Raw genomic sequence first — 144,179 nt, forward strand, 5'->3', positions numbered from 1 at the left:
AGCTTTGGGCCCCGGCAATAAAAAGCGCAAGCACGTGGGCTACTTCTCAAGGCCACCCTCACCTCGCGGCGGTGCGGCTGGCTGGGCGACGAGGCTTTTCTACTTTCCTCCCGCGTGGGTTCCTCAGCAGCCAGCTGTATTGCTGCAGAAACTAAGGGCGCCCGCCTGAATTTGGAGCCGCTGGAGTGCAAACGGCTAAGCCGTGTTACAAAAAAAATGACCCGAAACAGGGTTAGGCAGAAGAAGTCAATGGCTCTCAGAGGAGGACAAGCCCACCTCAGCTGCCCTCAGAAAAACGCTCCCTCCGCATTCAGGGGAGATTCTCGGGGAGGAAGGCGTCCCGAAGTGTTGCAGCCTGCTCCCCTCCAGACCCACCCCCTCCACCGTCTTCTGGTGGTTGGACTTCCGGGTAGCAAAAAAAAAAAACCCTCCGAACCTCTTAGGTCTCTCTCGAGCCCCGAAGGTTGTTCCGTGCGCGAATTCTGGAGACGCGTGGAAGCCTTTTCCCAGGGAAGTTGTGAACGCCGGCTTTGCCGCTTTAAAAAGCGCGTGCGTTTGCAGAGCGCGTGTTTCTCCCACAATAAAACTCCGTCCCAAGTAAACGCATTTTTAAGCTTTTGTTTTTGTTTTTTTTTTAACTACCACTGAGCCTCCTGGGAAAACTGGACCGGGCTGAATGCACAATATCAAGCTTTGAAGGGTGGGAGGGGGGGTGGGGGTCTCCCTTTTACATACTCAGCGAATTCAATGACCAAACACCTAACCAAAAGCAAAAATAAAATAAAAAAAATAAAATCCCAACCAGCTTTTACTTTGATCTAAGGCCGTGCTGCTCTTCCTCCCTCCCCACCTCCCTCCCCCCCCTCTTCTGTGAGCTCCTGACTCAATTGCGGCTTCAAAGTTTCTGGTCCGCATCGTTTTCTGTCCTACTGCATACCACGGACCCAGGAGTGTCGCAGACCAGTAAAAAAAAAATTGGGTGCGTGCGTATCGGTCCCGGTGAGAGAGCGAGCGAGCGAGCGAGCGAGCGGCGATTCAATCGCCTGGAGCAGGCTGGGTGTGGGGTAAGCTGTCTATTGCAGCAGGTAATGTTGAGCGCTAGGACCTGGGAGAGCCTCTCCGCCGCCCGCAAGCTGGACTACCTTAAACCCAGCCCAATGCCTCTTCCTGCGCCACTTTTCCCTGCGTGCTTGGATGGGAGAGCCACAGACGAGAACCGCAGCAGCTCGGGGCTGGAGTACAACATCGCCCGGCCAGCTCTACCGAAGCTACACCTGTTCCGAAGCAACTCGACGAAAAGATCCCCCGCACTTGGACGGAGCTGCCTTGCCGCTTGCCTGGGTGGTTCGGGGCTGGACCGTCGGCCGGGCTGAACCGAGGAGCATCCGCGTAGGATTCTGGATAATAGATCTGGACGTCAAAAAGTTTTTAAAATATTATTATTTTAAGAAATCCCGTTCTCCTTTCGGGGGGAGGATTTGCCTCGGCCAGCAAATGTGAATGTCCCCCTCCCATTCTTCTCCCCCCTCCCTTTCCCCTCCTTTTTAGGATTCATGCTGATAGATGCAGTCTGGTATAGACTAAAAAGAGCGCATGTCTTTTGGGAAGCAGAACCCATAAAAAAGCCTGGCGGCGGCCGGGAATCTAAGATGCCATATATCGATATTGTATGTCCCTACTGCCCTCTGTAACGCCTAAGGCGCCGAAGTTGCTATGGTCATTCCGCTCCTAAACCCAATGGAGAAACTACGGATTTTTATTCTTTTTACGGCTGAATGGGCAGAAGACCTCACCGCCTGCTAAGAGCCCCGGGAACATAGACCTCGTCCGCTGCTTCTAGACCCACAACCCGAGGGGCTGAGAGCTATGTCCCGGTGCGGAGCGAGCGCGCTGCTTTTTTCAGACTAAGTGGCGATTTGACCTTGAACCTGAGGCCAGCCGAAACAGCGGGCTGCTTTTACTCTGGTGTCACTTTGGTTTTTTTTTATTTTTTAGTTTGGAATCCGTGCGATTATTGATGGATTAAAACAGAAATCTTTTCCCCCGCCTTCCCTCAATGTAACTGCAAGTGGAAGGGGAAGAACGGAGTGGGAACACATTCTTTAAAAAATAAAAATAAAAAAAGAAGAAAAATCTTAGGTTGGCCACCAGCAGTTACAATTTGCTGCCAAAAAAAAGCGCTTACCTTCCCCCCCTCCTCCTCCTCCCCTCCCCCGCTCCTGATGGCTCCTTTAGGTGAAGTTGGGAACTATCTCGGGGTCCAAGACGCGGGGCCCTTTGGGAACGTGCCCGTGTTGCCGGCGGACAGCCCGGTTTTGTTAAGCGACCACCTGGGGCAGTCCGAAGCAGGTGGACTCCCCCGGGGGCCTGCGGTAACGGACTTGGATCACTTAAAAGGCATCCTGAGGCGGAGGCAACTCTATTGCAGGACTGGATTTCATTTAGAGATTTTCCCCAATGGTACGATCCAAGGAACCAGGCAAGACCACAGCAGATTTGGTAGGTATGGGCGGTTAACCCCCTGGTGGCCGTGGGAGGGCTATGCCAGAAGTCGTCCTGACCCCCTTTCCTGCGCAAGGTGGGGGGGGGGCGGGGAGGAAAAGGAGTGGGAGCTGCTGGGGGATGGCGCCGTGGTGAAGCCCAGCAAGTGTCCAAGTAAGGGTGGGGGGGAAAAAAGAGTACCATAGCTTGATAAAAATCACAGATGCGGCCCGCTCTCTCTCTCTCCTTCCTTTACTTAGGAGTAAATGCAAGCGTTGATAACCAGAGGGAAGGGTCCTCTTTCTGCAGAGGTGCAGCCCGTCTTCCTGTGAACCCGTTTCCAATCGGGGCAGGAATTCTCTGTCTGTTTAGCTGGGCGCCTCTTCAACTCTTAAGTAAGCGCCAAGCAAGCAGACGTGCAGAGAATTGGGCTTTTCACTTTCGTAATCCCGCAAAGTGTTTTCACGATCTGTTCTCCCTACTCCCCTTTCCTATCTGCTTCCATCCACCTGCCTGAACTGCAGCAGACCTTGTCGGCCGTCCCCGCGCTAGCTCTTTCGCCGCTAAAGGGACCCCTCTTTTTTCCAGAGAGAAGGACTGTCCGGACCGAGCCAGCCCCGCTGACTGTCGGTTACCGGCATAATAAACAGAAGATTCGTTTGGTCCCGAAATAATTCTAGTACGATTCTTCTCAGCCAGTAGACAGCTCTGCTTCCCTAGGGTCTCCCATCCAAGGAAGTCGCCCTTTTTCATCTCCTGAAATCAGCCAGGTGACCAAGTTTGAAAGATTCTGTTCTGGAAAGGAAAGGAAGCCTTTGCTTTATCTTCGCGTTTCTGTTGCATGAGTGGGTGTCCGCATTCTTAGATACCCAATATCAAATAAAAGACCCGCGCTGGCTAGCAGCTAAACACGGACTTCGCTTAAAGGTTTTTATTTTTTAAGACCTCTCTCAAGGAATCTTCTCTGTGACTCAGCGTAGACAGCCGATGAACTTGTTCAGCCTTTCCCAACTTGCCTTACTCCAGAGGTCCTGGAATCGCAAATGCCTTTGTCCACAAATAGCATGATTTGAGAATGATGGGAGTTGTAGTTCCTATCTCTTGGCGGAGTGGGGGGCGGGGGCGGGGCGGCGGATGCTATGCCACACATTCATAGGGACCGTCCGTGAGTTTTGGTTTATATCGCTGGGTTTTAAGTCGCGGGTCTGATTTAATTGCACGGACTGAACTTTGGAAAATGGATAGAATGAAGCAATCCCACTTAAGAGAGCCGGGCTCCAAATGCTGTTGGAAGGAGTTGACTTGCGGGGAAATCCACCTGACTGCACTTGGCCCAGATCATAAAACATCAAGTTCAGCGGTGATTTCCCTTCCCTTTCCACCGTCATGCTTTAAGGCCAAAATCTCCATTTCATGTCTTTTACTGCTTTCAAGAGCCATTTGGAAATGCCGCAGTTCTGTGAACAGGTCTTGTTATAACCCTCCACCTCCTTTTAGTCTTGCCTGAATTGGCTTTCCTTAGCTCTGAGGACACGCATCCGATTTTCAGCCCCTCCACCAACCCCGCCCGGTTTTCGAAGAGAATCAGACTTGCGAAGCTCCTAGGAACACCTTTCCTAATAAAAGGTTGTTAAAAGTGTGGCCCGTCTCCTAGACGCGGGGGGCGTGTGTGTGACATTGAAAGGAATCCAAGAGGCGGTAGCAATGCCCGAGGGAAGAAAGTTGGGCTATTAAACAAGAATTGGTTTTGAGCCTGCTCTGTCTTCTGCACGCCCCTTTTGCTCCGAAATGGCTTTGCGTGACCCTTATGCAGCGGTTGAGATCTGGTGCAGGGTGTGAGCATGGCTATATGTATATGTATATGGCTATACGCGCGCTCTCAAAAGACCGGACTGGAAGTGTTACGGTACATTTTCGGGCGCGAGGTCGAAAGCCGGAAGCGGCGGTGTGTTAAAAGGCGAGATCTGCAGTCGGGTCTAACGCTCAGCACCAGTCCGCGGACTCAGCCGACAGCAGGTGTACGGTGGCCGAGCTGCTGCTGCTGCTGCTCCCTCGCGCAATTGCGCGGCGGCAACAGCAGCAGCTGGAAGACAATGCCGCGGGGTCCTAAACTCCGCCTTCTCCTCCTCTCGCCACTCCCTTGAGGTGGCCTTGAATTGAATAGTCAATCCCCTTTACAGGAGAACAGTTCTTTAAAAACAAATATCTAAGGCAGCGTTTCCCAACCTTTAGGAACTTGAAGATGCGTGGACTTCAACTCCCAGAATTCCCCAGCCAGCTATGCTGGCTGGGGAATTCTGGGAGTTGAAGTCCACGCATCTTCAAGTTCCTAAGGTTGGGAAACGCTGATCTAAGGGGCACCGCTATGCCAGCGGTTCAGAGGAATGCATCATTTGCAGTTAAATTCAAGAGTCTTCCTTTGATTTAAATGGCTATCCATCTTACCTGCCACAACTCCAGCCTCTTAAAGTGGAGAAGACCGACCCTTGCGGAAGTTTTAAGACTGGTGAGACTTAATTAGTACTCCGACGGGGAAGCACTCAAAGAATCCCAGGAGAGCAGATCTGATGGCTAAGAAGACAGTGGCAAATCACTTCTGCATTGTTATCAGGGAAACATCATGGGCTGTCCATGTGTAGTTGACTTTGACTCAAGGAAACTTTACTTAGGGGACTTTATTACACAGAATGGGGAAATTATGCCAGCTAATATTCTGTTTTATAAATCAGAAATACTGTTTTGTGCTTCTCTGAATGTAACAAAAATCCAGCTGTTTTCTTCACTTATTTGAAAAGAATAGCTTTGGAGTGATGCACAGGAAAAATTGAAAGATTAGGTAAAGTGATAGAGCTTGATGTGGTGATATCCTCTTTTCTAGCATGATGTTTGCAGAGTTGTCAAAAAAAAAAAGTCAAGTGGCATCCACCACCATGCAATCCAACCCTTTACCCTTTAAATGTTCATCACAATACACACTGAAAAAAGGTGGTGCTTAGATTACAGTACTAGTTGTTGAGGTTTGTTTTTACATCCCCTGGCAATACCCTTGTTTTCTATTGGTGTTGGAATTCAGATCTGGTAACTTTGGGCTGGGTAATTGTGGTTGCTGAAGTCCAAATTGTGTAGAAAGTGCCAGTGTGGTCAATGTGTATAGTAATAAGTAGTAAATATGGGTTTTTTTCATCACAGCAAATTATACAGTGAAAATTATAAGGCTGCAAACCCCATGACCACCCATTTAGGGCAGATTCCACTGAATTCAGTAGCTATTTACATATAACTTATTGCTCCACCATTAACTGAATAAATCCAACTTCCTTTGTTGATAGGCCATATTTTCAGCATGCATATTGTATGAAGCAAACTCACAGGTGCTATTTCTGAAGCTGTGCAGCCTGCAATCTGATTTACAGTATGTCCAGCTGTTGTAAAGGAATCCTGATTGTAGATGAACTAGATTAATAGAGCAATAAACATGAAAGAAATAAAAGCTGCATGCACAATTCAGATTCCTGGAATGGCACCTGCAGAGCACAGGTGACTCCAAAAGAATAAAAAACACCTGTGGTATACATTATATTTTTTTTAGAGAAAAAAACCTAGGAAAGAGCCTCCCTGAATATACTTGGCAAAACATCAAGCTTTATATATCTTGACTTCTTTTATACCTAGTTTGGTTTCTAGATTCTACAGAGACCAGGGCAGTTATATAAAAGCTGTAGAATATGCTTTTTAAAAAGCTTGCCTTTTTATTAAGATTAGTAGCAGAAATTCATTCACTCAAAATGGAGTGTGTAATGCCATCCCTAACACTGATTTCCGTTCAATTCAGAGGAATATGTTAGTATTGGGGACTGCAGTTAGTAATGCAACTAAGATATTCATAATAACTTCTAAAAAAAACTCTTCCAGATGTGCAGATTCCAAATTTCCAGCATATCTAGAAGGCACTGGGTCTGGAAAGGCTGTTCTACAGTCTATCTCTCAATAATTGTATATAGTTTTCAGGTTATTTACCCATTTATTTAGGCAACCACCAAATCTGGACTGCAAAAATTCAGGCTATTCATGGTAGAAATATAGAAAACTCTTTGCCGTTTTCTAGCAAGTATACTGATTTTTGCATTTGATTTAAAGTCCATAGTAGCTTCATGCCAAAGAATCTAGTGTATAGATTCACTATGGTGTTTCTACCCTCCTCACATTAATAAATGTGTTCAGCGATGTAAAAAAACTATGTGCCATTTTTATCTTGCTGTAAAGTTTACACCAGAATAAATCTGTTTAAACTGTGATAGTGTTGCTTTTTCCGCAACATTTTTTTTTACTCTTCTGGACTTAAAACGCGATTCTGGGTGACCAAGCCCATTTTTTAACATGTCACTATACAAAGTATCGCGTTCTCCCCAAAATTTAGTCAGCAACGTGTCTCTAAAATCCATGATCTCTAGAAGTGGGGTGGAAAGGCGTGCCTCTTGCGTTGGCCCTTCTCTGCACTACTACCACACGAATCCTTCGTGGTTTTCTGTTACTGCCCCTCCCCTTTCCGCAGTTAGCTGCTGGCAAAAGGAGGGAAGAGAGAGAGAGAGAGAGAGAGAGAGAGAGAGAGAGATGGACTAAACCGCAAAGTTAACCATCCACAGTTTAGTCAAATAAATTCCGCCCGAGTAATTAAAGGCCGCGGAATTGAGACAGAACGCACGCGCCATTTGGAGCCGCGCGCTGTATTCAGTGAGCTCTACGCAATAGCGGGCAGGGAGAACCCGGCAGCTGCGTGACAGGACCGTTCACACACCTCACGGATAAGGTTGGAGGGCCAGTTCTGACGTAGAGAAACCGTGGTGCAAGGTTAAGCCCCAAGCGCCGTTCTCAGTGGGGGTGGGGTGGGGGGGGCTGGGCGGGGCGGACATCTCCGTGAAGCGCGGAACGTGCTCAAGCGAGGTCTTGCGAGGTCCTTCAACCGCCCGCAGTGCACCCAAAAGTAGAGGGCTGGGCCACAGGAATCCGGAAGGCCGCTAGGTGGCGGCAAGCAAAGCAAGCACAAACTCCTGGAGGCCCCTCGGTCGTCCGGAATTGTGCAGCACAAAGATGGGAGCCTTCTTCGCGGCTCCAAGCGGCTTTCAATGTCAAACTCCCCCCCCTCCTCCTTTTTGTAGACCAGGGGGTCTTCAAACTTGGCCCTTTTATGACTTGTGGACTTCAACTCCCAGAATTCCTCAGCCAGCTTTGCTGGCTGAGGAATTCTGGGAGTTGAAGTCCACAAGTCATAAAAGGGCCAAGTTTGAAGACCCCTGTTGTAGACTGTCCGTCGGGGCGTAAAATCCAACTACTGCAGCAGGTGTGTGCTCCCTTGCCCGCCAGTTCCTTAATTTCCCCGGAGCGGGCTAAGAAATTCAGTGGCAGATAATCGCTGGGAAAACGGAGAAAGAGGGACCTGCGCTAAGACTTTTGGGGACAGTATGCGGAGGAAGCCCTTCTCTGTTTTTTTTTTTTTGCCCAGGATATCCGCTGCTTTCCCCGGTTGAGGCCTTTGAAGGTGGTGCCGAAGGCGGAGGAGAGAGGCAGACGCGCGAGCCTCTCCCTCGGAGGAGTGACCTCGCCTCGTGGCCCGCTTTTATTTCCCTCGTTGCCTGCGGCTGCTAAACAGAGCTTGCTGCTTCGAGAGCTATTTTTGTCTTTTTCCTCGCCCTTTCTTTTCCTTCCACCGTGCAGCCGCAGAACCAAAACTGAAATCCAGCCTACAGGCTTGTTTTAGTTTGTGCTCCCGTGTAAGCTGAGGGTTAGGTGTATGTGTCTTCCTTCTTTATGGTTTCCCATTTTCTCCCTGCCCTAAAGAGCTTGTACCAAAGATGAAGTATCAAAGACTGCCGCTGCTGAAGGAGACCTCCTTATTTTCTACTTGTTCAGAAAGCAAGATTAGAAAATGTGACGACAGCAAAAAATGTTCAGGACTTTTGTGGGGGGGACGTTATGTAGGTAAAAATTGCTTGACATTGGAACATTGCTGATTGGGAAACTGCCCTTTACACAATTGGAAAGATTTAAATGGATGCTCATTTACCAGGGAAGAGGAACTGAGGAGCAGATCATGCATTGAACAAGGGATTGCTTGGTGTAGGTTTATCCAACATTATGGTTCTACAGTTGGTTTTGTACAGCGTGCCAGGCTAAGATAAGAGTTGGACAGTGTGTAATTTTTGTATGGAAGCCGGGTGATTCTCTTAATATGTTGGGTGAATCAAAACATCAGGTTAAGCTACAATATGGCTTATTATTTGGGCAAAGTATCTTATGTGGGTCTAATGGTGAAAAAGATAGAAGAAAGAAGGACCATTAGCATCAAGGTGAATAGACTTAGTTACCATAGTGATAAGTACAGTGTTGAAAAAGTTGAAGGACTAGGTTAGGGACAGATCATGAAGATAATATATCTGTAGTCGGTCAATAAAGTCGTGATGGTATGTAATAAATCAAATGTAATGTAAACTTAGGAAATGTGCTTTAATTCAAATTTACATTTTAGTACATTGTGTAAATCCAACCTGTGGAGGAAGTTAAGCAATATAGAGTGCTTGGGGCCATCTATTTGTTTATTAAGATAATTTCCTGGATAAGTCCCAAATTCCATAGTTTTAATCTATCCATACTATCTTAACCTATATTCATATCAGAAGTATTTAATCAAATATGTAAAGGATATGACTGACTCTCCAAACAATTTAGCTGAGGATTCATATTTATTCAGAAGAACAGAAGCACTAGAAGGGGAGGAAGAGTTATGTTAGAATTATCCATAAGGTAAAGGTAAAGGTTCCCCCACACATGTGTGCTAGTCGTTTTCCAACTCTAGGGGCCGGTGCTCATCTCCGTTTCAAAGCCGAAGAGCCAGCGCTTGTCTGAGGACGTCTCCGTGGTCATGTGGCCGGCATGACTAGACGCCAAAGGCACACGGAATCCTGTTACCTTCCCACCGTAGTGGTCCCTATTTTTTTACTTGCATTTTTACATGCTTTCGAACTGCTAGGTTGGCAGAAGCTGGGATGAGTAACAGGTGCTCACTCTGTTACGCGGCACTCGGGATTCGACCCGCCAAACTGCCGACCTTCTGATTGACAAGCTCAGCGTCCTAACCCACTGAGCCACCGTGTCCCTATCCCAAGTATCTATACCTGCTCAAAAATCTTCAAGAATCTTGGGGGAAAAGGGTCTTTGAAATGGATTTGAACTCTAGGAGGCAATGGGACTGCATCCATACAAGCATTTGGGAAAGAGATTTACCATTTGCTTCTTCAAAGATTTTTTTTCCAGCAGTCTAATTAATATCCCTGGAATTTTCATCTGGTCCCTCATCAAGCAAACTTTAAAACTTAATAGTAGACTGTTGGAATGCTATAGACATAATTTATCTTATTTATAACTGTCTTCTGACATTATGATTAGCAAGTATTGAAATGTTTGTTGGATGACTTAGCACTTAATTAAATATGACCATTAAAAAGCTAACGGTCAGGTTGTTCCATCTCCTTCCCCACCCCCCCACCCAGAACTGTTTCATCACTAGATTTGACAGTGTGTTTGGCAGGACCTATTGGAAAAGTTTGACTTCTCACATAATTTGGGATTTATACCTATGGATGTGGCCTTATTGAATGGTGTAAATTTTCTGCCCATGATTTCTCAGGTAGATTGATTAGATAGGCATGTAACCTTACAAGATTGTTTTTTCCTGAGAAAAAAATACTGATCACTAGCAGAACTCAGTTCGGTCAGAGTTATGCTTTTCTGGTAGTACAGTTTAAACTTAAATTAGCAGACTAACATAACCTTTGATGATAAACATGAAATATTAAATAAATTGGCTTAATAGATAACCTTTATTGTCATTTTTTTACTATGGGCACAATGGCACACATTAAAAATGAAATTTAGCAGAGAGAAATATAAAATGATCTTAAGAAAAATAAATGAAATCTACATGTATAAGATAGGAGTATTCTGACTTAGTAATGATACTGGTGAAATAGGAATAATAGCTTATTGAGAACTAAATAGAAGTTGATATGATGTGGTTGCCAAAAGAACAAATGCAATTTAAGGTGCAGAACTATAGCTTCTAATAATTGTTCCACTTTATTCTCCATTCTGCTTACCATATTTTTAAGGAGGATTTAGACAATAGGGATGATCAGGAGTCTAGGAATTAAGTTCTCAGGACAGGTGGAAGGAACAGGGCATGTTTAGCCCTGAGAAGAGTCTGTAGGTAGAGGCATACAGGAGCACTCTGTAGCTACCTGAAAATATATTGCCTAGATGGCAACCTTGGCTCTTTTATGACTCGTGGACTTCAACTCCCAGAATTCCTGAGCCAGCACAGCTGGCTCAGGAATTCTGGGAGTTGAAGTCCACGAGTCATAAAAGAGCCAAGGTTGCCTACTCCTGGCCTAGAAGAAGGTCTCCCATGTCTTAGGACAGGATACGGAATGCATTTTGAGTTATGGGAGAGCAAACTCCAACTGAATATTAGTAGAAGATTTGTGCATGTGTGCACCTTTGAATTAGTGTTGACTCCTGGCAATTGCCACGACAAGTCTCTGCAGTTTTCTTTCCAATATTTTTGAGAAGTAGTTTACCATTGCCTCCTTCCAGGCAATGTGTGCGACCGGCCCAAGGTCACCCAGCTGTCTTCATGCCTAAGGTAGGACTGGAACTCACAATTTCCCAGTTTGTGCGCCATACTAGGTCTCTTAGTTCAAAAATAAAAATCAAGTAAATAGAGAAGTGGTGAGCTCCCATTTACTGACTATATTCAGGTGAACATTGAGCAGTCATCTGCTAAGGGTGCTTTAATTTGGATTCTTGCTCTGAGCAGGTAATTGGAATCAGCTTCAAATAGCTCTTCATTCTGTTACCATAGTTGTCTTTTCTGTACATGAGTGATAGGCTGTCTTTAGGCCCAATAGTCCTTTTGGCATTTTTGGATCTCTCAGATAGCTGGAATACAGGACAGTTTCTCTCTTATCAAAATGACTACCATAATATCCTGGGTAGTGACACCTTTTCCACCTACCTGAAGGAAGCTGTTGAAATTGCTTTGTCTTGCCTCAAATACTTTCTACTATTCAAGTTAACTTTTGTCTTTTTTCCCCTGGGGAGGTGTGCATACATACACACTAAACTGTGGGCTATGGCAAACTTAAATTTTCCAAGTACAGAGTGTCCTCTATTTAACAACCATTCAGTTAGTGATCATTCAAAATTATAATGTCACTGAAATGAGTGACTTATGTCCAGTTTTCATACTTATGACCATTGCAGCATCCCCATAGTTACATGATCAAAATTCAGGCACTTGGTAACTGGCATGTAGTTATGACAGTTGCACTGTCCTGAGTTCATGTGATCACCATTTGTAATCTTCCAGCCAGCTTCTGACAAGCAAAGTCAGTGGGGGAAGCCATATTCATTTAACAACTGGTAATTTGCTTAACTGGCAAAAAAGGCAAAACTCGGCTGTCTTGCTTAGCAACATATATTTTGGGCTCAATAAGTTGAGGACTACGACTACCTGTATATCTTGCAAAGACCCCCAAGGAAGTAACATTTATAAGATTTTAGGCCATCACCATTTTTGGCATCCATGACATTTATCAACAGTCTATATGTCAAACTGCAGAAGTAGGGTACTCCCTTTGTATTATAAATTCTTTCCTAAGTTACTTCTCACAATAAATGTATGAAACAGTAAACACCACATAGTTTGTTGAAGAAAAAATGAGATGGAAATTAAATCACATATCTTGATTCTTAGAGGTTCCTGCAAAATATAACCCTTCCTGTCACATACACACCTGCCTGTTTTAATGATGGGCATTTTAAAAAATGAAACATTGGGCAGGTGTGTGGGTTTTCCCTTTTCTACAGAGTTATAGAGTCCTTAAATAAAAGATGCCTGTTAACTTTTATTATTTATTCTGTTCTGGAAGCAGAGCCAACACTTTGAAATGGGGAGGCATTTGGCAAATATATTTCCCATTACCTTCAGAGAGTTTTCTTTACATTCTTCTCCAGGCAAAAACAATTTCTGAATGGAAGATAATTAATCCTCTTAGATGGAAGGACAGGAAATTAAAAAAAAAAACAAAACAGCAAAAACATGTTTCTGGAGAGGGTCTGAAGAGTCCCTGTTTTTTTTCATTCTTCTGCAATCTGTGACCTTCCATTCATAGCTTGTGACTCCAGCTCACATTGGTGATGATGCAGCAGTCAGATCTTTGCAAAGACTGGGGAAAAGCTGCAGCTGCAACACAGTTGGGATTTTCAGAAAGACTGCAGATGAAATGCAGTAACTGCATATTCTACATTCAACTATATTGCCAACAGTTTTATGGAATCTGATGACACAGTTGCAATGGGCAGGATATTTTCAGTTCAACAGATAGAAAATACCTGTATCATTAAGCTGGCCCTCAAACCTACATAGTTCTAGTGCAGGGGTAGGCAACCTCGGCTCTTTTATCACTCATGGACTTCAACTTCCAGGATTCCTGCGTCAGCATAGCTGGCTCAGGAATTCTGGGAGTTGAAGTCCATGAGTGATAAAAGAGCCGAGGTTGCCTACCCCTGTCCTAGTGGCTTGATATATTAATTCCCTTTAAACCGGACCTTTTCATTAGTTCTGTGGGTACATCCAACTGATGCAAGTATTGTTTTTGAACAAATGATGCATAATGAATGGATTAAAGGGAAGCTAATTATGAATCTAATTTAATAAATACCTTCAGATACTGTTATACACACTGTAGTTTTGGTTATAAGAGGGCTTACATATATCCTCCCCTTCTCAGGATCCTGTTTTGCATCATGGGTGCATGGGAAGACACAATTTGTCTTGATTTCTTTTTTGTGTGGAGTTGGGGAGAGGGATTTAATTTCCAGCTTTTCTAATACCTGCAGCAACTTAAATAGGGGATTTGAAAGTACTGTATTGTCTCTTTTAGGGGTTCAGCTATATAGCAAACCATATGGTTTGTTTGGTATTGGCTTAGCGTGATGGTTGGTATGTGCTTGTCAAATTTTTATTAGATTTCTTTCCTGCCTATCCTGCCTTTGGATGATTTATGACTTGGTATTTTACAGCCCCCCCCATTAAGTTGATAAGAGTATCCAGCATGTGTCTTCCAAGCCAACATTTGTAAAAATTCTGGTGTTCATAATTTAGTGATTTAAGCATTGTCAGTCTCTGTTACAGAAAATAGTGTCACAGCTGTACCCTGGATAACTCTCATTGCCGTGTCCTACTTTTTGATGTACTGATTGTTACCTCATTATTTCCGAGTTGGAAATTTCTCCTTGGTGTTTAAAATTCTCCTTGGAACTTGGAAGTATTTCAATTTTCAGCCATTCTTTTTCTTTGAGGAGTACAATTAGATAGTTTTACTTGCTAAGAAACATACATGTGAAACTTGCCCACTTCTAAGACTAATACTTTTGGCCTTGTGTTACTTTATGTCTTCTGAGATTTTATTTTTGAATAAGTGATGCTCCGTTTAATACTACTAAGTTGAACTATAACCCTATATCCTTTTCTCCATTTTTTCATTTTCTTTATACCTAAATACTAAACTCTGATTAATTATAATGGGCAGGGAAGATAGGTTCCAGATTCAATCTGAAATTGACTTGTTTGAAATTAATCATAGTTACAATTAACTGTAGAGTGCCATGATCCATTGCAACCTGTTAATGTAAAGCGATTTTTAAAAAAAACTCTTTTGCCATAAATAGTGCTGATATGATTGCTAATTTTTATTCTATCTCAGTAAAGATGCCAGGGAATGGTAGTTTGTTTTTAATGTGGAAAAAGTAAGAAAAGCAAACGATAAATCTTCCTGGGGTGTTTTTCACCCATCAAGCACCACCTACTAGTAGCAAAAACAGCCACCAATTAATGTCTCTTGTGGGAATGGGTGAATGTAGCTAAGTACCTTGAACAGCGGGATTAGCAGTGGTCAAGTTGCCCATTTAATATATCACAGGTATAGAGGTGTCCCTCACCTGTTATCTGTTAGGCATGCTAATTCTGAATGTGGGCCTTGCACTCTTCTGGAAGAATGTTAAATCTGTTTCTCAGGACAGCTTATCTGATGGATTGCAGTCATGGAGGAGAGCCACAGAGTGAAGTGGGAAGGGAAAGGAGTTTTCCTGAAGGGAAACTCAGTACAGACTTTAGTCTTTGCTGGTGTCCTGGAAGTCAGGTGGGTTTTTTTTTTCTGAAGATGATCTAGCAGGAAGTCAGGTGGGTTTTTTTTCTGAAGATGATCTAGCACTCTTTCAAACAGTGCTAGACCTATGTTAGAAGCACTTGGTTCACTTGAAATGGGAGGGGGTGATGAGGAATGAGAGAGTTCCATCCTCAGCTAGTTCTACCCTAAGGTAAAGGTAAAGGTAAAGGTTCCCCCGCACATGTGTTCTAGTCGTTTCCGACTCTAGGGACCCGTGCTCATCTCCGTTTCAAAGCCGAAGAGCCAGCGCTTGTCCGAGGACGTCTCCGTGGTCATGTGGCTGGCATGACTAGACGCCAAAGGCACACGGAATCCTGTTACCTTCCCACCGTAGTGGTCCCTATTTTTCTACTTGCATTTTTACGTGCTTTCGAACTGCTAGGTTGGCAGAAGCTGGGACAAGTAACGCGCTCACTCTGTTACGCGGCACTCGGGATTCAACCCGCCAAACTGCCGACCTTCTGATTGACAAGCTCAGCGTCCTAACCCACTGAGCCACCACGTCCCTAGTTCTACCCTAGAATAACCAAAATGTCATAAAGAGTAGCTGCTTTCCATGCACCTCCTCCGTACAACAAATGATATCACCATGTGAAAACCCTTTGTAAGCAGAAACACCAAAAAACCTATCGGGAATGGAACGAGAAATATATAAATAGCAGAACCCATTTCTTTCCTGCTTGAACTAATGTGTGCAGCACTGAACCCATCTGTTCTCGAAAAAACAATCCCCCCACCCCCAAACTGTTAAACCCATGTAATAAGGAAACTGTAATATTTGATCAATGCTTTGGAAGATGCTGGAAAGGCAGTCTGAAAAAAACTGTGTTATGCAGCCAAAACCAAAATGGCCTTGGAGGCCAGTGTCCAGTGATTTCACAGGAGAAGTCATACTCAAAGCAGCCTAAAGTAGCCAGTAAGACTGCCAAATCCCAACCTCTAACCACATTGGTTGATTAAGAGTTCTAGATTGCATTCATAGTATAGATAGAACAGAGAAAGCACAGTCCCAAAAGTGGGATAGGTGAAGATGGTTTTAAGCAGCCTCAATTGTGGGCTGGGGATGAGATGATGGTCTGAAGATGACCTTAAGGTAGAGGTAGAAACATATAAGGAGAGGCATTCTTTCAGATTCTTTGACACCAAGTTGTGAAGGCATCACATCTATTGATAGGTAGTACTTGCCAAAGAAATAGGTATTTAATGCATACACAACAGTAATTTTGTTGATACAATTGTAATTTTAAATCTATAGTGGTTTAATGGATTGCATATAAATAGCAGTTATAGGTTTATTATTTTGTTAATAACGTGTTAATTCCTTTAGTGCTAGAGGGAATTCTGAGGTACCTAGGATTGTGTGCTGGGATCAGGATATTCCAAAATATTTAATTGCATTGCTTAGTAATGAAAGTTCTGGTGCCAATTGAGGTCATAAGTTGAGGACTATCTGTAAGGTAGCACAGCAGGATTTGGGAGAGATTTAAATGTTAAGGGTGACAAAAAGCTTTATTCCAGTATTAGAAGGACTGCCAGGAGAAACATCCTTCTATGGGGCTTAACAGTAAGGTAAGGTACAGTGGGATAGATTACATTACAAAGTATTTAGTTCTGCTTTTGTGGAGAGCAGAACAGATGCACAACAGTTTTATTTCAAGGAAGCCTTAGCTCAGCTTCAAATTCTGGATTGAAGAAAAGCTTGGATTAAATCTTCCAATTCTACAGCTGGGTAGAATTGGGTAAATGTAAATCAGAATGTGGACTTCCTGATTTTAAAGATCTATCAGTTATGCTTATAGCATATCATATGAACCTAGCTTTTCTGGTTATATTCAATAAATGATCAAACAGATAATAGTTTAGCATGTTTTGTAAATATAGGTCACCTTTTTGCAGATGAAAAATATGTTTGGTCACCTACCTTTTAAATGTCTCAAGGAGAATTGCAGTAAACTGCATACATTCAACAGCAAAATGAAAACAGTTGAATGCAGATTGAAAGAATGTTACATTATACCCAGCAGGAAATGGCCATATGCAGCTGGCATGATGATTCATAAATATCTTTACATTCTGATGCACAGATTGTGTGTATTACAGATGAGTAATTCAGGGCTATTCTTCATAGCCAAATTAAAGTGCTATCTAGAAACGTATACTGCTATCATGCCAATTGAAACTTATAACGGTATAACTTTTGCTATCCCATTGGTGGTCCCTAGCTTGTAATGAGCACAGTTCAAAAGTAGCCCAATCAACAACTGAGTTATATTCTGAAGCATCAAAAAGGGAGCTAGGTTTTTCTATCCTGCTTCCCTATCCTGCTTCAGAACGATCCATGCAAAATTATGCAAAAAATATGCAAAGAGCAAGGATAGAGAAATTGCCCAGATAAAAATGTAGTCAGCTTGTTCTAAATGTGCAATTGATGTTCTAATGCTAGGCCTTATGAAGCCATGACTTTAATGACAAAAGCTGTGAGACCAATTTTCATGAACAGTGGCATTATCAAAGTCTTGGTACATGTAGCCTTTCAGTTAAAATCATAATTGAGCCCACGGTTAGAGTTGTAAGTCATAATGGTCATAAAGTGAGTCACCACATGACTGCATCTGATTTTACGACCGTTTTTGTGATGATTGTTAAGCAGCAGTCATAAGGCAAACCCATTGCTTACTAAGGGTGGTTTTTGGCGGAAACCAGAAGTAAATGCCATTTTCTGATAAAAACTGTTTAAATTGTTTTCACATGACCATGGTGTGCTGCAAATATCTGTAAATGAGGGCCAGTTGTGGGGAGGAGGAGCAGCTGTTAGAACTTCAAATCCAGGTTGTAAATGCCATTTTTGGAGACTGTTGAATGGTTGAACTTTGAATGGTTCCTAAGTGATTGGTCATAAGTTGTATAGAATTTAAGGAGACAGGCTTCAAAATGAGAGATCCTTGTATTTAAGATACAGTTTATTTCAACATATATGTGGGAAAACCCACATTATAGGTAGTATTATAAACCAAATCCAAATCATTTTGTACTTTGATTATGGTGGGACTTAGATCTGTCTAACATACCCTAGATTTGTCACTTTAAGTAGCAATAGCACTTAGACTTATATATCACTTCATAGTGCTTTATGGCCCTCTATAAGTAGTTTTACAGAGTCAGCATATTGCCCCCAACAATCTGGGTCCTCATTTTACTGACCTCGGAAGGATGGAAGGCCTGAGTCAACCCTGAGCCGGTCAAGATTGAACTCCAGACTGTAGGCAGGATTTGCCTGCAATACTGCATTCTAACCAACTCCAAACATCTCCAATACTGAATGCTTGAAGTATTATAGCAAGCATTCATAGTTGCAGTATATAAAAAGCTGAAATCAATGATTTCATAGTTGTTTCAGACTGTTCATCAATTTTGAAAAATCTGCAATAAAGCTTATGTTACTTTCAGGAATTATCCATTGTAAACCAGACCCCTGAAATCAACATGGCAACTACATTTCCAGTGCTCTTTTACATTAGTATGGAAGATACCAGATTTATTAATGCAGAACCCCCAATCAAGGGTTGATTCCAGTTAAGGCCTTTATTGTGCAAACACTTTCACTCACAGGTCTTGCCATTTCATTTTTTTTTAAATTCAACCAAAATTTGAGGGAAAAAGGGACTAGACTTTAGATTAGAAGTGTATGGAATCTTTTGTGTGAAAATACCCAAGATGAAAGTTTAATTCTTTCTAATTGACTATGGTAAATACTCCTAGAAGAATATTGATTGTTTTGAATTATTATTTGATAAAACTATTATTCTAGTAATTTTAAATGTGTAGATTCCAGTAGGCCGCCGTCATCCAGGTTGTAAATTGGATGCCTTTGCAATGATGAATAATATATAAAGCAAAGCTCCATAATAATTGCATAGAACTTTACATGACAAGTTACAGAACTTCCCGTCAATTTTTTCCTTGCTGAATTTCTTTGCTGAGATAGATGAAAGACGTGCAATTATTATTTTACAAAATCTAGTTTGTGCTTTTCTATTAGTCATTTTCATTATGCATTAGTAGAGATTATGACTTTATTCTCTTCCATTAAAATTCTTTTTCCATTCTCATTCCAATAAACCAGACGTCTCAAACTCGCAATGTCACGTGACATTGCGCAAGGTATTGGGACAGTTTTGCCATTGCTGGAAATGGGGTGGGCACGGCTTCCGCGTGACGCATCTGGCCCATGGGCTGGCAGTTTGACACCCCTGCAATAAACCCTTACCTGTTCTCATGTTAAAATGCCTGTACCTTTGCTATAACCATTTTTTTGAAGTTTTCAACATTTCACTCATTAAAAATTGATGTTCAGGAAATGTTTTGTTTAGACATTTTGAGTTAAATTCTGCTTTGTGTTTAACCAGATTCTGAATAATCTTTCATGGATAAATATTGTGCTGCTTTTGCCCTTTAAAGTAGCCTTCAAATGTTCCTTCTAGCTTATCTGCAGGTTCTGCCATGTGAACAGTTAGATCTGCTCAGGCACTTCACTAGAAGGACTTATAAAATAATCCCCGAACAAGTATTTTTAAGGTCTCGTCTTTTGGTTTGACTTTCATATGAAGCCTGAGTTGCATAATTTCAGAAAATAAGGACGAGTCAGGTATCCCCCTTGCTGACTAACAGATTTTATTAACAGGCCTAAGCTTTCATCAGCTGCAGCTCATTTTATCAGATGCATAGGGTGGCTAGATTGATGAAGAATATAAATTGGGATAAAGTGGGGGAGGGAAGAGGGAAGATGAATTGGTTATGCAGATGCAGATAACATATCAGATTACAAGTATCAATTAACGTGTATGTTAAAACCCGTTGCCTTTATTCTTTATAAATGATTTGTTCTTCTGCAATAATTTAAGGAAAAGCTCAACACTGTTTTTCTTACGTATTAGGACTGCCTGTACCTCTAATAACTGCTGATGTGTTGACATTTTTCTTTTTGGTAGAAAAACATCTGCAATTTTAGCAATATGTCTGAATCAATTAAAAGTCAACACAAATATTAAAACAGGAGAATGAAAGCTAGGTTAATACGCTTGCTTTATATCTTTTGCAGGTATCCTGGAGTTTATCAGTATAGCAGTAGGCCTGGTCAGCATTCGAGGGGTAGACAGTGGACTTTATTTGGGAATGAATGAAAAAGGAGAACTATATGGCTCGGTAAGTATTTTGCAGTTAAAAATATGTCTTTACCTAGTCAATTTTAATATTTTTGTGTCTAATTAGCTTCTTTTAAGATATATTATTCAACCATATCATCAGTGATTATGTAACATGTTTATGTTTATGTTTATTGGACTTATATACCGCCCTTCTCCCGTAGGACTCAGGGCGGTTCACAAGGAATTTAAAATAAATACACATTGCAAAAGTTAAGAACAATTAAAATAATTAAATTTAGTCCTTGAATAAAATAAAACCCCTATTAAACTCCAATTAAAAACCAATTAAATAAAATTACAATTAAAATTCTCAGTCCTGGCCGGAAAGCTCAAAGAGCCAGGTCTTCAGGTCCCAGCGGAATGAGCGAAGGTCAGGGGCAGTCCTGAGCTCTACGGGCAGCTGGTTCCAAAGGGCAGGCGCACCCACAGAGAAGGCCCTCCCACTGGGTGTTAGCCACCGGCAATCTTCCTAACATCATTAGGAAGATACCCAAATCTATCAATGCTTATTTCTCATTTTCCCAATTTTATTTAATTCAGTTTTGCTGAATCTTAGATTTCATTTAAAGAAAGTCATACATTTTTGTATGCTTTTCTTCTGTGTGCTCAGAATTTGATTTTTGAGCATTATTAATGTAATCTGCTTTATAAGTAATCTGCTTTATAGGTTATCTACAGTTAAATTCACAGTCTAAGACTGCTGGAAACTTAACAATTCAAGTCCCAAAATATTATTAAAGGTAAAGGTAAAGGTTCCCCCGCACATGCGTGCTAGTCGTTTCCGACTCTAGGGGCCGGTGCTCATCTCCGTTTCAAAGCCGAAGAGCCAGCGCTTGTCCGAGGACGTCTCCGTGGTCATGTGGCCGGCATGACTTAGACGCCAAAGGCGCACGGAACGCTGTTACCTTCCCACCGGAGTGGTCCCTATTTTTCTACTTGCATTTTTACGTGCTTTCGAACTGCTAGGTGGGCAGAAGCTGGGACGAGTAACAGGCGCTCACTCTGTTACGCGGCACTCGGGATTCGACCCGCCAAACTGCCGACCTTCTGATCGACAAGCTCAGCGTCCTAACCCACTGAGCCACCCCGTCTCTTTAGCCCAAAATATTATTATTATACTATAAAACTAGACATTGGGATGAGAGAACTGAATTATAAAAGTGCACCTTTCAAGGAATAATAGAATAATGGTTTAAATCTTTATTGAGGCATAAAATGTACTAGTTAACTTTGGTACTTTCTATCTCTCAATATTTCTATGTCTGGACAATTTTGTATGGATAAAATTTAGGCTGCTTTGAACTCTGGAAGAAATGTGGTATATAAATATAACAGATACATAAATAAGATCCTTTTAGTAACTATTGCTATTAGTAATAGATAAATATGATAATCAGGTTGTATATGCACTGTCATGATCTGCTGTTTGTGTTATTTTATCTATAATGTTATACTGGCATATCACTTACCTTTATTAAGTGTAGATAAAAACTTCTATAAATCAAAATTAATTCCTGGTGATTATCTAAAAATATTCCTGTAATTCTCAAAAATAATAAAGATCTGTATTATCTTCTGAGTTTTTCCAATTTTCCGATATTATCTATAATCCTGGAATTTCCTAATGATCAAAATATCAGGAAAACCACTCAAATGTTTGCTTTTTCAAGAATAGCCAAAGAATACATCAGATGTATAATTCCGGTGCTGTTGGCAAAGCTTTTAAATGGCATATAAATAAACAGAGGTAGGACTTGGTGTAGCAGAATACTTAAAAATTCTAAGGCATTCCAGTCCTTCTGGAACCATAATAGGTTGAATGGCATCTAATAGCTATACTGGAGCATGTTGCATTTGGTGGACACAATAGATGAAAACTGCATCTCCAGAATTCTACGTGGACTATAATATAATTTCCAAAACCTTACATAAGAAGTTGCTTAATATTTTTGTTAGAGTTATCTGTCCTCCTTTCAAGCTTCATAACCAGAGAAACCAAGTGATATCACTGGCATATAGTCATAATAAATGATCCTCGGGGGGAATGCTCTTCTCTTCAGAAAAAATGGTCCCACTTCATCTTGTATCTTTGTCGTCCTCAGCTTTAGAAAGTTAGTAAATATTTATAGTTGAAGATGAACTGTCAGTGCATATTACATATCAGAAAAGTACAATAGGAAGGAAAAAAAACAGAATGCTGAAGTGAATTACTTATTATTGGTGTGGGTGAAATACCTCTTTCTCTCCTCCCCTTCTCTCTCCCTCTCTCTCTCTCTCTCCCCCCCCCCTCTCTCTCTCTCTCTCTCTCTCTCTCTCACACACACACACACACACACACACACACACACACACACACACACAGTGTAACCTATTAGCCCCAGAGTAGCAGCGGTTATACTACAAAATACAGCTATGTGCCATGATATTTCTGAAAATAAACGGGCCTGTAAAAGAACTTTTTCCTCATCCTACCAAAGCAATTAAGCAGTTAGAGAGTTATTAAATGCATGCAGCAGGCCATGGAAAAAGGGCAGGACATACAGTGCAGGACAATTTCAATTTCCCACACTGGGCAAATCATAATTGATCATGTTCTAGAACAGTGTTTCTCAAACAGGGAAACACAATTATAGAACACTATAACTTACAAATGTAAGTTAGGAGAAGTTGATGTAGCATGCAAGGGACATTGGAAAAGTAGCTGGCTGAATTGAATAGTTTTCCATAGACCAACTGTTTAATAACATGGATTGTCCTCCAGTTATTCTGGAGACCATTGTGAAAGATGGATTGTTTCAGCTCCACATTTGTGCTCTCAAGTTCAATTGAAGGCAAATATTGGGCTGAAAGACCTGAGGTCTGATTCAGTATCTTTTTTCCATGGTATCTGAAAACCATCTCTGAAGAAAGCAGAGGCCTAGTTGCGTTACCATTATAAATGATTATGGCAAGAGACATATAGCACTTTCTTTTCTACTAGTAAATATAAAACCAAGTTAGCAATCTTATGGGCTAGTGAAAGTGCTTATTTGTTTCCCTCCAAATAGGAGATTAAAAAATTAGACCCGGGTATTTAAGGGCCTTGATTTGTACTATGTTGATATCATTTTCAGATGATTATTATGCTTAACATAGTTTTTAATAATGATCGCTGTTTTTGTCTTGGAATGATGATTATTAAGTAAGTTATGATGTCTACATTATGGGGGCAAAGTCTTGGATTCTCTGCCTTAATTCTACTTGTATTGTAGATAAGATGTGTCATTGGTATAAAGAAGGACTGCCAGTTTAGTGGGATGTAGTTCATTGTTAAAGTTTGGCATATGGAGTTAAACTGGAAAATGTGAGACTAAAATGCATGTTTGCCTCATTCCTTTCTGAATAGAAATTAGTACAGACAGGCAGTCAGGAAAAACTGCTTTGCCATGGCATGAAGTTATGTAATTGTGTTATCAAAAGTAGTACTGTAGTATCCAGTCAATTGAGGAGAACTAAATCAATTGAAGAAGACTCTCACTCTCTGTATTTCTTCCTCAACTTAATTTGGCCTTTCCTAACCTAGAGTCATTTAATTGAGTGGAATTCAGTTCTCAAAAGTCCTATCCAGCACAGGTACATTTACAGGTATGAATAAAAGGCAATAAATTTGTAAGAACTGAGTTCTACATTCCCCTATGTTTATTCATGTAGTGGTATACCATCACTCATTTCTGTATTTGCAAATTTTATCAATACATCTGAATTCTGTGACCTTTCAGAATTTTCTCTGCAACTCTGTGAAAGCTAAAAAGAGAACTTCCCAGTTGTTCATGTGCTCTTAAAAATGATGTAATTTGAATGAGGGAAATAAAATGTAAGTACCGGTAAACGGAAGAAATATTAAATAGGCACAGATCTCCATTCTTCTTTTTGTGGAACTATATATGCCTTCTAAATATTTGATGATTTGAGGGGGAGAATGTTAAGAATTTGCAGGGGGAAAAAGCTTATACTTAAAAATGGGTATTTTAGGATACCTTTCTTTGGAAAAAATGAAAAAGTTTGGTCTATAGAAAAACTACCAAACCCAGGTTCTATTGCAGTTTTATTTATTTATTAAATTTACATGCCACCCATTTCATTTTGAAGCGACTCTGGGCGACTTACAGCCCGGTTCCAAGAGTCCTTCTAAGACAAAAAGATGCCATGCAGAAATGCAATTGTACTTACATAATATATTCATTGTTACATATTAGAAATTGCCTTACAATATAACATATGAAAAACATGTGAAATTAGCAATATCATCTAATTGTGTAACAAGATTGAAGAAAACTATTGGCTGTCTGAAGTATATTAGTTCTGAAATTAAGTTTGCATGGAAACAAACTGGCACTCAAAAAAGACAATGTTATTTAATAGCTACTGCAGTATAAAAGAAATCTTTAAATGTATCAAAACTTGAAACTGCTTTATTTTACTAATGAAATTGGCTTGGCACGTAACTGATTTTGAATCTGAGTGTATCTTTCCTTCCTCAGTTAATTTTGCAATGGGTACCTATGGACATTTTGAAGTACAGAAGCTTTTTGTTGTTGAATAGGAAATGTATGCAAAGCTTAATGAAGTACTTGGCAATGGTGTGTTTGGGCCATATGCTGTGGAAATTCCTATTTCCATTGGTGGGGCTTGCATAGGAGAAATGCCTGGGGCATTGTCCCCCAAGGCTGTAAGAACTGGCTTGAAATGCTGTCAGCAGAAGATGGGCTTTACTGCTAAACTGCAATGCAATGAAATGAAAAGTGGCTGTGATCTAATTCTATTAGTTTCAATGAAATGTATCATCTAATATTCATGATCCTTTAGGGTCTTGTTGACACTGGCATAATTAATACCTATATTTCAACAACTGCCAACGGTAGCAGAAATTCTGTTATGGTCTGGAATTGGTGCGTATTTTCCTATCCTGGATTCTTGAAGCATATGCCAACAAATCGCGCTCAAGGTGCTGGCTTGTTTCAAGTACCATACTGGTATTGGGTTAAAAAAGCTTATGGGGGGAGGGTGTGGTATTCTGGGTGCCAGAGCTAAAGTGTGGCTGGATGCTGACACTGCAGTACTGACACTTGCCAAATGACATGTATCCATTAGCAAATCTAGTCTGTGTTGAAATAGTTTATTATTGTAAATTCCATCTTCTGTGCTAGACTTTTAAAGACCCACAGACACTCAAATAACATGGTTATTAAAGTCATGTAAAATGTAGGGAGCCATGGAGATGATCTTGGGGAAAAGATTCAGAAACTATTGCAAAAAGAAAATGTGCAGACGTTTGCCCTGAGCTTTCAGAAAAGAGAAAGTATTAGGAAAAGAGTCACACTTGGCTGCTCCCTGATTCCCAGGGGTATAAAAGGGAGGGATGGAACAATATAATCAGTCTTGCAAGAGTGTTACTATGGCCTTTTTCAGTAGAGTTTTATTATTCATGATTCAGATGAATTAAAAGTTTTTGATATTTTGGGCAAGTGTATGTTGCAGTGTTTGAAACTAAACATTAAGAAAACCAAGATCATGGCATCCAGCCCTCTCAATTCCTGGCAAATAGATGGGGAAGAAATGGAGGTAGTGAGAGATTTTATTTTCCTGGGCTCCAAGATCACCACAGACAGGGACTGCAGCCAAGAAATTAAAAGACACTTGCTCCTAGGGAGGAAAGCCATAGCAAACCTAGACAGCACACTAAAAAGCAGAGACATCACCCTGTCAACAAACGTGCATATAGTCAAGGCTATGGTCTTCCCAGTTCCAATGTATGGCAGTGAAAGTTGGACCATAAGAAAAGCTGAGTACCAAAGAATTGAAGCCTTTGAACTATGGTGCTGGAGAAGACTCCTGCGAGTCCCTTGGACTGCAAGGCGATCAAACCGGTCAGTCCTAGAGGAGATCAACCCTGACTGCTCTTTGGAAGGCCAGATCCTGAAGTTGAAACTCAAATACTTTGGCCACCTTATGAGAAGGAAGGACTCACTGGAGAAGAGCCTAATGCTGGGAAAGGTTGAGGGCAAGAGAAGAAGGGGACGACAGAGAATGAGGTGGCTGGATGGAGTCACTGAAGCAGTAGGCGTGAGCCTAAATTGACTCCAGAAGATGGTAGAGGACAGGAAGGCCTGAAGGAACATTGTCCATGGGGTCGCGATGGGTCGGACACGACTTCACAACTAACAACAACAAATGTTGCAGTGTATTTGGATGACATACTGATTTTTTTGAAAGACCCTTCCTGACACACAACCCGAGCTAGAAGGATCTTTAAAAGACTCTACAAACATAAGTTTGTTTGTTTTTGTTACACTGGAGAAATTGTGATTGATCTACCCCAAATTGATGATTTCAATTACAGGATTTCTGCTGAATGCATACAAATGGATCCTTTAGAACAGGAATCCCCAATCCCGTACCAGGCCACGGCATGCCAGCAACCGTTCTGCACATCTCCATCCGCAGGATGCAGGCAGCACCATGCACCCTCCGGTCTGTGGAAAAACCTCTTTCCATGGAACCGGTCACTGGTGCCCAAGAGGTTGGGGACCTCTGCTTTAGAAGTATGAGCCATATTTTCATAGCAATTACCTCAAAATGTGAAGGATCTACATCTTTCATGATTTTCCTAATTTCCTAATTAGGAATTCATAATTTTGCAAACTGCATAACACTCATCTAAAGATAAGACATAGATTCTTATGGTATATTCCGAAGCAAACAGCATTTCAGAAATTGAAAGACCTTTTCTCATTACAGCTCCTTCTCAGATGTCCAAACATCACTTTCCAATTCATGATGCATGCTAGTGCTTTAGAAATGGTAGCTAAAGTAGTTCTCCAGGCACAGGAGGGCAGGATGGATCCCTTGTCATGTGCATTTTATTCTAGATTGCTTCTATCGGCTGAACACAATTATATGAAGGCAGCATTCCAGCAATGAGGACACTTCCTGGAAGGGCAGGACACCTAGTACAAATATGCGTAAACCATGTGAATTCAGAAGTTGTGCAAAAAGAAGAACTTGGAAGATTAGGTGGACGCAGTTGTTCTCCCAGTTCAATTCCTGTATCTTATTTCCCCTCACAATATCAGGCTATTAAATGCCCTGTCACATAAACAGAAAATGATAATCTCCCCCTGCTGTAATTTTGCCATTGCTCAGGAGTTAGACCCTCTTGAAAGATTGGGGCAGAGAGGCAGAATGTTGATCTTGCAGATTAAATGAAAGTGCAGCAACCGGATGCTTACTCCAGGTCTTGGATGGATAATATCCAGGAAGCGCTGCAAGATGGTTCTTCACCTTACATATCTGAAAGGGCAGTATTTCACAATAGCCATTTATATGTTCCCTTTTCTTTAAGGAGAGAAGGTTTATAACAATGTCATGATAATAGAACTGCTGGACATTGGGATGTGTTTAAAACTGCATTGGGTGCTCAGATAGTTCTCTTGGTCAAGTGTGAGAAGGATGACAGAGATTACATTTCATCTTGTCATGTTTCATGCTGAGCAAAGTCTATTCATGGAAAACTCAGTGACTTGCTTCTCCCTCTGAGTTCCTCTTTTATGACCTGGGATTTTATTTCCCCCGTCCCACACAAACTGATACTGGCATTCTAGGAATTGTAGATTTGTTTAGAAAAATGGCTCATTTCATTCCTTGCAAGGGGTCCCATCGGCTTAGGAAAAAGCACACAAAGTTTTTGAAAGTGTTTTTAGGTACAGAAACCTAGTCAATCATGATCTCAAATTGTGGATCTCAATTTACCTCCAACTTTCAGAAGGCCCTCTTCCAGTTATTAGACATTAAAATCCATTTGTCATCTTGACATTCAACCTTTAATGGTCAAACTGAATAATAGAAACAGATTCAGGAACAATATGCTGCTATGTCTCTTGTCTAACGAGATAATTGGACTGAACTGCAAAATTTGCTTACAACAACTTAGTACCTTATAGTTTGCACTTCTATATTTTACTATAATTTGCACAGGCAAATTATAGTTTGTACTTCTGTATTTTGTTCTTCAGAACCCCAACATCTGCAGTTCTTCACACCCTATGCTTTCTACAGGAGAGCTTTTCTTAAAGTAGTTTTGACAAAGGCTTCACGCAAACAAGCTGCAGACATGCACAGGCAAGAAGGTACCAAAATTGCAGAGGGGATTTGACCTGGGTTTCAACTAAGATTTTGTTTTTAGTATGTCTCTCAAAAAGGTTTATTGGCCCCTTCCTAATGGTTCAATAAATTAATCAATGGCCTTTCATCTGCAGTTGCCTGCATCATTGAACACAGCTTACTAAGAAAACTTACTCCTCCCATTCTGATGGACAGAAAAGAGATATACGAAGTAGAAACTATTCTATAATCTAGTTGCAAGGGAAATGATTGAAATATCTGATTCACCTGGAGGGCCATCCAGAACTGGAGAGATCATAGGAGAACATGACAGACATTCATGCCTATGTTTGTAGATTGATTTCGTCTACAATTCCCAGGAAACCTTCATCCCAAAAAAAGATGAGGGGGTCAAACTATTTCCCCAAGCACCAAAAGGCAAGAGAAGAAAGAATGGTTGGAAATTAACCACGGAGAGAAGCAATCTAAGGAGAAATTTCCTAATGGTGAGAGCAAATAAACAGTGGAATAGCTTGCTTTCAGAAGTTGTGGGTGGACTAGAAGACCTCTGAGGTCCCTTCCAACTCTACTATTCTATGTTCCCATGATTTTTCAATGCTACAAGATGACTGTGAGGATGAAGCAGGCTCTTTGTTTGCCAGCAAGATATACTCCCTGGAGCAGATGAGTACGTAGCTGAGGGGAGGGAATGTTCCATAGTTCTATTTACCTCTAGGGTTGCAGGGTTTGCTGGATAGATTGGGGAAGCCATCAGAAGGAGACACAGTCCAGAAAGAGAAGAGAGGGACATGCCCAGTTCTTCCACCTCTGCATTGCAGGACTAATCTAGTGATCTTTGGGAGCTGCTAAGTGAGGAATGTGTGGTTGTGTGTGAATTTGAAATTTGTTCCCATAATTTTGTTCTGGGGTTTTTATTCCACTTGGACAGGAAGATTAAGTGTAATGAAGCAGGTGATGCGAAGAGCCATAGAGATAACCTTGTGGGGGGGGGGGAAATCAGAAACCATTATAAAAACAGCAAGGGCAGAAGAGCATTTTGAATCCAGGGGAAAGAGAAAATATTAGGAAGAGACTCAGACTGCCTCATCTTTGACTTCTTGGGTATAAGAGGGAAGGAAGAGAAAACTTAATTGGACTTGCAAGATTTTATTACCACAGCCAACAATCCCAGTCAAGAATATTTCTAGTCTTTTGGAGTTCAATCCCGTATTGAAGTCTTTTCAAGACTCTCTTATCTTGATATTCTTGATATTATATCAGGAGTATCTCAGAAACCATGAACAGACTGCTGCAACCACATGAAATCAGCGTAGCACACAAGCCAACTAAAGCCCTTCAAAACTTTCAAAGCAAACCAAAAGATCCAGCAACCCCAGAAACCACCCCCCCCAGTAATCATCTATAATATATATATGTAATGACTGCAACAACTACTATGTAGGACAAACAGGCAGAAGACTGGCAGAACCCATCTATGAACACCAACCAGCAGTCAGAAGACAGGATGAAAACTCTTTAATTTCACAACATATAGACAGACTTAACCATAGTTTCAGTTGGGAAAATGTGACTATTCTAGACCAAGCCAAGTCCAAAGAACACCAAGGAATTTCTAGAAGCCAGGCACTCTGACAAATTAGCTATCAATAGACACATAGACATTAACAACATCTATAGACTATGGAAAAGAGACAATCAACCAACCAAAAAGGGAACAAAAGGACCTAAGCACCTCTCCATCAGCAATCAGACCCAGATCAGCATAGATTAACTCCAAAATTAACATCAGACCTACTCTATTATTCTGCGTTCTATTATTGGGGTAAACAATACCCCAATCAAGAAACTGCCAGAGAAGCTAACAGTAAACAGCCCAACCAAAGAATCTTTAAGAACCCCCATCAACATTGAAAGGGCAAGCCACTAGAATATAAACTGACAGAAAACCACACTCCTTACTGGCAATAATGATGTTACCTAGTTTGGGTAATGAAACCTCTGCAAGAAAACAAGCAAGCTCAGAGAGCACCAAGGACCCCTGGAGTCTTAGATAGCCTCAAAGGACTAACATAAAAAGAGACGTCCAAGCATCTTGGTTTGTCCTTGTTGGTATTGATAATAATAAAAAGTCAAAGTCAGCTGCATGTTGGAAAACACCCTGGACTTGTTAAAGCCTATCATGAGTCTGTATTCTTACGAATGAGTAGGCAGAAATGCTCTGATCATTTCAGGGATTATCCAAACTTTGCTTGAAAGCCTCCACTGATGGAGCATCTATGACCAGCTTAACATGTAGAACACTCAAGAAGAAACTCAATTATTCATAAGTAAGAATAATTTCACCATCCTCTGTTCTCCATGTTCAATATAACATTCCTTTTGACTCCTTGTTTTGTTATGTAGAATAATATTGTATGTGATAATCGGTAGTTTGTATATGAACTACACAAAATGCATGTGACCACTGAATACTGGCCTTGAATTGAATGAAAACTAGTATCATCTAGTTTTCATAAAACATATGATAGGAATACTTTTTAAAAACAATTATTTCAAAATCTCTTCAGCCAGTGAGGTTAGATATAGTGTTAAAAATGAAAAATAGATGATCTTGAAAATACCTCTTGGCTAATTTTTTATGTTATCAAGCAAAGATACTATATTTATATATTTTACTTGTACTATAATGCTCAGACAGATTTAAAAGTGATGTACTACTCAAAGCAGTTAAGCATGAGGCCGGTGAACACACAATATAGCTAAGCTATATTTTGTGTATCTTCAGCAGCCTCATGCTTTTAATAGGCAAGTCATACCATAGGACCTGAGATGACTCCAGATTATTGGCACATTTATAAAAGAGGAAAGAGGCCTTCCAAAAATGCTGGCCTCAAACCAGAATATTATTCAGGATGACAATGTTCAATGGTTTAAAGCTGGCTAAACTTCAACCTCTGAAATTATAGTTAAGAATGGTTTTGAAGCAACAAATAATTGCAGCTCAAAAATAGAAATGAAAATATATGATTCTACTATATTAGAGAACGAGGGTGAACTTCAGGAGGTTTCCTATAATAATATATTTTACCTTAGTTTGGCAATGGCTATACGGTTATTGGTTGTGTTGAATCTGCTGGATACATGGAAAAATCAAGGTATACCCAGAAAGGTAGAAAGTCAAATCTTTCTTTTACAGGCTGGTTATATTCATTTTAATTAAATTCAACATTGTCCATTGGGTTTATTTCCTAGTAAGCATGCACACATTTGGAAATAGGAGCGACTAGGAGTCTTTTTGTGTAATTAGGACTTCTTTTATTCTCTATTTTAAGAGTAGAATTCCAAATCCCAGGTCTTAGATTGTCTTTGGGAAGCTTTCCCCTATTGGTTCACTATATTATGAAACCTAGATTTCAGTATATTATGAAGCCTTAACGGGACATAAAAGTGATGATTAGGTGTTAGCCTTGATAGCAGTGTTCTTATGTCTTCCTTGCAGAGTTTCAGTAGCACCATATTTTAACAGATATAGTTCATAGTAACTTGGATTGTGTTTACACACTTTACTGAATAATATAGCCTGCAGTACTATATTTACAGATAATATCCCAGAGGGGTTTTTTGGCCAAAGTCTGAGGTTCAGAAGAGATGAAGTCAAATGAGTTACCAAGCAATAACAGTCTCTTTAATCTCAGAGCATCAACTTTTATTACCAGATATTTGTCAAATTCATCTTTTATTCTTAGATACTAAACCATATTAAAAGCAATGTGAGATGAATTGGACACCCCACCATCCCACCCCCAAATTTCATCTCACTTCTCAGGTGGTTTGTGCAGTTTTCTTAACTCTGAGCCATTTTGTCATAGCAGGACCAGGAAATCAATGTTCCTGAATATGTACTTTTAAATTCTGCCTTATCTTGACATAGATTATATTGCTCATGTAAAAATTCTGTTGGAGCCAGTGGACTTTCACTAGTGCCTAATAAGATATTGGCAAATTTTTTTTTGATGTAATACAGTTGCTGAGAAACTGATCTGTTTCTTGTTCAGATCATTAGTTTGCCACAATCTTAAGGATTCTTTAGATCAGACATGTCAAACACAAGGCCCGGGGGCCGAATCCAGCCCGCGAAGTGGTTTCATGTGGCCCGCAAAGCCATCCTGGAAACAGTGAGGGAACAGCCCCCACTGCCTTGGCCCTGGCCCAGAGACCCTCCTTCTGCCAGAGACCCTCAGATCTGTCCTACTCCTGCCCAGCCCCCCTCCATAGGCACCCTTGATGCGAACGATGTAGAGCTGGCCACGCCCACCCAGTAGGCCATACGCACTCTAGCCATGCCCACCCAGTAGGCCACACCCACCCTGGCCACACCCACCCGGCCCCCTGAGGGCAACCGCAATGCTGATGCGGCCCTCAATGAAATTGAGTTTGACACCCCTGCTTTAGATGAACTGTCTTTTTACACGTCCACCAAGCATGGTAGATATTGGAATTACGCTTGCTATCCACATTACACTTGCTTACAATTACACTTACTATCCACATTATTGGTAGCTCCACACATATATAATTTTATGAGACAAAGGCTCTAAAAATAAATCGGCTTGACTTAGTTTTGCTTATAACCTGACCATTCTCAAATACCAAGAGTGTGACAGTCAGAGAGTATCTTGATGGTGAAGGGTATAAACAGAGCAATTGGAGTAAGTGATAGAAATTAGAATAGCATTAAATTTATTTTTATTTGATTGATTTTCTCCATCTTTCTGATCTTTTTCTTGCATTTCATATGATTATTATATAGGATTTTCTATTTGATTCATAAACACTGGATCTACCTTTGAAGTGCTTGCTTTGGACTTTGAGAAAATCCTGAAGGCTATTTAATGAGGAATTGCAGGGTGGGGTCAGATATGTATGCATGTATGTATGCATGTATGTATGAATGCTATTCAGAGCCTGAGCACTAAAAATTTCTGGGCTCAGGAAAGTCTAATTTGATAACTAGCAAGACGGTTGCCTATTCTCTGATATCTTCACTCACCAGTTCAGTTAAAATTGAATGCCTACAAAATATTAAATAATTGACATATGTCATCCAAGTTGAAATTAAAGGTACAGAAGATGAATTTGCACATGAGAGAGACATGCAGCAAGCATTGGTGTCTTTAAATTTAGTTATTCCTGAATTGAGAAGTAAAGCAGGTAATTGATTCCAGTCTGGTTTTTAGTTATATGGATATTGTTTTTTTCGTGTTGTTCCATGAATAGAGATGATTGTTAAACTAAAAGTTGCAGAAAGCAACTCCAGCCCACTATAATTATAGCTTAAAAATAGCATTTTCCTCTCTAGTATTAGAAATACCGGGAATTCTGTATCAGACTTTCTAGGTCATCATGGGAGTTATAGGCATTGTAGTCCCAAAACACCCGGAGAATGGTTGATGAGGGGATATTGCTTTAAAATGATTTTACAGGATAAATAAGGCAGAAAATTATAGAAAATTATGAATAAAATTGGGTCCCGGAATATTGGGACCTGTACTAGTAGATTGCTGATGATAGTGATGACATAGTATAATTCTTTTTTTTGTGTATTACTGCTCCTTCCCTTCTTTCTTTACATTGCCGGCCTGCGGGCCGGACGCGTCATCCCAAAACTGTGCCCACCCATTGACGGCAATGGAGAAAAAGCTCCAATACGTTGCGCGATATCATGTGATGTTGCAGGTTTGACATGTCTGCATTAGAATTAGACCAGGTTACCAGGTTACTTAGATTAGTTGATGCCAAAAATTGTTCAGAAAGTAGCTCATCAAAGTAATTTCTTCAAAATTATTAAATCAGCAATTTATCATGTGCTGGTATTTAAATATAATGTCTTTGAAAAATTTAAACCCAAAAATAAGACAAATGCAAATAAAATTTACAACGAAAAAGAAAAGAGAAAAAAGGGGGGGGGAAGCAGAAAAAACTGCCACGCTCATCATGCTCAGCCGTTGGTAGCCACTTTTCCTGCCCATAGCTAATGCAGGATGAGAGATTAAAAATAGCAAGCAACCTACCAGTCACTGCTCTGAAACCACCCTGACTTAAATTGTGTGAGGGTGGCAACATTAACATGCCTGGTTGTTGATAATGTAGGCTGTGAGGCAGTCCTTTTTTTATATATATAAAAGGTAAAGGTAAAGGTTCCCCCGCACATGTGTGCTAGTCGTTTCCGACTCTAGGGGCCGGTGCTCATCTCCGTTTCAAAGCCGAAGAGCCAGCGCTTGTCCGAGGACGTCTGCGTGGTCATGTGGCCAGCCGGCATGACAAGACACCAAAGGTGCACGGAACGCCATTACCTTCCCACCGTAGTGGTCCCTATTTTTCTACTTGCATTTTTACATGCTTTCGAACTGCTAGGTTGGCAGAAGCTGGGACGAGTAACAGGCGCTCACTCTGCTACGCAGCACTCGGGATTCGACCCGCCAAACTGCCGACCTTCTGATCGACAAGCTCAGTGAGCCACCACGTCCCTTTTTTTATATATACAGATGTACTTTCCTGCTGAGTCAAGGAAGGGAGGAAAACAAATGAACAGGACTATAAGGATGTGTTCTCTGTGAACTCCAGACTTGAAAATGTAGAGATATGATGTCTAGACCACTTCAATATAAGAATAAAGCTGCAAATAATAAAGACAAATCAGATCAATCCTGGTTGAGTTTTAAACTGACTTGACAGGAAGTGGAAAACAGAAAGCCTGGGGGGTCTGCAAGTGTTTTTAGTATATTGTCTCTTTAAATATGGGAGATGCATGGAGGAAAAAAATAGAACATTACACTTGGATCTTTTACTTGTTTTTTCTTTGCACTAAGGTCTTAAAAGGTATTAAGAGAATCTGCAGTCTAGAAGAAGTTGCTATGGGTCAAAACCAATGTGGCGTCACTAGATAGTAAAGAGTACCTTATTTGAAGAAGAAACTATTTAAAATATAGCCGTGGGAAATACTCATGTGTAAAAGCAGTTAAAATATCTTTCCCAGAACCTTATTTTACTCCAGGCAATGCATCAGCAGTCATTCTTAAATTGGAGATGACTTTCTGTTTGATGATATCTAAAATTAGATTTACAGTCTTGATTTACTGGCCATGATTAAAATTGGTAGAGGATATGAAGCTAGCAACATTGTTAGCCTGTATTATCTATCCACATTTCTGCTTAGCTCCTGTGCATAAATTACTAAATGGATATGGATTTTTCTTAGAGCAAGGCAATTCTGAAAATTAATTGTTGACAGTTACTAGATTAGCCAGCATTAAATTTCAAAAAGCCTTAAACAACTCACAAATCTAAGATCTTTCCATACTGTCATGTATTTGAAGAAGGCAAAGCTTTGTCTCAGACAGATGATTGTAATGCTTTCTGCATGAAACTGATTTTAAAAGATAATTTGTTATAAAATGCAGATGAAAAGATACTGATCACAAGTAATTTTAAGGACTATATTATCCCATCTTGTGCCAATATTCCTCAAGTTATGACTGTTTGTTTAATGATGATCTGGAATTATGATGGCTTTGGAAAAGGTGCTTTCAGCCAACTCACGGAGAACAGAGGGAGCTGAAATAAGGTAGGGGCCGAAGAGGTAATAAGGCAGTAATATAAGGAGTGTGGGATGCCTCAGGCAAATAGGGGAGCCCCTGGAAGGCCTGGTGCAGGATGCATGTGAGTTCTCTTCACTTGGGCTGAAAGTCCTGCTTGGATTTCAGCAGGGATGATTTTCAGCTCCTGATTGTGGCCTCCCAAGTTCTCCCCCACCCCCATGAAGCATCCCACCTTCCTTACCTGGGACTCTGCTTAGACCCGTGAGATCACTTTAATGATCACAACCAGGAGTACTGAGAAGAGAAGTTACATGGGCACCTCACTTCAATCAGCAGCTGAGATCCAGTCCCAGTTGTGGGCTACCTGTATTGGCTTCACTGCCTTGCCAAGCCTTTTTAAGCCTTACCAGATAGATCAAAGAGAAAACATGATCAGAAAAGCTAATTCTACTATATTGTAGAGCTGTAATAACAGAATCTTGCGTGTCTGAAAATATATTTTCCCTGTGGTCTCCTTTGTAGCTCAACAAACTGGGGAGGGTCCTTTCTGAACCTCTTGCTTTTTCTCCACCCGATATCCAGCTATGCCTTCTCTTATCTCGCTATTTCTAAACATCTCTTCAACCCATATCCCAGATACCATTACAGCCTGTTTCCATATATATATCTAAAACAGAAAATGTTATTTATACACTTTCTTATTTTCCTTATTTTAGATGTATTTTTGCTCAGTGTATGCATGAAAAGCCAATATGAATATTTTTAAAACATTTATGTGTAATAAAGCATCTTTTACATGCAAACCTTGGAAAATTAGCATGAACGTTATTTTTATAAATACAGGTGGTCCTCATTTAAAATCAGCGACTGTTCAAAGTTATAACATACTGAATGGGGGATAATTATCCTCTCACTTAGGGCCATTGCAGTGTCTCATGGTCATGTGATTAGAGCTTGTGACATTTCTTGCTGACTTCCCACAAGCAAAGTCAGTGATGAAGCCGGCGGGAAGTTGGAAATCACAATCACATGAAGTCCTTTTGCTTAAACAACACATACCTTATGGTCCTTGTTTAATGATTGCTGGAACTCTGGATCCTAAACAGCATGATCATATGGTTTTGTTTACTTATAACCATGTTGCTTAAGATTGGAGTTTTTGGTCCCAATTCATATTGTTAAATGACTACATATATACATATTTTTATGAGCACTTTCTCACTTTGAAACTTGCATTAACATTTTGGAGAATTGTAAATACCAAATTGTGTTTCAATTCCCATAATGGTTGAAAATTTAAATAGTTTAAAGTTTTACATAGTTTTCTTGATAAGATTTCGGAAGTAGTTTGTCAGGACCTTCTTCCTATGGTTAAGAGAGAGTGAATTGCTCAAAATCACTCAGCTGACTTTGTACCTAAGGTGGGACTAGAAGCCACTCTTTCAATTTCTAGCCTGATAGCCTTTAACTACTGCACTGGATAGCCTTTAACTACTGCACTGGAATTATACTCTTTATTAAAATGTAATACAGATTAATTTACCTTCCATATCTGGGCTAGTTTTTCCCCCCACTTAAGAGTTAATAATTAAACAAAAAATAAATCTTTTAAGATTTATTTATCTATCTTAGTAGTTATTTAAGAACATAAGAAAAAGAAACAGAAAACAAAATAATAAAGAAATAGAAAAGATATTTATAAGCAGAGACTCGTAAGAATAAATAAAAAATGTTAATGTTATATTAGAGCTACATATTTATAGTATCATTTTTCAATTTAGAATTTCACAATATTAAAATTAAGTTGATATGTACTGATAACACTGATATAGCTTATATAATATGAATTATATATCAACACAAGAAAGGCCAAACATATCTCCTTAATAGGAAATGCTATCCTTATTTAGTAAATCAAACAAGATAATTCTATACAAATCTTGTGTTCTCTCCTTTGGATAGTTAGGGAGGTCCAGGGCTTTTTTTTGTCATAGAACACTCAGAACGGAGTTCTGGCACCTTTTTTGGATGGAACCTCGTAGGGTAGGCAAGGCAAGCACTGGGGAGGTCTTATCCCTCTCAGTAGCTGAGGCAGAGTTGATGGGAACAAGATAGAAAGCCTTCCCTGGTTAATTCTAGAGTTAGAAGACAGCCTTCTCTTCTTTACTTACAATCTTTCATTGCCACATTGAGAAAAAGTATTATGCATGTTAGCTCTCAAAGAGGTTTAAGTCTCTTCGAGAGCGAAGTATTATACGTTTAAGTATTATTCTAGTTTTACAGTATTTTTGAAATTGATCCAACTTCAGTGTAACTTGGCCTTGATTTGAATATTCCAGTAAGTGGAAAAGATTAGATAGATATATTACAAATAAATACATTGAAATATCAAAATAGTTGCTAGATTATGAAACTGTTTTAAAGCTCTACAATTGCATCCTGTAAAATCTGCAATTCTGTGGTGTCTGTAGTATTTAGTTTCTCCTTTTACACTTTTTTCAAATAATTTGCTGAATCATTCTGAGTGAGAATAGAACAGTCTCAGTAAATATATGACCTTAAAAGTAGGTTATTTTAATATTCTAGTGACTATACTTAGATATGACAGGACGCTGACAGAGTTATTTGCAGATGACATGGAACTGGAAGAGACAGTTAATACTTTTGAGGGAAAAAATCTAAAGGCCTAGATAAGCTTCACTCATGCACTGATATGAACAGGATGGAATTTAACAGTAGAAATGTAGTTTTGCATCAGGCAGAAAAATGTAAGGCACAAGAGTAAGATGGGAAGATTGACTTGGTGGTACAGGTGGTCCTGATCTTACAGCCTCATTTGGGATCATAATTTCTGTCATAAGTCATTGCGGTGGTAAAGTGAGTCAAACCTGATTTTACAACAATTAAGGTCATTAATTAAGATTTTACAACAATCAAGGTCATTAAGTGAATCACAGGCTCGTTAAACAAATCCAGCTTCCCTAATCAATTTTTTTTGCCAGTTATTTTGCCAAAAATCAACTGTAAAGGTTGAAAAATGTGATCATGTGACCTCAGGCCATTGCAACAGGTTGTAGTGTTGATTGCTAAGCACCTGAATTGGGATTATGTGACCACAAGGTAGTACGATGACAGTGTCAGTAAAAGTCATAAGTCCCTTTTTTCTGAGTCCATTTAACTGTGAACTATTAAGTGAATGGTTGTAAGTTGAGGATTAATTGTATTCCATATGAAAAGGATCTGGGTTCCTTGTTGACCTGGCTTAAATATGGCTGCTAAAAAGACAAATGCTATCTTGGGGCACTCCAGATCATAAAAAGTAATTTATCATGAAAAGTAATTATTTTGTCCTGATCAGCCCCCACGTAAGGTACTATTCGATAGTTCTTGAGCTGACAGAAAAGAATCCTGATATAAGATTATGCCCCCCTATTACTGATCCCAATCCTGGTACAATAGCAAAATCTGCAAGTGGTGCTATCCTTACTTAATTACTACAGTACAAGTTAAGAAAAAAAGATTGGTAGACCCCTGGCTTCATTTCCCTTTCCACCAAACATTTCTTCCTGATGGGAAAACACCCACTAATCATGCTTCTTAATGTGGAGTGAGGCCAGTTCACTTGTCTAATTAGTCATCAGACTAACCAGGGCTCTCTCTAAAGAAAAGGAGGGAGAAATTGATCATAAGTGACCCATGTCTCTGATTGCAGGGGAATGCTAGTGCTACCTATAAATGACCATGGAATTCAGTTTGTATGTCATGGCTGGCAGCATCTGGAAGTCACCAAGAAATGGGCATGGAGAAGATATACTAGAGCAGATTTTGGAACCAGACAATTAGGATTGGCCCACCTGTAATAACAAAGAGGGCAAAATGATTACTGTCAGATTTCAGCATCTGGAAAGGGATTTTGAGGTTCCCACAAAGGTGCTCTTATGAGGGAGAATCTATAGGAGGATCAGAAAAGTCAAGTTAGCATCCTCAGTCATGAGAGGAAAGCCTTGCCTTTTAAACAATGTATGTCAGTTATGCAATGCCTATGAAAAAGGGTATGGGCTTTATAGCTAGCTGCACAGTTGAAGCCACCAATTCACCATTCCTGCAGATGCCCTTTTGTTCAGATGCAAGTAGACCTTGGCCTGGTTATCCTTCTAGGATATGCTTTTTGATATACCACTGATGCATATGTACATATGCTTAGTAACTAATTGTGCTGGACTTTCTCATTTACTCTTATTCAAAGACAATTTTCAAAGATACCGTTAATTGACCTATTTTTAATTGGAGATACTATATGTGGTTATGCATTTTTGTTTTTCATCCAGCTGGAATGAATTCAGATGGAATGAAATATATTATTGCTTATTCAGAAATGAAGTAAATTGCAAACTATTGCTAACTTGGTTTTTTTAAAATGTATATGTTGTGAATATATTTGCTCCATGGCTATTCAGTTAACAAAACTATTAATCAAATTTTTATATTTGATTGTGTATATATGTACTGTATGCATCTATGTGTGGGGTGTATGTGTGTATATTTGAAGTACGGTAGTAAAATATAAAAAATGAGATATAAAAAGAGAGACATAAAAATGAGAGATAAAAAGAAAAATTAAAAAAGAAATTAGACTTTCTTTCTCTGTTAAGTAATTACCATTCTAAACTTTTCTCCAACCTCTTTGTCCTTTTTAATCCCCAAATCCCCAAATCAATATTTTTTTCAACAAAAAAATCCTTACTGTAAAAAAAATTTTTTTTTAAACCAAACTAGTAATCTCTACCATTTTTGCAAGTTTAGTTAATTTTATAATCCAGTCTCCTGCTACAGGCATTAAACTGCTTCTGTAACATATAATAATCTTAATGCAATTAAAATGTTCCCTGTGATACTCTACTTTTTTTTTACTAATATATGAAAACTTTGTAATATTGAGATTATTGATGTAATGACAGTTTTTAAAACAGGAAGAGGTTTAAAAAAGAAATAGTTCTTGTGATAATTTCCCCCCCACTTTCAGTGCTAATTAATGGCATTAATGGGAGGAAAGATTTTCTTAGATTGTATTAGTTCAATTAATTAAAAATAGCATGAGCCACTCTCAGGCTATTTATTCTGCTGAGTGATTCTGTGTTTGTGAACTAGTCTTGGTCTGATGATGTGGTTGTTTAGATCATAAAATTCAGAGGCTCTCATATGTCTGCAAAGAAAGTAATAGTGTCTTCCTGCATAATCTTGCATAATCCTGCATAAGCCTTGGTGGAGCAGTGGGCTAATGGCTCCTTAAGTAACACCAGCTGCCTGCAATTAGTGCAGGTTCAAGTCCCACCAGGCTCAAGGTTGACTCAGCCTTCCATCCTTCTGAGGTAGGTAAAATGAGGACCCAGATTGTTGGGGGCAATAAGCTGACTTTGTAATAATGCCGCTTGGGGCGGGGAAGCCCTAATAAGCAGGCATATACATAGAATGAAGGCTATTGCTAAGCACATTGATTTATGCTTTAGATTGTAAGCTGCCCTGAGTCTTCGGAGAAGGGCGGGATATAAATGGGATTTTTAAAAAATGCATTAATTTCTATTATATAGTAGAATCTATGTAATATATAATCCACACATCTCCAAGTTGCCAAGGTTGAGAAATACTGGTCTAATGGATGCTCTCATTCTTGATAATGAATGAATGAATAAGTGAATGAGTTACTTCATGTCCTGTAATAGATGGTAAAACTGATCACATAACTTAATCTAAAACAGTTAAAGAGTATATAATTATGTACAGGCATATTCAACTAATTAAAAGAATTTGAATTCAGTTATCAACATGTGGGAGATGTTTATTTGGACTGACTAATGGCAAAATGCTAGAAATAGCAGTCATCCAATGTCTACAATCCATTTTTCCACGACTAGAGTGCTTCTGCAATATAGGGAGGTATAGGGGCACGGTGGTGCAGCTCGTTGGTGATAGTGCAAGTGGGGGTGGTTTGGAACAAAATATTTGGCTGTAAATATTTTTTAAAAAAATACTGTATCCTGTGTTATTGTATAATTCTATTACTCTGGAACTGACAAAATATTAAAAAGATGGAAAGCAAAATAAGGAATTCAAAAACTATTTTTCTCTTAAGCTTTAATTTTGTAAACTTTTATTATGATTATATCCCATGTTTATTATGACATACATAAACTAACCCAGGTGTGTCCATATGCAGCCCTGGACATCTTTTTAATGTGGCTCCAATATATATATATATATATATATATATATATATATATATATATATATATATATATATATAAACTCTTAGATTAGATTAGATATGTCATATGTTAACTCTTAGAGTAACTCTTAATTTACACAAATATATATATATATATATATATATATATATATATATATGTGTGTGTGTGTGTGTGTGTGTATATGTATATATATATGTATATATATATACACACATATACATATATATATACACATATACATATATATACACACACACACACACACACACACACACACACACACACACACACACATATATATATATAAGTTTGTTATCTATTGTTATGTATATACAGTAACTATATTATATATTTTATATTATGTTTATATGCGGCCCAAGACAATTCTTCACTCACTGGGGACCAGGCAAGTCAAAAGATTGGATAACCATGAACTGACCTCTTCATATGATACTATGTCTTATCATAGACCATCCTATTGTGTATTCTGTTATAATTCTTTGTAGAAATAATCCAATTGCATTTTCAAAATGGAAACCTGATAGTAGCCTCTGATGGTGTTTGTAATTAATAAGCGTTCCAGAAGAGAAAATAAATTATCTTACAGATGCAACTTATTTTCAAATAATGGCATCAAGTATTTATGGAAAAGCAAATAACTGACTCAAGAATAGACTGAGAATCTTTTAATATAATGGGCCTTTTAATATTAGATAGCATTCTGCAGTATACTCCATATGATCTAATTTGACTGAAGAAAATAAGAATAAAAAAACCCACATTAAATTAAGTAAGTTTCTTGCCAGTTTCTCTGACAGTGTATTTGACTTCTATACAGCATCTGGATTTACAACTGAAAGAACTCAAAGTAATTTAAAAAATTGTTCAAGGAACAACAAGTGCTGTATTTAAAGACTATTCAGCAAATAAATAGAAGAGATTGATTACAAAACTGCTTGCATTCTTCTTCTTAGATAAGCTGTGGGAGGCTATTAGAACACATTCAACTTTACCTATTGTAGAATTCAGTAAAATTGATGTTGCACAATGAGGCTGAAACATCAGAGTTGGTTCTTTTTCTCTATTAAAACTTTTGGATGAAGTAGACGTAATAATCACTATGGCTAAATTGCTTATCCATCTAAGCCTTTGTAAGGATCTCCCTCCATACTGTTCAATATGTAAGTTTGTTCATAGCATATGATATTAAGGCTGTTTTGAGAAATCCATGGTGAGAGTTACAACAATTAAGTGATTATATGAACAACTACTTTGATTGTTGAAATTGCAAGAACAATGGAAAATTGTTTACAATATTGGCAAATTTAACGTAAAGGTAAACATCCTAAACTCAAACTCAACTAATGGTGATTACATGGATATCACAATGTACGGATGGGGTTTTTTTGGTACAGAGTGGAAGAGGTTTACCATGTCCTTTGTGTTTTTTAACTTTCCAGTTGAGCCTACAGCTCTGTGATTTCCTTGTGGTTTTAATCTTAAGTAGTAACCAGGCCTAACCCTCCTTAGCTTCTTTCAAGGTCATCCAAGCCTACTAAGAAGTGGGGGGGGGGAATGAAAAAAGACATGGGATGGCAAATTCTTCCTAAAAAAATTACTGTAAGCTTAAGAGCACAATAAAAATCAGAGTGTGAAAAGTCTTGTGTACACCACAAGTTGTATCTGGAACTGAGATTGTTTGCCTTTCATTGGGTCTTTGAAGGACATTTCCCACCACTGAAAGGGCAGTTTAAGACCATAATAAGAATAGTTTTTAATTTATTTTATTTATTTTAATTCCATTTATATCCCGCCCTTCTCCGAAGGGCGGCTTACAAACTTAGCAGTAGCCTTCATTCTATGTATATGCCTGCTTATTAGGGCTTTCACACACACCCCAAGCGGCATTATTACAAAGTCAGCTTATTGCCCCCAACAATCTGGGTCCTCATTTTACCTACCTCGGAAGGATGGAAGGCTGAGTCAACCTTGAGCCTGGTGGGATGCGAACCTGCACTAATTGCAGGCAGCTGGTGTTACTTAAGGAGGCATTAGCCCACTGCTCCACCAAGGCTCTTTTGTTCTGGATCAGACCAAATACCTCTGTTCCTTCAATGGGTAACCTTTAGGAAATTCATATGCAGGGTGTAAGAAAAACGATATCTTCCACTTGGTTGTGGTACTGAAAGTTGTAGTCCTCTTGATGCATAAACTCTGTGTGTGGTGGGAATGGTGTAGTCATTCTCACTAAATATGTTCAACTTGTAACTATCACTGCCTAAATATCTCTTGGATTCATTATGGGAAATGTAAGTGGATGTTTCTCTTTCAGATAAGCCCATATGTTCACCATCCGCAATGCAATATAAACATTTTTATTCATCATCTTATGTATAAAATTTCTATATTGCTTTTCCTTGACCAGCTCGAATGAGTGTATATAGATACTGAAATAATTACTACTATCAGAGATTACCTTGAAAGCAATGTAGTTGCTATAAATGAAACTACTGAAAATAAAATATATGGATTATAATTGTGTTGCACCATACATTTCATATAGAAATATATTGGAAACCACTTAACATTTTTTGATGGGAAATGGTATAATGCTGTAAATAAATAAGAAAGAAATACTCACTCCATGGGCACAATAATATCTGCTTCAGCATTTCTAACTTTTTTATTAAAAATAGTAGATCAAATCCTGTGATACTGGGCAACTGAATTTTATTTAAAAAGCTTTTCTTTGTATGCAGCCAATGTAGTGTCAAAGAATATGTCATCTGGCAAAACACAGTCTTGCATTTAAGAAGTTATCTGTGCCGCATATTATTAGCATTTGCGTTACAGAGTAACTTTAATTTTGTTTTCTTCTTTTCACTTCATTAACTTTTCTTCCCATTACATTCTTAATTCCTTGATAGTATAGGTTTCTTTTAGTTGCTACATGTTGTTCTTAAGAGCTGACACTTAATGAATGTAAAAGTGTTTTCTTATCTTCCATTGTCATATGGATTTTTAAAATGTCTATTTTAAGCCAACTTTAGGGAGTAAGAATCTTGAAGGTATTATATACCCCTCCCTTAAAGAATAAATCTCAAATTTGGTGGTTTAAGGGCCCTACAACTTGCTATTTTACAAACTAGTAAAAAAATCCCAAGAAATCTAGATTACATGCTGTATGTCAAACTCGATCCTGTCACATGATGTAACGTGATATATTGTGACTTTTCTGCCTTTGTGGAACCGGGGTGGGCGTGGCCTGCATGTGACGCATCTGGCCCACAGGCCGCCAATTTGACACCCCTGCTATATGTAAACAGAGAAATCCACCCTGATACAGTATTGCATCATAATATGCTATTACTTCATTCAGAGGGGAGTGGTGGTTCAGCAGTTAAAGATGCTGAGCTTGTCAGCTGGAAAGCTGATGGCCTGGGTTCAAGACCAGAGTGCTGCACAACGGGTGAGCTCCCATTACTTGCCCCAGCTACTGCCTACCTAGCAGTTCAAAAGCATGCAAATAGACACCATGTGTCTCGGTGTATAGTCATGCTGGCCACATGACCATAGAAATGCCTTCAGACAACACTGGTTCCCTTGGTTAAGAAACGGAGATGAGAGCACCACTTCCTAGAGTGGGAAACAACTGGACAGAGGACACCTTTACAATCACCTTTGCTTCAATACAGAGATATGCAGAAATAAATTCTAAGCATTTTTAATATATGCCTTTATGCTTATAGAAACACTCTTCACATGGAAAATCCTATTTTTTAAAGCAACAAATGTTTTAATGTTTAAATGTTTAGGATTTAGAAATTAATGAAGATCTATTTAATTATGTATCATAATAGTTCAGCCTTCCCACTTAGGTGACTTTTAGATAAGACTTTTCCTAGGAGATTGCCAAGTGAAAAATCCTGTAATCCAATAGATTTGAAGGGCAGTAGGCTGAGAAGGAGTATAGTAATAAGAATGTAGAGGTGTGAGCTGGTCAAAGATGCAGATGCTTAAGAAATAAATGAATTGGAAACCAATAGGAGGAATAAAATATTTAAGCTAGTTACTCATAACACAACTCAACCTCACAAGGTTGTTGTTGTGGGAAAACAACACAGGAGGAAAAAGGAGTATTGTGTGTCTTCATCACCTTGAGTTATTTATAAAGATAATAAACAGGGAAATAAATAAAATTATTGTTTGTCTCTATTCCAAATGTTTAATAATATATGGGAAAATAATCCACTGATGACTTTTTTTCTGCTTATATTTACAGGATAAATTAACCCAGGAGTGTGTGTTCAGAGAACAATTTGAAGAGAACTGGTATAATACATACTCATCAAACCTATATAAGCATGTGGACACTGGAAGACGATATTATGTCGCATTAAATAGAGATGGAACCCCCAGAGAAGGGACCAGGACTAAAAAGCATCAGAAATTCACACATTTTTTACCTAGGCCAGTGGACCCTGAGAAAGTCCCTGAACTATATAAGGATATTTTAAGCCAAAGTTGACAAAGACATTTCCTTCACTTGAGCCCTTAAAAACCAACAACCACTATAAAGGTTTCATGCGGTGGGTTCTTAATTGATTAGCTGTGTCATCACATCAGCTCCACTGTTGCCAAACTATGTCGCATGCATAATATATGATGGAGGCTTGGATGAAACTTGCTGATGGTGTTCCGCACTTAAAAGGTTTGTCTTCTGGAAGAGAGCCTATGCCCATCACTTGATTTATTGAGTGAGAAAGAAAGAGTGAGAATGTTTGAGAGTGAAAGCAGAAGCTGAAGAACGAAGGAAGGGGGGAAAGGCCTGATGCATGCTGGGAAATAGACACGCTTTTAAATTTTTTGGTCTGTTGTATACTTCATCCTCGAGCAGCATAGCTGCCATACTTTTGACTCATGAAGAATTTTGGCTGGTGGCCTGCTCAAGTGTACGCTGCATTTTTTTTTAAAAAAGCAAAGGCATGGAGGGTATGGTCTGTCTAAAATCCAAACAGGAAAAAAGAGACTTATTTTCAGTTTTGACTGCTCAGTTGAAAGTCACCCCTTAATGAATTTCAAGTAAAGACCTCTTAGTAATACAGGATTTTTTTTTAAAAAAGTTAAATTTATTTATAGAAATCCAAAGGCAACATTTTATTTATTTTATATATTTATTTATTATATAGAGTTTATTTTTAATGACATATGTACAGGCCAGATAGGCAGATTGGAAGCTATAGGCTCTGGAAAACATTTCAACAGCAAAGACTGCTACGACCGTGTGATTAAATTCATACAAGTCAAACATAAAGGTGCATGGAGGCAAGGAGGAATCTAGGGATCCTAATGTACTAAAGGCAACAATATTTTTTGTGCCCATATTATTGTAAAATTATGCACACCACTCATGACTCTTGAGTGCTTACTCTTCTGACTGCTTGTTTCATAGCTTAAAATCTCCCCCTTTTCCTCTCCCTCTCTTACTGAGGATTAAAGATAAAACTGGGTCTTCAAAACTTTAATTCTGTGTCTGTAGTATTTCCTCTTTGATAAGCAACTTATCAAACTTATTTCTACAAACTTCCCAGTTATGGAATAAAAAACACAAGGAAATAAAATAAGGGTTGGTATATGATATATTCTACTTGTTAAACCTACTGCAGATTATACCAAAGCTACATCATAAATATGTATGAGGGGTTTTTTTTATTTAAGCAGAATGTCAGAAATATTCTAATGTTTTATTAGGATATTTTTGTACCAGTTAAGGTTCTCTCTCACTAGTAGTAACAAAGGCCAGAGACAAAACTCTCACTCTTGTAAACTTGTTTAATTGTGCACTTGATTATCTACTCTGAAATTACACAAGTTCCATGGGGGTTATTATCTTTCATGGGAAAAATGCTTTCATTGTGGTCTATCATAATACATATAGGACTCTTGCAGATGACAAGAGTACATTTCTATTGAGAATTACAATGTGGGTGAAAGTACTATACTTAAATTATGTTTCAAATGTTCTTAAAGCATATTGTGCTGGCTGCACTGCATAATGTGTATCAGTGAGGATTGTGTAACATAATGAGTGCAAGCATACCTTTTGTTAGTAGCTATAATTTGGGCTTACCCATAGAGGAGAGGCTTTGTCATAAAGCCCTAAGATCAACAGAGGCCACAGAAACCTTGACAATGACTGCAGTTCATGCACTTACATGTACATACCATTTCAATAAAAGTTGGCAGCGGAAATGTAGAGAGTTTAGACTACAGTAATATAGTCAGCTCAACATGGCTCTGGTTATAGCCTGGATTCTATGTAAAATGGGAGTGCTCTGTTCTTCCTAGCAGGATTTGCACATAACACTATGCCATAGAATAAAGATAGTAAATAACATGCATAATGTATAACATACAGAGTGGCCCCAATAAAGAAAGTGAGTCTTATTTGGGGGTAGCAAACCTCAGTCTGAAATTAATGTTGTTGCTGAGTTACAAGACCTGGCTTCTGTTCATTATATTTTGTCATCTTCCAAATTCTTGCCTTTTTTTGCTTTCTTTTGATCTTATTTTTTGCAATTAAAAAAAGGAGAGAACAAACCAAATCATTATTATATTTTTTACCTGCAAAACTGATTAATGTTTAATAAAACATGATTAAAGATTTTGGATTAGAATTAGATGCAGAAGTAGTAAAGGAATTGTAGAGGATGCTAGCATATGCATTGATTGTGCTGCAATGCAATAATTTGCTAGAAGTAAAGAGTTGCTCATTGTGAACTCAAAATCCATCTCAATCTCTATTAAAACCAAGAGAGTTGTTCTACTGGAAGCTACTAGAAGCCCTTGTGGCACAGAGGTTTGAATGCAATATTACAAGCTAACTGCCCACAATCTGGAGTTCGATCCTGCTAGGGCTCAAGGTTGGCTCAGCCTTCCATCTTTCCAAGGTTGGTAAAATGAGGACCCATATTGTTGAGAAAAATATGCTGACATTGTAACTGCTCAGAGTGCTGTAAAGCACTGTGAAGATTTATATTGCCATTGAAGCAATCCCAGAACTATATATTTATACCATGACTTTCCACAAGAAGGTCTTCTCAAACAACAAGCAGTTTCAGGTCTGAAGTAGCAATCAATTAGGAATAAATTTTGATGAAAAATGGTTAATATATTCAAGATGAATTATTATTCTTTTAATTGGTTGTATGGTTGCCCTTTGGAAAGAAATTGAACAAGAAAATGCAGTAAATTCATATGATCAGTTTTAGGTCAGAACAATTTCTTATTTTCTACTTGTTTTGCTGAAATATTAAATGATCTCTACCCTTGAAGTCAGTGAGTTAAATATTTTCCTGCCATTTCTAAAATAATCAGTGGTGCAAGATTGTAGTTATGAAGACACAGACATACTTACATACTATGGGAGATGGAAAACAAATATGGGATTATTATTTTAGGAATAAACCTGTGTCAAATAGTGTGTAGCTAATCTACAACACCTAGTCTTGGGTAATTTCTAGATGTGATAAGATGCAGCTGTTCACAATTAGTTTGTTGGAGAGCTGTCCTATATAATTGTCAGCTATATTTATGTGAATGCCATAAGCAGCATCCACAAGGGGGGAGGGTCATCAAAAAAGTCAAGATGGTGGTTATGACAACACACTAGAAACTACCACTTTGTGTATATTTGTGAAGTTGCATGTGTCTCTTGATGCCATCTTTCCTTTTTTTAACCACCTCCCCCCTTTCCCAAGACATTGCTGAATGGCATAACATGTATATTATTCATTGTTGGTTTAGCACAAAAATGTTCATTTCATTAGGATCAATGAGAGCTCTCCATGACATTAAAATGAAAAAGGTCTTATCAATCTATTTTCAGTTCATATTATAACCAAATGTAAGACACTCTGAATTTATTATGAATTGCTAAGCAAATTAGACTAGGATCAATCCTTTGAAACTGACACCTAGATTGACTCCAAGAAACACCAAACATATAATTACAAAAAAATTAATACTATAAACTATATAAATATATTTCAAGTGGTACCTTAAATACTGAACTGAGAATCAAACCTATGAAATCTAGCATGACTTAAGTATGACCAGGATTGAACTGTTATTTTTTGCTCAGAGCTAATTATTTAAGAAGTTTATTCTATTTTGTAATAACTTTTTTTATCACCACCTGTAAGTTATCTTTTTTAACCTTTGCCTCACATTGAAATGAATCAGTTGCATCTTTACCTATAAAGTAGGCACATGCAATACAGTATTAAATAAAAAGTTCAGAGCTCACTGACAATGCATGAGCAATCCATCTAGAGCAGGGGTGTCAAACTGCCTGCCCGTGGGCTGGTTGCATCATGCAGAGGCCACGCCCACCCCAACTCCGGCAATGCAAAACAAGTTGTGATACATCGCGACACATCACATGATGCGGCGAGTTTGACACCCGTGATCTAGCGCTTTATAAAATTGCCTACCAGAGACTGCAGACATAGGTGGCATGTCAAGCACCTGATAAGCCTTAATGCTGGTCTGTATTCAACTTGATGGTTCACAAGTTACACAGACCTCTTGTTTAAATGGTCAAACCACTTTCACTGGAAAAATGCCAGAGTTTTTAAGATGATTTTAAATATAAATTACTTTTCAACTCCATCTTTAAAATTTGAACCATAAATTGATCATCTTACGAGGAAGTGGGATAAAGTACAGCATGTTCAACATCTGATAGCAAAAAGATGTACGCATGTATATCTATATGGATAAAAGTATGTATATGTATATCTATCTATATGTATGATAGATATAGGTGTGTATGTATGTATGTCTACCTGTGTAGTTGCATAATGATGGATTCAAGGAGCAATAAGCATCCAGATTTGCACTATGTCCACAAAAATGTTAAGGACACTCATAAGCAAGGTCAGCTTTGCCACAACTGACCAGAATAAATAAGACCATATTTTTAGCCTTAATGTGGAATTTGCTGGGGGGGTGGGGTTTGATCATAGACAGATCATTAATATTACTTAATGTGTTTTAATTTATTTTTTTTTGTATTTTTTAAAGAAAGGACTAAAATAAGCAAGAAAAAAATGTTATGACTTTGTGGCAGTTGATATAATAAACTATAATCAATATATTCAAATAACCCATAGTGTTGTGTTGGATATTTGAATATTTAGAGATAAGGAATTATCATAGATGTTTTCTTGAACATGGATATTTTGGCTCATAGTAGCAGACTTCCGAGCTTTTTGTACCATATGGAAAACAAGTAAAACCAATGACTGACAATTTCTATTCAACAAAACACTGTTTTTCATGTATCACTCTTATCCATTCATGTCTCTAAGCAGGACACAATAATTCCAAAATAGGGCTTAAGACAAATTTTATCTTTCTCCCCATAAGGCATTAACAATTAAATATCAAAGGTTGCACCTTTAATTGACCCTTGATATATAGACATTTGTTTTTCTATTAATAGTGTGGCCTTATAGATGATGGCTTATTCCAAACAGGACCTATAGACAAGGCTACATCTAACACTTTTGCATTTGGCAAAGGCAAAGAAAGTACGGTACCTTCTATTAAAGTTCTCCAGGTATGGTGGAAAAAGTCAAGATAGCAGATGTGATTTTTTTTTTGGGGGGGGTGTCTAAAGTTCACATTGGCTTCTTTTGACTGCCTATTGGACTCCAAAAAACAAGAAAGATATAACGAGGTTTTTCTAAGCAGTTTCTTTTATTGTTCCTTGCCTATAGACAAAAATCTTGCCTAAAGCTGATTACTTTCACCATTAAACATATACTCTGAGAACAACTAGTGAGGAGTGGTTTTAACTCTCTTCATTGTCTTTTGTTCCTCTGTAATACATTCCCTTCCTCCTGGGAATCTGCACTACATCCCATCACACTGCTTACATATTTCTTGGCTAAATTTCAGAAGTGGTTTGCCACTGTCTCCTTCCTAGGGCTGAAAGTGAGTGACTGGTCCAAGGTCATCCAATTAGCTTTGTGCCTAACTCACAGTCTCCTGTCCCAAAGGTGCTTTTTCAAGAGGCAATTACACTTTGTTTTTCCATGAAGACGTTTCATTTCTCATCTAAGAAGATTCTTCAGTTCTGACTGAATGGTGGAGAATGGAAGGATTTATATTCCTTGCAGTCAGGCTTTTGAAAAAGCACCTTTGGGACAACCATGACCAGGATGACTGAGAATTTCCATAAACATCATAGTCTCCTGGTTTCTAGCCTGTGATATACTGTGTATAAAGAGCAAACTTCAGTCACACCATCATAGTGACCATCTTGATTTTACTATAACCTACCGAATTCACATTTGTAATATGAAGAAACCCTTACTGTTGCTATTCAGTTCTACATGCAAGTAAGCACATAACACTGGCACTTTTTAATAATTCACACAGACAAAAATGCTAAATCCATGAATGTTACCCAATTACACAAAACTAAATGCAAAAAAGATTCACACTTGTATGCATTTATTGTTAGGATTTGCAGTTGGCTATCAAACTGTACTCACAGAATTGCCTGTCAGTGGGTCATACAAAACAGTTGGACATCAAATTTTACTCACAAAACTGCCTGTCAGTGGGTCATATGAAACCCCTTAAATTTTGTGGGGCAATTTTGTGTTCTTCAGACATACTTTGGAATCCCTGGAGCTACTGAATTTAACAATTGGTGATGCCTAACTTTGGTTTCTATATGTTATTTATCAGATATCAAATTTGACAAATTTGTAATCTATTATGTATCAGCTTGGAATAATACGGTACTGAGACCTATTTTTCAAAGTGGTCTTCTGACAACAGTACCAAAAGGACCAATCTATTTTCATGGAAATCAGTGAGATTCTCCCTTTTTTCATTAACAAATCAGCCTTGTTGCAAAAATAATTGGATCGTTTCTGCAGAACACAGACAAAACTAACTGACGTTTGTAGTACATTTTTCATCATGCCATTTAAGGAAAGAATCTATATGCTTTTCTTAGAACAGTTGAATCCACTTCTTACATCATCTCCCCTTTTTTGGTATTTTTATTTTAAGGATGCATGTTCTTGTTCTCATTTCAACTGCAAGATTGAGAGCTGCTTTTGTATTCAGCACAGTCTTTATCTAAAGAGTAAAATTGTGTCCTGCATTCAAAACATTTTTTTTGATAAAATAGTCCGATTTCACATTCACATTTACTCTACCTACATTATAATTATGGGTAATAGCATTTAACCCAGTGTTCTAGTGATTCACCTTTTCAGTTGTTTAGGAGCAAAATCTCCTTGATTCATCTCCCCATCATCACTTTGGAGATGAATTCTGTAGAACGCTGATTAATCTCAGATTACAAGTTTCAGAAGGCTGACTTTAATTCACTCATGAAAGCTAACAAAGGTTTTTGAACAATATTCTGTAACAACATTTTATTCAGACCTGCCTTAGTTTTGTACTTCACAGAAACCCATTTTTAATAGTCACTGAATTTAATAAATTTATGAAATCAGTTCTATAATTTATCCAACACAAACAAACAGAAAGCATCTTTTTATGGATGGAGAAGAAAGCTTGCCATGTCTCAATACTTCGTCAAGAATATCAATTCTTAAAGCTAAACCTAGAAGCATAAATAGTATACAATTTCAATTATTGTTTCATGTAACCTTTGATATGCAAGAAATTAATCAAACTATAGGCAGAATTCACCTGTTTTAGGATTCCCATGGCAGGGTAGAAGCTATAGGATGACAATTCAGGGTCAAAACTAATAAGGCAATTATAGTAAAATTTAATAGGAAAAAGTACTTAAACTCTGATCCTTATCAATTGCAAGTTCAATAGTCTGGCAGGAAATCAACAAGTTTACAGCAAAGGTCAAATAAATAATAGTGAAAGACAGTTCAAAATGCAGAATGTTGAAATCAGCCTGCCACAAACAGTAGAAATTGTTTCAACGTTTAAGAATTCTAAACAAAGACTTTTATACTGGAAGCTCGTAGTCTTTACCCAAAGATACTGATCAACAGTGATTACAGGAAATGGGCTACTCAAGTTACTCCAGGAAGACCATTATTCTGAGTCAACCTGGTACTTCTTTGCTTTTTTGCCCTTTAATTCTTGGCATGTTGCCCACGCTCTCGTGAACATGAAGGCTATGTTTAAGTTTAAGTTTAAGTTTTATTTAATTTGTATACCGCCCTTCTCCTTGGTAGGGACTCAGGGCGGTTCACAGGGCATATATAAAAAAGACAATACAAAAATTAAAAAAGATTAAACCCATGCCCAATTAAAACAGTAATACAAATCTAAAACAACAAATTAAAACCCATAATCCCCCGTCAGGCCAGACCAGCCATTTCAAATAGGTGGGTCTTCAGGCCACGACGGAAAGTTCGGAGGTCTGATGCCGTCCGGAGCTCTACCGGCAGTTGGTTCCATAATGCCGGAGCGCCCACAGAGAAGGCCCTCCCCCTGGGGGCCACCAGTCGGCATTCCTTGACTGGCGGCACCCTGAGGAGGCCCTCTCTGTGGGAACGCACAGGGCGGAGGGGAGTTGATGCCGGCAGCAGGTGGTCCCTGAGGTATCCCGGACCCATGCCATGTAGGGACTTAAAGATCGTAACCAAAACCTTGAACCTCACCCGAAAGACAACTGGTAACCAATGCAGCTCGCGGAGCAAAGGTGTAACATGGGAGTACCGGGAAACTCCCAAGACAACTCTCGCGGCCGCATTCTGTACCAGTTGGAGCCTCCGAGTGGTCTTCAAGGGAAGCCCCATGTAGAGAGCATTACAGTAGTCAAGGCGAGAGGTCACGAGCGCATGAGTGACCGTACACAGGGCATCCCGGTTCAGATAGGGCCGCAACTGGCGCACCAGGCGAACCTGGGCGAAAGCCCCCCTAGTCACGGCCACTATATGATCTTCCAAGGTAAGCCGTGAATCTAGGAGGACTCCCAAGTTGCGAGCCCTATCCACGGGGGGTAAGAGCTCACCCCCCATAGAAAGAGATGGAACATTTTGAATGTCCCGGGATGCCGGAATGTACAGCCACTCAGTCTTGTCAGGGTTGAGTTGAAGTCTGTTCCTCCCCATCCAGACCCGAACCGCCTCCAGGCAATGTCAGCCTTAGTCACTGTGACCACATAAAATTGGTCTTCTTGGTAGATTTCAGCCAACTCTTAGTTTATTTCTTTTCCTTAGAAAGGATGATGTGGTGATAAAGATGACAGTATAGAATTAATGAAGATCTGATTCCCTGTATTATAAATATGTAAATTTATGCATTAAAAAAGCTGATTCACAAGTCATTTTGGCAGATCTTGTGATGGCTTTTTTGGCTTTTTTATGCACATTCTTAAAAAAAAAATACCAGTGCTGCAATGAGTCAGCAAAAGTGCAAGAAAATCTTGCAGTAACATCTGTCAGTTTGCAGTGGAGAGGTTTTCACATTTTTAATGCCAACAACTCTGCCTGTCTGCTGACTCCAAAACAAATTCAGTGAAGCATAATGCTTATTGTTGTGCACAGAGTCGAAAATCAGAAAAAGAGTCATTTTTGGATCTACTTCAAAACATTCTCTCTCTCTCTCTCTCTTTCTCTCTCACGATGGACTGAGATATTCTAAGTAAATTGTTAAGCTCGAAGCGTTATTATGTCATAATATATTTATTTCTGATGTTGTTGGATTTGACCTAATAGTAGGGATCACTGTTATTTTTGAAGAGCAAAATAATTGTTAGTTGCTAGTACAAAATGAGAGATTGGTGGGTGTGCACATATTTTCTTGCAATGGAGGCATCCTGTGTCCAGATAAGAGGACAGTTGCCAGTGCATTTTTTTATATTGATGGAAGGCCCTTGGGAGAAACAGGGAAGCACTGGGTTTTCAATACATAGGACACACATTATTTGACTTTAATTGTTTTCCAGTGAGACTGGTCTATCAGGGCAACCTGGTCTACCCCAAATATGGGACAGAGCATACTGCTTCCACTTTCGCGCCTTTCAGCCCCAATCTAGGAACCTTCACAGGCAGTCGCATTCTGTGACAGACTGTGTGTTAAATTTAAGTTTACCGACAAAGAATTAAAGGGAGACTAGTATAGCTATTTTGAGCTATTTAGCTCTCATAAGTTAGCCATACCTTTTTGAGATTCGAATCTCAGAAGGGTATGGCTAGCTGATGAGAGCTAAATAGCTCAAAATAGCTATATTAGTCTCCCTTTAATTCTTTGTTGGTAAACTTAAATTTAACACAGAAATTATTTGACTTTACATCCTAAGTGATACAAATGAAACTCTGGATATGGAACAAAATTTACCTTGTTATTCTCCTTGCTTGTTTTGGACAGCTCTCTATTTCACTGGATTTTCAATTTAGGTAATTGCAGAAGTATCTACTACTAGAGTTGATGTAGGATAAGACAGATTGTAACTAGAGGTCACCAGCAGACTCAAGGACCAAAGTAACTAAGAAATAGAAAACTTGCCTGTCACCCATCCTAATTATTGCAAAGACCTAGTTGCTTAAGGAACTCCATACATTTATTTAGCATTGAGAATAGTATTCTAGATTGGTTCAGAAGGATTGTGTGCTCCCACATCTGTATGTTAGGAGAAAAGGGGTATGACTTCTGCTTGTTACAACCACAATACACAAAAACAGTCCTGACAACACAAAAGCAATCTTGTCCTAAACTTGTCTACTGCATCATCAATCCATTGCCAAAGAAAGGCAAACTAAGACATGTCAGGCTCATCTCAAGATCAAGAATACAAAATGGAAGGTTTGCAGTGACAGGTTGGAGATAACCATAAGCACAGATCCAACTGCAAAAAAGAGAGGAGAACTTGAAAAAAAATCTTGAAAAAAGAAGCCTTGTTCACATTTGTCTGCAGTACCATTAATGTATTGCTCAAAAAAAGCCAGCTAAGATATGTGAGTTAATGTCAAGATCTTCAGTTAAAAGAAAATGCAGCTGGGACTGGTGTCTTTTAAGGGAAACTAAAACTGATGTAGTTGTACCTTTTTTTTAACTTTTAAAAAAGACAGATTTTAATAAACTCCATGCCGTGATAAACAAAATTCTATGGAGGAATAGCTAGTGAGAAAAGGAGTTCAAATTGGATGAAAATTTCATTTTTAAAAATTGAAACATTAAAAGCACAGTGACAACTCCAGTGAGAGAAAAATGGTGGATGGAAGAAACATCAGTCATTATGATTCCACAAAAAGCTTCATCATGACCTGAAAAAAAGGGCGCATATACGAGATGAAAAGGTAGGTGGAGTGAATGCATAGTGAGAAAAAGGAACTCTTGGAATGAGCTGAAGTTGGCAAACATGTTATGAAAAAGCCTTGTTTAGATGTGCTTAAAAGGCAAGGAAAACTATATCAATTATGGAAGAGTTACAGCTTATTTGCATATCCTGCTTGTCCAAATGCAAATACAGACAAACCATATAATTCCTTTGTTGAGGAAATGAACACACGTTGTCCTCAACTTCCTGCTGTCACCAAGCAAAGGGAGCTTCTATTATCTTTTCTTGGTCTACTTCAAGAATGGTCCTTTTCAGGAAGCCTCTGAAGCAAATGATTCTAAGATGACCTATTCTTCTGCTTGGTACCAAAGATGGCATCCTACACCCCACATTATTCTTTAGGTGGACAGAATCCCTATTCAGCTTCATAGCCAAATGGGATCCAAAGGGACGCCAACATATTTTTGTGCTACGTTTAGTGCTGCTGTACAAAATGTTTGAACTGAATGTTGTGTAATTTCCTCCTTTTATTTTAAGGCAGAAAAATAACAACTGATGGTTACACCAATGCCAGACAGAATCTGAAAGTGAATTGGAACTCCTATTTGTGAATTTGTAGTAACTACTGAACCTTAGAGTAATTAAATGCACAATTGTTCTAAGTATCATGAGACTGCACACAAGATTGATCTTAACAATATCTACTGTTAATAAACGGTTTTAAAAAACATAATGCCTATGTGATGATATCTTAATAAACTGAAATGAACGTACTAAGAGACCAGACCTCTGAGACTGAGGTACTATCACCTAAAAGATCACAACATCTATTATGTTCATTCTCTTCAAGCCTGATGGTTGTGGCATTACATGCAAAGTGATCTCAAATGTGAAGTCTGCGTGTTATATAAACGAGTTTCTATAGTTAGATAAATCAGCTATTTATTTAGAATAATTCTTACCAATACATAGTAGGAAACGTATTTATTGTAAGTATTTATATACGTTCCTATTCTAAGTACTGAAAGGCAAGTTATTGAGGTTAACTGAAAGTCCCAAGTTATTTTGTTACAAAGTAGGGGACAAATATTACTCTCTGGACAGAGATAAAACATAAGTACTTACAATTCAGTTATAGTGCTGCTGCTAGTTAAGAGCTCTCCTCTATAGAAAACAGGTCATCTATGGTAGCTATACCTAGCTATTTAAGTGGCACTATTCTGTCCTTCAAAAGTGAGTTACTTGTTGTAAACTTATGTTTGGCTCCTGACCACTGCATAGATAAATGCTTAATATTATGACGCATTTAGATGTAGTTCTTTCAGGATATCCCAACTTTTTGATATTATATATCTTCTTCATTCTCTATCTCTATTTCTCTATATCACTGTATTGATATACCTCTACATCAGGGGTGTCAAACTGCCGGCCTGCAGGCCAGATGCGTCACCAGGAAACCGCGCCCACCCCATTGCTGGCAATGGGAAAAAAGCTCTGATACATCGTGCAACGTCACATGATGTCGCAAGTTTGACATTTCTGCTCTACATTAATTGACAGGTACTTCTTGAAGTCCATGAGAGCCAAATTATCAACTATCGTGAAATCCATTATTCAAAAGTGTTTATTTTTTCCCCACTTGTTGTTTTTCAGGGTCCAATGTTCCAATACTACTGGTAGGACCACTGCTATATATTATTTGCAGGCTTATAACTCAGTAAAATTTGCAGTTGCACAACTTGACAGTCATGGATGAAAACTCATAAGGCAATGGTTCAGCTTGCTTAGAAAGCGGGGAAAATCTTATCCAAAGTCAACCCCATTAGGAAAAAAATCAGGCAAGTCAGGGATAAGTCTGCAAAGTGCTAAATCCAATAGTTACTTCCTCTGCCTCTTGGATTTTTTTCCGAAGTGCACAAACCTGTTTTTTTTCTTTTTCTCTTTAAAAAAAATAAAGTGTCAGAAATGTGATTGGGTAAACATGCAAGGGCTTGAACACAAAGTAAGTCGACCACTTGAACAAGAGTGAAGAGAAAGAGAGAGAGAGAGAGAGAGAGAGAGAGAGAGAGAGAGAGAGAGAGAGAGAGAGAGAGAGAGAGAGAGAGAGAGAGAGAGAGAGAGAGAGAGAGAGAGAGGAAACAGCTCTGGAGCATCTGTGTATTCAAGGGAGGAGGATAGGAACCTCCACAGAAAGGGAAGATCATAGCCATTTATTTGGAGATATGATTGCATCAAAGTTAGTAGTCAAGGGCTGGTATTATTAGGCAGCATTTCCCTTGTATTTCCATTCTTCTTTTTCTAGGTCATTGGCCTAGAGGAAAAAAGCATGAATGAATAAATGGAGCAAGAAGAAACAGCTGCTGCTCTTTTTCTTCTGATCATCTTTGGAAGCACTGGAGGCAAAGAAAGTGGGCACTGAAGAGAAATAGTTGGGGAAAATTTGGGGTATTTTGTCAAGAGACTCAAATGCTGTTAGTTTCATGATGGTAAGCTACAAAGTTAGAAACAAATCAGGTGCCTTATAAAAAGTGTCCATGTCATAATGAGTATGAAACAGAACCAGAATAACATTCTATAATAATCATTTTGAACTAGAATGACCAGGGATGTAATTGCAAGAGAATGTACTAAAATTAGCATTTATAATATGGTAGCTTAGGAAGTGAGGTGGTTTTGCCAAAAATAACTTTCAGATAAAACCATGAGTATGTTCAAGAGAAGAACACTATAACAGAAATGTTGTAAGTAACCACTTTTTTAAAAAAATTAAACCACTTTTTAAAAAGGCTTTGGTGTGGAAAGAACAAGCATCCTTAGGTATCACCTTGATTCTTTGCAATAAAATCATGGATTGAATCTTGATGAGGTCAAAATTAATGTGTTGAAATTAACGTGTCAATGTATAATATATTAAAAGTCCAAGAATAGCTTCTTAGTTCAGCTAGGCATTGTAAAAATAAAGATTTCAAAATGTGGTGAAGGAGGAGGAGTTTCCCTCACAGCTTGTATGCCTTATGGTTGGCTGAAGGGATTAGGAGAAAATGAGAAAACTGTCAATCTGTCAAGTCATTTCCAACTGATGTCAAGAAGAGATTGCTGAACTGAATGTCATATCCTTTCTTTAATGAAAGCAGCTGTTTTTTGATAGCAGGGGCAAAGCATAGCCATTTTGAAATATTGCCAATTGTACAGCTGTAGTCCAACGTACTTCTAAAATGCCATGTCTAATTGGTGATGCACTAATCACTGGTTACCAATTTGTGTATCCAAGCTGTGTCTAATTTAATTAATTTGTGGCAGAAGACATTACAATTTCATAGTTCAATTTCTTTTGAGTTGCAGAAGCTCACAGGAATGGGGTTCCCTGGCAAAAATCTGTTACTTTCTAGTAAGAACTGAATGATGTAGTGGTTAAGGTCTTGGAGAAGGAAGAATCCGGCTTTATTTCACCCTCAACCATACCAGCTTATTGGGTGACTTTGGGCCAGCCACTTTCTTTCAGTCTAAACAATCATATGGTGGTTTGTTTGTTTTTTGCGGAGAAAAATAGGCGGCGAGAACAAGATGTACACTTCCTTCGACTGTACAAAAGGTGGGATATAAACCAATTACACATTGTCAGCGTGGCCTTTCTTCATACAATAACCGTGAGAGGCCAGAGATTATTACCATAAATGTCCCCATGGAAATGAGTTTATCTTCTGTTCTGTCCTAAAAGATTTTGCACAACTTTGTAACAGCAGATGTAGAAAATTCAGGCAGCTATCAAAGGTGACAGGATTTATTTCTGTTCTTTGCATGGCACTTTGTGACAGTGCAATACAAAGGTACCATTATACAGACCAAGCAGGTTGAGACCAGTAGCTTCTATTTTGGCTGATGCATGGAATAAAGTCCAGCCAAACAACAAGGGAGGCCTGTTAAAAAAATGCCACATGCAGGTGGTCTGAAAAGAAGAGCAATGTGGCCAGAGAGATGGTCTTTTCCACCCTTAAAAACGATTGCCTTCAAGATTTAAAACACAATTTCAGATTTTCTAAAAGACTAACCTCTGGTCTTAGCTCTCACTGATGAGTTAAATTTAACTTTAGTGCTTTTAAGAAAGGATTAGGTGTTAAATATATGCAGAAGAAGTTTATGAAAAAAATGGATTGGGTTTAGGAGAAAAAGATATGGTTTTCACTTTGGACTTGCCCACATTTATTTTGTCCTATCCCCATGCAATTCCCAAGATCCACAAGCTGCCTTTCACTCCCCTACTCCTCCCCAATGTTTGGCACCTATGGTCTAAATGAATATCATATTCCAATATACTGAAATCCATCCTAAGCTGCCATATATCAAAAACATCTCAGAAACCATCAACAGACTACCGTATTTTCCGGTGTATAAGATGACTTTTTAACCCATGAAAATCATCTCAAAAGTTGGGGGGTCGTCTTATACGCCCAGTCGTCTTATACGCCGGAAAATAGTACATAAATCAATCGAGCGCCCCTGTTCTTGCAAAGCAACTTCAAGCCTCCTTAGTCCAGTCCCCCCTCCAACGTGACTCTCCCTTCCCACCCCCAAGAGCCTCTCAGCCCCTTCCCCTCCCCCTTGCAAATGCCAGACCCCGGGAGCTCTTGCGTCTATTCCAAAGGGTGGGTGGAAGGAAAAGCCCCTTTCGGCTCCGGCTTGGCTGCAAGTCAGCGAGCCCGGGAAGGCACGCCCTCCCCTCTCACTGTGGAGGAAGCAGGGCAGGCTGGAGTCTGGCGTGAGCCGGCAGGGCAGTCCTGCACACGCGCACGCTCCCCGTCTCCTAAGGAGTCCTCGGGGAGCCATGGCAGGCGCCTCATGCTCTTCCCTCTTGAGGCAGCATCGGCGGAGCTGTCCGGCGTTGGGCGGGAGCTCGGCTTGTCTGTTTCAGGCTCGCCTGCCTGCTTGCCTTCCCTCCCTAGTGGAGGCGGGGGCAGCCATTTGTGTCTGACTCAGACCCCTCTCTCTCCGGCTCGCTCGCTCGGTTTGAGACTCTCCCGGGGATGCCCGGAAACGCGCCTGGGCCCAAAGGCCTCAAGCCAGCTGTCCTTTCCCTCAGCCCTCGCTTCTTGGTGCCCTTGCAGTTAAATGTAGCCCCTGGAACCGGGCGGGGAGGTTTGCAGGAACATGGCGGGTAGGTAGCACCTCCCTTCCACCCCAATCCTCCTCCTTCGTCCCGTTGGGAGAGCCCCCTCCCTCGAAACAAATAAGTCCCAAAAGGAAAGGCAGCGTGCCTGAGAGAGACCCCCCCATGGGCAACTCTCCAATTTGGGTGGGGTATCTGGGCCTCTCCGCCCGTGTGCAGGACTAGCGCCTGTGGGGAGCAACTATGGTGAAAGTGTGGGGTTGTTGTTTTCTCTCTCTCTCTCACCTTTAAAAAAAAAACCTCTGCAGCTCACTCGCGTTTCTCAGTGACAGTGAGGTAGGAAGGGCTTGTGGGATTTGTTGGCAGGGGGAGGCGTCCCCCTTCCGTCTCTCTTCCCTCCGAGTGGGAATGGGAGGAGGGGGCGAGGGCGAGGTGTGCGCTCGGGTGCCAAAGGAGCCCGTAATGAGGCTGGGGTGGAGGACGCCGCGCGGAGTCCCTGAGTGAGAATTCATGTTGCCTTTTGTTTTGTCTTAATCCGCCTGCCCAGATTAAAAGAGGTCAACAATGCTCCTCTGCCCCTCCCGTATTTCATCCAAGGCACCAACCGCACTTGAAAAGAGAGGGGTTCCCTCTCCCCATTTCATTCAAACCTCGGGGGTACCCCTGAGTTTCCGGGTGAGAAGGAAGTGGGCCCACCCCCGGCCCTCCCCAGTTAGCAGCAGGGCTGGGAGGGCCTTCCATGTGCAAGGGGGAAAGGGAAAGGAAGGCGGCGGTGGCGGTGGCTGGAGGTACTCACATCCGTCTATCTCCTCCTGGACGTCCTCCTGGAGCAGCGACAGTGAGAGGGGAGGGCGTGCCTTCCCGGGCTTGCTGATTTTCCGGCGTATAAGATGAAAAATCTTGAAAATCATCTCAAAAGTTGGGGGGTCGTCTTATACGCCCAGTCGTCTTAAATGCCAGAAAATATGGTATTAGAACTACATAGCATCACTGTAGCACATAAACCAGCTAAAGCCCTCCAAAACATCCTAAGTAAACCAAATGACCCAGCAGTCCCATCTGCAACATACAGTGTAAGGATTATAATAGCCACTGTATAGGACAAACAGGCAGAAGATTAACAGAGCGCATTCATGAACACCAGCTAGCAGTCAGAAGACAGGGTGAAAACTCCTTAATTTCACAATACATGGACAGACTTTAGCATAGTTTCCACTGGGAAATTGAACATCCTAAGTCCAAAAATGCCAGAGGATTCCCGGAAGCCTGGCATTCAGACAAATCAGCCATAAATAGGCACATCTACATACCATTCAAGAGATAAGCAAAAAGTCAAAAAGAAAGCAAAAAGAGCAAAAGACTTCTTCCTCAGCAACCTAGACCTAGATGACCAAAGATTAATAGCAGGATTAGCATTAGACCAACGATCAAGAAGCAAACAATACCCTGATAAAACTACATACTTAGACAAACAAGCTTGCAGTAAACAACAGCTCAAGGAACCACCAAGACCAGGCCCAAGCCACTAGGTATATAAAATGAGAGCAAACTCCACTCCCTATGAGCAGTTACTTAGTTTGGTAATGAAATGTCTGCAAGAAAACATCCAAGCTCAGAAAGCATCAAGAACCACACCATCTTTGTCAAGCACCAGCCTATATTAGTAACAGTTATAATTTATAATTTAAACATCCTTTTTATATTACACCCAATGGGCTCAGCAAGACACCATCAGTCGCTGACTGCCTTTGACTAATGGTTCTCAATATTTATTTTGTTGGATAATTACTGACTTTATAGCATGCTTTCCTATCAAATTTACCTGGTTTCCCATTCCCTATTTTATCATCATAATCTCATATGAAGTAATACAAGGGTTGGCATTTATTTCATCAAATATGAACAGCATCTCATCAAAGTACTTTGTGTAGCTATGAATGCACATACAGCAACTATGGTATTGATTGGCCAAAGTCAACCTGTAAGCTTCATGGCTAACTGGAATTCTGAATTTGAATTTTGTTGATTGTAATCCAACACTCTGCTACACTGCAACATTTAAGTGAGTAGTTATCTTTTTATTTGCAAGTGCATACATGTGTTTTGTTTTTCGTTATCTCTTCTAAAGCTGATTGAGATTGTGATATAGCAACTGTAAAGCATTAGTCTGGACCATGGATTTAATATAAAATATTACTGTGAGGGAGCCAGTTTGTGTCCATAACCATATAAATATGTGACCTCACCTGCAGCTACATTTTAAGAAGCACTGCTGTAGACTTGACAACCATAGATATGAATCTCTTACTACAGGAGAGTTCATTTGGATTAACTTTCATCTGGAAGATTCAGCAGCGGTCTGCCATCTATTATGTATCCAAGTGGAAAGGCAGCCACATCGGTGCAAAATTTGGAATGACATGTGTTATGAAGTTCTCAGAGCAAAGTCAAGCCTAGGATAGGAAGCAACTAAATTCATTTAATAAGGACCACATGACATGCATAACATATCCAGTTCCACAACATATGAAAGACTCTCAACACTGAGTTTTCCTGCTTTTAATTAAGATGTAAACTTTGACATCAAAGAGATGCAAAATCCCCAATTTGCTCAAACATAACTTTTATACCACTTAAAGGAATTTTACAAGTTGGAATAAATACTCTGGCTTCATGCATATTGGATTAATTGTGCAGTTTTAGGAATTTAGCTGGAGTCAGCCAATAGTAATTCCACCCCATGGCATTCCTTATTAGATATATTTTAACTTTTTTTAAAGCAACTCTGGTGCATAGAAATAAAATATGAGCGATATACTGTATATGGCAAGTGATCGCTTTTTTGAATTTGAATTAGTAATGGACTGTCTATTTGAATGAGAAATCAGAAACATTTATTATAAGTATAGATAATAAGTGGCTAGAGAAAATTTATCTTGCCTCAAAATATCCTGATAAATCCAACTTCCTGCTGTTTTTTGTGATAATAGTCAAATAAGTGTGATTTAATTTACAGTAATTCACAATTAGTCTAAGACTTTTCCTCCACTTGTATTTAATGGATAACATCTGCTTTCTGCTGTGCTCCTTTATTTATTCATTAAATATGATCCTTTTCAGAAAAAATTCCAAACTTGGATGTGTTTCTGGGCATTAGGATCAGGAGGATAAATGGATCCTATAAGGGGTTAATTTATTGTTAATTGGGTTTTGTCCTTGGTTGCCAACACATGTTTTTTTATATTGTCATTTATCTTGTATTGGGTTTTATGTGGTAATAACTGCCCAGAATCATTATGGTGAGATGGGGAGCTATATAAATTAAATCAACCAATAAAATAATAATAATATAATACCTTAAGGTGATAGCACCTGGTGGTAGCTGCAAGGTGTGTAAAATGTGTTTTCTTTGCTATCCATTACATTGGAAGCAGAATCAGGTGACCGGTAGTGGTTGGGATCAGAACAGAACTTACTGGCTATTTCAGGATATGTGATATGGTCTTACATCTTCCCTTTCAATCCCTGGACAGTCACCTTATCTCAGGGGTGTCAAACTGTCAGCCTGCAGGCTGGATGCGTCATGCTGAAACCATGCCCACCCCATTGCCGGCAATGGAAAAAAAAGTCACGATACATCACGACACGTCACGTGACGTTGCGAGTTTGACACCCCTGCCTTATCTCATGCTATAGACACCTCCCGGAAGGGCTGGGCTATCAGAATTATTATGGGTTTATTTCTGGCTATAGGTTTAGTGTAAGATAGAAATAGCAAAATAGTGGAATGATCCCCATGGCATCTAAGAAAGTACAGAGGAATTTGGCATTTCTTGCTCATATAAAGAAAGGAAAGGAAGCACAGGTAAGTAAATGTGGTTTGTGTTTCATTGCCTTCATGACTTTGATCTTTTTTTAAAAAAACATGTCATGTTATTCTGGTTCCATCAGAATGGGGTAGAAATATAAAATATGTTCAAAATAAAACACTGCCTTCTCTCCACCCAAAAGCCAATAAAGATTGTGTGTAATTAAAAAGCAGATAATGTACATACAGTATTCCTGGGGAACAAAGGCTAAAAAGGAGTACAGGTAGTCCTCAACATACAACAGTCCATTTAGTGACTGTTCAAACTCACAACAGCACTGAAAAATATGTCTTAAGACCATTTTTCACAGTTGCGACCTTTGCAGCATCCCCATGATTATGTGTCCAAAATTCAGATGTTTGGTTCATATTTATCCCAAGGTGATGTGATTAACTTTGGGACCTTTTGACAAGCAAAATCAATGGGGAAGTCAGATTCACTTAACAACCGGGTTACTAACTTGTCAACTGCAGTGATTCACTTAACAACTGTGGCAAGAAAGGTCGTAAAATAGGGCAAAATTCACTTAACATATGTTTCACTTAACAACAGAAATTTTGGGATCAATTGTAGTTGTAAGTTGAGGACTACCTGTATTGTGGAAAAACTATCTGACTAGAATTCTGAGGAACAGTTTGTTTGTTTGTTTGTTTGTTTGTTTATTTATTATCTTGCAACAATCTTGCAAACCATAAAAAAGCATATTTAGATTATTTAAAACAGAATTATGTGCAAATAAAGGGACAAAGATGCAGTTACCAAGATGATTCTGAGCACTTGTCTTCTGTTCCATCAGATTAGTAATAACATAAACATCTTTTAGTTCTTGAAAATGGTACAAATTTATTTTTTGTAGTGACTTACAATCTGTAAGTAGTTAAGAACTGAATTGGAAATTTAAGCAAGACTGTCTTCCCTATATATTGCATGTCACACCACAAGGCAAACTTGGATACTTAGACTCAACTCAGTTTTTAAGGGAGAAATATCTGACATGAAGATAATATCCACACACCATTTTAATGTTTATAAATATTTTGATGTTAGGAATTGAACTGGACAAATCTTGGATGAAGAACATCATAGAACATAAAAACTAGTTTCTGAGGTAACTCTAATTATGGGAATTACCGTATTTTCCGACGTATAAGATGACTTTTTAACGCATGAAAATCTTCTCAAAAGTTGGGGGTCGTCTTATACGCCCAGTTGCCTTATACGCCGGAAAATAGTAAATCCTCGGGAGCAGAGACGTTAGTGGAAACGGACAAATCCAGCGCTCGAGAATGGCGAAAGACGACCTCCTCATAAATAAACCGACCAGTGCAACCAAGGCTGAGGCTCCAGCTTACCGGCGTCCTACGGCAGCAGCCCTTTTTTTTTTGGAAGGGAGCGGGAGTTAAGCGTGTGCCGAGCCGCTGGCGCTCCACGAGCACGAGAGCTCAAGGGAGCGTGGGAAGCCAGGCGGAGGCTGACCTGACATGTTCGTGCAGAGCTAAGCTTCACCTGACCCTGGGAGTTTGACTTCAGGGTGTGGTGCCGCGGCAAACCTACAGCAACACTCGCCCGGGAAGGCGCAGCTCGGGAATTGCGACAGGCAGACCGCAGCGGAAAGCTGGCGCTGGGGCTTCAGCAGCCCGGGGTCGCCCCTCCGCCCTGAAGTAGAAGGTGGCCTTGGGGAGGGTGTGTGTGTGAATCTTAAACTTGCGGCGCAGCGCTGAGCCCGTTTCTTCCCCCCGTACTCCTCTGCCGCCCTGTTCATTAACTAACCTATGGAAAGAACCGCCTTCTTTCAGACCTGGTGCCTCCCCGAAGTGTTGGGCCACGATGCTCGTCGCTCCTGGCCGAAACAGCCAGCGCGTGTGGCTGAAGTAGAAGGGGCGCCAACGCGAGAGGAGATGAGGTTTAGGCGAGGCAGAGTAAAGCTGATATTGAGGCCAAAAGCTCTTGATAAACCTTCACCTAATTGAGAAGCAGCCCTGACTTCCTACTTACCCGTATTTTCCGGCGTATAAGACTTTAACCCATGAAAATCATCTCAAAAGTTGGGGGTTGTCTTATACGCCCAGTTGTCTTATACGCCGGAAAATACGGTATCAATAAACAATAAGAAAGTGACTTTCCCATAGCTATTTCATATTTTAAATGATAGTAGCAGATGTTTATTACCAAATGGAATGATGTGAACTGAGAAACTGAAGAGTACATTTGGTTTTTCTGAAATGTTTTGAATAATCACTTCAAAGCCTGTCAAATTCCTCTGTACATCTGTGTATTTTTCCTGAGAGATAAAGCAACTACACATTAGGTACACCTGGTCCGCAAAGACATGTATGTAGGTATTTGTTGGCATAATAGATATAATTATAGTGTGAGTAGACAGACACTTAATGTAAGCATTACTGAAAAATTAACACTTAGGTAATTGGCTCTTTTCCACTATTATATGCCAGAGTAAAAAAAAAAAGCAACGAGAAAGGCAAAATATTAGTACAGTGCATTTGGCAATCTAATATTGAATTATGAAATTTCCAGAAACGCTACATACACAACTACTTTATATAATTTCTTTTAATTGTTCAATTGAAAAGAATTAGCATATATATTAAGGAAAATTGCTTGATTACTGGATAAAAATATTGACACTTAGAAGTTCATTGAGAGAATGCAGGCTGCTGAAGGCGAGGTGAACAATATAGGTTGGTTTGGTGCATGGTTTGGCTTGTTGGTTTTTGTAGCTGGTGTGAAAATATATGAAACATGTAGTTATACGCAGAAAAAAATACATTTATATGCCTTACTGATAGATTTCCTATACACATCCAGTAAGCCATTGTGGATACAAAATGCTAGGCTGATCTGATCATAGTTCAATATACTGTATGCCCTTAAAATAATGAAACGTGACTTCTACAAACTTTTGTATCAGCAGTCCAGGAAGTGTGACTGTCTGTAGAATATTTTTTTGGTAGAAAACAGGTCTTTGGCACCTGTGAGAAGGTGCTCCTGAAATTCACAAACCTAGACACCAGATGTATAAGGAATGGTACGTTTTTGCCATGTGTCCTGACAAAACAGCCTCAAAGGTGCTGTGTTACTCCTTGGCCATGTTGCTTCCACAGGTTCAATATAATACTCTTTCCCACAGATAAGGGTGATCTGCCATCTTGAGGAATTATGTAGTCATGGCTGCTTCTATAATTTTAGCAGCTGTGTAATTCAGTTACTTCCTGACGATAAGGTCAACAGTAAGGTAACGTCTACTAAGGGCAGATCTATGGAATCAAAAGTGTCAGATGGCTGTAGAATGGGAATAAAACTAGCAAATGGTTGGTTACATAGTAGGTTCACTTATTTACCCAGTTACCCCAAGCTGGGTGCACTCCAAATGCAGTATTACCACCCTTGCTGTTGCTGAGCGTTTTGGGAGTTGAAGTTCATAAATTTGCCTGATGCCAATTATACATGCAGAAGAAACAGCTTCTGTTACAACTCAAGTTATTTATTGCAGTCCTAAATCCTTAACTCTAGAACCAGAAACATATTGCAGCATACAAACTTTCTATTTAGGGAATGAAAACACAAAAGCATATTTTTCAGATAGTCCAGAGAGACAGAACACTAGTTCAAAAATAATCCATAAGTAATTAGGATTCAATCCAGAAGTCCTCCAGAGAATCCCAAGCAGATGGGTGGATAGAATAACAGAATAAAAGAGTTGGGGAAAATTTTACGAGTGGGTGAAAAAGTGAATATGCTTAAAAGACGGCTAACACTAATTTAGATGGAAGAAAAATGAGGAGATAAGGAGGGAGACCCAGGCGACACAGTATTGCATAACCGGAGGTAGTATAAAAATTTATAGAAGTATATATCAAGAAGGTCAGATTTATAGAAATATTGACATAATAGAAATTTAATGTTATCATACCTAATATAGATATTGAAAATCTAAGGAGAGGAGCTGCTCGGACTTTACCCCTGAATTGTATCAGAAGAGGAATGGGAGGGAAGAAGGGAGAGGAGAGAGGGAAGAGAGTAGAGGAGGGGGAAGGAAGTAGTAAGGTTAGAGGAAAAGAGGAGGAGAAGTGGGGAGAAACGGGAGGGGAGTGGTGAGGGAAAGAGGAGAGGACAGAAAGAAGATGGAAGTAGGAAAGAAAGGAGAAAGGGAGAAAGAAAGTAGAGAAGAGGAAAGAGAGAGAAGGAGGGTGGATACAGTGAAAGGGGAAATGGACGAGCAGCACCCAAACTTACGTGTATGTATCTATGTATTGCGGTATATTTGTTGATTTGTTTGTGGAAGAAATGGAAAAATAAAAACGAATATAATAATAAAATAAAAGAAAAGAAAAGAATTGGAAGGGAGTTAGCAGGCAGTAGAACATTGATAGCCATAAAAAGCCAGTCATTGTGCAGGCTTCTTTAACTATAACTCTTTCTGCTAACTTAACTACTTGCTGAATCACACTTCTTTCTTTTGAGTAGATGGTTTGACTTTCTTTGCTCTGCCATTCATAGTTTGACTAGCTCAGGTTCTGGGTTAGATGACTTAGCTCACAGCTGTGGTTCTTCAGATGTGATCTCTTCAGATCATTCTTGTGGCGACGATTGAAGTGAGACACTATACTCAAGATGATCCCTGGTTGGTAAGAGTGAATTGTACCATAAACTTAAAGGCAAGAAATTGTAAGGCTTTTGTTATTTAACATTGGATGCCACAATCTGTTATAGTGCACCGGGGGGAGGCTCAGTTAATCTCAATGTACACATGTTGTACTTTGACAATAAAGGTTTATATTTCTATTTCTATTCAGAAGTGATCATGAACCATATATAGATACATGTGAGGGTTATAAAAAAGTAAATCATACACCGTAGAAAAGGTGTTAGCATATCACCTTCTTAGCCACATTCTGTTAAAGTATGGTAATTGTAGCACTCTGGAAAAAGACCAGAAGATTGAGGCAGAAGAAGATGGCACCCACTAAGCAAGGAATAGGGAAGGTGTGATGGAAATAAAAATAGCAACAACCATCCTTAAAGTGAATATATTTTTAATCATTTTTATTGCATCAGCTCCAAATGAAAACTATTAGCAATCTAGTTGAGGTTTATTACCGTGGGGACATGAATAGCTGTTTATTTATTTGAGTTTCATCTAGTAGTTTATATTAAATTTAAGGTGATTGTATAAGTGCTTTCCTGTTAATACTGTGGCAAAAATTAAAATGTTTTGTCTAGCACATTGCACAGAATTCTCCAAGAAAAATTGACATTAGGAATTGCTCTCTATAAGAGTACATGTAGGGGGTGATTGTCAATAGTAAGTAACTGCAAATGGTCCCTTGAATATATTTTTTCTTTTATTTTTTCTTTATGGAGAGTTTGTTCTAGTATCCATTGGAACATGCAGAATGTATGTATGTGTCCATAATTAGCAAGCTATCAGTGGCAGAAACTTTGAATTTGCTGATAATGCACATGTTAAGAACTGCTTCATAAGCCCAAAATGTGCACGGAAATAAGCACATCTTAGGAAAATGTTCATTTTGTTTTTGGTTAAATCAATATTTTGTAAAGGTGTTAGTTGGAAAAAGTGGGATGGATTATTTGAGTTAATTCCAATTATTTTCAGTGGATTGGGAGAATATATAATACATATATAATTCCATTTTTAATCCCTATTTTATGCAATATACATTACTGGGGAAAAACTGGTTTGAAAACTCTAATGGTTATGGGGTCCCTGCCGTTACTTCTGTGGCCAGGTGCCCATTATTGTGGAAAAGTTGTAAGCATGGAAAACAAGGAAGAAGGTTGAACTCATGAATACATGATCCAGCTTTATATCCCAGCTTTGGAGGAAAAAATCCAACAAGTAGGTCCAACTAAACTAAAAGTGAGTGAGGTTTTGAACTGGAACAAAAGTGGTAGTTCTGATACACTGTTAAAAAGATGCATTTCTCTAGAATATTCACCAACAAAAATTGTGTAAGCTAATATGAAATGATAGACAAGAGTTTAGGATTGTGCCTACCTATCCCCTTGGATTACTAGAAAATGGATTCTGTTGGAAATCAATTAAGCATGTTTCCACTTAATGTTATTATGATTGGGTTATTGCTGGAGTAAAACCGGAAAGCTTAATGAAGTTTCAGAACATTTTTCTTTTATTTTTTCTTTATGGAGAGTTTGTTCTAGTATCCATTGGAACATGCAGAATGCATGTATGTGTCCATAATTAGCAAGCTATCAGTGGCAGAAACTTTGAATTTGCTGATAATGCACATGTTAAGAACTGCTTCATAAGCCCAAAATGTGCACGGAAATAAGCACATCTTAGGAAAATGTTCATTTTGTTTTTGGTTAAATCAATATTTTGTAAAGGTGTTAGTTGGAAAAAGTGGGATGGATTATTTGAGTTAATGGATTCTGTTGGACAAGAGTTTAGGATAGTGCCTACCTATCCCCTTGGATTACTAGAAAATGGATTCTGTTGGAAATCAATTAAGCATGTTTCCACTTAATGTTATTATGATTGGGTTATTGCTGGAGTAAAACCGGAAAGCTTAATGAAGTTTCAGAACATTTTAAGTGCTCTGGATTCATTATCTTATATTTGTAGCCTTCTGACATCAGACCAAGAAGTCATCCATCATTATAAATTATTGCTTCCATGATTTGCAGGAAGTGATAAAACATTTTAAAGGCCAAATATATACATGATTTCAGCATACAATAACCTGTTAGACAGCAGATGCTGGGGTAGTCTTGCAACAAATGCATTAAAATATTGCTTTTTCATACCAAACTGACATTATTTAGTACTAGGCAGTTTTTTTAAAAAAAAATGCTTAGATGTTCTTCATCATAGATTATGGTTTTCTTTTCATATGTGATATTAGCAATTTACTTACTTTGTGTATCATGGGAACATATTCCAGATATAGCAACAGTGTTCAGATCTTTAAAAGAGAATGAGAAAAATAATCTCATTTTGGAACCATTACATTTTGCCAGAAGTGAAGAGCAATTTGTGGCATCTGAAACCTATTCTGAACCTATTGCCTCTTAACCTATCTTTCATTCAGACTTGTTAATCTATTCTACACTCATAAATTGGGCATGCATACATTGCATCCTACATATTTTTCTCTTGGAAACTTAAGAGGCACTGAAGACTGAACAAGACAGGATTCAGAAACCAGTCATTCTTAGAAAGACTTGGATAGGTCATGACCTTGTGACTGTCTGTGAATATCTACTTTTAACATTTCAAAACAATGCTCAGTGGTAATACTACCAACTTTTTCATGTGTCACAATTCTCCAGGTATTGAAAAGAGATCAAAGGTTATATTACATTATATATCTACTTCTTCTAGAATAGGTAGTGGATTGTAATAAGTTTATTTTCCAAATGCTTGGTCCTGAAAAGAAGTTCTAGCTCACTACTTCTAGCTTGGGTCCATTCCTTCATCTCTGTGGCTAAAGATAGCTTTCCTTTATGTATAAGTCCTGGTCAATAATCTAAACAGAAAAGTACAATACATCAGTAGCTTGAGAAAATTGAATTTGAGATAAAGTTCCCCTTCAGTCAAGTTTGGCTTCTGGCGATTGAATATACTAGTACATTAGAAGACAATATTTAGTTCATGTTTGAACTGCAGAGTCCTTGGTGCTCTCTGAACTTGGTTGTTTGCTTGCAGATGTTTCATTATCCAACTACTGTAGGTAACATCATCAATGCAGATGCTACCTAGTTGTGTAATGAACTATCTGCAAGCAAACAACTAAGCTTAGTAGGCATCAAACTCTCTATATTTGACCATGTTGTTTTCTTGGCAGCCATATATAAGTGGTTTGCCTGTTATTGCCCAGAATCACTCTGTGAGGGAGATGGGTAATTTCTAAATGTAATGAATAAAAATTAACTTCTGGGATTATTTTTTCAACTTTTCTTTTAGCCTACCATACTGGGATTTCCTATGAGTCTTTCCTCCGAATACTAAACAGGTTGGACCTTGCTTAGTTTTTTAAGATCAGCGAAAGTTGGCTAAGTACATCTAGTGTGACAAAAATGTAAATGTATCTATGCCTAAGATTGTATGTGATTGTATTGTGATGATTATTGTAGGTTGATCAAAAGGTTTCTTATTATTGAAAATATGCCCCTGTGATCAAAATCTAAACTTACAGTTGAGCAGTTCCATATATTAAATTGAGATCTGTAGAATGTATTGAAAAATTAAAACACTTAGATTATTGTAGTGTTAAGGAGTTAGGCTGGTAGGAATTGTGGAGCCTGGGAGAATTTAAATTAATTTATTTAAAACATAGCTATAAATGTTAATATATAAGACCATCTTATAATGAGATCTGAGTGGATGATTTAAAATGAATTTAAAATGATAAATATTCAAGGAACCACCATGAAGAAACTACATTTCCACCAAAAGTGTCAGGGTAAGTACTATATAAAGTACTATATAAAGAGCAGCAACCGCCACATACATTTGCACTGATGATGTTACCTAGCTAGGTCATGAAATGTATGCAAGCAAAATCTCCACAGCCCATCCATGAGCTACATATGGTTTTTTCTATTGGAATTTTAAATGAATATCTTCAAAACCGAGAGATTCAGGCAATCTCATTTACTTTAGGCCCCCTGTCCTGTCAAAGATTTATAAATTCTTGAAGGGATAATCTGTCATGAAGGGAGCACTGTGATGATTCTCAGAAGCTTTCCACGTGATAAAATATGAATTATATGTCAGATGAGGTGCTCAGCAAGCATCCTCAGGTTCTAGGTTTTACATGTTCAGGCTACAATAATTACACTGAGCCCTGATCTTGAGATCTGGTACTTGGTTCATCTGCTTTGTGCCATAAACTAGTTCCTTTTTGTATCACTGAATTCATTGTTCTTATTGCTGAAGCCATGATATCAATCTTTTATGAATTCCTTCATTCCTTTTAACACCGTTGCCCCTCATGACATTAAGACATTAAAGCAATTCCAACCTTCAAGATTTCAATGCAAAATCTACCCCTGCTAAAACATTAGTGAAGGCTCACCCCAATTCATCTAATGCAAATCAAACATGTGCTCATAAATAGATGCAATAAATATGAAAAACGGCCCCACTTTCAATGTGTGCTTCTGTATTACTATAGCAGAAATAGAAATATGATTTATTATATCACTACAGGTTGTATCAGAATAAAATGTAAATGTTAAATGTTAAAACAGTTAACATAAAAACAAATGTAGGAAAAAATTTATACTAGAGAAAGAAACCAATATTAAAGTTGTATGATGCCAGAAACCAAGCCATTTAATGTGGACACTCTCCAAAGACTGGGGGGGCAAATAGTAAACTTTCAGTTTACTTTAAAATACAGGGAATTTATAAGATAGAAAAAAGCAAAGAAAAGCAGTTATAGAAAAAGGAGAAAGGGACAGAAAAAAGCAAATGCCCCCGTTTCTCCAAGTCCTTTTCTTTCCTTTTTTTGGTATTTTATACTATTTTTTGGAATTTTAATAAAATTTGGGGGAAAAAACACCTCAGGGAATTTATTAATAAAGACAAGGTAGGGACAGATCTTAGTTTTACAGAAACTGAGGTGAGGAATTCTAACATGGGGAAAATGCCCTTCCCCCAAATACTGTTGAACTGCCACTTGATGACAGCAAAATATATTGGGCATTGTAGTTTGGAAACTTTGACAATGGTGTTTCTCAATCTTAACAACTTTAAGATGTGTGGACTTCAACTCCCAGAATTCTCCAGCCACCAAGCTGACTGGGAAATTCTGGACATTGAAGTCCAAGGTTACGAAACACTGTTTTAGAGGATTACCCTATTCCTGAGCTATAGATTGTGTTCTTCTGTGGAACAACGTCTCGCAGCTTATTCCATATGAATTCTGGGGACTCACAGCACCATCATTGAGTCTTGTTCCAAATGTAGCTGTTTGGGAGAAATATGGAGGCTGAGCTATTTGCTAAAATATTTGTAAAAAGTTGACTTTTTGTTACTCCTGTTTTACTGGCATCTTCCTCTGCTTTCAGCACCTTCTCTCTTTCTCCCCCAGTATTGCCAAGGTAAAAAAAAAATCTAACTATGAGGTCACTAGGAGTAAAAAACAATTTGATGGCACATAATCAATAAATTGTTAAAAATATCCTCCCCCATGCTTATCCTGTAGGAATATGTTGGCATAGCAGTGATCCTTGAATAACTTGGTAATACATGCTATGGCTAGAATGCCTGACCTTCCTCAGTCCTCAGTTCCCTACCAAGTTCTGAATTTCTGTTGCCCATCTGGAATATAGGTTCTTTGAGAAGAGTAATTATCACCTCTCAGGAGAATGCTGTAGAGAGGAAGGGAAACCAGAATACATTTTAGTTCATATCTGAAAAAAAGAAAAGAAAAAAGCTTGTTTAATGGATTCTTGGTGTGATTATTTACACATAACTTTACTCTTCTCTGCTCTCTAAACATAGATAATTGCCATGGCAACTCTTATATTTCAAGGCTCTTCCATTTGGGCTCACACCTTTCTTAAAGAAGTCCAAAGCCCAGCAGCGTGAGTTTACTCTTGTAAATCATTTTTAAGTGGGCTCTTTTATTATTTATTGTTAGACTTCTGTCAGAATTTAACAGAGAATGGAAGGCAAGAAAAAAAATGGGATTCTTATTTCTTGCTCCTCAGAAAAATATTTTTAGATGTTTAGGCATATTTATTTGACATATTTTAAGACAAAAAACAACATTAGATGTAATTTCTAACTTGGGTACAAAATAACTGCTTTTTCCCAATGCATGCTACAAATTCCTCAGAGGAAAACATTAAGAACAGCCTGGTCTACTTACACCACACAGTTAAGTGGGTCATGGAAGAAGTGCTTTGTTGTGTACTACAAAACCCAATTGATTGGCCACTGAATTAATCCTGAAGGGTTCCCCCTTCCAGAGGGGCTAAAATAACCTCTCCTGGTCCATTAATTCACCCCCTCTATCCAAACTACTTACTGGATTAGGTTGAAATTCTAGAGATGCCTAGCAAAAAGCAGAATGTCTCCAGACCACCCATTTTGAGTGTGGCCCAAACTCTAGGGTGAAGAAAGGGTATAGAAATAATAACGACAATGTTATATTTATGTTATATAGATAAATTATAACAAAATATAATTAAAAGATTTTTTTAAATGTGTGTAACAAGCTATCATTGGCCTAATAAAATAAAATTATTGTTGCTATTAGTGCTATTGTGTGGTGATTCTCTTTTTCCTCTCCCTCGATTCTAATGATGCATAAACACCAATACTGACTATTTATTTATTTAATAAATTGATATGATTGCACATTTCTGAGATAGAACTCTGGGAGGCAAGCAAAAATTTTAAAAAATGAAAAATTCACACTTAAGAACGTAGTTCATTGTCCAATATGGTTGTTCTGGGTTTCTATAAATTACTCTGCTGTAAGGTTGCTATTGGATAGCAATGAAACAGAGAAGGGGGGCAATGAGAGATTCCATGTCACTTTAGATAACTCCCCCAAAAGCATCTGATAGATGCATCATATATTGCTCTGTGTAGACCACAAATGTGGTGAAGATTCCTGAGAATATCACAGACATCCAATGAAATAAATGGATCATCAACTAAATTCTCACTCAAGTTATAAATGACCAGGCTCCCTCCATTAAAACAGAAAAGAATTAATGTTTCTTACCCAGGTATGGGGACGCGGTGGCTCAGTGGGTTAGGATGCTGAGCTTGTCAATCAGAAGGTCGGCAGTTTGGCGGGTCGAATCCCGAGTGCCGTGTAACAGAGTGAACGCCTGTTACTCGTCCCAGCTTCTGCCAACCTAGCAGTTCGAAAGCACGTAGAAATGCAAGTAGAAAAATAGGGACCACTACAGTGGGAAGGTAACAGTGTTCCGTGCGCCTTTGGCATCTAGTCATGCCGGCCACATGACCACGGAGACGTCCTTGGACAAGCGCTGGCTCTTTGGCTTTGAAACGGAGATGAGCACCAGCCCCTAGAGTTGGAAACGACTAGCACGCAAGTGCGGGGGAACCTTTACCTTTACCTTTACCCAGGTATGGTATACAGAAATTAAATCTGTTTGATATTGCCCAAGTATAATCAAGAACATTAGAGAAGCAAATATTAGAAAGCCCTACATATAAGAATTTCTCTTCAAGAATCTTGCCCTCTATATATGTGATCTGCACAATTTGAATCCCAGCTTTTTACATCCCACTTTTCCAAATCAGCGGTTGTCTGGTTACCTTGTTCCTGGCCTTGAAGGTTTCTGCTGTCTGTCCTGTATTTGATTGTAGTTTTTGCTGGCGCTGTGGTTAGAATGCAGTATGGCAAGCTAATTCAGCTCACTGCCAGGAATTTGATCCTCACCACCTCAGGGTTGACTCAGGCTTCCATCCTTCTGAGGTTGGTAAAATGAGGATCCAGATTGTTGGGGGCAAGGTGCCGACTCTGTAAACCCCTTAGAGATTGCTGTAAAGCGCTATGAAGTGGTATATAAGTCTAAGTGCTATTGCTTTTGCTTGATTATGTGTCTTCAAGTCAGTGCTAACTTTTAACAATCACGGATAAATCTTCTATATGACAACCTGTCCCTAAGCCAGTCTTTCAGGTCTTCCAGTGGTGTACTCATCACCACTGGAACTGAATCCATCTTGGGGTTGGTAATCCTCTTTCTTTTCCTTCTATCTTTCCAACATTAGAGCTTCTCCAGACAGTTAGATCTTTGCATAAGGATTGCATGGTGTTTCTCCCATGATAGTCTCCATATCCCATCATTGCTCTTATTGGGAAAGGCAGCTAAACTCAGAACTCTTTCTGGCTTCTGTATTAGGAAACCCATTTGTTTTAGTAATGTAGGTCTGTGTTTGGGTAGGTATGTAGATACAGTACAGGTAGTCCTTGACTTATGATTGGTTGCTTAGAGACTATTTAAAGACATGCTGGGCCTATATGGAGGATACTTACAACTCAAAATTGCAACGTTGCCTCGCCTCCATGGTCACATGACCACATTTCAGGCAGTCAGCAGCTGGCCAATATTTTTGGCCTTTTGCAGCTTCCTGCAGTCTCGTAACAGCTTTACCAAAACCCCCCAGCATTTTTGACAATACTGGCCCATAGGTTTGCTTAACAACCATGATTTTCATTTAACAACCATCACAAAATAGGTTGTAAAAAACATTGCTTTATGGCCATCACAGATTGTGACCGTTTTTGGCAGGCACCATTAAAATGTTAAGTCAAAGACTACCTGTAGTATTTAGGAGACCTAATCCACCATTGGCTGTAGCCCTTCCAACTTGCTCTCTGGCATCACCTTCTGGTCAAAAAGGGCATTCACTAGCTTGCCCTATTGTGGCACTCAAAACAGAGGCATTTAGAGTGAACAAATGTTGCAGACTGCTTATCCTTTTCACTCAAATATGCTTCCATTATGTTATTTATATTCTAAGATATATTGTGTCTGATTGTTGAGGAATTTGCTGAAAATTATGCTAGAAATGATTGAATTCTGTCTAATGATAGTAACTTGCTTTAGCTTCAAATGTAGGTCCCCATCTCTTTTTAGTGTGAAACTAGTATGCATTCAGATTTTTGTGAATGCTATAACAAAATTCATCACTGTAATTTAAAAGCAGGATGCAGGAACTAAAGAAAAAAAATTCTCCCCCACCCCACCTCTTCTAAAGAGAGAATAGTTGGTTAGGCATGTCAGAAAAGGAAAAGGAAAAATAAGGCAGACAAAAGAAATGGATTTGTGTCTTGGATAAAAAATGCTTATGTTTTCCTTCAGATTAGAGATTTTAATCTCTTTGTTTACAGTTCAGAAATCTTTCTCCAATTTATTCTTGCAGCTTCAGTGATATATTATCAAAGATCTGAGAACTTTTAAGGCAAGATGGCAGGACAGAATTACTCAAGAATAAATATATCCTTTCTTATTAAGTTGAAATCTATGATCTACGAGGGAGACCCACGTGTTTCATATATTCTGTTTTAGTAATTAATACAACACTTCCAAATTAATATAAACAATATATTTTATTGAATTAAGATAGATTCTTTCAGAGCATATACAGACATTCCTTTTTTTGTCTCCAAAAATCCACACTGGCTGAGTTTATCACATAAAACTGGTTTGTTTAAATATAACTTGTTGAACAAGCCATAGTGGTCTCATTCACATTTCAAACTAAGCTATATAAACTATGGCTTATAAACTGCATTCCCACCATGCATCTTGCTAAGTCAAAATTGAAACCACATTATTGGTTAGCATGATATGAGCCATGCTGGTATCATTTCATCAGGGACCATATGAGTGATTGAATTCCTTTCTGCAAGGGAAAAAGAGGGGGTGGGGCTGTCTGATTAGGGACAGACAAATTCAAACCTGCATGCCATCATTTAGCTCCCACATAAAACTTTGGGATCACAAGGTCCAATATTTTCCTGGGCATCAGACATTCCCACCTCACTACCTTCAAATGTAAGCTAATCACTGCAGCTAATGTAAATTAATTTCCTCCATTACCATGGCTTTAGCATCAGAAAAATTGTCCCCCCCCAAAAGATCAAACTCAAAGGAAAACAAAGTAAGGCTAGGAGGACATTACTTGATTCTTTGGAGTCTCCAGAGTTGGGGATTCACACGAAATGAGGCAGGCTGCTCTGCCTCTCTGTCTTACAACACCAAAGGAGCTGATATTAGTGGGCAATTATTTGGACTTCTATAATTTGGAAAGCTTCACTTGCTGCTTACCAGATATAAAGCAATCCAAAGTGCAAGACAATAACCAGTTTTAGTTTCATCTCTAAATCCTGGATTCCATAAGGCCGAGTCTGTAAGAAATGATGTTTGTTTTGGATGACATATTATAAGTAAGTTGCATGACGTGGGTCTAGCCATGAACATCCTTCTACATTAAGTCTCACTTAAGCTATTGTTCTAACACTTAGCACCTTGCCTTACTCCTTCTGTATCCATTTGGATTAACTCCTTAGTCCTCTTTCTCTCCAACTGAAACATTGACCAAGGATCTGAAGCTATATTTGCTCTCATTTCATCCTCTAATTCTGTTGTTTATGACCCTTGCCACTCCCTCCCTTGTTCCTTTATCTCCTCCACTGCTGTAATATTGATTGTAAATTCCTTGGGGAGAGGAATTCCTATCTTTTCTTATCATGTTATTCTGTAAAGCAGGAGTGGACAATTTTTTTGAGATTGGAGGTCCATACTGAAAGCTGCATAAATGAACAACAACAACAACAATAATGTAAATAAATGAAGTCATGAATTTCTCATTCCTGATGTGAATTTCTGAACAGTGGAAAATATTAATAGAACCAGGGATCTATTTTTCTAGCATCAAAATGGACAGAATTTCATTTGAACTGCATATTTTAAAGAAATTGACCAAATAGAACTTTCTACTCAGTGGGTTAGGACGCTGAGCTTGTCGATCAGATGGTCGGCAGTTTAGTGGGTCGAATCCCGAGTGCCGCATAACAGAGTGAGCGCCTGTTACTCGTCTCAGCTTCTGCCAACCTAGCAGTTTGAAAGCACGTAAAAACGCAAGGAGAAAAATAGGGACCACTACGGTGGGAAGGTAACAGCATTCCGTGTGCCTTTGGCGTCTAGTCATGCCAGCCACATGACCACAGAGACGTCCTTGGACAAGTGATGGCTCTTCGGCTTTGAAACGGTGATGAGCACGGGCCCCTAGAGTTGGAAACGACTAGCACGCATGTGTGGGGGAACCTTTACCTTTACCTTACATTAACATGAAGACCAAAACAATTTTCTTTCAGATTGTGTATGTCTCTATATTGTTTTTGAAAGAGTTCTCTACCCCCCAAATAATTACAAAATGTGTATGTTTTGAAGAATATGAAAATATAAAAGTGAATTTTCATATGTTTTCCTTTAATTTCCATATTAATTAAAAAATGGGTTGGATAGGATTCAGGATTGATTGAAATAGATCGGGAGTAAGCAAAATTGAACGCAGTGGGATGTTTAGTTAACCATACTGTTAACAATGGAATATGTTGTGAAGTATTTTCATATGGCTAACTATTTATTATATACTATGATTACTACAATCAGTTCTCTGGACTGATCCATTTATTTCTTAAAACGTTTTAATTTATTTTTATGTTAAATATTAATCACCTTAGAGGGGAGATGGGTGGCATAAAAATTAAACAAACAAGCAAACAATTAAATAAATTTGTTTCCAGATCCATTTGAAGTGCATCTATTGATCCATAAACTTTAAATAATTAGGAATCAGTTGAAACAAGCAAAAAATATCCCCCCCCCCATATGTATAGCTGGATTTTTAAATCAGGTCTTGTCTGGACAGTACCAGCAAGGTAATCTTCCCAGTGGTGCTTCCTAGTTGTGAAATGTTCTCTCCAGTGTGATTCACTAGTGCACCATGTAATGATACTTTTGATGCCAAAAGAAGATTCCCTATAGCCTTAACAATATTATTGACTAGTTTTTTTAAAAAATCACGTGCAAATCCTAATTTATTTATTTATTTGTATTATTTTCACCTTGGTTTATGCTGTTACTAATATAGAGGTTTTTATCATTTTGACTTTTTTTATTGTAAGCTGTTCAGAGAGCTGAGGTTACTGCTCAGTATGAATGTTGCAAAACAAATACCATATGTTGTGTCACAAATGTACAGTTACAGTGCTTAATCAGTTGCTCTCACAAATTCACGAGACATTTCTGTTTACCTTCTGTAGTTTTGGTTAGACAGAGGAAACTGCTAATGATAAACTGATGAAACCATTTTATATTTCCAATTAATTAAATGTCTGATATTTTTCCTCTGTATTCTCCTCTGGATCAGGAAATATTATTTCACAAAACATAGCAAATAATCTCCTGATTATTATTATTATTTGGTTTTTACAAGCAGCATTTCCCTTCCCCTACAAGCCCTAAAAAGGGATTTATCCATGCCTTTGAGGGCTGGTACAAATTTATCCAACCACCCACAGTCATTACGTGTATAGGTATGGTTAATTCACAATGAATCTATAAATACATTTCATGCTGTCAGTAACCTAGGGGACCACTATATTTATTTCCCTGGCCTGTATTTAATTTCACTTTCTGGTCTTTACTGGTCTTTGATTCCTCCTGATGGACCTAATTGGACTTGGGGACTGTCATGGCACCAGCTGGAGTTTTCTAATTCTGGATTTACAAGGTAAGATTTTCTCCCTGATCAAAAAGGAAGAGGTAATGATGCCTCCTGTGATTCTTGGGATACCTTCAAAAATTTCAGCCTAAGCCATCAAAAGGAAACTACTTTATCAGTTTTGAAACGCTGCGTAATTTCATAAGACATTTTATAGCCTCCTCTGAAAGTATTTTATGGCCTCCTCTGAACCTATTTTCCAGTTTTCTTTCAGTGATGCAATATCTATAGACTTTTATGTATCTCAGTTGTTTGCTCGCATTGGAATATATAAGAATAGCAGCTGAAAGACATAATAGTATGCAGAGACATCAAAACAAATTAGATGCTTATATGGAAGTTTATATGGAAATATGTCATTAGGACAGAAATGGCACAATAGTCTATTGCTAATTTGCTTCAACCAATTATTCTTTTTCATTCTGTATTGATTGAGTTATAAAGCTGTTGATCTGTAGGAACTTTCTCCGTCTTGGTACAGTCACAACTAATCGACCAGCCTAAACTGAGAAAAGGTATTTTGAGCTGTGAAGATCACACAAGCCTATTAAAGTACTACTTCTCTACAAGCATAGATGGATGGATAGAACAATGAAACTAAAAGCAAACTTTTCCCGAGTAGACTACCCCCATTTAGGGTTTTAGGCAACAGCGAATGAGCCATATTTTTTCTACAGCACTTAGATTTTAATTATTTGTTGAAAGATAGAGATGTAGCACACAGGAGACACTATTTTAATGTTTTAAAATTTAAATCAGTCAGACTGAAAACCATTGAGGCCTTTAAAGATAGGTACAACAGCATCTGTAATTGGCAATTGGCAACCACTATAGATTTTTCAGTATAGATATGTGAACTTGGTTCATGCAACAGTCAATAGCTTAGTTGCCACTTTTCTGAATTTCTTGGCTAGATGGCCTGGTGGCAGTAACCATGAAGCCAAATGTGCAGGAAAGAAAGAATTAGCAAGGAAATACCCTTATTCACTTTGGGCAAGTGTCCCCAGCTTGACATATTCCTTGGTGCTGCATAACTCTAAGTCAGCAACTCTTATACAGGGAGTCAGACCTTGTGAGAATATATTTTCCATCTTAGACTACTGCGGGCAGAATACATAGCTCCGCTTCTGAGTATACAAGTTACATTTTGTTGTATTCAGTTAGAGATGAGTTGGAATTTAAAGAGTTAAAACAACTAAAAAGATGTACCTATATGTATTTCCATTTTCAAGAAATCTATGGCAGACTTTCCATTTTTAAAGTGGATTGTCTGAGAAACAAGCCGTTCATTCAGGAAAATGAACTTTTTCCAACTGAAGTAAACTGCAAGAAGCAATAATGCAAGAGTAAGGTTTTGTCTTAGGCAAATCATGTTTGGAAAGTATGTTGAAAAGATGATAGAACTTTTAAAAAGCTGTTTTTAAAACACAAGTGATAAAAGTAGGAGAAAGAAGTACCCACAGACAGCACTCTTGCGATGTACCAGGTACTATATCATTTGATACAGCAAAAAAGCATCATTTGCAAGCAGATCACTGGGGATGTGAACATAAGGTTAATGCTTCTGAACATGCAGCTGATAAGACTTCAAAACATTGGATGGACTTTGCTCTCGGATAGAAAACTATTCCAGAAATTTAGGAGATCAGGAGTAAGAGGTAACTTGTTTAAAGTGAGATTTGACAGCCCCTGTTATCGTGACTGTTTCCTGAGAGACAGTTTATGGAAGGTGGTTTTATGATGCATTCCTGAAACATCTCCAGATTTCAAATATGCAATATAAACCACCTTATGAAAACTTCAGAACCAGCCTTGATTTATAAATAGTTCCACACCTACTTCAGATGTAGGGGAATTTTTTAGATCAAGTGGCCACTTAAAGAAACAAATATACAGGTTAACACAGAAGAGCTTGTTTAAGGGCCTGAAACTTCTAGACTCAAGAGACCACCTCAAAGATTAAAGCTTCAGCTTTTGGTAAGAGCATGTAGAACAACCATTGACTTGAAGCAAAAAATATCTCATATACTTATATGGTTTCTGTGTGTGTCTCTGTCTCTATCTCTGTCTCTGTCTCTCTGTCTCTGTCTCTCTCTCTCTCTCTCTCTGTGTGTGTATGTGGTGTTTGTGTATATGCAAACATACAAATATTCTCCTTGGCATGGCTGCTGTCGATTCTGAGATGATCTTCTGAAAACTTTTCTAGCAGGCATGCGGTCCATCATCAGTCCTTCTGTCAAATCTATTTCTTAATATTCTATTTTTAGTCTAAAGGAAATAGAAACTAAGATACAGAAGGCTTCAGTGTCAAAGATCAATGTAAGATGGCTCCTACCAAAGAATCTGTTTTAGGTAAGGCTAGGAGATGAAACAATGCTCTTACAAGGACCACACCCTGTTTATTTCTTGCTCCCCAACATTAAATATGTGAATATGGTCATGAAACAGGCCTTTGAAAAGGTCTGGGGTCTCACATATACAAAGTAAAGAAATGTAATCTTTATAGCAGGTTTAGTAGCCCTTTTTTTACCTCTCATGAATGAAACAAGAAACACATACAAAACTACATTTTACTCATTAGTTTATTTAATGGCCTTCTTCAACTGGCAATAGATATTCAAGCAAATAATGTTAAGCAAAAAGGGAATTAGCTAAGTTAGCATGATTTGGTTTTTTTCAGGTGAAACAAAACTTTTTTGAAGCAGTGTGAAGTGAATGAACTACAGGTCCATTTAGGAGCACTGATAGCATTGGAACAAAAAGGATTACTCTATTAAAATGGTTACACAACATGTCATTAAACAATAGCAAAGGGAGAGATTTAGCTTTTGACAATGTAATAAATTTATATTATTACATACCGAGACTTGGAAAGGATAATTGGTTGGGGTGACTTAAACCAAAAAAGTGAAATGGAGAAAAATAGAATGCAATTAAAACAAATCAGAGTATTTTTCATTATTTGAGCTTCACAGCTTCGGTCTTTTTCCTTCTGAAATGTTGTAGGTTATTTACTTAAGGGTATATTTACAATAAGGGGACACGGTGGCTCAGTGGGTTAGGACGCTGAGCTTGTCGACCAGATGGTCGGCAGTTTGGCGGGTCGAATACCGAGTGCCGCGTAACAGAGTGAGTGCCTGTTACTCGTCCCAGCTTCTGCCAATCTAGCAGTTCGAAAGCACGTAAAAATGCAAGTAGAAAAATAGGGACCACTCTGGTGGGAAGGTAACAGCGTTCTGTGCGCCTTTGGCTTCTAGTCAATGCCGGTCACATGACCACAGAGACGTCCTCGGACAAGCGCTGGCTCTTCGGCTTTGAAACGGAGATGAGCACCGGCCCCTAGAGTCGGAAACGACTAGCATGTATGTGCGGGGGAACCTTTACCTTTACCTATATTTACAATGCTTGCTATTTGTACAAAATTTTGGCTATTGTAGTATAGTTCGGCTATTAAGTTTACAAGATAGCAGATTAGAAATGATAATGAGAATCAAAAATGCATAACAAGCTCTACCTTTGACAGATAGGAAAAATATGTATTTTTTTAATAATGTGTATTATATACATAATATATTATTAAGAGCCCTGGCGGCACAGTGGTTAGAATGCAATATTACAGGCTAACTCTGCTCACAGTCTGGGATCCAATTTTAATGGACTCGAGGTTGGCTCAGCCTTCTGTCCTTCCAAGGTCAGTAAAATGAGGACCCAGATTGTTGGAGACAATGTGTTGACATTGTAAATCGCTTGGAGAGTGCTGTGAAGCACTATGGAGTGGTATATAGATCTAAGTGCTATTGCTAAGTGTGAGAGAATGGATTTTAGACAGTAGATTTCAGTTCCAAAACACAAAGATGAATGTTTATTTTTTTTCTATTTACTGTCTCTAAGAACTCAAGGAATCAAACAAGGTGGCCTCCCATAATTTTAATCCCATAATAACTCTTTGAGATGTGTTGGACATTATGTTGAAATAAAACAATTGGGCCAAAAAAGATCTATGATCACACAAGAATTTGAGTTTGGATCTTCTGGCCCAAGTCCAACACTTTAATCAAGATGCTACACTACAGCATTCAGTATTCTTGTTAAATTCTTAGGTATTTAGTCTTCAGTTTTTTATTTTCATACATGAAAAGTATATATACATGTTCAAAACGGCATTTATTGCATTATTACTTGGGGTGATATTTATCAACTTATGTGTCAAGATCTGGTGCAAGTGAGAGTGTGAATTTTTTTCCCAGGAGACTGAACTGCTTATATTTTGAGGCGAATCATTTGTTATGAATGTGATACCAAAGAAATTATTTTAATAAAAGTTGCTTCATTATCCAGAGTACAGTAAATGACTGGCCCTTACTATTAATAGTAATACTGAACTGTTTTAATCTTTCTAAGTAATACAGTACATCAAATAGGACAATCTGTCATGGTTCCGACAGGCAGAGATGAATAAAGCAGAACTCGGAGGCTTGCAAATTCCTCAAAGAACATGTTTATTAGTTACAAAGTATTGGCATGTCAAAAGTGAAACCAAGTCTGGAGACACATATAACAATTCCCCAACACAAAGTTTAAAAATCCCACCTCTAAAACTATGCAAGCAACTACATTCCCAAATACATCTTGTCGGTGGGCTTTTTTTGCAATGCCCAGCCTGCAGTCTTGGGAGCAGCCAATGACCTTGGTTCCCATGGAACAAAATATTATTTTGACTAGCAAAGTACCTGGGCAGCCCCCCTTTCTCCATTCTATGTGGCAACTGAAAATGAGTAGGAAAAAATGCTTATTTGTAGAGTTGACACAATCTCCCAATCAATTTCATAGCAATATGAACATATTTATGACAATGTTCTGATTTGTAATTCCTCTGTAGTATATGAAACAAGTTTTGTTTTTGTACTTTCAAATACATTCTGATAGATATTCCAGATTTGTTATGCCCATGTTTTATGATCTGGAAAGGCATCCTTATGATGTTATATATAAAAATGTTCACCTGTCTTCAATAAATACACATTAAAGTATGCAAGTGAATTGTGTGCCAAAGTTGCCTTTTAAAGTATGTGCAATAAAGGCATAGGCAAGTTGCTGGCAAAATAAACTACTTTTTTAAAATGCAAAGAATAAATTAATTGTTTCTGAATGTTACTGAAAATTGCAGAATAATAATAATAATCAACCCCTTTGCTAGTATTTTAATGAGTGTTTTAAAATTCTTGATTAAAAATAATATAAACTGATTTCAACTGAGAAAGTGACATTACAGGCTGCATTCCACTGAAATAGCATTTGAAAGGGTTTTGTCAGCCCCAAATCCAAAGACAACACAGCAAAATCCAATCAAGTCTTTTATGTGCCTCCGCCTAATGGACAGAATCTTGCCAAACTAAAACTATCACTCTCTACCCCAATAGATTTATCCTGAGAGATTCTAGGGTATAACTACCCTGAACCTTTTCATTCCTTACCCTTTCAGCTCAGGATTAGTCAGTCTTTTATTCTGAGTCAAAATCCCCCCTCCCAACTGCTTTCCAGGTATCACAGGCTTAATTTTAGTCCATATTATGTATAATGGTAACTGAATTTTGGGTGTTTTGCAAGTGAAACAGTGACACTCAGAAGTAATAGAATGATATTTTTATACTGTCGAAGGCTTCCTAGGTGTGCTTATCATATAGAATTATAATAAATGTAGAGTTTGCTTGCAAATTGTTTACCTGAATAGATAACATCATCTATGGTAATGGATGTGGAGTTTGCCCTCTGCTTATATGCAGTAGCTTTCCTTATCAATTGTGGTCAAGTGATGGTAGTTTTCTGCTTGTTATTTTCTTGATTGGGGTATTGTTTTCTGCTTGATTACCTAGTATTGGCTGCTGGTATTTGCCCTTGTTTATATAGGTGTTGGCTGCTGGAAAGGATGTGTTCTGGTTTTTCTGTTTCTTTCTTAGCTTTTTAATTGTTTTATTTAAACTTCTGTAGCAAGCCAAATGATTTTTAAAAGATACTTCTAAGATTGTAAAGAATTCTGACTGATCACCTTCATCATCATCACAATACAAGAACAGACTCAACCTTAGTTCCATCTGGGAAACTGAGCATCCCAGACTAAGCTGAATCCAAAAAACACTAGGGAATTTAAAACCATAGGAGTTGCTATGGAAACCCAAGAAAACATAAGGTAGACAATCATACCAGAGACCAGAAGAATAGAGAATCAGAACCAACTTAGAGCAAAGACCTATAGAAAGACCAAACTATCACCATCCTCCCAGCAAACAAAGGCAAAAAACAGTTATCATAGATGGTATACCCCCCAAAACATCAAACCAACATAGAAACTGAACAATTTAATTGAGAGAATTCTCTATGACTTAACCAATAAAGGTCAAATCACAAAAGAATAGTGACAGATGAAAAACAGTAGACCCATCCTCCCATGCTTCTATGAACTTCCAAAAATAAACAATCCCACAATGCTTCCTTGTTTAATGGTATAGTGACCAGGAACCCCAACATATAACATAGCCAAAGAACTTACAAAAAAGCTTGGACATCTCAAAAAGGGGAGAAAATATTTTATTAATTCCTACTATATTTTGTTCAGAGAATCAAAGACGTGAAAATAGAAGATGAAATTATAGTTTTGTATGATGTCACAGCACTCTTTACGTCCATTGATCGAGAACTAGGGAAAGTTTAAACGTTGTTTAAAAATCAAAGAAAACATCTCCAAAACCCAAAGAAAAACTCAGAAAAATGTGGCCATGCATGCAACCCAATCAGTCCCACTTTTCATTGTTGTTCTGCCCATTGTGGCTTTCATCTTTGCAGAAAATGTTGAATGCAGTATCTGGCCACCAAATTAGATCCAGGACTAAGGTTCTAGGGACTATAAAGCAGCTTTTCCCATCCGGTTGTTTAAAGCATAGTTGTCCAACTTTTTGGCTTGCCTGGGCCACAGTGAGTAAAGATGTATCTGCCTATAAAACATATAATATACTTAACATATAAATCATGCAATGTTAAAAGTTTACAATCTTGTGGAGCCATTTTACCAACTATCTAGGGTCACACATGGTTTGTGGGCCGCAAGTTGCACATGCTTGGTTCAAAGCTTCAGCTTCTACTATACTGCCATGCTGGGTATAATATTGGTCAAGATAAGTCTAATTCATCTGAAAGCACCGTGTTTAAAAAGTCTTATTGGAGCATTACTGCTAGCCAGATTGAATAGAATGTGTCAAACGAATACATTAGCTAACCAATTATAGTGCATATATTGATCATTATTGTTTATATATAACCTATGGATAAGAACAGATATTAAATTTCTTCCTGCTTTGCTGCCCCAACTGAGTAAAATGCATATTGTGAATATGTATGGATTACACTAGTTAAAATTTTAATGTGATATATGACTTAAGATGAAGTTGTGATGGGCTGCTATGACCCCCCTCTAAGTAGCTTTGATTACTCAAGTGACCTCTTGAGAAGGGAATGAGGGCAAATGTTGAAATTATTCCAAATTGCTAGTTGAACTTACAATCTGGCTCCATGTGGGTAGTGTGGGCAGCCCAACACATCTTCTTGCAGGTATACAAGGCCATTTTACTGATAGCTCTAACTAATTTTAGCTTGGGAAAACAAACAACTGTGGTTTTATTCAAAAACTGCAGTCATAACTATGTCTTGAGTGACCTCTTAAATAATCTTGATTCTGACCTCTTTTCCTCGATCACCTTGCAAGATACAAAAATGGACTGAAGTTTCCTTTCTCAATTCAAGTGGTGGGGAAGAAAGTTAATATCTTATATAATGACACTAAAAGACTAAATAAGTAAATTTAGTTACAGATTAGCCCTTAACATAAGAACAATTCAATTTATAATATATATAAATCTTAATCATAGTATTAACATTTCATATCTGTGGTTATGCTAGTCTACAATATTTTGTGTCACATGCAGTCTTAATTTACAGGTCATCTGGACACTGGAGGAGGAAAAGGGGCTTGGGCTAGAATTGTAGTATGCAAATTAATAGTTAAAATAGGCACACCACTTTTTGCATCTTCTACAACAAAAGTGCTCTTTCCATGTAATATCTTTTCAAGCCTGTCTAAAACAAATAGCATTAGAATCTCTAATGTATATCTGCTTGCAATTTATAATTATTAGTGCCATAAATTCAGATTAAACAATATTTCATTCTTACCTCTTTCTTCTTTCAAAGTGGATTTGTGTTTGTATTACAAAATAGAATGTGACTTTAATTTTTGAAAAAGGCAGCTGTAAAGAGATGTTTTCAATGAGTTAGATAGAGGTAGATAGATAATCCCATAATAATGCTTACTACGCACTACCCTTTGATCTGCATCACCATTTGGTGGAAGAAAAATCTTGCAAAAATCTGCAAGGAATAAAATATTTTAGTAAGGAAAAAAGGTACATAGAAGAATAGAGCAAGTAGATATATAATATTAACTTTATATGTAGCGCGTTTCATATAAGAATGATACAAATATAATCCACTCCTTATTTCAAAGAGAATATAATTTTTGCTTGCAAAACTTGGTACTTATCCAATCCAATCTTTCTTTAGGTTGGCCAACTGCCAGAGGGAGTTGGATGCATATAATTTAATAATAATAGTCCCCCAATGAGGCCTTACCTTGATGTAGTTGTGGGGCTTGCATGCTCTGTGGAGGATGAGATCTATGGCAGAGGCTCAATCATACTAGACAGGTCACATCAGAGGAGCCAGGAAAAGAGTGTCTCTTCATTAAACAATATGGTGAGACATAATTTACAGAAACCCAGGGTTGTTGCTCAGGTCAGCAAGGACTACCCTAGATATTTTGTGTTGGAATTCCTGGACATCTGGTGACAAATGGATTACAGAATTCAGGACTGTTGAGTTGAGCAACCAGGGCCAGCAGCTGCAGGACTACTGGAAGAAAACTTGTTTACTCCTCACAAATATATAAAGACTGTAAAGGAAGATATAATATTCTGCTATTACAAATCAAATCCAGCAAAAAGAGGATATCTGAAAAGAAATGCACAATTCTGGAAAGAACAACTTCCAGAATCAGAAATAACAAAACAGGGGACGGCAGATTGACTTTGATTTATAATTCAAAACAGATATAATTCACAGAAGCAGAATTGGAAGAACTACAATAAGTCAACCTAAGGCAAAGAAATCAAAGCTTCACCAGTATTAGCTCAGACTATAGAGGCAAACCAGGAGGTGTCAGCAATAGAGGAAGTCAGACTACCTCTTGAATATTTTTCATTCCCAAACCAGGCACCCTTTCCTGTATCTTCTCAGAAAGACCAGAATGCTCTAACTAAAAAAAGAATTGAAATGAAGTATAACTGAGCATCTAGAAACCCACATAAACAACAGAGTAAGATTGCATACACTGAAGCTTGTTCCAAAGAAATAGCTAGCATAGAAAGTACCAATACCAATATCAAATACAAGCACCAGATAACCGAAAGACATAAATAACTGATGCACAGCATTACTGCAATTATAACTGAATAAGTTGGCTGCAATGTCAACAAACAAGAAAATACAAAGTGCACCACCAATATTAAGTTGGAAAATAAGATCAGCAAGCTGAGATTAGATGCAAGCAATTTAGAACAGGTGGAAGAAAAGAAGCTGATCACAAACAAGAGAGTTTGTGACATACAAGCAACAAGGAAAATTAAAGAAGCACTAGAAATAATAAAGCAGCAAATAACAGCTACAGCTAAGGAGATCAGCAGTTACAAAGCTTGAATTGCACAGCATTGCAGAACCTCCAATTTAATTGAATCAGAAATGTTTCTACCAAGCCATTAATGGAGAGACTGCAATGAACCAGTTAACAGCTGACAAAGTTCTGGGCACGACCATGACACAGCCCAAAGAAATACAAGAATGCAACTTGGATAAAGGAGATGGATAAGAATAAAAGAGAAGCTATAATGAAAGAACTTGTAATAACAGAACAGAAAAAAGGGCAAGGAAGATCAAGATTGGTCAGCATCAGGTGAAGATAATCTGCATGTTTTTGGTTGAAACATCTGACAAGTCTCCACTCATTTGTTGTCAAGTAGTTTAACAACGTTCTGCAAGGAATTGTGCTAAATCAATGGCAACCTATATTTATTTTAAGCAGTGACTGATTATACTTTCACTCCAATATCAGAGTGGGTTATCAATTGCACCAACTTTACTTAATTGATGAGGTTGGAGGGTAGCACACTCTGAAGCATGATTATTCAAGGATGTTTCTCATAGCCTTCTGTGATAACTTCCGCATTTAGTTCAAGGCATGATTTAATATGCACAGGAACTCTAGCTTTACTTGGGAGACACATTTCTCCTTAGAAATTACTCATCTGTTTGCAACAGTTGGTTGCAACACTTTATCTCTTCCACATACAGGTGGAAGTGAAGTGGATCCATGACTCCAAAAGAGGTGAGATAGAAGTTAAACAGAAGTCTTCAGAAAGAGGAACAAAACAGCAGAAGCTATTTATATCAACGGTTACAGCTTAGATTGTCTGTTCAGATGCTTTTCTTGTTAAGCTTGGATGAAGGCCTTCCACTATACTGACCTTATTCATTTGTCAGTGTGCATCTCAAACCTAGAAAATGCCAAGTCACGTCTATGACAGGTTCAGGTAATAATACAAAGGCAGACATGACTTCAGCTGTTTTGTAAACTTCTTCTGGAGCCCATATATAATGTAAAAATGCTTGGCTTTTTAAAGAACTTCTTGGGGTTTTTTCCCTATCACACTGAATCAGCACTATATATATAACTGTGAGCAAACAAAAATGTTTTATTTGCATAAGCCTTGGCTGAGGCAGAAAGTTGCTTTCTTTTAAGAATTTACTGCTGTGTATACATATATTGCATCGGCTTGTTTAGATAACCTAGTCCTAGTGAGGGGAACAAGAAAAGAAAAAAAATATTTCTGAACTTGCTATCTTGACTTTCCACTGAGCATATTTTTTTAAAAAGGTAAGAAGGATTTTGAGGATTTTGAAAATGAGTGAAGGAGCATAAGATTGTTGATCTCTTTCTCTCTCAGTCCAAGCTCTGAAGAAAGCCTGCACACTACCTAAAGTTCCTGCACTGATAATGCCCCCCCCTGCCTCCCCTGCCCCCTCCCACAATTTGAAGCCCCTGAGGGAATTTCAGCCAAGTCTTACGTCCAGTTCTTTGAGGGAATGTATGTGATAGACACAACTTTACTGACCATCAGGAGTGGAAAATAACTGCTTCATGTCATATCTCTGTTGGTTTGCTTTACCCTGAATTAGAAGGCTCAGTAATGAGGAAGAAATTTGTCTACCTTACCTTTAAATTCAAAATTTCAAAGTCTTTACTTCCTAAACCAATCTGCAAACTAAAACAGTTTGAGTTTGTGTGTGTGTGTGTATGTATGTGGTGTGTGTGTGGGGGAGAGTTGATAATACAGTTCCAACTGCCTGGTTGTCTTTTTTTGATCTCTGCTTTCAGCAGAGGCCCTGACCATCCACAGGAAGAAGGCAAGAGAATGGAGAAATGAGAAAAACTCTTGCATACTGGTAAGTGTTGTGGTGACACAAGTATAAAAGAATACTGCACCATACCATCACAATGTGTATTTTGTTATATGGATATTACTGTAATTAGCATCAGGAGGCTGTAATTAGCATCAGGAGGCTCTAATAGAGACAATACTGAGCTATTTTATAATGCTATTGTTACATATCCCTAAGGTGCTTTTTCAAAAGGCAACTGGACTTTGTTTTTCCTTGAAGATGTTTCGCTTCTTATCCAAGAAGCTTCTTCATTCTGACTGAAGATGGAGGATGGAAGGATTTATATTCTTTGCAGTCATCTGATTATTAGCACTCTTTCAGAAACAGTACTAACAAAAGACAGCTAACAACCAGATGACTGCAAGGAATATAAATCCTTCCATCCTCCACTATTCAGTCAGAACTGAAGGAGCTTCTTGAATGAGAAGCAAAACATTTTTAAGGAAAAACAAAGTCCAGTTGCCTTTTGAAAAAGCACCTTTGTGACAACCATGATCTGGATGACTGAGAATCTCCATAGACATATTGTTACATATATGTAACAATCCTACGAAGATAATGTATTACCTGCTTTGCATTGTCTAAATTACATTAATCTTGCAGACATGTCAGCCTAAACATACTCTGCAAAACACCTCCTTCAATACACTGCATACTGTGAATACCAAAATTCATGGGCATTTTTTTACTATCCTGTTTCTTTAAAGTCTAAATTTCATTTCCATAGAGTGTCACCTGGAATTCATGGATTGAATGATTCTGATCTTTGGAGATGTAGACATATCATCCTAATCCAGGTTACAGAAGTTGTTTGTCAAGGAAAAAAATCTGTGGAAAATTGGAAAGCAGAAAATGGGAAGCGGAAAATGAAATGTATGAAAAAATAGAACAAGCAAACTTTTATTGCTAGAAAAGGTGATTCGAAATTTTAATTATTAGCAAAGTGTGATTTTACTGGAGAAGACTGGAAAGAAATTAGCACAGTGATCAAAAAGTGTAACTAAAAGGCAGGTGTGGGCAAAGAAATCATTTGCAAAGTTCATCTTCTGGAGGAGATAAGGGAAAGGGAAGGATAAGAGTGAAAAACAAAGTATTCCTTAATGTAACTGTTTCCTGTGCCCAGTGCTTTTTTTGTAAAAGAAAAAGGTGCCGGAACTCACAAATGTCATACAACCCACCTTGCCTACCCTACAAGGTTCCATCCAAAAAAGGTGCCGGAACTCCGTTCTGAGCGTTCTGTGACAAAAAAAGCCCTGCCTGTGCCTCAGTGCCATATAAAGAAAAATGGGATAGAGATTAATGTGGCTTTGTCCACTTTCTTCATTGGCTCCACCCACTTTTCACAGAGGGCTCCATCTACTTTGGACCTGCAGATTGTGACATCATGCATAATATTAAAGATGGCCCTTGACTGAAACAAAAGACTATTCACTTATGCATTATGCTTATTGTAAAAAGAAACAGTTCTCCCTTTTTTTTTGACAAACTGTTTTTAGTCTAGTCATTATCATCATCTAGAAAGCACTTTTGTATGTCTTCTTAGTCAAATTAAATATCTGGTTGCTCTCAGTGAGGTTTCCATAATGCATATCAGACTAAAGCTTTCATTTGAAATGCAGTATTTTGTTGTTCAGTCGTCACGTTATGCCAACCTCCTGTGACCCCATGGGCCCCACAGTATGTCAGCGACAACTGTTCTCCACTGTCTCCCACTGCGTCGATGACACTAATCATCTCATTCTCTGCTGTCCCTTTCTCTTTTTGCCTTCGATCTTTCTCTACATCAGGGTCTTTTCTAAGGAATGCAGGATATGTGCAGTTTAATCCTTATTAGTATTGATCAGACATACCTGACCAGATATTTTCTATGGGGTTCAAACCTTCTACCAGGAACTCTAACACAGGCCATTGTACTTTACACATCCGAATACAGTGTTAGCTTTAGGAGCTATCCAGGTCCTGGTGCTCAGCAATATGTGTAGTCATGGGATGCATGTAGCCATTTCAGTACCTTCATTTTCAATTCTAGGGCTATTTGCTGAATCTGAAATCATTAGTTTGTTTGTCTTTATATTTCATTGCAATCCTATTTATATTACTGCACCTCTTGATTTTTTTATTATTAGATCTTGCAAATCAGTTATCAAAATGGTATGATCGGCATAGCATAGATTATTGACATGCAGAATACTAGAGTTGGAGGTCTTCTAGTTCAACCCCTACTATGGCAGGAGACCGTGTAGCATTCCAGACAAATGGCTGTCCAGTCTCTTCTTAAAAGCCTCCAGTGATGGAGCACCCACAAAAAGTGGAAAATGTCTTCTTAGTTCTAGGTTGGGTCTCCTTTTGTTAAGCTTCCATCCATTACTTTTTGTCTTGCCCTCAGGTGCGCTGGAGAAACCATACTCATCTCCTTCCAATCCAGGTTAAATAAATAATGACAAAGTGTACAGGCTTATCTCATTCCTTTGTTGACATGTTTCTGTGCTGAATCTAGCCTGTTTATCCATTTGTCTAGGTTGTGGTTGTGTATAGATTTCACATGATGACTAGGAGATACTCTGGGATTCTCATTTTCCTATCAACAATCCACAACTTAATATGGTTCATACATTCAAAGGCCTTTTCATAGTTAATGAAGTACCTACATACTTTCTTTGGATTTCTTAATTATTCACTGTGCATTATCAATAATATCTATTATTCCTCAGCCTTTTTAAAAACCAGATTGAACACCTGACCTCTTCTTTTACATATAGGGCTTTAATTTGCATTGGATGACCTCAAGCATGTGAATTAAAGGTATTGTGCAATAGTCTGCATACTCTGTTAGGCTTCTTTTCTTTGATATTGGTATAATGCCGCTTGGGGGGTGTATGAAAGCCCTAATAAGCAGGCATATACATAGAATGAAGGCTACTGCTAAGCTTGTAAGCCACCCTGAGTCTTCAGAGAAGGGCGGGATATAAATGGAATTAAATAAAAAAAAATGTCAATTGATCTCTTCCAATTTTTGACCACTTTTCCCCACAAATTTGCTGGTATAGTTTGATTAGAATTGTGACTGATTATTTTTCTGTTAGTAATTACTGAAGTGCTGATCTAACTTCATTCTTTAGTACTAGAGTTTCTTGTAAATAGAGAATATCTTCTAAGGCAGGGGTGTCAAACTCAATTTCCTTGAGGGCCACATCAGCATTGTGGTTGCCCTCGGGGGGCCGGGTGGGTATGGCCAGGGTGGGCATGGCCTACTGGTGGGCATGGCTGGAGTGCGTATGGCCTACTGGGTGGGCATAGCCAGTTCTATATCATTGGCATCAAGGGTGCCTATGGGGGCCTGGGCAGGAGTGGGACAGATCTGGGGGTCTCTGGCAGAAGGGGGGTCTCTAGGCCAGGGCCAAGGCAGTGGGGGATGTTCCCTCACTGTTTCCAGGATGGCTTCATGGGCCACATGAAACCACTTCGTGGGCCGGATCTGGCCCCCGGGCCTTGTGTTTGACATGTCTGTTCTAAGGTGAAAAATAATGCGATTCGTCCTTATAATCTTTCTTGAGGTCTTTGCTTTTCTTGGCTTTGGCTTCTTGTGTCTTCTTGACAATTTCCATTGCCTGTCCTGACATTCAATTTGCTTTCTTCTGTTTCTTGGTCCTTGAAAGACTTTCTTCACCATTCATCTCTTGTAATTTCTTTGATCTTATTCCACAGCTCTTCTGGTTCCCTATTAATGAGGTTTAGGTATTTAAAATTATTCCTGATGTTCCCCTTAAAAGTAGTAGATATATGCTGAAGACTTTATCATGGAAACTGATTAACCTTTTTCTTCCATTTTAGTTTGCCTTGAAATTTGTACATGAACAAATTTCTTTTCCATAGTCATCTCCTGGGCATGTCTTTGCTATTATACCTGAGCTCTTCCACTTTCTTATACCAACAAGGTGGTCAATTTGATTTCTGTATGCCTTTTCTGTTAACATCCAGGTATGTAGGCACCATTTCGTTTGCAATGAAGAAATTACTGGATTGGCAGAAACAAATTAAACTGTTCCCCGGCTTTTCCCCTCCTGTTTCTTAGGCCATACTACCAACTACATTTTCCTTGTTATAAATTCCATGCTTGGCATTCTGCTTTTGTTTTCCAGATTTTGTGCATTTTTCTGCACATTCTAAAATGCACTCCTTATAATTCTCAGTAGTAAATGGAGACCGAGTGCAGTGAAAAGATTTAGACCAGTAACTCTGTGGTTCACTGTTCAGCCTCTTAGCTATTTCGTGAATTCTTATGGGTTGAGAATATACTTTTTCTCTCTTAAACAAAGCACGAGTACTTTTGCATATAATTGATATATTCTCTCATAGCACTAATGTTAGCAGCCAGGGAAGTTATCAATGTGTTAGGTGACTGTGGTAGCACTTTCTTTAACACAGAGCTAAAAATAAAACAAGTTTTCCCTTAGGGAGCAACACTGTTTCCCCCCCCTTCGCCTAGAAATATTTTACAATGCTAATGCTTTTCTTTCCTTCCTTTTTTTCCAGTAGCATGCCTTTGTTCCTTATGCTGGTCTCCTGTCAGAAGAAAGACTGAGCTTTTGAATATACAATAATATCGTCTTGACTGGGTGAAATTTAGTTCAGATCTCTGTGCAGAGCTTTCTCCCTGCCCCCTCTGTTATACTTCGCAATTTGTCATTTTCTTAGGATGGAATGACATTTTAACTCTGCCAATGCGTATTTCTGAACCTGTTTGCTGACTACCTAAGTACTAGGGAGAGGGGGGATAGTGATTGTAGTTTGGTAGGACCAAGCTGGTAAAATGCTCTCTTGTAAATGCCTCCCCTCCCCTTTTCTCCAAGTTGGAGTTTTCTCCAGTCCAGATCTGTGAAAATATAGCTTCATTTTCTCTGGGAAAAGAGAACATGTCAAGGAATGATTTTAATAAAGAATTTAGTAAATTTGTATGCCACCTGACTCTCTGACTCTGGGTGGCCCACATCAGTAAAAGAAATTACAAGAAAACATGTAAATGTGACTCTCTTGTGCACAAGGCCTGTGGAAAAATAAGGTTGTCATGGTTCTTCTAAAGAACAACAGAGTTGGGGCCATCCATCTACCCATCTTTCATCTCTACTCTGGCAATATTCCCAAGCTTATTAAGTGAAGGTTAATCCATTTTCAAGATAAAAGAAGTGTAATAAGGGAGTTACCAATTGTCTACTCTTGGCAATCTGGACCTATTTCTGATTCTATTTTAATTATGACTTTATAAAACATTCAGACCAGAGTTTTTCAAACTTGGCAACTTTAAGATGTGGGGACTTCAACTCCCAGAATTCTCCAGTCAGCTTGATAAACACTGGTCTAGAATTTATGGACCATTCTGCCTTTTCTGCCTTTCCCACTTCTTCTCCCTCTCCCTCCCATGCAGGCACTTCTGATTCCGGGTAGCTTAATTTTATATGCCTATAAGTAAGATTACTTAAAAAATAATAATCTGTATTTATTAAAAGAAAATTAATATAATTAATAACTAATACAATTATAGTTTATTAATTGTCAGACTTCAGGAACCAAAATAATTGTTGCAATTCTTCTAAGCAGATTTCTATATTGTTCCTCATCTATAGATAGAAATCTTGTTCAACTGCTTGCACCATAAAACATATATTCTGGGATCTATTAGGAAGGAGCTGTCTTCACCCTCGTTCTCTCACACAAACTATCTAAACTGGGTTGTCTCTTGTTCTTCTGGAATGCACTCCCTCTCTTCTGGGAATCCAGACAACATTCCAACACATCAACATAAAAAACTCACATTAAAGACTAGTATATAAATATCAAAATTTTGGAATTTTTCTCCATCTCAGATACAGTAACATTAAAGCACTCCAAGTGTATGGGAAATTTGGGCCAATGCTTTGCTGAGGGAATAAAGTTTTCATGGTTTCTGGAAAGAAAAGAACAGACTGCTGTCACCTTTTGCTCATGCAGGCTCCAAGTCCATGTTGTATGAAGAAAAATTTAAGTTAATCTCTTCTTCTCTCCATCTTCTCATGCTGTTGCAACTTGATCATGTTGCTCTGCTTTCTTCCTCACCTGATCCTGGCAAATAAATCTAACTCTGTCAAAGGAAGACAGATTAATCGAGAAGGATCTTATTGCACACAGCCTATTTTCTCCTCAATTGGTTATGTTTCATAGTTGGTCACAAATTTTGGTTCGGTGTCAATTTAATCTGGTTTCTCAATGCTACTGAAGATTTTCTGAGATGGAAAGAATTTCAGACAATTTACTTAAGCAAGAATTTTTGTATTGGATTTCTTTGTATTGGTGGGGAGAACAGGGATTTTACTTACTATTGCTTAATCAATTTATGTAATAAAGATAATTTAAGATGCAGTGCTTAATATCAAGCGAGGTAATAGCCCACTGGAAACTGCAAAGTCTTTCTTTTGAATAAGCATATTTAGGGTTAGGGACATTTAGTATAGAGATTTCCCATTCAAACACTGAGAAAGCCAATCTGTATTCACAGGGTACTTTCACTTTAAAATGAACAGGAAAGCTAAGGTGACACTAGCTCTTTGTTGTACTGAACAGTCTATGCAAGGACAAGATTCATTGTATTTGATATGATGGGGATACTGTGGCTCTTTCTCCACAACATAATTAATTCAATCAATCACTATCAAAGTCAAGTTTACTTAGTGGTGCTTCTGGCAGCATATGGTCATACCAACTGGGTCCAATTTTGAGAATACTATCATTTTATTCAGGTTGTGTGGAATATCTGTTAGGATTTTGTACAGTTCAGAAGTAATTCAGGATTCCATCCCTTCCCCCCCAATAACTTTGGGGAACATGAACTGAGCACCTCTCTGCTACTTCCAAGCAAGCCTGATAAAGATACAGCTGCTTTAATGAGTTAGTAGAGAGGTGGCTCAGTGGGTTAGGACGCTGAGCTTGTCGATCAGAAGGTCGGCAGTTTGACGGGTCGAATCCCGAGTGCTGCGTAACAGAGTGAGTGCCTGTTACTCGTCCCACCTTCTGCCAACCTAGCAGTTCGAAAGCATGTAAAAAATGCAAGTAGAAAAATAGGGACCACTACGGTGGGAAGGTAACAGCATTCCGTGCGCCTTTGGCATCTAATCATGCTGGCCACATGACCACGGAGATGTCCTCGGACAAGCGCTGGCTCTTCGGCTTTGAAACGGAGATGAGCACCGGCCTCTAGAGTTGGAAACGACTAGCACGCATGTGTGGGGGAACCTTTACCTTTACCTTAGAGGGGTGCAGAAATCAAGTTCTCCAGAGTTCTGAAGATTTTTTTTTTCTGAATCTCTGGTGCAGCTCAGTTTGGACATCAAACACAGCAGTAAATCTTGGCCTCCAAGGAATTCAGTCCTACATTCGGTAGGTAGCTAGAAATAGAAGTTTTATTAACTTGAAATAGATGTTGCTTTATGGAGATAAGAAATAAATCCCATATACACAAAATATGTGCCTGTTGAAGAATCAAGTTTATTTCAGAATAAATTTGGGACTAAAAAGTTCCATTTAGCTTATGAGTAGATTTTAGAGGGATATTGTTATTAATTTTAGTTTAGTACTTTGTATGTATCTATGTTAAAGGGGAGTTAAAGCACATTATGAATTTGGTTAATTTTATATTATGGATAATTTTTAGTTAGAATATGATTATTATATATATTTATTAATTAATTAATTTATTTATTTAATTGGATTTATATACCGCCCTTTCCCGCAGGCGGTTTACAGGGTATTTAAAACAAGAAATACAAAAGTTAAAAACAATTAAAAATAATTACAACAGTCCCTGAAAAAGTAAAAAACCCTAATTAAAATTAAAATTAAAATTCTATAACCCTGTATTTAGCTCTGGGAAGTGGGGGGGAAGGGGGGTGGTTTGGGGTGGGTGGGTTTTGGGGATATGTATTGTAAAATCTTTTTTTGTAAAACTCTTTAATAAAAAAAGAATCAAGTTTATATACAGTATATTCAAAGCTGGTTGTGTGCATGTACAATATTCATATACTGTATGTAGGTATGTGTGCAAAATTACAGGTTAATGGGATTTTAATGTGTTAACTGAGCATCAAGGATGTGTGTATTCTGCTTAAATATGGAGTCTGTCAAGTTTTATACATTGGTAGAAGAATAAATTCATTTAAACAAGAATTGCTGATATTTGTCAACATTTAAATTAATGTTTTATTAGGTAAATGCCATGGAAGAGTGTGTTTGAGCAATTCAGTCAAGGTGCCTTGGCTTTTAAAAAGGTTATTTAATTTCTCACCCTTTTTTCTTTTAGTGTTAAGGCTGCATCACACTGTTAATAAAAGAAAACAGAATGGATATGTTCACCAAGATATTTGCCAATCCTTTTCCCTTAAACTATTAAATACAATTTATAGCACAATGAAAAAATTGGACTAAGATTAAATACAAAGCAAGGCATTTTTATTCTCATTGTACACCACCCAAACTCATTGTACAGAAAGGCAGCCTTAAACATTCTAAAATAAATATACACAAATAGGTTTTGTATGCGGCTCCCTAGCAGAGTTATAAATACAGGCAAGCTGCAGGATTTTGAGGTTGATGGAAAGGAACATAGTGGCAAAAACAAACCTAGCAGACAAAATGGAGGTTGCACCCTTTTCCTCTCTGTCTTTAGATATGATCAGAGTCCAGCTCAGTTCATGTCTTTGCTTAATTGTATCAGCTCCAAGTTCACCCTTCCTGCTCCCAGACAAAGACACCCTGCAAACCCATCTAATCCAAAAAATAGAAGCCTCCTCACCAGCTCACAGTGCAGCACAAGGGCGTGTTTTACAAGCATATTGCAACTCAGAAAACCCTAACTTTCCATCCTCCATCAGCTGATGACCTCACCATTCAATCTCCTTTAACAATGGATTTTGCTATGCTCCTGAAGGGGCCATCTTGTCTAAAAATAGATCCAGATACACCAGTAAGGACATGCTTAGCTTTCCCAAACTAGTCAACTGATTTTTCACCTTGTAGCCTTCAACTTCTATTTAAAAAAGCTTTGTTTTTCCATGGTTCAGGGTCCTCCTTCTTGTAAAACAGGTGCCCAATAAATGCTTCAATAAACACGGTTCTTTTCCTCAGTGTTGTGCCCTTTTGTCAAACTAAATATATGATAGAGGAAAGTACGGAGGCTGAGTTATACAGTAATCAAGGGAACTGCATATACTGTAGTGTATTCCTTGTTCTTCAGTGCCCCATATCTACACATGACTCATATGAGATTATACTTTATTTCACAAGCCAGCTACAAACTGTGCCATGGATTTTAGTAGAGTTGCTAGCATTATTAGATCACATTTTCTCATATACAGTATATTGGTTAAAAAATAGCATTGCTCACCAAGCTGCCTCTGACTGCAGACAGGATTGTGGTCAGAATAGAGCTGTTGAGAAACAAAAGGGAAACATTAGAATACTCCAGGAAATCCCAAGCAACAGAAATAGAACAATTTTGAAGGGATAGAAATCAAAGGAACAAATCTCCCCAAAGTTTCTTATGAGGAATGAGCAAAGTCAGGAACATGAAACATGAAAAAGGAATGAAATGGAGTTTCCTAGAAGAAAACATCGCTGGATTGATGGAACAATGCATAGAACAATTTTAGCCTTACCATTTATGCTAGAAAAGTGTCAGGATTGTAATGTTGCATGGAAGGTAATTAGCATCAAATACAAATCAACCGGTTGTGAAATCCAATGTCCATCCAAAAGGTACCCATGGAATGTTCTCTAGAGTCAAAGGTTCCATTCCTTGAAAGAAGATATTATTAGAATTTGTAATAGTCCCGTACATCCAGAAACTACAAGGCTGGAAAAGCTTGGAGTAGATATGTCTTCTGTCTACATATAAAAGACATATCTGCTCCAAGACTTTTAGAAAGTAAAGGGTGTTTATTATTTATCATTGATATAATATATTATGTATGCTAATACTAATTTAATTAACAAAAATAGAATAAAGTTTTATTGGGACTTTTTTATGGTAAAAGAGTCTTCAAGTACCCTAAGGATCAATAATGATATTATGACATGAGCCTTCATGTACTAGAGTACATTTCATTCAATGTATGAAGAATCACTCTTGTCTTTAGTTTTATATATATGGTTGTGTGTATGGGAATTAGAAGCAGGTAGGTGAGAAGGAAACAGTGCACACTGTTAGACTGGTATATAAAATTCAACAGACCTTTCATATCTGTTAATTTGACAATTCTGGATTAATTCATATCAATTGTGGGACAGTTCTATTGTCTCTGTTAAGGCTACATGCGTTGATTGCATCAATCAATACATTGGAGCCTTTTTTTTGAAATGCCTTTACTATCAAAGACACATGCTAGAAAATAGTGACTGCAGCTTTGAAAACAATTGCTGCATACTATATATGTAAATAGACTGGGTATCAGGAGAATGATCCTTCAAATATCTCTAAAAAGGATCTAGAGAATTCCATGGGAGATTAGGAAAACCTGGAATCTGTAGTGCAAATAGCGGCAGAAGCCCAGAGGTTCCGAACACCAAAATGGGTAGCTCCTGATACTTCTTTTTCTGCTTTCTGTTAAGCTCAAACTTTCTCTCACACATTTTCAAGAAAGCTGAAAATTGTCACAGGCATAATACAGATTTTTCAAGTCGTGTTGGCAAATTATGAACCTGACTCATTTTCTTTTAGTGGTTTGTGCAGCTGTTCTAACTATAATTACTGTCAAAATAGGGTAGCATACCTTGTAATTTCTCTTTTTCAATTGTTCACAGTTATGCTGGAATGAATGTGTTGAAGATATTGTTGATATCTTCAATAAATGCAAATTCACATGGTTAGCTTACACACAATCCCCATGGAGCAAGATCAGTGTCTCTACTTTCCTTTGAACTTTCTTGAAACAACAACTACAAAAAAGTCATATCAAGGTGAAAACACAATTTTGCTAAAAGGTTATACTCAAACATTCATAACATTGAAACACATGATTGCAAAACATGTTTATCTGAAAAGGGGACCTGCAATTAGAAACACATTGATGCTTTGAAGACCACTCACAGCTGCCATGCTGGCAGGGAATTCCGGGTGTTTAGTTCAACTACATCTACAGACTGCCAAACTGAGAAGGGCTGTTCTTATTTCTGAACATATTCTCTATTCTGGACACAGTATAAGAAGCTGGTGATAAATCATGCAACTTTACAGAACTTGGTCCAAGTATTCCAATAGGATCTCTGCAAACCACATTCTAAACCACAAATGGAAATTGATTTAACCTTTCAGTGGAGCTTGTTCTGCAGTCAGTGAGACAGTAATACAATATGCGCCGACCTGCAAAATAGCTTTTTAGAGGTGTGTGTGGGGGGCATCCTGGAGGCTGGGGTAAGGAGAATTTTCAACATTTTTCTGGGTCTGGGTAGAGACAGTTTTTTTTTTAAAAAATTAACTTTATGTTTAACCTTTTCTAACAATTTTCTCTATTTTTCCAAAAAAATGGCAGGAAACAAAGTTATTATGACTTTTAATTGGAGAAAATTCTAGGGGCCACAAAAAGAGGGTTGGGAATTGGCATAAGTCCCTGGCTAAGCTGGGTTATCCAATGGAGATCATGGCACCAACAGCAAACTGTGATTATAGCAAAATAATGACATTTGTGCAGTGATGTCATGATGGAAATCCTGCCCTTGTGTACAGGTAATCCTTGACTTACAACAGCTTGTTTGGTGACTGTTCAAAGTTACAACAGCACTGAAAAATGTGATCATTTTTCATTGTTAGGATCTTTGCAGCATCCCCATGACCATGTGATCAAAATTCAGTTGCTTGGCAACCGTTGCTCTCTCCCAAGGTCATGTGATCATCTTTTGCGAACCTCTGACAAACAAAGTCAATGGGGAAGCCAGATTCACTTAACAACTGGGTTACTAACTTATCGACTGCAATGATTCACATATCAAATGTGGCAAGAATGGTTGTAAAATGGGGCAAAGGTTACATAACAAATGTTTCACTTAATCACAGAAATTTTGGGCTCAATTGTGATCATAAGTCGAGGATTATCTATACTTGGGTCCTAATGTCTGATGCAAGGACAACAGTGTTAAACTCATAATGGCTTGTTCATTGTTTCATCACTTGCCCCTCCTTGTAAACTCATGATAGGAATAATAAACACATTATACATAGTCAACAAAACTCTCAAGGCCATGTAAAAATATTTTAATCTCTTCCAAATTTAAAATCTTTAAGTGTATTATATTAAGTATGGGCTTATGGTTAATATATTATTAAGAGTGGCCAGGATCTACAAAGACTATAATCCAGGTGTGACCCTATTGCAAATGCTTTGTGGGTCAGTTTTAGTCAACATGGGGAGAATGAGACCTATTTTAGTAGATGCATCCAATTTGCTAGAATGTCATGGAACACTTTTCCACTGCAGGCTTACTCACAATCTGAGCTTCTTTCAAAAGCATTGTAAGACTTGTTTGGGCTGGTCCTTAGGGAAGGGTGTGGAATTTTAATTGAGTGAGATGAATCTAATCTGCTTTGCTATTTATGTTCATAATATAGTCAGTATTTATCTAGTGAAATTCCCACCAATGCATTCAACTTGAAAAAGTTCACAGAAGAGATAATTTAAGTATAATAATGTTAAAAAAACCCCTCTGAATATTTCAACTACTAAAACCTCTTTGCAGCTGGAGTATATATCAAAAAATAAAATGGATGGAAAACCACTGTACAGTAAAATGAAAAATACCTGGGATCAATAACATCAATGAGACACTCACATATAACAATTTAGCCAATAATTCATTTTAATAAGTAAAAGATATCCTAGCCACAGATAGCTAGCAGCAAGAGACTAACCAAGGAATTAATAAATTATGTGTAACAGCAGGTTCTAGTCAAGAAAAATGGAATAGTAGTAATTTATTAGCCTCTCCAAGATCATGTTCTCCAGAGGAACTGAACCCTGACTTTCACAATCCCTTAACAATCCAAATTTCTGGAGGTCATAAGACTTGGGGTAAGTTGCCATATGCCAATAGAACCCAGATATCTAAGTAAATGTTCACTTTAATTCATGTAAGAAAAGTCTGATAACCAGATAGTACTTCAACAGCCAAATAGGAATTTTCTTCTTACCAGGTTTTTGTATTTGAGACAAAAAAGAGCATCCTTGCCTTTTTGGGACTACTAGGCCAAAGGGAAATCCTAGACAAAGAGTCACTTTTGGGTTCCTTTTGAACAAGTATGTGAATGAAATGAAGCAACCCTCTCTCTAAACCAGGGGTGTCAAACTTGCAATGTTATGTGACGTGTCGTGACGTATTGTGCCTTTTTTTGCCATTGTCAGCAATGGGGTGGGTGCGGTTTCGCTATGATGCATTCAGCCCGTGGGCCAGCAGTTTGACACCCTGCTCTAAACATATCTCCTTATTAAAGAATCCATGAGTTTCATCAGTTTGCAAACCCCTTTGTGCTGTTTAAAGGGTTAAAAGCTGTCTCCTTAAGAGATAGTGTGTTGTTAGAGCATTTAGCATTTAAAGGGTTAAGTGTTGTCTCCTTAAGAGATGGTCTCTGGGAAATGTAGTTTAGTTGTTGGTCAGTTCTATGTCTTATCTACTCATTGGGAGGGACTTCAAAGTTTATTACAGGATTTCCTGGCTACATGCCAAGGTTGTAAAAGCCTTTGTCTAATCAAGCCTCATGCATGCCTCGGCTGATATCCTCAACCATGCTTCACTGATATGGGGTAATTATTTCTTTTTACTATGTGGATGGACAGGATATGAAACATGTGACAGATGTATCTACAGCAAACTTGAGTTACTGCTTAGAATTCCTGATCAATAAATATTTTGTTTAAAACCATTCTGTGGAGTTGCAACTATCTGGACAATGGTTAACTCATTTGCCCACGTTCCAGAATACCCTTGTTTATGTCTTCCTGTAGCTTCCTCTTCCAAACATTTTGTATCTTCTCCTTGAAAAATTATAATACAGTACAATTAGCTCTTATTCTCTGTTGTCAGAGGGAGATTTGGCTTAAAAAAATTGTCCAAGATATTTTTTGATCACCACTTGAGATACTACTAATGCTTCCCAAAGCTTCCCAGCTTTTAAAGAGAACTTTAAAAGATTCCTTGGTGCTGTTATATTGTTGTTGTTAGCTGCGAAGTCGTGTCTGACCCACTGCGACCCCATGGACAACATTCCTCCAGGCCTTCCTGTCCTCTACCATCTTCTGGAGTCCATTTAAGCTCACGCCCACTGCTTCAGTGACTCTATCCAGCCACCTCATTCTCTGTCATCCCCTTCTTCTATTGCCCTCAATCTTTCCCAGCATTAGGCTCTTCTCCAGTGAGTCCTTCCTTCTCATTAGGTGGCCAAAGTATTTGAGTTTCAACTTCATGATCTGGCCTTCTAAAGAGCAGTCAGGGTTGATCTCCTCTAGGACTGACCGGTTTGATCGCCTTGCAGTCCAAGGGACTCGCAGAAGTCTTCTCCAGCACCAGAGTTCAAAGGCCTCAATTCTTTGGCACTCAGCCTTTCTTATGGTCCAACTTTCACTGCCACATATAAATAGTGCTAAATAAAATGTGTGGGCAAACAAAGGTCACCCCATGCCTTGTGACATTAAACCCTAGATCCCCAAAGGCAGAAGAGCTGTCATATTTTTGGTATCCATTCCTTATGAATATGTCTAGGGCTGGAAGTGGATGAAAGGTACCGTTAGCATTTGCTCTGTCATTTGCGAAGCTTTCCAGAGGTGAGTTAGGCACATAAATCCATATACAAAACTCATACAAAAGGAGTGGGGTTTTGATCACACAGCCACAAGCACTATCTTGCTTTTTTGACACATATCTCCCCAGCAGACACTGCAAAACTCTTGTAGAATAACAGTTTCTGACAGAGCCTTCTAGCTAAGCTGCCTAGTGGATAATAGGCATCAAAGTTTCTTTAAAAGAAACTACTATGCTAGAATTCACATATCATACTCAATTATATTTTGTTTGAAATTTAGTATGATTCAGCCACTGTGGCTTATAAACCATGATTTATGTTTAATGTGTGTGAATCTGGCTAATTATGAAGTATTCAATACACCATAATTAAACAATTTATTACTGTAAAGTAAGAGTAAAGTAAAGTTTCTAGTTTCCTAGTGATATGTAGCTGCTAGGCAATAGAAGACATAAGCATACTGTAAAATGTTCCCGGTGTATCTTTAAATCCTCCAAATATAATTTGCTCCTTTTAAATATTATAATCTGCCTTCCAAGATTCAAAATTTAAACAAGGTGCCAAGCTTATTCCTTGCCAACTCCAGATTTTCATGGAAAAGATCTTTGCTTGAACCTCTGGAGCACTGCATCCACTTAAGGACTGATAATATTGAAGAAAATAGAATAAAAAAACAAAAAACCTGATTTTCTATGTCTTTGTTATGTTCATGCAGAAGTCATGTTCAGTGGTCCTAGATAGGTGTATATTGGGTTAGCCTGCATTATTTATAGAAGGACTAGAGGTGACATAACAGCAGTGTTCCAATATCTCAGGGGCTGCCACAAAGAAGAGGGAGTCAAGCTATTCTCCAAAGCACCTGAAAGCAGGACAAGAAGCAACAGATGGAAACTAATCAAGGAAAAAAGCAACCTAGAACTAAGGAGAAACTTCCTGACAGTTAGAACAATTAACCAGTGGAACAACCTGCCTCCAGAAGTGGTGAATGCTCCAACACTGGAAGTTTTTAAGAAGAGACTGGACAGCCACTTGTCTGAAATGGTATAGGGTTTCCTGCCTGAGCAGGGGGTTGGACTAGATGACCTCCAAGGTCCCTTCCAACTGTCATCATCGTCATCATCATCATCATCATCATCATCATCATCATCATTATTATTATTATTATTATTATTATTATTATTATTATTATTATTATTATTATTATTATTAGCTTAGAAATTACATTCTCCTTGTAAGCTTGCGTTCTAAGAATAATTCTAGAAAATGCTCCACTCTGTTCTACTTTCTTCTACTGAAGTATTTCATGAAAGGAACACAAGTCCTGTGCAAAAAGAAAATTCTCAGGGTTAAGCCCAAAAGCTCTGGAGCAACCAAAGCAGTACAGGGAGTCCCCAATTTACCCCTGTAATTGAGCCCAGAATTGCAGTCATAAGTTGTTTTATTCATTAAATGAGTCACCATCTGATTTGTGTCAAGAAAGACCACAATTTAGGCTATGTCAATAATTATCACCCAACTGTTAAGTCTGCACATTGTGCTAAATCATGACATGGTGTGTTTGGTCTCGATTTAATGTGTGCTATGAAGCCAACAATTGCAATTTGTAAATTCCATGGTTTATTTAATAAACCTTGACTAAAATTGTGCTGTAGCATGATGTGTAAATTCAGCTATGTATTATTCTGAATTTGTTCATATGACAAAATCATAGTTAGATACATTTCCCCAGGTATCTGTATCAGTGTTAATCTGCTTTCACAGGGACCCAATGATTACACGTAAAATAAAACATATCGCTGGAGTAAGAAAAGTCTTGAATCTCCTCTGCAAGGATGAGTTGGTTGCTTCTTTTCAGGAAGCAAAGCTAAAAAAAAAATCCTTTGTGAGGAGAAACATGCATTTTCATGATTGTGCCTCAGGTGTCTTCTCACTTCCCCCACCCCCCTTTTTTTTGAAGGGAAAAGGTTGACATTTTACAAGGAAGTGGCATTTGTGTCTTGTGAAATCTGCTTTTCATTGCTATGGAAACAACAGGAAAGAAGTCCTGAAGATACCTCGGCCATCAAGGAGCTGGGCCAAGAGATTTTAAAATAAGTACAGGAAATGAATAATAATTAAAATATTCTTACAGTGTTCTCTACTCTGCTTACTATTGGTACTGCAAATGGCAGGACAGATAAAACTTTTGGTGGGACAGAGCTTGCTAAACAGTGGGATCACACCATGTGAGCAGAGAATGAAAAAGAGAAAAGGTTGGTGTCTCTCTGTGTGTGGGGGGATGTTGTTTCTCCCAGGTGACGGACCTATTCTATTCAAAATGGTAGGAAGCAATTCTATTCAAAATGGCAGGAAGCAATTCCATCAAATTTCTGAACATCTCACAAAGGGGCCTCAAGACATGTAGGATAAGGTTGCCCACACTGGCCCATGGCCTAGTAGCATTTGGGATTGGATTGTTGCCTTTTTATTAGCCCAATCACCTTGGGCTCCTCAGAATAAAAATATCAGCAATGAAGCTAAACCTTACATGGACAAACTTGCCCTAGGATACTGAGACATGCTTTAGCCAAGGCTGAAGGCATCTTTACAAGTACAGGTGGTCCTCGACTTATGAACACAATTGAGCCCAAAATTTCTGTTGCTAAGTGAGACAGTTAAGTGAGTTTTGCTCCATTCTGCAACCTTTCTTTCCACAGTAAAGTGAATCACTGCAATTGTTAATAACACAGTTGTTAAGTGAATCTGGCTTCCCCATTGACTTTGCTTGTCAGGTCACAAAAGGTGATCACATAATCCCAGGACACTGTAACCATCATAAATAGGAGGTAGTTGCCAAGCGTCCGAATTTTGATCATGGGTCTATGGGGATGCTGCAAATGATTGTGTAAAAATGGTCATAAATCACTTTTTCCAGTGCCATTGTAACTTTGAATGGTCACTAAAGAAAAAGTTGTAAGTCGAGGACTACCTGTATTACTCTTTCCTCAGCAAAGATTGATACATTTCAAACCAACAGTGCTCTAGCTTATGTGTGCAACCCTACAACTCACTTTTTTTTGCTGTACAATGTGGTGTAGCAATACATGCTACTAAGGAATAAATGACACGAAGCACCATGATGCATGTGAACTTGGGGACAGATTTTATTTACACAGTTGTGGTTGCCATCTTGACTTTTTTTACCACCATTTCTTTCCTGTACATGTCCCTGCCTTTCAGCTGCAAAGAAAATACGAGGGCCAGGCTCTAGGACATGAGTGTCAAACTCAATTGTGTCATGTGACGTATGGTGATGTATTGCAACTTTTTTTGCCTTTGCGGAGCTGGGGTGGGTGTGGCCTGCATGTGATGCATCCAGCCCGTGGGCTGCCAGTTTGATAACCCTGCTCTAGGAGAATATATTCCCACGCCAATCAGTCCTGATTAAGTTCAAATGGGAAAGTCAGTTTTTTTTAGTGTGATTGATATCTAATTTGCAGTTTGAGATTCAGGGACAAATGAATTCAGTTTGAGCTATTTTGTGATTTGATTATCAAACATGCCCACGTTTCAATGAAGAAGTAGTTAAACACCTGTACCCGCTCCCTTTTTGTTGGAACTGGATGAAAATAGCAATGATGGTAGGCCCCTTAGATGACATTTATCTAACTTTTTATTCAGTAAGGTCTTAAATTCTAATCAAGAAATTCTAATAGTAGTCTACACTTCTTTATGGCAGGTATGTAGACTGAAGGAAGGATAACAAAACAGCCTCTAAAAATGCTGAAAGAGCTAAGTCAGAATTGTTGTAAATGTTATACCCCAACTTAAATATGAGAACTCTAAACATGTAAACTTTTACTTTTTCAGTTTGTGTTTCTAGGGTTCCAAGCTTTGTATGAAGTGAAGAATAATCACAGATCTGCCCATGTAAAATAATAGGTATTTGGGAAATTGTACAACATAAAGGCAGGATAGAAATATAATGGACCAACGACAGTCAATCAGCAGAGGCAGCAGAAGGTGAATGACATAGTAAACTACAATGCCTTATAGAAAGACCAAAACTGGCATGAGTAGTTTCGTATTCTTAAAATTCTTTACATTTAGCTGCAAATGTTAGCATATCATCCATTTGTTTATTGTTGAGAGACTGTCCCAGTCATGCCACATTTGAAAGTTCTGTTCCAAGAGTGCTCAGTGGGCTGATCAGCCTTATGACCATCTTCAGAGAACTGAAGTAGAGGGTCCCAGCACACAACCAGAATACAAATGAAGCAAGAGAGGGCACATTGACGAAATGGATAAAGTCCAAAGGAATAGCAGCCTTGCCATCCCCCAAGATGCTCTGAGGTGCACAGAGTGCTTGCAGAAGTTGAGCCAACTTACTGGATAGGACCATTGGGATTGAGTTGCAGGACTCTGATTGATCACTAGATGGAAGCAAAGAGGCAATAAAACCTCTGCTTCCATCTAGTAAAGGTAAAGGTAAAGGTTCCCCCACACATGCGTGCTAGTCATTTCCAACTCTAGGGGCCGGTGCTCATCTAGTAGTTTTATGGAATTTTGCATCCCATCTCTGGTTAGCTCTATTGTTGACTGGCTGCTCATGTCAGTGTTAAAGACCTCATCAGACCACACAGCTCTCACAGTCTTCACCATGTTTAGAACTAAAAGGGCAACACTGCCTATAATATCTTTAGAAACTGGGAGTTTTAAAGAGGGATCTTTCCTGGTCTTGCCACTTGAGATCTATTTAATTCAAGTTGTATGGAATCAAACCTGAGAATCTCTGCACTCAAACCATGTGCTCAGCTACTGGGACAGGAGCTTCACAGCAGCACAGATCTCTGGTTATACCTATGATTAAATTCTATATGTCAGTACCTTTCTTTCATTACACCACCCATTATGGAATTCAATTAGTTAAGAACCTGGGATTATGTTTCTTCTAATGGAGATAGGGTATTTTTGGAGTCTATTACAAAACATGATAGAAAGTCCTTTGCATTGGGGTCTGAATCAATTGATTTTAGAATGTTTGACATTTTTCTGATTAATGTTGCTTTTTTGCCTAGCCTTTAATTAAGAAGGGGCTTTGTTGATCAATTCCAGCATTTTATTCAGAGAGGAAAGTGTTGAAATTACTGTTAAACTTGTTTCACAAGCCACACATAAGGGTGGTAAGAAACAGAAATCTGAAAGCAATGATTGCCATTCACATCGCTGGAAGAGAATCCCATTAACGAAGTCTCAATTACAACTGCGTCGTCAGTTTTTCTCCCCACCAGTGCTTCTGAGTGAAAAGCTGCAGTGCAGCCCATAATTCTAGACAATCAGTGCTAAAAATAAACTTTCATCCTGCTGGATACAGCAGTTTCCCAATAGGCAAACCCTGGGATTTATGCTGCAAAGGAAACAGTTTTAGTGCAGTACTTACACCACAACTGCTTTCAGGCATGGCGTGGGACCTGTTTGGAAAATTAGGACTCCTCCCAAAGTGGGTAAAGATCTCTGCAGGAGACCTTGAACATTCATCTTAGAGCATAGAGAATGGGATGAAGATATATCACTGAAAAGATAGAGACTGATTCTAGGATCTAATTGAATCAAAATTGGGGTAAGAAAGGTGTGATAGCAATGCAGTTCAGTAGCAAGCAAGACTGAGGCTATCAGACCAATAAGGCAGGATAACAGGCAACAACAGAGGTCTGAAGGCTCCTCTGCAGTGGTGGGATTCAAATATGTGAACAACCGGTTCTCTGTGTGGATGCCGCTTCTGGAAGTCCATTATGGGTTTGGGCAACAAAAAATTTAGCTACTGGTTCTGCTGAAGTGGTGCGAACTGGCTGAATCCCACTAGAGTCTTCTGGACAGTAAGACTCTTGATGGATGGATAATTTGCTTCTTTGGTCAGTAGTGCCAGGAATGTTGACATGAATAAGAATTGGCAAGCTTGGGTATCCTAAGAGAAATCCACTCATCTATGGCAGGAATTAGTTGTATTAGGCTTGTGGCTTGCTGGCATTTAATTAGCAAGGGCTGCACAGGAAATACAATGCCAAATGGAGAGGCAAGCCTCAGAGAAAGAGGGTGGTGCAGAACAAATGTTAAAGCCTTCCCAACTCTCCTATTCTTAAAAGCAGTTAATATTTAGTTCCATGCTTGTTAGCTTGGCACATGTTCACTCATTGTCAAGAGACTAAAAGCTGTCCCAGTTTTGGAGAATTTCAAGTGAAGCTTGGCTCCAAGAGTAAGTACTGAAGTGGTCAACCTGTATCAGCTTGGTGTATTGAGAGCTGAGATGAACTTCTCAGTGTGCTAGAAGAATTCAAACAAAACTGTAATATTCCACTAGCACAAGCAAGAGTAAAAATAAGGCTTGTGGCTGGCCACATTCAAGAAGCCGGGAGCTGAGGAAGTGTGTAAACCTCAGAGCAAGACTTGAGGTTAGTCTGTCACCCAGAAAGAGTTCTAATACACAGAGGTTAATGAAGTGCTAAAATGCATTAAGAAGTCACAAGAAAAATGGTACTATATCTACTGAATTCTGTCTAAGGGAAAAAGGAAGAATTAAATTTATAACAGATTGAGTGACTGGTCCAAAAAAAGAATAGGCAGGAATTATTGAATTACACATCTGAAAAGGATGTTGGAGGCTATCTGGACCAGTCAACTGCATCCTTCACATGTAACCACCCAGCTTTTGCTTAAATATTTCCAGTACAGAAGTCACCTCTTTTGTTTCAATCCATTTTAAGAAGTTTCTTGTAATGTTTAACTAAAATCAACTTCTCTGAAATTCCCACCCATTGGCCTTTGGGGACACCACTCACTTCCATCTTCTGCATACAAACCTTTTGTATATTCAAAAACTGCTCTCATATTTCTTTTTAATTTTTCTTTTTCCCCAAGCTAACATACCTCTGTGTCTTTGGTTTTTCTCATCTTCTGTCACATCAAGACATTTAAATATTAGTGATTATTCTCCAGAGGTTGATCCGGTGAACATGATCCACCCTACTCTGCAACGTGTTGTTGCATTTTAAGGGCTGGGAGAAGGGTAGCTTGCCTCAAGTTACCAAAGAATAAAGAAGAAATTTAAAGGAATCACTCTTGGTTTATGCCACAGGTAGGCAACCTCGGCTCTTTTATGACTCATGGACCTCAACTCCCAGAATTCCTGAGTCAGCTATGCTGACTCAGGAATTCTGGGAGTTGAAGTCCATGAGTCATAAAAGAGCCGAGGTTGCCTACCCCTGGACTTTATGCACTGCCTTGGTTCAGAAGATGTCATAGTCAGACTTTCTAGATGCTTATTAATTAAAAATGAGATCTTAAAAGGCACTGACGGCCCAGCTCACAAATCCTGCAAGAAATCCATTTATAAATTTAATAATCAACAGCATTTCTCATGTATTTCTTTCCCGCAGTGTTCTCCTCTCCACCTTTCCTCCCAGAACACAAATTGAGATAATAGCATGGAAGCTGTGGTGGGACTGAAGGTTGATTTTTGTGTGTTTGTTTGTTTACTGATGTATTTGTTTATTTTTTACAGAAGGAGACAAGGTTTAGATCTGACAGACTCAGAAGTTTGACCACATGATTGCAGCCACCATCTTGACTTTTCTTGACTTCCATAAAGATATTCGGGGAGAAATTGATAAAGGCTCTCCATTCAGTTAAAAGGGTTGTTTTCCAGACCAGTGAATTCAGAACAGATGGCACTTTCCTGTTTATTCCTCCCTATTTCCTTTGGCAAATTCCCAGTGAAAAATAACTGGGGTTTGCCCAAAACTAAACACAAACACAAACAAAAGCCAATGCTTTCACTTATTTATTATTTTTGGAAACAATGGCAGTGATTGGTAAAGGAACATGACTGAATGGTTCTGTCTCTATGGAGGATAGGCATGAACTATTGCCCTAGACAGGAATGTGGTATTTGTTTCTTGTTCTATTTCCTATAGTTTATGAGGCTCATCACTTTCACAAAAGCTTTTGACGTTTGCAAAGGATGGGGTTTATATTCAGCAAGTGAACTGGGAAAGGACATATAAATACAAGACTCATGCAATTTTTTGTGCCTTTGAGTAAGCCTTTTAGGCAAGATTTTGGAAGTGGTTTGCCATTACCTGCTTCCTGGGCTGAGACCAAGTGACTGGTGTTCTGTACCAGCCTGCTACAGGCCCTGCAGAAAAGGCAGGGACAACCCCTTTACAAACGGCAAGAGGCTGGAATTAAGCCTGCCAAATTTATTAAGATAAAACAGAGCAAAACAAGACACCAACCATGAAACAGGAGCTATGAAACAGGAACTAATCAAGCGATTGCCTTCAGCAAACCAGCCCTCCCACACATTCCCCTTTTATACAGTTCAGGGCGTGGCTTCTCTCTGCCTCCTTCCGAGGTGCCCCATTGCCTTCCTCTGTTTACTCCTGATTGACTGCCTCCTGCGTTGGGCGTCCTTGAACAGGGCCAGCTGTGGGTCATCTTCATCCACGCTGTCAGGCTCACACAGCTGGGTCTCCGTCATGACCAGGTGGGAGGGGCCTGGCTGAGGGCTCTCATTAGCAAGATCTTCAACCCCCTCAACAAGCTCTTCAACACCCCCCTCCTCCTCTGAGTCGTCCGACCCAACTGCCGAACCCACAGGCTGACCCTGAATCACAACAACTGGCTCAAAGTCATCCAGCTGGCTTTGTGCTTATGGTGGGACTAGAACTCATAGTCTCCAGTTTCTACTCTGATGCTTTACCATTACACCAGCTGGCTTTTTCATGCAAACTACAAAAGTGCAATCCAAGCATAGTTACACTGCCTGATTTTCCCTGATAGTGTGCTTCAATTTCAAAATGCAACAGCACTATATTTCATGGAGGAACACAGGAGGGCCTGAGCTGCTATTTCTTAATTAGGAGGAAAGAGAGAAGTGGAGAGATTGTGGACCTGATCTTTGTTTATACCATTTTTCTTTCTTTCTAAAGTATGTCCCTGAGTGACTTGTCCAAGATCACACAAGAAGCATTTGGCAGAGGACTGAAATAAAATTGGTATTCTTTACCATTTAATCACTGTCTTTCATGCTCTGCTTTACACATCATATTTACAGCCATTGCAATAATATACCCCATTTGGCTCCTATCTCTGTCTTGAATGTTTGGCTTTCCAAAGGTCTGGTATTTTTTTTTTGGGGTGGGGGTAAAGAAATGGAATTTATGAAAAACAAAAAAGAAGCATACGTGGGCACACATGTGCATACACCCAGAGACTGATGGAAGGGAAAGTTTTGGGTCATGTCCTGGGAAATGAGAAATATTAAAGATTCTTCAGAAGTCACATGCTGAAAATCAGAAAGATTTAGACCTGTATTACCTTACTTGGAGCATCGTTTTCCAGATGAGAGTTCTCAAGATGACTTTGGAAGAATTTGGAATTATTGGAAGACAGTAGCCTAGGGAAAACTTTTACAGGAGAAGGAAGTTTTTCTCATTGGCTTATTTAATGACATATGAACTCTGTGTTGTGTGAATCTGTCACAGATAGAGACAGATGGCCTCCTCAGTTTGAAGATGTGATATAACTACAGAGGTGTTAGGAGCACAAAGGGCATTCTGGCTGGGAACTCTGGAAGCTGAAATTCTGATGCCTGTCAAAAACACAATTTTGGCAAAAACTCACAGTACGTTTCTGGAAGTATGTTAAGAGAAGACTTAAAATGAAAAAAAATGTATATTTCATTTGCGTGCCATCAGATCCTTCTACACTCACATGCACGGCCTTGTCTTTAGAGATAACAGAAAATGTTGCTCAATGCCCAGAATGAATTTTGAAGTTTCTAATTAAATTACATTTCAGATTATTAAACTGGGAAACATTTAAGTATCCAAGATTATTATTCAGCATAAAACCCATGTTGACCTAGTGCAGTCTCCTCCTCAGCCAATTAACCCACCTCAATGTTTAGGGATAACTATGTCAATAAACTCTTGGGCATTTTTAATTCTACCAGCAAGTGAGTTAAGGAGCTTCCCACTTTTTTTTTAATATAGCCTGTAAAATCTTGGGATAACAGAGATCAGCTTCGCAATGAGCAAATCATGAACATACCTGCTTTCTACCCATTTCATTTCATTTTCCTTTTTTGTCTCCCATTTAGCCTGAGAACTGAACTGAAGTCAACTGAAATGGCCATAGAGACAATCACAGAGATGGCCTCTGAAATGGTCCAGGAGATTGTTGGGCTCTCTAGAATGTTATTTCAGCTATAGACAGGAAAAGAATTAGTTAATTCTCTGGATATAGCTTGCAGATATAGGGGAACTGTTTTGAGTTTATTCTAATCTCTTTAGTGTTATTTTGTGGGGCTAGTGGACTCAGTATTCTTGTCCATGTTATACACCTACCCATTAGGTGCACCATATGGACAGAACTAAAGAAAACATGCTTACTACATGCTATATTCTCTCATTCTGGATCCCTGAAATGTAAAGTCCACATACATCCATGTTATAGCAGATTCCTGAGTACCTACTTTCATATTACCCAAGTTCCACTGCAGTAAACTGACTGTAAAAGTAAATGTTTATTTATTTACTTCTCAATCAAATTTGTATGGCTGTCCATCTCACAAAAAGTGACATTGACTGTCCAGACAAAATATTCCTTTTGGTCTGAAAGGAAATGAAAAATAATTAACAAAGAAAAGCAGCTAAATGTGCATCTGCAGTGCCTCCATCCTTGTCTTGTGCTGATGAAAATAACTAGCGAGGGAGCTGGGAGATAAATTACCTCAGGTTAAACACAAAATTAGTATGTTAATTGGAAGCAAATTTGCTATGGAAAAGAAAAATAGATGAGGTGTGTTTGCAGGTGTGTAGGTGAAGGCACAGACAGCAAGTGAATTCTGCCTAAGAGGAATCAGATGTACTCATTTCAGAGAAGCAGAAAGAAATAGTTCAGTAAATGAAATCCTTATCTCTATATAAATGCTAAAAGGCAGAGGAAACAAGAGCAATGCTTATCCAAGGTCCATGCCCAGATGGATACTACTGATGTCTGTGCAATCTTTATAGATACTGCCAGAAGACTAGTTAATCATAGTAATATCTACAATTACTGATCATAGGAGATGCTACATGTGTACACAAACTAAGGGACTGAATAGTACTAAAGGACTATGAGCTTCTATTTTTTTCCTCCTCAGTTCCAGTCCAGTTTAGAGTTCCAGAGCACACAGATAATGGGAAAGTAGAAAATCCAGGTGGCAGAAAGTCCATATTTATAATTAACCTGTGCTGTCTACAGAGATTCTCAGTTATCCAGGTCATGGTTATCCCAAAGATGCTTTTTCAAAAGGCAACTGCACCTTGTTTTTTCCTTGAAAACATTTCACTTCTCATCCAAGAAGCTTCTTCAGTTCTTCAGTCCAAACTGAAGAAGCTTCTTGGATAAGAAGCGACACATCTTAAAGGAAATTACAAAATCCAGCTGCCTTTTGAAAAAAACACTTTTGGGACAACCATGACCTGGATAACTGAGAATCTCTGTAAACAGCACAGGTTAATTATTCCAGCTCCATAGCATCCTATGTTGCTTGATTTTCTTTGATAGGGAAGACAGGTTATTAGCAATAGCCGTTGTAGGCTCTGAATTGAATGTAGCTTTATGACATAGCAGGAATAGCCAACACCCCAGAAGACAAGCTCAGGATCCAAAAAGATCTTGACAAACCTGAACAATGGACCCTATCCAACAAAATGAATTTTTATGTGGAGAAAAGTAAAGTTTTACTTTTAGGCAGGAAAAAAATCAAAGGTATAAGTACAGATTAGGCAAGACCTGGCTCAAAAACAGTAACTGTGAGACAGACCTTGGAGTCTTAGTGGACGATCACTTGCTATGAGCCAGCTGTGTTTAGCAGCAGCCACAAAAGCTAATACAATCCTGGGTTGTATAAACAGAGGCATAGAATCAAGATCACGCGAAGTATTAGTACTGCTTTTTAAAACCCTAGTAAGACCACACCTGGAATACTGCAACCAATGTTGGTCACCATACTACAAAAAAGATGTTGAGACTTTGGAAAAAGTTCAGAGAAGAGCAACTAAAATGATCAAAGCCTGGAGGCTAAACATATGAAGAACAGTTGCAGGACTTGGGTTTGGCTAGTCTAAAGAAGAAACAGGGGTGACACGATAGCAATATTCCAGTATTTGAGGGGCTGCCACAAAGAAGAGGAGGTCAAGTTATTCTCCAAAGCACCAGAGGGCAAGACAAGAAACAATGGTTGAAAACTGTCCAAAGAGAGAAGCAACCTGGATTTAAGGAGAAACTTCCTAACAGTGAAGACAATTAACCAGTGGAACAGCTTGCCTTCAGAAATCGTGAGTGCTCCATCACTGGAGGTTTTAAAGAAGAGACTAAACAATCACTTGTCTGAAATGGTATAGGTTATCCTGCTTAATCAGGGGGCTGGACTAGAAGACCTCCAAGGTCCCTTCCAAATCCTATCCTATCCTATCCTATCCTATCCTATCCTATCCTATCCTATCCTATCCTATCCTATCCTATCCTATCCTATTAAATCTTTCACACACAAACACATATTTAAAATAATAAACTATAAAATGAATTGGATAACACATCAGGTAAGACATTTAACAGAAAAGACTTGTAAAGGTTGGAACCAATGATAATATTGATTTGGGGATTATTTATTTATAAAATCCCATCTTTCTGGCATGTGGGACAAGGCCTCTCTTATCTTGCTCACAGGGTTTTCTCAGGATTTGTATTTACCCTCAGGGCTTAGAAAATCTATCAAAATATATCTTGTTAAATTCTTTTAATTTATATTTCATTGTTAATTTTAATCTGAGTTTTAGCTTTCATTTTTAAATTTTGTAAACTGCCTTGAGTATTTGCTAGACCAGAAAGGCAGTCAAAAAAGGAAACTTTCATATATGTACATATGTGTTTGTGTAGGTGTGATACAGTTTTGCAGTTATGTACACATGTAAGCTGTATCGGGAACATATACCAATAACACTTCCTGCTTTGTTTTATTAGTATTTTTGTATTTCCTTCTCAAGACTATATTGTCACCCTTTGTGGCAAATTGCCATTTTCTGGAGACACACACTAAACATGGTGTTTATAATAATAAATTATTTTGAGAACCTTCTCCCCACTCAATGCCCCCAAAAGATCAGTTTCAGATCCTGGAGGTTTATCTCCCCTCTTCCCATTTAAAAAAGAGAGCTTCTGGCCCATATGTCTGGAAATACCCAGTTCAAAGATTGTTCACATGATGAATCACATAGTTTCCAATCTGAAATCTCCTGAGTGTGTTAGAGTTCAATTCCCAGGATTCCCAGCTAGCATGGAGAATTCTGGGAATTATGGTCCATCCTGAGGCTGCCAGCTTGAAGGGATCTGTGAAGTTGTCTTGGTTCCATCCTATCTAGAGATGTTTTGAATGTCAGAGCTTGCATAAACTATTGAATGCACACAAATGGAAAGCAAACTGTTTTCATCTATCCCAAACACATCAGGAATATGTTTTTATTGCTTAAGTTCTCTTCTGCAATACAAGGCTGAGAAATAAAGAAATGTTTATTTTTCTCTCCCTTCCTTGCTTCTTTCTGACGTGCAACCAAAATATTATGAACTTACCCAAACAATGCTTTCCCTCCCTTTTAGTCAAACATACTTCTGCTATCTTTGAATAACACTACAAGTTTCTCATTTAGGGCTGTGTCTATTCATTCTCTTTATAAACATGCACTAAGGAGAAAACTATTTTCTGAACATATGGCTGTTGTCTCTGTTTTGGATGGAAAAATGTCTGGCATTTTGCTGACATCACTGCATTTTGAGTCATTAGGAAGCTCTGTATAAACAGCAGGATATTTTAATCAATCAGAAATATCTGAAATATTTTTTGTACAGCCTATTATAATGGTAGAATTATTTATTATTGTTATCATACTTATTCTTTGTGATCTTGGCAGAATTTCTAGGGCTTGATATGTGGCCTGCTGTGTCTGGAGCATGGTGGTAAGCCTGAGTCACTCCTTCTATAGTTTGCAGAGGGAAATAATACCAGATGTTTTCCATATCTTAGAGTATGGTGGAATCTGCAAACCTGGCTAGATGTCTGCTTGTCACAGAATTTTATTTTTTAATTTTTTTTATTTTAATTCCATTTATATCCCGCCCTTCTCCGAAGACTCAGGGCGGCTTACAAGCTTAGCAGTAGCCTTCATTCTATGTATATGCCTGCTTATTAGGGCTTTCATACACCCCCCCCCCCAAGCGGCATTATTACAAAGTCAGCTTAATTGCCCCCAACAATCTGGGTCCTCATTTTACCTACCTCGGAAGGATGGAAGGCTGAGTCAACCTTGAGCCTGGTGGGATGCGAACCTGCACTAATTGCAGGCAGCTGGTGTTACTTAAGGAGGCATTAGCCCACTGTTCCACCAAGTAGTTCACTCGCTAATCTGTGTTAAAATCTATGGGTTCACTGTTTTTGTTTGGGATGAATGTGCCAAAGCTGTTCCAGAAACGAGGTGGCACTATATTCAGAGGAACTATATATTCATGTATTTATTATTTATTAGATTTTTATTCCAGCCTTATTTTTATAAATAACTCAAGGCAGTGAACATACATAGTACAATTTATTTATGAATTATTTAAATTGATAATCTGTCTTTCTACCCAGAGCTCTCTCTAGATATTCATCAGTCTAAATCAAATACTACGGAAAAAAATTAGAAATTTTTATTAAATTAATTTGAAAGAGCTTGATTTTTATATTACAAGAAACAATATTTCCTCAGCACCATACTTGAGGGAGCAAGTAGTTAGAAGGAAGAATCTACTGTATGTTGGAAGAAAGGAGAAAGAATCTCAGGCCTGTGCCAATAAGAAACTATGGGCATCTTTAGGATGGTTTTTTTCTACCAAAATGTCTGGGCCAAATACGTTTCAACATAAGTTGAAATAGTTATGTCTGTTTTCTGCGTCAACATTTTTTTTTAATTCACTCCAAATCATTGTTTCTCAAACTTGGCAACTTTAAGATTTGTGTATTTTTGCTCCCAGAATTCCTTAGCCAGCTGGATGAGGAATTCTGGGGGTTGAAGTCCACACATCTTAAATTTGCCAAATTTGAGAAACCTGACTCTAAATGATTGCTTTGTGGCAGCAGTTTGGGCATTGCAGTCACAGATTTTTCCCAAATTATGTTCCTAGTGCCAGTTAACTATTGCTTTCCTACAAGGGTTCTTTTAAAAATTTTCTGCTGTACATGTTTAAAATGTCAGCAGAAAGGATAATAATAATAATCCATAATTAATTTTTAAAATTCTTTATAGAGTAAACACAGATGAAAATAAATGAGCGATCTCTCTGCATCAATGCTGGCAATGTGTTTCACAATAACAGTTTCGGGAGGGGGGACTTAAATACTCTCTCTAAAAAAGCCCCCAAATGTAGGATACATTCTTTTTATGCTAATTAAGCATGACTTCACTCTCAGCACAATCAAGACTATTCACAGTCTCACAAAGACCCGTCAAAGGAGATGATGAGCAAAAAGCAATGTTGGTATTTACTTTGAGAACATCCTGGTTTGGTCCTCCACCCAACAATTTCATTTGATCCTTTGCATTGGCAGAAATGTTCTATCATCATGAAAAGCATCTCAGTGATTACATTAAATACATTTATTTTGGCCCAGTGTTTTTTGATAAGCTGAAAAAGAACTAAAACACACACTGCAAAGTTTCATCTTAGAATTTTTTTAAAACAGAAACATTACTATGGAAATATATTCTGGTGGAAAATGCAGTCCACCCCCCTGCTTTGTCCACCCCCCTGAAGCTTTGCACCGGCTCACCACAGGGCTGTGTGCTTATCCCCTATCTGTACTCTTTGTACACATATGACTATGTATCATCCGACCCATCTACTGCAATAATTAAGTTCGCAGATGATACTACCGTGGTGGGTCTTATTACAGGTGGGGATGAGACAGCATACAGGGTGGAGGTACAAAAACTATCCATGTGGTGTTGTAACAACAACTTGCACCTGAACATCGGCAAGACGAAAGAGATGCTAGACTTCCGGAGGAAAAAGGAGGAACCTGCCCCTCTTTACATCGGGGAGGACTGTGTGGAGAGAGTTTCCTCCTTTAAATTTCTGGGAGTCTACCTCTGTGAATATCTGACCTGGAAAGTTAGTACAACCCAGGTGGCCAGAAAGGCCCAACAGAGACTTCACTTTCTCAGGGTCTTGCGGAAGAACAGGGTAGAACAATGGCTTATGACCCTCTTTTACCGGTCTACTATAGAGAGCATCCTCTCGTATGGTATTGTGGTTTGGTATGCTGGTCTGACAGCCGCGGATAGGAAGGCATTACAGAGGGTGGTGAGCACAGCACAAGACATTGTGGGCTGTCCCCTGACACCACTGGATGACATCGCCAGGGCTCGCTGCCTTGGAAGAATGAGGAAATTCTCAGGGATGACTCACACCCTGGACGGTATCTCTTTACTCTCCTACCATCGGGTAGGAGATATAGGAGTATAGCCAGCCATACCAACAGGCTGAAGAAATGGGCTGTTAGGCTTTTGAATGGGAAATAATTTTATAAACTTTATGCATAATTGACTTGCGAGGCCGGTGCATTGTGCAATTAGCTCACATGGTGTAATAGGATGGAGTGTTTGTGTCACTGTAAGTTGGGGGTGGGGGCACGAAGGGAGGCTCAGCCAATCTCAATGTATACATGGTTGTACTTGGACAATAAAGGTTCATTCATTCAGTGTAGATTCAAGATACGTTTTATTTGCAACAGATCATTTTGAGCTTAGGCACAATAACATACAATAGTATTACCGGTAAGTTAGAAATAACCAAGATATTCACAGGTTTTAAATGATCAATCTACATATGTGGAGATCACACAAATATACACAGACCATACCAAACTAACATATAGCAATAGCAGTAGAACGTAGACTTGTATACTGCTTCACAGTGCTTCACAGCCCTCTCTAAGAGGTTTTACAGAGTCAGCATATTGCCCCCAACAATCTGGGTCTTCATTTTACCAACCTTGGAAGGGATGGAAAACTGAAGACTGAGTCAACCTTGAGCTGGTGAGGATCAAACCCCTGGCAGTAGGCAGAGTCAGCCTGCAATACTGCATTCTAACCATTGTGCTACCAAATATACATTTGAAATAAAAGGGATTTGATTTAGTCTAGTTTGCACCAATGTATATGAAGACCACACAGTTGATGAAGGTTGGGATCCATTTGATAATCTGGGCCATCAAGCTTCAGGCTGAGCTACAGTCTTCTCAAAATGACACTGCAGATGCTAAGACTGATATCCAATAGGACACAGTCAAATCCATGATCAGTGGTGGGATGATCAGAATTGTAATCCAAAACATCTGAAGTATACTATAATGTCTATTCTTCGCCAAATCAAAAACACACTTTTGAATTACTTACTATCAATCAAGTTCAGATGCAGGCTGGTCTTATTGAAATAAGTGTCATAGTACTTGATATTTTTTATTTCATTCAGTGATTAGTTTGAAACAAAACTTGACACAAACTAGCATGCAGTTATAACATATTGAAGTAGTTCTGCTACTATATTAAGTCAATACTTATTTAGTATTTACTTACTATTCTATTAAGGCAATGATACTTTCTTACAATAATACTTCATGTTAGATAAGAAAAAATAAACCAAAACATTAATTATAAGCAAATTCTGAAACTAAACAGTCAACCTATATGCAATAAATTAATATAAAAGATAAATTTTACAATGGAATCTAATAATCTAAAATTTTAAAATAAAGTTACAATTACTAATTTATTCATACATGACCAAAGATTATTCATCTACACCAGAAATCATGTGTATGCATATTCTGCTGTACACAACTTTGCTACATTAAGCATAATATTGTAATGCATTATAGAATAAAAGTAGACACAGCAGTCTAGTTCACAAAAATCAAAGGATATTCAAACCAGTATATCTTTAATGACAATAAATTGCACAAAATTAATAATATTCCTGAAACGCTGACTTAGATCCAAATGAAAGTAGTCAGGCTTTAGTCTTAATGAAATCCAAAGGAATGAAGGCAGTTATGACTAACTTGTCTCATTGTTGGTTTGGATCCACCCTATCCTCTACTTTCTTTTTAACCAGTTCTGCAGTTGGTCACTGTTTGTGTATCATCTGACTACTTGTCAAAGCTGGAAACTTGTAGCTCATGGTAGGAAATAGAAGCTCAAAACTGTTAATCCAGGACCTCAGATCTCCAGGAATGACCTTGGTATCCCTGGGTAGTATAAACAAGCCCACAGTGGAGTTTGGCAAGACATCTGAAGAAAAAGGTAGGACATGGAAAAACATGTTATTTCTGTGAAGTCTTTTATATCCCCTTGACGCAGGCAGGAGATTGTGCTATTTAGCTCTGTCTGAAAGCAAAAATCTTAAACACTCCCAAGCAAGAATGCTAAAGAGCGTTTTGGGTTCCAGGAATAAGAAAAGACAGGATACTGAAACTGCTGCAAACTGTCGCTTCCCCAGGATCACTGCGCATCAAGGTTTCAGCTTGTGCAGGACTGAGCTTGTAGTTCTTCTTGGAGGGTTTAGCAGCATGTGCTCCTCAGAGATAAGCTAATGTTGATTGCAATGTGTTTTACGAAGTGGATGTGACTTAGTACAGAGGAAAGTCTGATATTTTAGCTCTGGGAAAGAGTAGGTTCCATGGGGAAAGGAGAACCCATATAAACAATTTCTGTTTTTTCAATGAGATATGATAATTCGCAGTGGTAAGGAGAACGTGGATCCTACTCAACTCCAAACTATTAATGAAGCAAAACGTTAACACAAACACACAATATTGGAAGCACAATTTTTGCCCCCCTTTTGACTGTTTATTCAGAGGATTATTGCCATCAGTGGCACAAAGCAGTTTTATTGTGGTGATAGTGGGCTGAATTTCTGTACTTAAAACTCTGTTTTTGATTTTTTTTTGTAAATTGTGCGATCAGTTTGAATATGAGGGTATGAAATACTGTTGAAATTCTCAAAAATGTATTGAAAATTAGAGCATTCAAATCATTAAGTAGTGAAATGTTTCCATCCTGAGAACATCATGCATTACTGAATCTCATAAGCATATATACCCATATGCATATCTTTATACACCTTTGCCCCCTCTTTTCTTAGTCTTCCTTAATCTTTTCCTTAATCTTCCTTCTTCTCAGAAACTCTGAGCAATCATTAGTTTACTATGTTCATTAAGAGCAGGAAATCGGGATCTCTTCATCAGTTAGCTGATTAGCTGATAAGATGTTTTATTTGGGCCAAGATTATTTGTTTTTCTGCTATTAATAGCAGCATCCTGCTCTTCTACTGACAACTGATAATGGCCCATGGGAAAATGATGTATGGGCCATTACCTAGTGCTCTGTTTTCCTGAACGTAAGCCCGGGTCTTATATTTATTTTTGGTCCAAAAGACCCATTAGGGTTTATTTTCAAGGTGTCTTATTTTACAGGTGGAGGCAGAGGTGCAGGGGGGGGAGGTAGGGCTATCACAGGTAGGGCGGCAGGTGAAAGACACCCCCCCCTGGATGACCAGGTTGGAAGGCAAGCCAAGCACAGGAACTATGGAGTTTTACATGGTACAAACAAGGTAGAAGATACTGTTACTGCACCAAAGCCATTTAGTCCAAGATCAGACTACTACTGAGTGGGGAGGATGGCACAGATTTGGCAGGCTGCTGCTGCCATCACCGCTACCATGGAGCAAGCTCCTCCTGGGAGTCAGAGGTCATGTGGCTTGGCCTGCTAAACCTCACTTGGACAGAACTTCAGCACCCAGCATACACCAGGGTGAAGAGAAGCCCTCCTGTAAGCCAATCACCAAACCAGGCGTAGTCCTCCAATAAGCCAAAACCAATGGATGGTGCTCCCCTCTCCTTTCAGACGTGTTCTGCTGCTGAGAAAAAAAAATGAGCAAAACTTTTGTAGTGCAGCGAACCCACAGCGTTGAGATGCCATGCCTGGCAACTGAAACTCACCCAGCTGCTTCCTCAAAGCCACATTTGCAAGAAAACAGTCCCAGAGAAGAACAAGTGATGAGGAAGAAAGCCTGCCCCTCATTGGTGGAAATAAGTAAATGAGGAGGTGGTAGTTTACGGAAGGGGGTGGGATTAGGCTTGCATGCTGGGAAGGCAGGCAGAGAACTGAATCACTGAGGCTTTGAGGCAGAATTGGAAAGAAGCATGGGAAACTTGGGCCATGCTGAAGGGAAAGGGGAGTGATCCCTAAATTAGACCCTTTCTAGTCAAGGGACAGCGTAAAAGCTGAAACCACATTCACTGGTCACCTTGGACTAAATGGCTTTGATGCGGTAACAGTATCTTCTACCTCGTTTGTACCATGCAAAACTCCATAGTTCCTGTCCCTCCCCACCAGGCCCGCTCCAGCTCCCTCACCTCCCATGTGAGTGATGTCAAGCTGGTCATGCCCCTCCACACCCCGCAGGCAACCACAATGCTAGGGCTTACTTTTGGGTGGGGCTTATTTTCTGGTTAGGGTTAGGGTTGAGTTAGGGTTATGAACACAGGGTATGAACTAGAGAGACAGCGGATCTGATTTAGAATAAGGGGACACAATTTGCTTTGCTGAATTAGTAACAAGGTCCAATATGTTAGGCCCTTTTCAATGGAATACATTAACAGGTCAGGAAGACAGTAGTATTATCAACTTGCTCCAATATCATGAAACTAAATAGAAGTTATTTGTTTTATCAACACAGAAAGTAATATTATATAAATTGTGATATTTTAATTTTATTTATTTAATTCATTTATATGCTGCTCATCTCACTCCACAAAGGGTGGCTTTTGAGATACTCTTGGCCAAATTGTTAATTACTGTAATTAGTAATTGGATGCTCACATGAGTGTCTATGACATTCATGAACTGTTGCATTCCAGGAATATAATTTCTCCTCTTGATTTCAGCCAGAAAATTTCTTTCTTTATAAAATGGCAGGAATTAAAATGGATTGCATATTTAGTGACTATTTACAATTATTCCATCCAATCTAGACAAGTTTTAAGAAATTCTTTAAGAGGCAGAATTTTTCTCATATGCGTCAACCTGCATATCAGCCTAATCATAGACTTTTGTAGACATTGCAAAACATTCCTCATATTTTGGCAGACAAGTGGAACACAACAAACAACTCAAACCATTTGTTCACAAGGTATGGGCTTTTAATGGACTTTCATAGCCAAAAAAGAAACATATACATATTTTAGTAAATTAGCTTTTTTTCTAGGACAGGAAAGTGCTTATTAGAGGATACCTTATTGCCAACATCCTTCTTCCTTTCCTTCTTGTTTCTCCAATTCACTTAAGAGAGTAATTGGATTATTAAGGTTATATTCCTATATATACCTCTCTAGAAGTAAACTTCATGAACTGTTGTTATGATGATCTTTCTACAGTATTCCCACAATCTAATTGTCTGTTAAGGTTGATTGATTAACCTCATGAAGTCTATTTTGACAGAGCTACTAGATGACCATTACATGGAAACAAAATCCAGACAACCAACTAGACAGTAGCAAAGACATACAGGCAGCTCTTATGGTAGTTCAGCTGCCATTTAGTAGTCTGTCTTATTTTTTCCCCAAACGGATATGGTAGCTCTCATTTATAGCCTATTTGGTGTATATATCCTGGACTAATTTGCAGATCAGCTTGGAAGACAAAACCTCTGGTCCCGGTTACTGACCCAGCTTGGATCCTATAATCATTATATTGTTGGAAAGGTTTTCACTTTGTGTGCCTACTAGTCTATCTTCCCTAACTGCTGATGGCCAAGGTCCCAGCTTTGTCTTCTTATGGTTCCTTCTTTTTAAAATGGCCTTGGTTTACACAGCTTTCAAAGGGAACTCACTGTTATACAGTAAGGTACATGATGGGAAAATGGATCTCTTACCATGACAGGTTTAAGCATTCATAATCGTTTGTGTTAGCTGCAAAGGTAAGAACCAATATTGGAACTTCTGGAACATGTGAATTGCCAGCTTACATAATATGCTTTGGGGATCCGATGTAGTAGCAGCATCTAGCACACCAGAACAGGATTTCAAAATCTAAGCAGAGTTCATCTTGGTTAGGATGGGAGAATTACCTGGGAGTTTCAGGACTGTTGGCTAAATTGGGATTTTTAGAAAACTCCTGGAAGAAGAGAGTGACAAATCAGTGCAATCATCACACTGCTAAAAATTAGTTTCTTTTGAAAGCTGTTGAAGAGGTTGTATCATAACCTTTCTTGCTTTTCTTAACTTTAAATAATTCAAAGCCTTTCCCCACTTTGTGAAGTGTTGCCATGTTTCTAATTCACACCGACTTCTTTACAAATGTTCACACTCTTCCTTTCTGTTATTCTGGCCTAATTAGCATTTTATCTCCGATTATTTCAAAGGCACTTGATTATCATTCTTTCCCTGCAGAGCAAGAGTCTCCCTCTGTTCAAGAATTGTTCCTTTTAATATCCCAACGGAGGGAGTGGCTGTCTACTGCATCTGGAAAGAAAGCCCTCTTTGTGGGAGGAAATCTCCATTATAACTGAAAATCTACCCCCACAATCTCATAAAAGCTGCCTCCTTTCTATGATATTATAATATGATCATGCATGTTCAGTATTTATGTTAAATTGGGAAACCTCATCAAACACCATAAAATTTACCCAAGGCAAAGATTAGAAACACTGGCATTATTTCAATGGAGTTTTGTCAAGAAGCCAGTGAATAAAAACACAATTCATCCACATTTTATAATTATATTTTCTTCAGCGGTAGCTTGCTTTGGTTACCCAGTTGGTATTTTAATAGAAATGTAGCTACTATTTGCTCTTTCTATCTCGCCTTTGTGCTGAACCTGACGACAGTTGCAGGATGAAAAGGGGGAACATAAGTCCCTTAGAATCTGAAACTGTCCTAAAATTGGCACTGCCTTTGAAGAGTCTCTGGAAGTTTCAGTTGGTTCAAAATGCAGTGGTCAACATAGTCAAGATTTGTGCATGTGTAGGAGTTGCATTGGTTACTGGTTTGCTTCTGTGTGCAATTCAGGCTGCTGGTTATCACCTTTAAAGCCCCCACATAACTTGGGACCAGGTAATTTGAAGGACTGCTTCTCCCCAGTAACATCCACACAACCCACTGGAGTGGGAATGCAAGGTATCTTGTGGGTTCCACCTATTAGGGAAGTACACCTAGTGGGACCAATGAAAAGGGCCTTCTTTGTGGTGGCTTCCTCTCTTTGGAATACTATTCTCCTGGAAATAAGATTGTCTCCACCCATATACTTTTTCAGAATGCCCTGAAGAAAATGGCTTCATCAGCAAGCCTGGGAACTCCAGGTTCATATGGAGCTGATCAAATAGCTGTTGTGATTGTGGGGTTGCCACCCCCCAGGATGTATGGGGTTCTTCCATTGTGAAATTTTAATGTTGTAAGCCACTCATGGCCATCATGTGTGAATTTGGGCAGCCATATAAATTTGTTTCATAAATAAAATAATGGAATGGTACTTCCAACCAGGGGTTTAAAAATAGCAGAAGCTACAGAAAGGTCAAATTTAGTTAATAAGGATCTAGTCTAATGTCCAGTCTTGACATAGATCATCCATCAAAGAGAATAAAAGGAGGTCTTATTCTATGACCATGCAGTATGTAACCAGATCAAAATGGATTTAGTTAAAGTGCTCATTCAAAAATGTCTGAAGTGAAAATGTTTCTAGCTGTTTGAACAACTTCCCAAGAATTGAGTAGAAATCCTGGTTAGAAGTTAGCCAGCATAACAGACCTTAAGTTCTTCTAAATAGATTTTTCATTATTATTGCTTCTGGGCACAGTGGCACCTTTACGTCTCTGTCATCCATTTTTCCCACTGATTTCACTTTCCGCATTTCTCTGCTCTAAATTGCTGTTGGGGAGACTTCATCTTGTTACTTTGTAAAGGTAAGTATGCAACTAGAATTTTTTGGGAGCCACAAACAACAACAAACAAACTCAGCAATGAATCCAACAAACCCAACAAATCTCCTAACACTATTGGGGAGATGTTTCAAGTTATTTATTTATTTATTTATTTATTTATTTGTTTGTTTGTTTGTTTGTTTGTTTGTTTGTTTGTTTGTTTGTTTGTTTGTTTTATATACCGCCCTTCTCCCGGAGGACTCAGGGCGGTGTACAGAGCAATAAAGTAAGAATACAATAAAGCAATAAAGTGAGAAAATTTTAAAATCCAAATCCATCAGGCCAGGCCGGCTTGTTGGAATAGATAAGTTTTTAGATCACGCCGGAAGGAGCGAAGGTCGGGGGCCATCCGGATTTCAGCTGGTAAGCGGTTCCAAAGGATTGGCGCACCCACCGAGAATGCTCTCCCCCTGGGGGTCACCAGCCGACATTCTCTGACCGGTGGCACCCTGAGGAGGCCCTCTCTGTGGGAGCGCACAGGACGGAGGGATGTTGACGCTGGCAGTAGGTGCTCCCGTAGGTAATCCGGACCCATGCCATGTAGGGCTTTGTATGTCATCACTAGCACCTTGAATTTCACCCGGAAGGCAACTGGAAGCCAGTGCAGCTCACGGAGCAGAGGTGTAATATGGGAGTATCGGGAGACCCCCAAAAGCACTCGTGCAGCTGCACTCTGCACCAGCTGAAGCTTCCGAGTGGTTCTCAAGGGCAGCCCCATGTAAAGAGCGTTGCAGTAGTCAAGACGAGAGGTCACAAGTGCATTGCCCAGCTAGTACAAATCAATGTGCTTGTACCATGTCTTTTGTTTCTTGAATGAACTTCATACTTAAACCATGGTGCATATTCAGTGGTAGGATTCAAATATGTGAACAACTGGTTCTCTATGTGGATGCCACTTCCGGAATTCCATTCTGGGCTTGGGCAACAAAAAATTAGCGACCAGTTCTGGCAAACTGGTGCGAACCAGCTGAATCCCACCACTGTGCAAATTGTGCTTTACAATTTGCCCTGTAACCAGCTGCCATATGATAAGCCTGAAGCAACAGCTTTGTGAATTCTTGACATCTGTTTCCACCCCAAATTTGGCTGATTTCAGAAAATTAAAAATATTTGTCTTGTAAGAAGTTTGTCACGTTCATGATGGTTAGTTCTGCACTGCATTTCAAAATGTTTTTGCTTCACATACCACTGACGCTAAGCCTTCTTTAATGATGATAAACAGGAAAGTGAAGACAAGAAGAAACATATTTAGTTTTACCCTTTCACTAGTTTTGTAACACACAATAGCATTTTTAGCAGAACATTCCATCACATTGAGGCTTGCCTTGTATCTTTAATCATCTGAAGGAGGCCTTCTATTTTTTCATTTTTGAGGGAAGCTTGAAATATAAGAGTTATTTTGCATGTTTGTAATGTTTTATATTTTTAACTGTTCCATTGCTATTCTTGCATGCTCTCATTATCAGAAATATGAGCTTTTATATGACATCATTTCATAATCAAGACAAACAGCAACCAATAATATGCTGACTCAAGATTTACAAAATTACAAAAGAATTTAATTTTTGTAATTCTCTTTTGTGAATAATGGGAATTGTAGTTCCTTGTATGCTTGGAGGATGTCATATTGGGAAAGAATATGTTGCATCATCTGGGCCTATTTAACTTAAAGAAGATCAGGGTGGACAACTTTGTTTTATAATGCAATGTAGGCTTTCAGTATAAATGGCAAAGGACTACAGGTCATAGAGCAGCTGATAAAATGTAAAAACAACAATTAATTAGGATAAAAAGGGAAATATAATTGTTCTAAGATATTTAAGAAGGATTAGAGTAAATACTAAGGGATGAGCGGTATAAAAGGGGTCTTCAAACTTGGCCCTTTTATGACTTGTGGATTTCAACTCCCAGAATTCCTCAGCCAGGCACGCTGGCTGAAGAATTCTGGGAGTTGAAGTCCACAAGTCATAAAAGGGCCAAGTTTGAAGACCCCTGCTGTATAAGCTATAGGAAAATACTTTCCTGTAGTCAAAGGAAATAAAATCACATTGATCCTTTTTTTAAAAAAAAAGAGCATTAGACATTAAGCTAAGCTCCCAAAACCTTTTAGTCGGGTAGACATACTTTGAACTTTGTATGCGTGTCATGGGCCTTCTCAAAAAATGGCTGCTACAGAGGGATTGACTATGGGGACAGCATGGAACAACATGAGCTTTTCCTTGTCATTATCCTGAAGAAATGGGCACACTTGCAAAGAAAGGATCTGCAGTTGCTTATATTTTTGTTTTCCAAGAATATTAATGATGCCCATGAAAAGTCAGAGACATTATTAGAGAAATCCAGATAATGTAGCAAGCTTAGCTGTGCAATAAGTCAGCTTCTCAATTTTATTCTTTTTTAAAAGCAGAAAGTTTTTTTTCTGTTAGAAGAGTCGAGATGTGTACCATGGGAAGTGTCACTGAGCTATTCACTCTTATTGGCACCATACAGAGACCCTCTGAATTAAGTCCTGTTTTTAATTGCCTGTTTTAAAATATTTACTCTTAGTTGGCCTTTTGCTCTACTTCCTAACTTTTGCTCTTTTCATTTATTTTCATAATCATATAGCTAACCTCCCATTTTAAATTACTTTTTTTCTAAAGATTTTTCTTTTTAAAAAAATGTTTTCCTGATTGTGAGTTTCCTGATCATGAACTAAAGAGGCTATTGAATTACCAGCTATTGTTGAAAAGAGTAATATTGATTGATTGATTTGACCTTCTCAGGCAATCAGAAATTATAACCAGTAGATTTCATTGTCATCAGGGTGGTTGTGTGTGTGTGTGGGTGTGGGTGTGAGAGTTGTCAAAAATTATAAGCTGGAGCCCATAACTATGGGATTGAAGTCTCATTCAATTTATGTATGTCGCAACATTCCAGATTGCCATTATATCTAAGCAAGAATTATAAAATCAAAGGGCTGATTTCTTTATCTCTTTTTTTATAGGAAGCACTGATAAAACCTTGAAAAGTAAATCTTTGAATTAGATTTAGAGTGATTTTAGTTTGAAGGTATATTCAGTGGGAATTATCTGTAGGTGAAGGGCAGCTACAATTGATTATGAAATGTAATTTTATTAAACACAAATGCCATTATTAGGTGCAAAAATGAGAAAATATTATACAGCATTGACACATTTTATATCTAGGATGAATATCAACAAGTGATTTGTTAAGTCCCATGCAAAAACACAAGGGATGACTCATAAATTTTTCAGTACCTAACTATCTAGTTCAAATTACAGATTCATAAAATCCTCTTCATAACATGGTCTTGCAAAACCATCTATAATGCATTGGAGGAAATGTAGGACCATTGAATTATACCTTTGTTTTTAATAAGCAGTTTAACATCCTCTTTGTTCTTGAACATATTTTCCCCAGGTGCTCAGGAGAAATGCACAACACACACACATATACATATATACACACATACTTTCTTCAAGACAGAATGACAGATACAGACTACAACAGAAGGTTGAATCCATTCACATGACCAATCTTTTTGTGACTTACAAGATTTTTATAATTTCAAGAAGACTTTTCCCCCCAGCAACAATTAGACTTTGGCTATCAAGATGTCATTAATGGCTTCCTTCATAAACAGAGTAAAATGAATCCCATTATAGAATATTTCTAGAAGACAATCTCTGCAGCTTTTTAGAAATTACTGTTAATTAGATTTGCTCAAATAGGTGGCATATGAAAGCTGGCATTCCATCAATCAATCAATCAATCAATCAATCAATCAATCAATCAACTTTCACTGCTCCTGTTCTTTAAAGTAGCCTTTTCCAGACTGATTTTTTACTACAAGTCTCAGAAGTCATAGCTATCAGGAAAACTGAATAATTTGTCAATTTGTCCTTCTTTTACTTAGGCATTGATATCTAAAGCCAGCTTTCAGCTTCTGCTGAAAATTCAGTTGATTCTGTTGGTTCTTAAACAAAATATAGTGTCCCAGAGAAGTTCAGTGATTTTGTTTACGAAGACTAGCTGCCCAAAGTCATCTTATAGAGATTTGCAGCATAAAAATTTAATAAATAAGTAAAATAAACAAGACTATCTGCAACAGCCATTGCTCACCAGTAAGGTTACATTTCAGTAAATACATAATGGACAACATTACAGCTAGGAGCTGATTCCCATGCCTTATCCAAAGGCTTTTATTCTAACAGCCACTCCTTGCCAGTTACCACCTACAGAAAATTAGATGTTTTCTGTGACACCATTAAACCATAAAACATGGGTGTGCTTAGCCTAAAGAAAATTAGGCTAAGAGGGGGCTTTGATAGTAGTCTTTCAATACTTAATGAGCCACCACAGGGAAGAGGATGTGATTTGTTCAACGATGGAACGAATAAGTGGAAACTGTTCAAAGATTCATCTACATTTGAAATAAGAAGGAATTTCCTGATTCTAAGATCTATTAAAGCAGCAAAACATATGAACCATTTCTTTGGGATGGCCTAACAATTCCTGATAGAATTTTGTCAAGAGAATATGATGGTCATAGCAAACACTCTTTTCCAACAACCCAAGAGACGGCTCTACACATGAACATCACCAGACGGTCAACACAGAAATCAGATTGACTATGTGCTCTGCAGCCAAAGATGGAGAAGCTCTATACAGTCAGTAAAAACAAGACCAGGAGCTGACTGGCTCAGACCATGAGCTTCTTGTTGCAAAGTTTAGGCTTAAACTGAAGAAAGTAGGGAAAAGCACTAGGCCACTCAGGTATGAAGTAAATCATATCCCTGACGTCTATTCAGTAGAGGTGACAAATAGATTTAAGGAATTAGATCTGATAGACAGAGTGCCTGAAGAACTATGGACAGAGGTTCGCAACATTGTACAACAGGTAGCAACTAAAACCATCCCAAAGAAAAAGAAATGCAAGAAAGCAAAATGGCTGTCTGAGGAAGCTTTGCAAATAGCTGAGGAAAGGAGGGAAGCGAAAGGCAAGGGAGAAAAAGAAGGATATGCCCAGTTGAATGCAGAATTCCAGAGAATAGCTAGAAGAGATAAGAATGCCTTCTTAAATGAACAGTGCAAAGAAATAGAAGAAAACAATAGAATAGGGAGGACCAGAGATCTCTTCAAGAAAATTGAAGCAATGAAGGGAACGTTTCATGCAAAAATGGGCATGATAAAGGACCAAAATGGCAGGGACCTAACAGAGGCAGAAGAGATTAAGAAGAGGTGGTAAAATTACACAGAAGAACCATGGCTTTTTTTTTCATAGAACGCTCAGAACGGCGTTCCAGCACCCTTTCTTTGCCAAAAAAAAAAAAAAGCTCCCTCTGAAAGCCTATTGCAGAGCTAGGCAATCTTGGCCCTTTTTTATGACTCGTGGACTTCAGCTCCCAGAAATCCTGAGCCAGCCATGCTGAGGGGAAAGGGAGAGGTTTCCAAGCTGAGCCATGCTGGCTCAGGAATTCTGGGAGTTGAAGTCCACAAGTCATAAAAGAGCCTGCACTAGAGGAGGACATTAAAATTATTTACAGGTTTACTTCTTTAGGAACTAAACTTGTAGAACCTAAAACAGCTAATTCAAAAAAGCCAACAGGAAAGAACATCACATTTTTCATCTGCTTCTGTCTTTTGGAAGGTAAAATTAGATAACAAAATAATCTATTTCCTATGTTAACATCTCTGCAATGAAATCAATAAAGGTAACAGGAAAGAAATGAGAAACATTTTTCTCAATGTTATATGTCTAAGTTAGCTGATGCTAGAAAAAAATAGTATCTTTTGTATATACTCTTGAAAACTATTTTGAATCTAACCATCTATTACAACTAAACCACTTTAAATTAAACAATTCTTAAGAATGAAATATTCTTAATTTGGACTTTACTTTTACTGTTTGGACTGTTGTGTGTTTTGAAAAACAGATTATTTAGAATCTAGTTATGTTGCACTCCAGTCTTTAAATAATTAACGTAGTATATACATAACAATATATGATGTTTTCCATGGTGAGCTTAACATCAATAACAACATTTGATTTTAATTATTTTATTAAAACAAATTAATGGCAATTCTTTTATAAGAAGTTGCCTCAAACAAAATGAGTTTGACATGCCTGCTCTAGATAGTTGAATGCTCCAAAATAAATTCTAGACCAGGCCTGTACATGCAGCCTATCAAGCACCCTTGGACAGAGCACAGACTTTTTTTTTAAAAAAAAAAGGTAATAAAATCACCACCACTGCCCTGAAAGTCATGTTGCCTAGTGCCTCCATGGCTTACCATGACCATGAACTCCAACACTGTAGATGCTCCTCTAGTCATCAAATCATTGATTAGCCCACCAGCATTCCTTTGCAGACCACAAAGATTTTTAATTTATCAGTGTGGGCCTTTCCCTTCTACAAGTTGCACAGACCTCTTCTAGGTTTTCCTCTTGCCTTTCTGAGTTAACTCCTTGGTCTGTCACTGAGCAAGAATTGACTTTTTAAGGAAGCATATTATCATTTGATGTATATTTAACATTAAGTTCTACCTTTATTTACCGATTATATAATATTTGTATGCAATCCACATGGCGAGGTTTGGGGCAACTTACAATATTTTTAAAATTATAAGATTAAAATATAAAAGCAGGGCTTTTTTTCTCATAGAATGCTCAGAATGGCGTTCCGGCACCCTTTTTTGCACACACACAAAAAGCTTTTGCACAAGCTATGCTACTCCCTCTATTGGCTTTCAAAAGCCTATTGGCTTTCAAAAGCCAATAGGAATTGCTGCTGAGCATGCCAAAAGACCTGGCCAGCAAACGTTGCACCGGCAACGAAGGCGAGTTGGCAGGAACTTTGCATCCCTCCCTGCTGCCCAACTATACCATCTCAACTAGGTAAGTAAGAGAGGACAAGGAGTGGGAGGTGGGTTCTGCGGAGTCCATGTGCACTCCTTCCTTGTGCTCACCCATGTCAGCCAGGCTAGTGGCCTACCTGGTGCTGGACCTGTGCCACCATCACCTCGCCCTGCATGCCTAAGTGGCCACCCTGCATCGCCTGGCCCACCCCCCCTCTGCTGCCCACCCCACGCAGCCCTGCCATATAGAGCAGGCCCCGCTGCTTCCACAGCACCAGCTGTGCTGGCTCTGGCCCCAGGGGACAGCCCGCCACCAACACCCCTCACACCCATGATCGCAGCAGCGCCACCCCCCACCCCCACCCCCAGCTCCTGTGCCCACCAAGATGAGAGTTCGGCACCTTTTTTTTTTTTTAGAAAAAAAAGCACTGAGAAGAACTATACAAGAATGAGCTTAACGTCCCTGACAACCATGATGTGGTGGTCACTGACCTTGAGCCAGACATCCTAGAATGTGAAGTGAAGTGGGCCTTAGAAAAACTGAACAACAAGAAAGCTAGTGGAGGAGACAGTATTCCAGCTGAGCTATTCAAAATCTTAAAAGATGATGCAGTAAAAGTGCTACACTCAATTTGCCAGCAAATTTGGAAAACTCAACAGTTGCCACAGGATTGGAAAAGATCAGTTTACATTCCAATTCCAAAGAAAGGCAGTGCCAAAGAATGTTCAAACTATCGCACCATTGCACTCATTTCACATGCTAGTAAAGTTATGTTTAAAATCCTACAAGCTAGACTCCAGCAGTATGTGGATCGAGAACTACCAGAAATTCAATCAGGATTTCGAAGAGGCAGAGGAACTAGAGATCAAATTGCCAACATACACTGGATCATGGAGAAAGCTAGGGAGTTCCAGAAAAACATCTACTTCTGCTTCATTGACTATGCTAAAGCCTTTGATTGTGTGGATCACAACAAACTGTGGCAAGTTCTTAAATTGATGGGAGTACCAGACCATCTTATTTGTCTCTTGAGAAACCTATATGTGGGTCAAGAAGCAAAAGTGAGAACTGGACACAGAATTACTGATTGGTTCAAAATTGGGAAAGGAGTCCGGCAAGGCTGTACACAGAAAGGCAGGGCTAGATGAATCAAAAGTTGGAATTAAGATTGCCGGGAGAAATATCAACAACCTAAGATATGCAGATGATACCACGCTAATGGCAGAAAGTGAAGAGGAACTAAAGAGCCTCTTGTTGCGAGTGAAGAAGGAGAGTGCAAAAATTGGGTTGAAACTAAACATTAAGAAAACCAAGATCATGGCATCCGGCCCTCTCAATTCCTGGCAAATAGATGAGGAATAAATGGAGGTAGTGACAGATTTTATTTTCCTGGGCTCCAAGTTCACCGCAGATGGGGACTGCAGCCAAGAAATTAAAAGACGCTTGCTTCTGGAGAGGAAAGCCATGGCAAATGTAGACAGCACACTAAAAAGCAGAGACATCACCCTGCCAACAAAAGTGTGTATAGTCAAGGCTATGGTCTTTCCAGTTGGAATGTATGGCTGTGAAAGTTGGACCATAAGAAAGGCTGAGCACCAAAGAACTGAAGCCTTTGAACTATGGTGCTGGAGAAGACTCCTGCGAGTCCCTTGGACTGCAAGGCGATCAAACCGGTCAGTCCTAGAGGAGATCAACCCTGACTGCTCTTTGGAAGGCCAGATCCTGAAGTTGAAACTCAAATACTTTGGCCACCTAATGAGAAAGAAGGACTCACTGGAGAAGAGCCTAATTCTGGGAAAGGTTGAGGGTAAGAGGACGACAGAGAATGAGGTGGCTGGATGGAGTCACTGAAGCAGTAGGCATGAGCTTAAATGGACTCCAGAAGATGGTAGAGGACAGGAAGGCCTGGAGGAACATTGTCCATGGGGTCATGATGGGTTGGACACGACTTCACAACTAACAACAATCCAAGACAACCAGCTCTCCATCAGTTATTTAATAATGCAAGGAAGAGGCGGAATCATACAGATTTATATCACTATTACATCTAACATGGAGGTGCACCATAATAGTGTGGATTCTGAAGCTGGCAGTGCTCCTCCAAAATAACATGGGTTACTTCCAAGCCTTTCAGTTATTCCCCTGCATCAGGGGATCAGAATTCTCCAGTTAGACCTTATTAGGTGAAAAGATCTGCTATATTGTCAACACACAGCATCTCTTTTTGCTGATGAACAGAGTGGGGTGTGGAATCAAAATCATTATAAAGAACACAGGGTATCAATTTATTCATTGGCTCATGTGATTCTTATTATGACTGTATGTGCAATTGGTAACAATAATATAAACATGCCCTTTACTACTGGCACATAAGTTTGTAGGAAGCAGAATCAATTTTTCAATTTTGGCATTTTAAAAGTTTTCATTACATTCTTCCATGGAACATTCCATTCTTTTTCTTTTATTTTTGACGATTAAGTTCTGCTTTTATGTTTTCTCTAATGATTAATGGTCTTATCATGCAGTCATTTTTATCTCTTAAAAACACAATTTCTTTCAGGATGAAATGTTAAAAACTGGATGCTACCAGGAACCTGTGGTTTTGCTGCCTGTTCTCTGATAAAAACTAATCAGATTCTACCCATATTTGTTGATTCTTTCAATAGAGATCTGAACTGTAGTGACATTGGTGTTGCTCCTTCTAAGAAAACCCATACTTCTTCTGGGTTGATTGATTGGCTGATTGTGTTTTTTATGTTACATTTGCTAAATTCTTAAATGTTTTTGTTTACTGTTTAGTTGCAACTTACTGGAGCTCCCTAAGCCTTACTATAGAACGTCAGATGCCATATCATGATGCCCTCCTTGTGTATTCTATTGAATGTGTGAAGAGCTTCAAACTACGCATCTTTTCTTTTAAAAGGCTAAAGTTGACCAACATATTGTCTTATTTAATGGAATTTAACCATGAAGTGTCCACCACAGCTGGAATTCAAGCATTATCTTGGCAGGAATTGTTTGTTGTTGTTGTTAGTTGCAAAGTCGTGTCCGACCCATCACAACCCCATGGACAACATTCCTCTAGGCCTTCCTGTCCTCTACCATCTTCTGGAGTCCATTTAGGCTCACGCCTACTGCTTCAATGACTCCATCCAGCCACCTTATTCTCTGTCGTCCCCTTCTTCTCTTGCCCTCAATCTTTCCCAGCATTAGGCTCTTCTCCAATGAGTCCTTTCTTCTCATTAGGTGGCCAAAATATTTGAGTTTCAACTTCAGGA

The 144,179-nt window shown here is 38.7% G+C and overlaps 1 protein-coding gene across 2 annotated transcripts; it reads left to right on the forward strand.

The window, feature by feature from the left end:
- The first annotated feature begins 1,499 nt into the window (after positions 1-1,499).
- On the forward strand, positions 1,500-47,486 carry FGF9 (fibroblast growth factor 9). Of its 2 annotated transcripts, none has more exons than XM_081328058.1 (3): positions 1,500-2,499; positions 19,861-19,964; positions 46,252-47,486. In XM_081328058.1, exons 1-3 carry the CDS (start codon positions 2,223-2,225, stop codon positions 46,495-46,497), a joined length of 627 nt encoding a protein of 208 aa, XP_081184184.1. In that variant the 5' UTR covers positions 1,500-2,222; the 3' UTR covers positions 46,498-47,486. The 2 variants fall into 2 exon arrangements, with proteins under 2 accessions (XP_081184184.1, XP_081184185.1); XM_081328059.1 differs by lacking the exon at positions 1,500-2,499 and adding an exon at positions 8,320-8,406.
- The last annotated feature ends 96,693 nt before the right edge of the window (positions 47,487-144,179 follow it).

This window comes from Vipera berus, assembly GCF_964194415.1.
Source record: "Vipera berus genome assembly, chromosome: 4".
In the NCBI taxonomy this organism is placed as follows: domain Eukaryota; kingdom Metazoa; phylum Chordata; class Lepidosauria; order Squamata; family Viperidae; genus Vipera; species Vipera berus.

Excerpts from the sequence above, each read along its gene's own strand:
- FGF9 (XM_081328058.1), top strand. The coding sequence starts at position 2,223 with ATGGCTCCTTTAGGTGAAGTTGGGAACTATCTCGGGGTCCAAGACGCG. Across the intron at positions 2,500-19,860 it reads GCAAGACCACAGCAGATTTG|GTATCCTGGAGTTTATCAGT; the intron begins GTAGGTATGGGC and ends TATCTTTTGCAG. Across the intron at positions 19,965-46,251 it reads AAGGAGAACTATATGGCTCG|GATAAATTAACCCAGGAGTG; the intron begins GTAAGTATTTTG and ends TTATATTTACAG.